Raw genomic sequence first — 143,619 nt, 5'->3', positions numbered from 1 at the left:
TACTAAAATTTAAAAAGTTTCTAAACTTTTTGCCGGCACTGTAGAGCATAGCGATAAATCCAGCCTAGATAAGGTGGTTGACAGAGCAGGTTATTGGCAACTTTGACGGTCAGACGTGGAACTAAAACCCACCATTGAAATTGTACCTTGAAATTGCATCTAAAAACAGCAAAGCTCAATTTTTTTCAATGAGACTTTAGCATCTTGACACCTAACATCATTGCTACCACGAAATTGCTCAAGTACCGACCCGATAGCATTGACAAAAGTCATTTGCAATGCCTACAACGGCTTGTTACGTCATATATATAGTGTGGAATCTGCTCTAGGTTGAGAGATCCAACTATGGAAGGAGAAGTGTAAAAATAAAACTGTTCTGGCGACTGCTGCAGTCTTACCGATGACTGCGGAAGAAGCTTTACAACCGTGTGATGAAAATGTGTACACAATCGTAGACTCTCTTCTAAAAATACTATTAACCTTGCCAGTCAGCGTAGCATCAGCCAAAAGAAGCTTTTCATCTCTTCGGTCGTTGAAAACCTGGCTGAGGAACAACATCGGCGAGGAAAGACTGAATGGATTGGCCTTACGATACCAGCATCGGGACATTTTAATTGACACAGACTCCGTGATAAATCGATTTGCCAACAGTAGAAACCAGGGGCTCTATCCACTTTTAGAATTCGGGGGGGTGATTTTTGGACAGTGGGCTAAAATCGTCATAGGCTAGTCATTTCAACTTCTGGGGGGCTACGCCCCCCAGACCCCCCATTGCAGCATCAGCTTCTTTCTGATCGAAGCATAGGGTTTCCAAATCGTTTCACAAAGTATGTTTCGGAAAGGGCATTTTTGGGTAAGCAAACTGGTAGTCACTTAACAAGAAATATTTCTCGCACTGCAAATGAAAACTCGAACCAATCATAAACTACGTTTTTCGTGACGTGAAAAAGGGCGAAAAGAAGATGATACAAAGCAAATCAAGTGCTGGATTTTCTATCAGCTGTTTGTTTGTTTGTTTATTTGTTTTTCATATTTTTACCCTGCATTGCGAGAAAGCGGACTTGAGCGCTATGCATCGGTGTACGCCTTCTGACGTACACCTGACCCACGCTGCAGCCGACGGCAATGTCTGTTTCCGGTTGTCTACTCTACTTATGACTTAAATTTGGTACTACATTACTCGAAATCGATCACTGAGTAGAGGCAATTATACTCATAGTGAAGTTTCTTCCCCAGAGAAACAACAGCAAGTGCGGGGGGGGGGGTGGAGTCGAACATGCAGGCTCTCGACTGCGAGCCCAACGCGCTAACCACTCGGCCACTGCTGCCGACTAAGTTGGCAACTGGTTGGCTTTTTAGGGGTTAGGGTTAGAAAGTAGTCATTTCATTGACGTGGGTTCGACTGCTATTGCTCTTTTTTCTTCTGTAATTACCAAATAAATTTCAAAGCAAAGATTAACTCTCTGGCTAAGTGCGAGGAAGTCACAATTGGACGGTAGCCTCTTATAACATGTTCTGATTGGTTGGCGGTGTCATTCTAGTCATTTGCAGTGGCAGAATTTTTTCTTGTTAAAGTGGCTACCAAGCAAGCTAAGTTAAAACACAATGTAAACGCCTGGCTTGTAGTTCAGGGTTGCCAAACCAAAAAATCATATTGAAATGAAATATATATTCATATTGATAAAAAATTCAAAATGTGCCAACAGCGAAAATATATTTTTCAAAATTTGATTTATAAAATAGCACAAAACCTTTTCAAAGCCAAATGAGTGGGGGGGTGATTTTGCATTGATCACCCCCCCACTCCAATTAGTGGGGGGGTGATCACCCCCCTCACCCCCCCTTGGATAGAGCCCATGGTAGAAACCGTAAACTTGACTTAGTGTAGTAGTCAAAGGTACGACACCTGTTAGTATTACCCGTACCGGCAAAGTAGCTTTTTATTTTTTATTTATTTGTGAAGTCCACAAAAATAGTTGTTTCTGTTATTGTTAGTTTCTTTTTTTGTCTGGTGCAGCGACCGTGCATGACACGTTTTAAGGAGGACTATATCTTTTGGTCGTCATTTAACTATGTTTAACTGCCATTCTATTGTACAAATTGTAGTGTTTCGCTGGTCCAAAATAAAAATTTACAACCTATACCTAGCCTACAGTGGCGATTCTACGGGGGGTGGAGCATAACGCAGTGTTTTGACCTGGCTCCCACTTTTGTTGCTCATTATGTTGAATGTATGCATAACCTTTCCTCATTGCTTTTTCTAACAATTCAAAACTTGTCAGAGGAATAAAACCTCGAAGTTATAGGCCTACAGTAAGTTTATAACCTCAATGTTTGCATCAATATTGGGAAGACAGAATTACCTGTTATTATCTTTCCGAGGTCAATTTTTAAATTGCCGTGAAACAATCAAGAGTGAAACCTTCAGTCTCAACTATAAATGCGGCTAGGCTGCTCAGGCTTCAACTTGACATGGCAAAGGCATATCAGCTCTTCATCCCTCCCTTTGTTAAACAACAGCATTGTTGAAGGTTTGTTAAGTTATATAATTTCAATTTCTCATAATTTTTGTTCGAAATGCTCTCAACCCATCAAACTCGATCTAAATTTTCTAGGGGAGACCCCCGTCGTTGTTTGTGCCTGGCTGATCACTTGCCTGAATGTCAATGACACTGCGTCACAAAAAAAATATGGCATGTCGGTAACTGAGATACCAATATCCATTCCAGACGTAGTTTTGGGCGCTGATTCCGAATCTGAACTCGGTTTTGCTCTATCACGTCAGGTTTTTGAGTTATTCACAATTTATTATTTTTAAATTTTTGAAATTTGGGTCAATTTTGTTATAATGTCTCTTTTTTGCCACAGTCAAAAAAGTCTTTTTAAAATTCATGAAAGAGTCTGGAAACTTGTTTTAATCACCGCCAATCAAAAATTCAATTCAACATGAAAAATAATATGCCGTAATAAGGAGCCTAACTTTGCGAATATTTGCATCAATTGACAGCTATTTTTAAGCTTGTTGTTAATTGATATGCAGCATATACGAACAAATTAAATGCAATTGCAAACACTTAACAAATATCACAATTAACAAACTTTTGTTAGTTTAAAAAGTCGTCTTTTAAGATAAAGGCTACGTTATAAGAGCAAGATATCAGTCATTTTTTGCATAAAAAAGGTTCTCATTGAACATTTTAGAAATGCTGTGGGCATCTTCTCTTCCTGCGATGGTCTTCATTGGTGTCTCTTTGAAGAGACCAACAAAAGTCAGCCATCATGGCAGGACTGACATTCCCCCGGTATCTGTCTTCTATGATTTTAATGTCTTGATGAAACCTCTCTCCATGTTCATCACTGATATCAGTATTGTTGGGTGGAAAAAAATCTAGGTGACTATGCAAAAAATGCATTTTCAGCGACATCCGAGCTCCCATCGCTTCATATGACTTTAGCATTTGGTTGACAATTTCTTTGTAATTGGTTGCTTTGTGCTTACCAAGACAATTTCCAACAACCAAAAAGAAACCGTTCCAGGCCGCAAGTTGTTGTGGAGTCAATTTGCTTTTAAAAATTTCATCTTTCAACAATTTTCTTATTTCTGGTTCAACAAAGATTCCTTGCTTCAGCTTTGCGTCAGATTTGTAAGAAAATATCTCGCAAATATATTTAAATCCATCACTTTGTTTATCCATGGCTTTCACAAAATTTTTGAGCAGACCAAGCTTTATGTGGAGTGGAGGAAGGAAAATTTTGTTCGCATCAACTAATGGCTGATGTTGCACATTGAAATTGCCTGGGTTGAAATTTGCACGGGTGGGCCATTTTTCTGTACTATAATGCTGTTCATCTGCCCGGCTATTCCACAAACAAAGGAAACACATGCACTTAGTGTAACCCAGCTGCAAACCAAGTAAGAGTCCAACAACTTTTAGGTCACCACATATATGCCATTTATGGTTTTCATAACTGATGCATGTTAGCAAATTCTTCATTGCTTCATATGTTTCTTTGGTCTTGGTACTGTAGGCCACTGGAACCGACGGTTTTTCATTTCCATTGTGTGATAGAACAGCTTTTAAACTAGTTTTATTGGAACCTATAAAAAGTCTCCATTCACTGGCTTCATATCTTTCATCCATGAAATGCATAAGGGCATTGATATCCGAACAGTAGCAAATGTCTTCTTCAAGACAAAAATAAGGAGCCAAGTCTGCATGCCTTTTTCGAAAAGATGTGATGCTGACGCCTTTTTGCAATAAATTCCATTGCTTCAGTCGTGACCCAAGTAACTCAGATTTTTCTTTTGACAAATTTAAATCTCTAACCAAATCTTGCAAATCTCCTTGTGATAAAATGTGTGGGAATTGGAAAGTTTCTTTAGTTGTGGATTCTTCAAATTCAGACGCACTACTTGTTCCCACATCAGTGCTTGTTTCGGATTCAGAATCAAATGAAGTTACTGTTACTGGAGGTTCTGGAATAGGATATTCGAGGCTATGAGGAACAGGTTTGATTGCTGAAACGCAGTTGAGGTATTTAATTTTGTTTTCTTTGAAAACCCAGCAAGGTTTGTCATGCAAAAATAGCAATCCGTAAAATGATCTCTCTGTTCTCGCCAAACCATTGGGACACAAAATGGCATCTTCTTCTTTTTTCCATTCATCCATTGGGTTAGGGAAGTGTAGCAAGACGAGCAGCTTAAAGAAGTGTAGCAAGACTTTGTTAATGAGGTAATTTGATCAAATATATACCGTAATAAATGTTTTTTGTTCGTGGTATCTTCGATCGATTTTTTTCGTAATGTTTTTTTAATCAATAAAAGCAACTTTGCAGGCAATAAAGCGATTTAGAGGCACATTAGCAATTGCCAATATAATCAACTATAAGCCAATTTGGAGAAAATAAAAATAGTGAATAACTCAAAAACCTGACGTGATAGAGCAAAACCAATTTCAGATTCGGAATCAGCGCCTAAAACTACGTCTAGAATGGATATTGGTATCTCAGTTATCGACATACCATATTTTTTTGTGACGCAGTGTGACATCGCCCTCCCTAACGTGAATACCTGGATCCGCCCCTGCTTCAAGAAGTAATGACAACAAGTACTAGAAGTAATGACAAGAAGTAATGACAAGAAGTAATGACAACAAGTTTCTTCAAGAAGTAATACTTTTCGTAATGTCTTTTTAGACATTCTTTTTTGAGTCAATAATACTTTTAAAGAAATAAAAAAGAGTCAAAAGGCATGTAAATTTCACTCTGTGTGGAGCTACATGTACTTGAGAGGTTAACTGTTATTTTTTTATTCACTTGTTGATTCATTCATATCAGTTTGTATCCTCTGGGGATCCTTCTCTTGTATCATGGGCCAATCCTATAGATGTTTGCTGGTACACCCCTTTATTTTCTTTGAATTTTTACTTCTTGAAGACCTTGGGATTCAGCTAATCAAACAGTATCATCAGAATAGCGATGTTAAAACCGCCAACTTTATTTTCTTTCATTTTATCAATGCGTCAAAATATATTTTCTTCTTTTTCTTTGTGTACCATGCCTGTTCCTAGATTAGGCGCTCATGCATAATTCTTTCCATTTAGCCTATCCCGGTATAGGCTACCGACTATATTAAAAATTGTTATGTTTGTAACGTGAAGATGTTTCTTGAGGTTATTGAGAAAAGTGAGACGGTGTTTTCCACGAGCTGGTTTTCTTTTGATCTTTCCACAAACAGCAGTGTGTTCTAAACTTCTAATTGTTTCTTTCTCATGACATAGCCAAAAAAACTTGTTTGTTGCTTGATGTTGTTTTTGAAACAAATCCATTCCATATGGACAATTTGTAAACCTGCAAGATGTAGTGGTATCCATCTTGAACTCTGAGCGTTGCGCGAAAAAAAAAAAAAAAAAAAAAAAAAGTTTTTCACAGCCAAGGGCGTAACACCCCACCTTTAACCCGTCCCTCTCACTCATCTACAACGGCCTGATGCCGGAAGAGTGATTGCAGCGGGAGATCTTTAACCGTCCCTCTCCGTTGTCCCACTTGCTCTGGGATGACAGGATTGCAGCGGCCCATTCCAAGACGACTCTGGGGTCAGCGAAAGCTACCCTCTCTCTGGCCGCTCCTCTCTGGCATCTCCGCCAAATGAGGTGTCAGACTGCAGTGGCCCGTCTCCCACAAGCAGGTGCCCTTCTTGAAGCGGGCAACAAGAAGATACACACACATAAACAATTACAAATAAAATTAAAATTAATTCTCTACCAAAACGCGCTAGTTCTTGAGCTTGACCCGCCAGCTCCTAGACTGCTCCAAGATCAGCAAGAGGAAAGTTGAGACAGGCAGATCAGCTTGAGGCAGCCACTAACCAAACATTTACATCCACAGATTACCATCTACCGCGGTGGGTCCCTTCGGTCGTAGTGAGTCCCTCGCCTCCCTGGTAGGTATCTTCCATGTAAGTATGGTGTGCCTGCTGAGTGTTTGGGTGTGTGGACGGCTCCCGGAGCGGACGCACTAATGATGAGACAGGAAACAAATCCATTCCATATGGACAATTTGTAAACCTGCAAGATGTAGTGGTATCCATCTTGAACTCTGAGCGTTGCGCGAAAAAAAAAATGTTTTTCAAAAGGATTTTGGTTTGATTAGTTCGAGTTAGTAGCCTACGTCTTCATTTCTTTTGTGGCTGATGTATAATATTCGTTGCATTTTTTGAAAAAAAAACACATTTCAGCGGAGTTTAAATAGTTTTGTGTTTCTTTGCTTAGCGTCTAAGTGTCACATTCATAGGCTACAGCAAAATAGGAGAGATTCCAACGTTCAGGCTCAGGGCCGGATTTATCAGTAGATAGAGTAATAATAATAATAATCATGCTTTTATTTGCGCCCATTGCGATAACATACAGTACACTGCGATCACAGATGCGATACAACAGACGACAGGAAGCAGCGAAGTGACATATAGTCTTCGAGTCAGCTGCTCCCCTTATTTTGGCTTGCCTTTAAGTGTCTTTCGCCGAGACACAGCCGCGTGCTCTGGAGCGGTGTCGAACCCACGTCCTTTCGAACGTCGCGCAGACGTTCTCACCACTCGGCTACGCAGCCGACTTGTAGTAGGCAGTTACCTAGGCCGCAAACTATTGGGGGCGGCATAATATACGAATATATTACATTGATAATACTGTACGTGAATATAATAATTCACAACAGATATATCCAAATATAGCCTATAGCAATTAATAAATATGTTATCACATTTTACATCACACACATTTATAAACAGTGCGGCAAGTCATGTATGGCAAGTCATCGTCCCTAGAGTAGTTCACGCTTGATTGGTTTTCAACAATATGTGCTGCTTAGCGCTTCTTTTAGTTATCTGTCTCGCTTGGTATGGAGGACTAGGCTTTGTCTGTGCAATTTTTATTAATCATTGTTCGGTTTGTTTCACTGTTAGTAAATTTAAACGAGCCTAGAAAAAATGTTTTTAGTCAATGTTAGGTTGATGGAAAAGTTGCAGGCTATTTTGTGTAGGCTACTACTTGCCTTGATGCTTAAAGTATGTAAACTAGGGCTACCATATGTACTCTTTTAAGAGGATTTGTCCTCTTTTTTCATAAAAAATTAAATGTCCTCCAAGGACACTTGAAAATGCTCAAATGTCCTCTTTTTTGCACTGCTATTATTTTCAACAGGGTTTTATATTTATGTGACGTTTTGCGAAAGCTAAATAAGGCTAAGCAACGATACCAAAAAGGAAAAGTGTGTTTTCTGTAAGCTGTAGCAGAAGTAGGCTCTCCTTGTTTAAGAAAAGTGTTTATTGACTTTGAAGTTGACAATAGCCTACATTGCTTGCTGTGATTCCTGTGAGTATGGTAGATAGCCTACATTTATTTCTGTGGCAAACGAAGGAAATGTTACTCGATGACCATGTCCGATGTATTTTTATTGTTCGACTCTTGTGTTGCCTATATGGATGAATAGACCGCTAATTTCATTTTTCGAGTTCACATCCTTTATCTTAATTGGATGCTTATTCTGTTTACACTAAAGAATAGGATAAGGCTTTTCAGCGGTGTGTGAGTGAAGTATCTGTCAGAGAATAATGTTGGCATTGATGATACTAAACTGTTCGATCTATGTACCAAAGCTAGTGCAAAGGTGTCTTAAACCTGATAGCTAGCCCACTTTAGCTTTTTTTTTTAAATAATGGCACATTAGCAAATGGACAGAATAGTTCAAACATTGCAGAATTATGGATGTTGAATTGTTAAAAATCGAGCAATTCTTCGTCTGCAACAGTCTATGGCTCAAAATGCAAATGTAAAACTCATGTTTTCTGTGAGGAAAATTAAATGAACAGCAAAATGTTCATCGACTGAACCTGACAAATAAATATGTCATGTTTTTTAGTTGTCACTTTAGCTACATAGGCCTATAATCATCTAAGAAGGAAAAAATTGTATAAAAAATCCACTTGCATTTTACTTGCTTACAAAACATGTCCTCTTTTTGAGCGATGAAAATATGGTAGGTCTAATGTAAACAAGCCAAAAAGTAAGACTAGTTTACGAAAGAACTTTAGTTTCATGAAGTTTTATAAAAATGACGGCATTGAGGACAAATGAGGTCAAGTGCGTGTGTTGTCGATTAGAAGTTGTTTGAGTTGAGATCTGAAAATTAGCGGGCCTTATTAGCTGCAGGTACCTTATATTAGCCGACTGCAGGAAGTATAGGCTACTTAAATGTTCTAGTGGCAATTAGAATGGTACTTTGCACAATGGTCACCAATTGCAGTGCAGAGCCATTATTCTCTGTTTTGAAGCTGATCAAGAAAGCACGGCGGTCTACGTTGAAGCATGATCACATGAATGATATCTTTGAGCATTAACTCATTTCATTTTAACTCATTTTTACTTATTTCTACAGACTTTGAAGAAATTATTGATTTGTTTGCAAGAAAAAAAGCCCGCCGGAAGCGATTTTAAGCAATTAATTCATTATAGCCTACTGTACAATGACATTCATTGATATATTCAAATAAACAGTGCAAGTAACTTTTTTGTAAGGAATTGAAAATATAAATTGTAGCGCACCATCGACATTTATTTTTTTGGGGGGCAGCACTTCTCTTATCTGCCTAGAGGGCAGCACTTAGGCTAAATCCGGCCCTGCCAACGTTGACAGACGCTTCCTTGTGAATATTGTAAATTTTTGTTTCGAAGAATGTAGGTCTATGGTGCAGTGTTTTGGAAAGTCTGTTTTGCTTGAGCCATTCTTGGTTTATATTCTTTTTTGCATTTACCGTCATTTGTAATGAACGATCCACACCTAAGGTACGGTATTTAAAAGAGTTGACTTGTTTAATTGGTTGTTTAAAAATCAATATGTTGCACGTTAGAACAGAGTTCATTTTATTGGTAACAAGACATGATTGGTAACGATCATGCTGTCACGGACAATCTTCAAATCAAACGTCACATAGAACCGTTGTCTACTGAACCTGACGTCTTACGTCATGGACTGTTGCTAGAAATAAGCAAAGATTGCATCACCTTTGTCACACCTGTGAAACATTACATTATCGTTAAATCTTGAATTACCGGTACGAGATATGGTGTAAGCCAAATTTAACAGGTGCTTGAATAGATTTATAATGCTTATCATTATTACGTCACAGAAAATGGTTACGTGCGTTTGAAATATCGTAATCTATTATCTCATTCTTAAAATTGTTGCTTGAAAAGTTGGTCGCATATTAAAACGGTAGGCCTATTGCTTGTGTTTACCTACTAGACGAAGTTTCCGTCTTTATTTCAGTAATTTGTATTGTAGTGACAAGTTTTAGTGGGTACGGTGTTGCCCCCATTCTTCGACAGCCTTGGGGCTAGTTTGACAGAAATACAATTCTTGAATAGACGTTTTCAGAAGAGTGTTTCTTTCGGTCATTGCATACAGACAGTAGCGTACCTAGGATATTGATAGGGGCGCAAAAATCGGTTGGTAAAAGCAAAATTTGTGACTTACACTTTCTTCAAAATCTAATTTGCACCCAATACAATGATCAAAAAGGAGTCTCTCTTTTACTGTAAAAATGTGAGTCCCATACTTGAATTATGGGGGGATGAGAAGATAAGGTTCTCATTATACTAATAAGCCTTCGTCGGCACTAACGAGCAGGGGCGCCGGAACGATTTTTGACTGGGGGGGGCAAGATTACGAAAAAAGGGCACTTTTGTTTACTAAAAGGCCAATTTTTTTTCAAGTTTTAAGATAAGACATAGCGATAATGCTAATCTATCAGCTCACTATGTATTGAGTAATGATAGCCTACAAGCGTCCGGTATACAAAGAAGGGCATCATGCTATTTTATAATGATGTAACCTACTGTCAAGCCTTAAAGCAGCCTGGGGCCATGGCCGCTAAGTAGTGCTTGAATGAACCGCCGGTGCTACCTCCTCAATCGGCCAAGTTTGGCCGCCGGTCTCTCCTAGCCAATTATTTAATTTCGCAATACAATGATCGTGGATTAACTGTCGAAAACATGCAGTATCAAAGAGTGACGCAAAGTTAGATCAGCGCGTCATAATCGCCACTGTTGCATTGTGTGGGGAATATTTGTTATTGATGAAATATCCATCTGCGATCGCCAGCGCTGTAAGTCTTGTTTGTAATTCCCGACGTTTATTTTAACAAAGTCTTAATCCGAATTGCTAATTTACATCGGCTGGCAATATTGTCGTTTTTATGTCGATTCGATGTTGTCGGACATTGAGCCGTTGTTAAAAAGGAGAACAAAGTTAGTTGACATCAATGGGAAAACATTTTTTGATCATATTTTGCAAAAATTATGCTTCTTTTAGTAATGTTTTTTAGTAATGTACATCATTGAAATAGCTAAAACCTCAATTGCTAAGGCAACAGGATCAGATGTCAGTAGATGTAACAGAAAAAATATTTCGCACTTGCTAGTGCATCGTCAGTTCTGATAAAGGGCAGTTAAAGCCTACAAGTAATGTTTTAATCATTGAAATACTTATTTTATTACCTTGCCGTCATCGTCAACACATGTCGAACGTTGTTTTTCGTTGCTAAAAAGAATTCTAGGGGAGTAGCGAACTTTTATAAAATCAGCCACATTGGAGACACTCGTGCGAGTGTCGTTTGAATAGTAGCCTACTGGATTACAATCCCGATAAAGCAGTTATTGCGTGGTGCAGCAATTCTATTGTAGGACGTCGCCCAGGCCCAGACTTCAACAACGCTAAGTGATCATTTATTATTGTTGCAAGTTTAATTCTATTTACTTGTGCTATCGTTATTTTTATTTTGTATTTTGGCCTCCAAGCACGCAGATTTGGCCGCCGAGAAAGGAGCTCCCGTTAGGCTACGATGGCTGTCGGAAAAAAACCAGTTTTAAGGCCTGTAGTAGGCTGGCGCAAAATCTCGAAAAAAAAGTTTTTTTCTTTTAAACTTTTTGTCAGTTTGGAATATTGTTCCTTTTGGTAAATGTATCTCCTACACCAAATTTCACAAAAAAATATTAACGTTTGACCCTGGTTCACCTGGTTTGAATTTTTTCAAAATATCGAATTTTCGCTTATCCCTGAATCTGCTCACCCGCTATCTTCTAACGCACTCTAGCATCTTAATGGACACAATAAGAGGCAGTAACACAAACTTGTAGCAAGCAAAGTGGTTTAATTAGCAACTCCATGAACACTGACACGTGTTTTACTCTCAAAATGTCAAATTCTACCACATTTCAGACATGATTTTCTTTGTGCACCCTTCACCGTAGTAAATATCTACTGCTTTCAGTTTCTTGAATCATTTGACGATGTTTATCGATTTTCACAGGCCAACAAAACTTTTTTTTATATAAAGGCAGTCATTTTAAGGTATTTCGAGGCCCCTTATTCTGAAAATGCACTAAGTTTTCTCGAATTGGCTCTAGTTTTTGAGTTACAGCAAAAATATTTTTTTCGTAATTTTTGAGACCCTATAGATTTAACGTCGTGTCGTTTACTACATAGACAAAACTGGAAGTAATCCCAGGCACATTTCTGAGTTGTATAAACGCTATTTGGAACCAATCACGTTGATTACAACCCAAACAAACAGCTATTTGACGTTTACTGGCCCAGTAACAATCAAAATACGACGTGAAGTAAGCCTGAGGATACAAGATGTAGAATATAGGCCTATAACTTGCGTTTTGCGTTAATATATTTGTTGACTTCAACAGTATCAGACTTACTAAGTAAGCTACTAGGTACAAACAAAATGGATACATTGTTTTGCTTAACAAACTAGACAAACAAGCAAAACAAAGCTGTCGATGAACAAACGCAACTCTTTATTATGATTGGTCTACTGAGCAACACCCCATCAAGGTATGAAGGCCATTTATATAATTACAGAATACAAAGTTATGTTATTCAGTAAAGTAGCTGCTCAGAATTATATCCTTGTTACGGAAGAACGTAATCTTGGCCTTGGAGTCAAGAATGCCATGTTGATCGAGATGAGGAGCCAAGATTCCAGCTACCACTTTTGATAGCTAAATCTTTAACTACTACAGTAGGTGGTAGAAATGGTTTTGAGAAAAAAAAATTGACGTTGTTCCAAAACACTACTGAGTCTGAAGGTATTGAGGTTACACTCAGTCATGCCCGTTTTCCTATTGTTTCAAGCAAATCACCACTTGAAACTAGAGAGGGCAAACAAAAAACAGAAATAGCAACGTCCATGCAATGACTGCCTTGCACACTCCATGTAAACATAATGTTTCAACTTCCTTCGAACATCCTCACCGTGCAGAAGTATCAATTTTCATGGTGATGCCACGGCTTTCTTTATGCCATGGCACTCTGAACTTCTTAGCCTTGAGCCCAGAAACGGGTTTGCGTGTAATGTTTGCATACTTTATAGGAGGAACCCAGGACTTATCTTGATCACCCAGCTTCATGTCAAAGTAATAATAATAATAATAATGCTTGTTTTTATATAGCGCTGTAGCCTATCTATCGCAGAATGCGTTGCTCCTCTGCGTTGCCTCATGCAGCAAAATATACCTGGGTTGTTTGTACAGCATCCTACTTGTCAAAGGCATATTTTATTAGCCTATATGCCATTTATTTAGCCTATAGACCAGAAAAAAAACTTCTTGCAGCAAAGACTTGGCTTTAGCAAAGGCTTAGAATAAAATTTCATTTGTACAGTATCCATTTCAATAGGCCTACCTATTCAATATAAAGCTGCATTCATAAACACATGACTTTCGGGATATTTTTCTTGTGAGGTAGGCCTACTGATTCACAACTGTTTTCATTGAATATTTATGTCTCTCTTATGTTAAACACAATTCATTTCAACCTTTGCTTGCGTTTTGAACTTTCGTGCAATATGAACCAATTGAACTAGACAAGTGCAATTATGACATCATAATGGTAAACAGGGCTAAAAATGAGTGATTTGCTAATTGAAAGCTTTTGAGAAACGATTTCAAAAATATTTTCATTGTCGAATATCTCGAAAACTAGAGCCAATTCGAAAAAACTAAGTGCATTTTCGGAATCAGGGGCCCTGAAATACTCTATAATGACTCTCATCTTCTGTGCCAAATTTTTTTTTGTTGGTCTATGTTATAAATTCACTGACTGCGAAAAGGCTGTAAAATCAACTAAAATGACACTAAAAGCATGCACTATTAGTGACTCTCAGACTTGGAGTAGGGTGAAGATGTTCCACGTGGAAGTTAACAGAGGAAGTGACGTCAAAATCACGTGTTCAAATTTTGAGAAATCCCCTCTTCAGATACTGCTAAACCACTTCGAAATTTACTAATTTTTCAGAAAAATTCAGAAATTCTCCTTGGGTGAACCAGGGTCAAAGGTCAAACCCCAACAAAAATTTTTGGTTTACAAATATCAGTGAGCAAAATGGAACATTATTCCAAACTGACAAAAATTTTAAAGAACATCAAGGAAAATGAGCCACCCTAGCCTGTAGCCTACTGTGTTGCAAAATTTTGTGCCGTAAATATTATTTTGAGGCAAAAATGAAAGATTATAATTAGGCTAAAAGCGAATAGCAGAAATTGTTATATTGCAAAATGTGCAGTAGCTTACATGACTTTAAAAGGGCACCATTGCCCCCCCTGCCCCTCCATCTGCAGAAAATTTGAGGGCAGGGGGGGCGAATGCATTCCGGCGCCCCGGCGCGAATGCATTCCATCCCCCCGCTTCCGGCGCCCCTGCGTAACGAGAGTAGGGTGGCCAGTTCCTTTCTCTCGGCCGCCTTTCCTTCAGCAACTACGCCCACCCGATTTATCACACCCTGGGTAGAGGTGAGCGGTGTTTTTCACAAACCAGCTTAAGCCGGGAGTCGAACCAGGATTGCATGATTGGAAAGCGAGCGCCTTATCCGCTGCGCCATCCCAGTCAGCAACAATTGGAAGTTTAGTAAAGTCGCTAAGCAGCGATGATACTTGAAGCTTAGAAGTAGCAACAGAACTTACTATTAATTTTTATAAGAATTTATAAGTCTAATCTATTTGACTTCAATTTGGCCTGACCAGAGCGCTCAGTCTGTTCTAGGAAGAAATTAGCAGTAAAGTATTATTGAGCCTATAAGCATGATTATATGAAATTCTGAGGCCAAGAATTAGGCTAGGTATGACTTATTTTTACTTGCTATGCTGGCGCTGCCTAGCACTTAGCAGTCTGAAGCTTTGAGGTTTATTCACAACTTTACAAGCTGTACTTTATGAATATACGCCGGTACCGTACTTTTACCTAACTTCCTGTTCCCGACAATTTTCACCAAATCAAACGTCATATAAAAACCGTTCAAGTCTACTGAATATTACGTCATGGAAATTCCTAAAGCATGTGCCAAAATTGCACCAGCGTTCATAAGAATTGTGTCAAACCTGTTTGGGCCTGTTTGGGCCTGTTTAAACAGGAAATATTACATCAGCTTTAAACACCTGTTGGAATGACTTCATAATTGTCTTTCATTATTGCGTCACAGTACTGCATACGTGAATTTGAGATATTGCTATCTATTCTGGTCATTCGTAAAATGATTGTTTGAAAGTTGGCCGCACATTTAACTGTTGGCTTAGTGCTTGCTAGCTGGACAAAGGTTCCGTCTTTTATCCAAGTAATCTGTTCTGTAGTGACAGTTTTCAGTGGTGTACGCGTTGCACCCCCTCGTTTTCGGTAGCCGTGGGCTAATTTTTACAGAAATACACTTTTTGAAAAGAAGTTCAAGTGTGTGTTTCTTCGGTCATTATATGCAGACGAAAGGATCCGGGAACTTTAAGTTACAATTTTCCCACGAAGAAATTATGGTTTACCGCTGTGACCATAAAAAATAAAAGACGAAGTTTGTAGTTGGTAGGCTAAGAAGCACTTAGAAGCAAAGAAATAATAAAAGAAGATCTTATTGGTTGGTAGTCTAAAGAAGCAAAGAAAATTAAAGACATTTCTTCTCGGTAGGCAACTGAAGAACTTTAAGCTAAAAAGTAAAGACATTTCTTCTCAGTTTGGTACAGAAGAAAAATAACTTTGACATTTATTGGCAAGAAAGAAGATTAAAGGCAATCCATCTGTGCTTGAAGATTCAAGTGGAAGAATCCAAGCAAGTTTTGTGGACGTTTGGACTTCACATACTCGTACAGCTACGGTATCGTGCATTTAAATTCTTTTTTGTATTTTTACGGTCTTTGCAGTTAAGTTTTTTATAACTACTGTAATTTTGTGTGTTTGTGTAACTTAATTTTTTAATTGTTAAATTTAGCCCTAACATTTAATATGTCTACACTCGGTGGTGACAGGGACTCGACCGCCGTCGACTCGACTGAGTTTAAGCCTGATGATGTTCTTTGCGGTCGGGCAGGCCATTCTGGGGAGGGACCCATTAACGATGAGGCTAAGTCAGTTCGAGAGGCCCGGCATCTTAGACGGGATATTTTGACTCAAATTGGGAAACTTTCTGTAGCCCTAGGTTCTTTGAGTGATAAGCAGGAACTGTTAATTTTTCGATCTAACTTATCTACTTTAGAAGAGGAATTACGGCATTTCCATGCTCTTTTGAGTAAAATTGTTAACTCTGCAATCTTGGCAGAACTTCGTGATAGGGTAGATCCCGAATTTAACTCGTTAAAAAATAACTTCGAACAAAAAGAAAGTGAGTTCTCAGATAGGTTGGATGCTGACATACATCCTGAGGATAGCGCCTCAAATGTAAGCACTAGGATGTCTGAGAGCTCGTCACGGATAGTTGCACAAATTAACCTACAGTTAAGACGAGAGGAGCTCCAGATCCAAGCTGAGGCCGAAGCAAGAGCTGCTGAGGCCATCGCAAGAGCTGAAGCCATACGAGCTGAGGCTGCCGCGAGAGCTGAGGCCGACGCGAGAGCTGCTGAGGCCGCACGAGCAGAGGCTGCCACGAGAGCTGAGGCCGAAGCGAGAGCTGCTGAGGCCGCCGCGAGAGCCGAAGCTAGAGCTGCTGAGTTCGCACTCAAAGACGCTCAGTTGAGGGCCGAACAACGTAAAGAGGTAGTTTTAGCTGAATATCGTTCTGAGTTGGGCTCCCGGCGTAGCTCTAGGAAGGGCTCTTCTAGGCATTCCAGAAGTGAACATCAATCACAGTTTAATTTACCTAACCTTTTCCAGACGCCTGTTCAATCCGTAAGTGGACCTGTACAATCCACATGTTTTCCAGCTGTTTCAGGAGGTCTCGGGGCCGCGGCTAAGGGTCTTCCGAAGGCTGTAGAGCCAAGGTCTGCAAATTACAACCGAACTCCTCCCCCAGAGCGTACAGGTCACGGGGCCGCCATTAGCAGTAATGCTTTGCCCCCTTCAAAGTTTTCTGCGCCGCTAGTTGCTGATCGCCCAGCTACACGTAATTTGGGTGGTTGTGAGAGGCGTATCGTGTCTCCTGATTTTAACGTGTTTGAGGATCGTGATCAGGCTGTGCATGTGACTGAGCCCACTCAGCCCCTTAAGGGATATAGCTTGTCTTCTCCCGCTAAATCGAGTTCTCAACAGCAGGATTGCTTTTTTGAATACCAAAATAGTAGGACGTTCTTCGATAAGGCGGCCTTGATTGGTTACGATGGTAATAATATACCATTTGTCTTCTTTAAAAATCGTGTTATGGCCTTGATGGCAGCTTCGCCCTTTAAGGGAACTCGTTTGACTTTGTTGCAAGCAGCTTGTGTTAGAACAGCTGCACAAACGATTGCTAATTTGGTTTCGGACACTCCTGGCTTGTCAGAGGAAGACAGGATAGAAATGTCGTTAGCTCGCTTGTCCCAACGTTTTGGAGTTCGTGGAGGTCTTTTCGCAGAACCAGAAATTAGAAAGTATCGGTATGGTAGCAAATTGACTTCTATCTCTTCAAGTGATTTGAAAGAGTTTAAAGATGAATTGTCGCAGTGTTTGCTTTACGCGAAAGCTTATGGTCAGCGTGATAAATTAGAAGGACGTTTTGTTTTGGATTTGGCTAAGCGACTCCCGTTTGACGCTAAGCAGCGTTATCTTGACTTTTTAGGTGATCAGTATGGTAGCACTGAGGAACCTACTTTTCAGAGTTTGTTTGATTTTGTAGTACGGGAGGAAACGCGCAAGTCGACTGATTTTAGCATTATGCTAATGGGCGATTCTGGTGAGTCGCAGCATTTTAAAAAGTTTTGCAAAGGAAAATTGCCTTCATGTCCGGTTAGGCAGACGTCGGTAAAACCCCATGATAATGTGATTTCAGGGAGTTCGCAGTACTCGACTGCTGTTGGCGCACCGCGCGGCGGTGTGGCCAGACGTAGTGACATACCGGCATGTTTTTGTTGTTCGTCACGTGGTCAAGTTGAATATCATTTTTTGTCTAACTGTAAAGAATTTTTGCGCTTGACACCTAAAGATCGGAGAGATGTCATTGTGACAGCTGGCAAATGCTTGAATTGTTTGCGCCAGCATATGGTTAGAGACTGTAATCATGCAAACAACTGTCGTAAGTGTGGACCTACCAACGATAGGAAACACTATTTTCTTCTGCATGATTTTTATGTGACGTCACGTGATTCTCTGGATTTGGTCGGTAAAGATGAGGCTGGTGCCAGAGTTCCTGTGCGTAATGTTAAGATTGGAAATGTTAAAGCAGCCTTTAACCGCGTTACTGCTGCTCGTGTTTTGAATCCAATGACTGGCAAATCGAAGTTGGTGTATTGTCAGCATGATCCTGGTTCGCAGTTGACCTTTGTTTCGAGTGACTTGGTGTGCGAACTTGGTCTTAAACTGTATGATAAAGCGTCGTTTAAAATAGATACTCTGGCTGGTCAGAAACCTACTTGTGCTGACCTTGTTAAACTCAACATCCAGTCGTTAGAGACTGATGAACTGTTTTGTGATATAACTTCGGTGGTTAACCCAGCTTGGGCTGACGATGTTAAAACTTTACCCCATAAACAAGATTTAAGTGGTTTCCGTCATTTTCATGACGTGAATATGTTTCATTTGAATGATTGTAGTACTGTAGATGTACTGATTGGCAATGACAACGCTTATTTGATGTGGGCAAAAGAAGAACGTGTTGGTGAAAATCGCAGTGAACCGCATGCTTTACTCACTCCTCTCGGTTGGTTGGCTTGTGGTGGTAAGTCACCCTTAGTTGAAAGCGTTGCTAAAGTGTGCAGAGTGCAGACGTCTTCAGAGTCGGATGTCATCTCTGGCTTTCAGCGTAAAATTGAGTCTCGTGATATGGAAATAGCAGACCTGAATAAAGTCATTCAGGATTTGACTTTGCAAAATGAAACCTGTGAATTGTCTCGCAATGATATTTTGGCTAGAGAACTTGTCGAACCGAGTATTGAGTTGAAAGATGGTCGATTTGAGATACCTGTTCCGTTGAAGGAAGATATTGATCTACCTAACAATTTTGTGTTGGCGTCAGATAGAGCTGCTGCTTTAAGAAAGAAAGCTTTAAAACAACCTGAACTTCGTGATTTCCTTACTGACACCATGAAAGATCTTAAATCTAATGGCTATATTGAGCGTGCTGGTGAAGCTGGAAATGTCAAGGGATTTGAATGGTATTTACCATACTTTGTTACGTCACAATTAAAAAAGCGCATTGTTTACGATGGCAAGTCTGAATTTCGAGGAACTTGTGTTAATGATTTAATGTCTTCTTGTCTTGACTTGTCTGACTTGTTAAACCCTCTGGCAGATGTCTTGGCTAGATTTCGGCTTGAAAGATTTGGCTTCGTGGCCGATATGACCAAATACTTCTTTCACATCTTGGACTCTTCAATACGTAAGCCCAGTTTTATTGAACTGCTTACGTACACCAGTAGTGCCGTTCGGATCGTGAACGAACGCCCTTTGGTACCTTTGAGTGACGACCCTAGGGATTTTACTGTCATCACCCCTGCCTCACTTTTGACCCCATACTTAGACCCATACTGTGCTGTTGGGCAACCACATGATCGTGACCAATTAAGAAGGGATTATCGGTTCAATTTGTCACTTTCTCATCAGTTTTGGAGTAAATGGATCGATTTTTACTTGCCAGGTCTTCAGGGCCGGAAAAAATGGCTAAAAATGGCCGAGAATTTGGAGCCTGGTCAACTTGTAGTGGTAGGTTCTCTCCAAGACATTGGTAAACGTGGGAAGTATCAACTTGGGAGGGTGCATGAGGTAGTTCCACAAATTAGGAAAGGGAAGCCTGTGGTTCGTAGAGCCAAAGTTGCCGTCTGCAACTATGATGAGAGTACGGGGAAAGTAAAAGTAGACTACGTGTTGAGGGATATTTCGTGCCTCGCCCCCGTAAAGAACACCTAAGTGTTAGGGTTTGAGCCTGGTTTTGTCTGCGGTGGCCGATGCTTGTCTGAGCCCAGAACAGTCGGTTATTATCGCAACAATTGTATATAGCGTCATTTTAGCGTGTACCTATGGTACCAATTTCATGTATCATCGTGTTTATTCTTATTGCTGTTCATTCTTTGCAAGCCCTTTGTATTTACGTATTAACTTAAACGTGAGTGATTCAAACAATTTGTGTATCATGTGTTTTTATTCATTGGCTCACAATTGTCGTCAATTCTTTTTTAGTTATGCCATGTCAGACTGTCATAACTAGGGGCCGCTATGTTCCCGACAATTTTCACCAAATCAAACGTCATATAAAAACCGTTCAAGTCTACTGAATATTACGTCATGGAAATTCCTAAAGCATGTGCCAAAATTGCACCAGCGTTCATAAGAATTGTGTCAAACCTGTTTGGGCCTGTTTGGGCCTGTTTAAACAGGAAATATTACATCAGCTTTAAACACCTGTTGGAATGACTTCATAATTGTCTTTCATTATTGCGTCACAGTACTGCATACGTGAATTTGAGATATTGCTATCTATTCTGGTCATTCGTAAAATGATTGTTTGAAAGTTGGCCGCACATTTAACTGTTGGCTTAGTGCTTGCTAGCTGGACAAAGGTTCCGTCTTTTATCCAAGTAATCTGTTCTGTAGTGACAGTTTTCAGTGGTGTACGCGTTGCACCCCCTCGTTTTCGGTAGCCGTGGGCTAATTTTTACAGAAATACACTTTTTGAAAAGAAGTTCAAGTGTGTGTTTCTTCGGTCATTATATGCAGACGAAAGGATCCGGGAACTTTAAGTTACAATTTTCCCACGAAGAAATTATGGTTTACCGCTGTGACCACTTCCTTTCAATGGAATAGTGTCTTTCGAGCGCCAGTTATTATCGTAATATACCACATGCAACAAATAATTTAATGTAACATACCTTCCAAACTAAATGTGTTTCATTTACAAAGAAATTGCAGTTTTAATATGTTGTATATAATTTTTTTTGTAAGATTGTCAATTTGGTTTGCCAATACTACCGTGTGATAATGTGCTTATTTGTGAATGTTATGGTCCGTGTGAATATTTCATACAATGATTTTATTTGCTGAGAAGTTTTCCTTATTTTGTTGTTTAGGCGGAATACATTTTATTGCGGCCACGGTAAATCGAGGGTTAAACCACAATAGGCTTCGACCCTTTGTTTGGGGACAAGTAGATTGACGCGCTTTAGTTGATTTGTAGCGGTAGGGGCTAATGTGTATTTAAAACCAGACCAGTATGAGACACTAGGAAACAATTGACATTAACGATACATACGACAAACCAACGATATTAGCAAACAGTAGGCTAGTAACTATAGAAGGTCATAATAAACTTATGTCCAATAATTAATTCACTTGGTAGCCTAGTAGGCTACCATACAGTATACACAGCGTCAGATGAAAAAGAAAGGGGAAGCCGCGTTAGCTAGTTTTTATGTGGGAAATAGGCTAACTTGGAAAGAAGGCACAAAGCGCAGCATTTTATCAAATTGATTGGCTCCGCAGAAAGAACAAAACTTGCACGACGAAACAATCTCACATGACTGCCTTTGAACATTATAAAACGGCAATAATACATTTATTTTCTTTGTAATTTGTTCATAAAAGACTTGTATGCAATATTTAACTTCAATTGTTAAAACATCCAAACCTAACAACCAAAAGTGCAATTAAAGAGCACATCGCCTCTTGTGAAACTTGCACTGATAATGTCTCGATCGACCAATTTAAAATCATTTCTCGAGGCAGATCTGATTTTCAGACTAAGATCATGGAATTCTTAAGAATCAAACGTAACAATCCATCTCTCAACTGGCAGTTATTCGCCTGTGGCTCATCGAGTCATCGTTCCTTTTGTGTGTGTTCTGATTGTTTGTCTAATGCCTGTAGTTTACACCTCATGTGATCTACTTCCCACCGTATAATTTATTCGTAATCATTCTTGTATTATTTGTTCAGTTTGTGCTTTTCAGTCGAGAGTGTCGTTGACTCGTTACAGTTGTAGTCCAAAGTCAAATTTATCTTACAATTTTTTATTTTATGTATATTGCAGATTTAATTCCTGATGAGGACACACGTACGTGTCGAAAACGTTAAAGTCATTATGTTATATATGTTATTGCTTTGTGTGTAGCCTAATACATTATGTTAAACCCGCTAAGGTTACTTTGTTTTGCTTGTCAATTGTTAAAAAGGGCGCAAATTTAAACTTTGCCATGGGCGCCATTTTGCATAGGTACGCCACTGCATACAGACGAACGGATCCGGAAAATTTATGTTACAAATTTCCCACGAAGAGATTATGGTTTATCGTTGTGACCACATGCTTCAGTCTTTTTAGCATCGGTAGCCTATTGGTAGTTATGCCAAATGTTTCGCTTTCTTCTTGAATTGTTGTAAGCAGGCCTAATTGGAGTTTTTCTTCGGAAAAGTGGCAATTAACAAAGTGTCATCCGCATCTAATATTGTTTATGTTCATACTTCTTATTTTAATTCCTTCAAGATATTTAATGGAACGCATGATACGTTTGCTGTACAAATTGAATAGTTCGAGAGAGAAAACACAACCCTTATGCCTTACTTCTTTCTTGATCGTTATCGAGCTTGTTTCGGTTGTTCCTATGCGTAGACTATTTTTGCATTCTGTTAGTAATAGAGGTTTTACATGTCGCTTAAATCCATATAGTTTTGGGAGAAAACTAATTTTACAATTCAGTCATCTCAAACCTTTCCAAAATTGTTTATGTTTTTGATCGAAAGCATTTTTGGACGATAGTCGATCAAACATAGATAGAGATCGACCTGGATTTCAACAGGTTTTTCACAATTGTTCAGAGCCGGAATATTGCATTGCTTGCGGTGTCGGATTTTCTATTTGACTAGAAAGGCTAGGGCCAGAGCCTTAGGATTAAGGAGGCTCAAAATTTAACCTGGTATAAATATAGCTTACCTAGTGTAGCCAGGCACGAATTTAGGGGGGGGGGGGGGGGGCAGAGAGTGCAGGTGACCCGGGCCCCTCGACTTTTGAAGGCCCCCTTACGTGGAAAAACTGATTTTGTGTGATTTATTATTTTTTCTTTCTGCCTTTGAAGTTTCTGCAAAATGCTGTGCAATGCAGTGCTGGATTAATTCTACTGTAGACGTAGAGGAAGTTTTTCGCAACGCAGCCGCGAAAATTTTTTTTCTAAAAGTGCCTCAGGCCCCCCAGCAGCTAAATCCGGCCCTGAATGTAGCCTACTTTTGCCAACTTGTCAAGAAATTAACCTTAACAAAAAAGTTTCTTATGTAGACTAATTGCATCTTCTAAATTTTCGCATCACTTGTACCTAATCTTTATTTTTCTGCATTTTAATTCCATGTTGAACCGGGATTTAGTTTAACGTACAGTAGCTTATGTGAACGTTTTTTTACGATTTTCACAGTACTTTTGTGTAAGGCTACTGTAAGCTGTCAGCTTGGAACTATTGCATCTGCAAAAGAAGATGTTGAAAGTAGGTAGCCTAAGCTGGTTCTTGATCGAAATTTAATAAAGATGACATTAAAATATTTCTGGAGAATTTTCTGTAAGCTACAATTGTTTTTGTTTAACCGTGAAATATTGCTTCGGCGTAGGTCAACCACTTTTCAAATAAATAGTAAAAAAGAGGGTTGTCCTTTGTCAACAGTGTGCAAATGTGGTTTCTATGTTTCTTTATATGCGTCTTTTGTTTAATTTGTTAACTCAGCAGCAGCCTACTAACTATTAAGCTACATCTTAGCCTATGTAAAATGTAATACACAGTACCGTAATGTTAATTGTGATTGTTCCACTTATGTTTAAATATTTTTGTGAAGGCAAGGTTATTTTCTCCAGCGTAAAACCACGTCTAAAACAAGACAAATTGAGCCATTTAACGACTCATTTTACGTGCAATTCAATCCGCTTGATGGTGGTAGACGGACAAACTGTTTGAATGGATCCTGTGTGCAGGTCGTTTGTTAAACTTCTGGCACAAAAAATTTTGCGTTGAAGTTTAACCTCACAGCTAAGCGAGACGTCGTCGTCGTCGTCGTGTGAGCGTCTGAGGCCGAGAGTCTATCCTTTTACCACCCCAGATTCACGATGTTCCCGGACTACACTGGAAGGCTACTAGAGAGCAGCCAGTCTTTGGTTTCATCATCCATGACACGCAGACCTTCCACTCCGTTAGGTGGCTTGAAGATGGAGCAGTCATTGATGATGTGGTCTGCGGTCTGTTCCTCGGCACCACATTCAAAGGAGGAGGAAGAGGCCATTCCCCATTGGTGCATGGTTGAGCGGAAAAGCCCCACGCTCGTACGGAGACGGTTGATCGCACCCATGCCTGTCTTGGTAGTGTTAGACCGATGGGGCATGTGTCGGCGTCGGGGATGGTGGCGGTTGACTTCCATTCAGAACTCCATTTATGGTCCGCCCAAGCAACAAGCGAGACGTCGATAAACTGGAACTTGAAATTTTCTTCCCACTTACTCTCTTGCCTCAACTCAGGATATTCAATTACTAACAGCGTTCGGATCCACATATCTTTGCCACATTTTCTACTGCGGGTTTTGTCAAAACCAAGAACAGGCTGTGAGTTGAAGACTAGCTACCATACGTTGCGCAATTGCTTGAGTTAAACCTCGTATTGATATAATAATTATCTTGTTGCTGAAAACCAATTTCAGCTACAGCTTCTCACTAACGTGAAAGCTGCCATGCTCAATAAATAAACAAAATTGTTTTTAATGTTACACTTGCTCAAAGTTACCGGAGAGTGGGGGCGTAAAGCATCCATGCTAAAAGGGGGCGTGTCAGAAAAAATCTTTAGAACCACTGAGCTACACGGATATCTATAACTTCCATGTCTATATGATATGCACATTTTGTGACATAACCGGTACCCTTTTTCGTTTTGGTAAGTCTATACTTCTTCTTTTATTGTCGCACTTGCTTCCAAGCATTGACTGCCTCTTGCATAAAAAGTTTCCAAGATTCTCTGTTGTTTGCTTTGTGTATTAGGTGTATGTTGGTGTTAGTTTTGTCGGTTTGTTGCTTGAAGTAGGTCTCCATCCCTCCTGGAGCAGACCTCTCAAGAAAGGCATGGGTCACATTGAACAGGATCAGATGTGACGTTGGCTGTACTGGAGCTAATCTGTTTAGGTGGGGGTTGCATAATTCGCCGATATGTGTCTGCGGAGCGGTAGAACAAACAATGCAACACATACTCCACGAATGTTCCATCTTACGACCCCCAAGTGGAATCACTGGTATTCGACAACTGGACCCAACTACCGTATCTTGGCTGCACGAGGAGGCATTGCCAATCTAAGCTGCTACAAGTCAAACGAGAGAAGAAGAAGTCTACACTAGCACTACTTATTCCGAGAAACACTTACCTCGGACGTAAATTTCTTGATTTATGGAAGTAAATAATTTTTTTGAGACTGATATATATCTAGCCTATAGGCTATAGCTTACCAAAGTGAACCTACTCTTTTTCACTCTTGGCCGACTGTTCTACGGTAAATTCAATGCTGCATGAATCTATTTAGATTTTTGCTACAAGTTACCCCTTGACAGAGGTCGATTATTGAGTAGTTCGAAATATTGCGTTTTGTATAGGTTCACTTCATGCTTAAGAAATAATTTCGCTTGAAAATGTGCTATGGCATGAAAAAATTTCTTTCGAAAAATACTTAATCAAACTTGCGAGCAGGGGCGCCGGAACGATTTTTGACTGGGGGGGCAAGATTACGAAAAAAGGGCGCTTTTTTTTCTAAAAGGCCAATTTTTTTCAAGTTTTAAGATAAGATATAGCGACATTGCTAATCTATCAGCTCACTATGTATTAAGTAATGATAGCCTACAAGTGTCCGGTATACAAAGAAGGACATCATGCTATGTTATAATGATGTAACCTACTGTCAAGCCTTAAAGCGGCCATGGCCGCTAAGTAGTGCTTGAATGACCGCCGGTGCTACCTCCTCAATCGGCCAAGTTTGGCCGCCGGTCTCTTCTAGCCAATTATTTAATTTCGCAATAGAATGATCGTGGGTTAACTGTCGAAAATATGTAGTATCAAAGAGTGACGCAAAACTAGGTCGGCGCGTCATAATCGCCACTGTTGCATTGTGCGGGAATATTTGTTATTGATGGAATATATCCATCTGCGACCACCAGCGCTGTAAGTCTTGTTTGTAATTCCCGACGTTTATTTTAACAGACGCAAAACTAGGTCGGCGCGTCATAATCGCCACTGTTGCATTGTGCGGGAATATTTGTTATTGATGGAATATATCCATCTGCGACCACCAGCGCTGTAAGTCTTGTTTGTAATTCCCGACGTTTATTTTAACAAAGTCTTAATCCGAAGTGCTAATTTACATCGGCTGGCAATATTGTCGTTTTTACGTCGATTCGATGTTGTCGGACATTGAATCGTTGTTAAAAAGGAGAACTAGGTTAGTTGACATCCGAGGGGAAAGCATTTTTTGATCATATTTTGCAAAAATTATACTTTTAGTAATGCCCTTCACATCATTGAAATACTTATTTTATTACTTTGCCGTCATTGTCAACACATGTCGAACGTTGTTTTTCATTGCTAAACAGAATTCTAGGTGAGTGGCGAACTTCTTTAAAATCAGCCACATTAGAGACACTCGCACGAGTGTCGTTAGATGGTCCCGCAGTACTGGATTACAATCCCGATAAAGCAGTTATTGTGTGGTGCAACGATTCTATTGTAGGGCGTCGCCCAGGCCCAGACTGCAACAACGCTAATAGATCAATTTAGCATTGTTGCAAGTTTAATTCTATTTACTTGTGGTATCGTTACTTTTATTTTGTATTTTGGCCTCCAAGCACGCAGATTTGGCCGCCGAGAAGGACATAGCCGTTAATATGCTAAAAACGGCGTGAACTAAAAAGCTGTTTCTTTCCTTGCAAATCCGTTGGCCTATCCATGCCACGATTTCTTTTGCTGTAGCTTAGGTGTTATACACATAAAACACATTGCACTGTTAGAGATTCGTTTCGATTTGTTTGAATAACAAACGAGCTAAACTCAGTTGGTAATCACTAACCTCTACAAGCGTTGTATCAATATAAAACGTATGAAGGTAAATGAATAATTTTTTGTGAAAGTGTGAGCACGGCCTTTAAAATGTCGTTTAATATCTTACAGTAAACCAGGCAATGAACGTTCAACAACAGCTCCATAAAATGCGCCAATTTCTTGTAGAATTTATAAATCAGCATGTTACATTGGTATACAAAATTTTTAGAAAACAAATAGCCTACAAACCGTCGCTGAAACGTCAATCAAGCAATATAATTCCGTTGAAAATATAAGCATGAAAACTCAAACTGTCAAAAAAGAGGACATTTGAGCATTTTTTAGTGTCCTCGGAGGACAATTAATTTTTCTTGAAAAAAGAGGACAAATCCTCTTAAAAAAGGACGTATGGTAGCCCTAACATACACGCTAATTTCATATCATTCCAAACTAAACAAAAATGGTTGAATTTTGACTCACACCCAAAATATTTCCTTTTTTAATAACTTTTTCAACAAGCGCCTGTTTTACGCTCCATGCGTCTCGTACGTAGGCCTACACCGCTGCAGATACCTGCAGTGGCTGCACCCTCTTCTCGAGTGAAGCACCGACCTTGTCACGTGGCTGTCGAGTGGCGATGACGACAGAGCTTGGCCTACGTGACTAAAAGGAATGTACGTAAGTCAACACAAATGTCAGATGCTCAAATGCAGCGTTCTTTGCTCTGAGAATTACTTAAAAGATTAATGTTTGGACAAGTAAACTTACACAATGTCAACGTATTTTTGTTGATGATTGTAAATCATTAAGCTGTCTAGCAGAATGGTAAGCCGAACAATTTTTGTTTTCAAAAAAATATTTGTTTTAAACTAACAGCATTTCTTGGGACCTTTTCGTCGGCTATTAAAATACTTTTGCCACTCAAAAAAAAAATGTTTATCAGTCTGTCCAAGTCACTGCTTTATTTAAAATTAAGCAAACTCAATACTAAACACAGCAGTGACAAAAACACTGAGTTAATTGCCATTGAATTTTTTGCAGTTAAAATGGTCTGCAGAATAAATCAATCTGCAGAGAAATTTGTCGATCACGTGATGTTTGCTGAACCGCAGCAGCTGCAGCATTGACGTCAATAGGCTTAAAAAGGGGGCGTGTTTGTGACACTTGCAAAGTACTGACATGTTATGACTGAGATATATATTTTTAGTCTAGCTGTAAAGAAACTATGGTTCGTCAATCTCCACTAACTTCTGTCGAACAAATGCGTCTTTAGACATCAATTTGATGCGTTCTTTCTTGCTCAAAAATGTTTTTTGATCATGGTAACATAAATGTTTTTCTACAAGAATCAGGGGAGATTTTGTGGCTAAATTTAGTAGGCGATTCCAGCATTCACCAAAGAAACAACAACCATCACCAAGCAACTTTGTTCTATAAAAAAAAGCAAAAATGCATAAAAATTTGCAGCGATGAAATATAAAAAGTAAAAACCCATATCTTCAAGTCAAAGCTTGATCAAACTTACCTTGAGAAAACATACTCAATGACGGTACTTTCGTGTGCATTTTTAGTGGGGGAAGGGCAATCACTCTCTACTGGATCCGCCCATGAAGGCAAAGCATTATGGCTGTAACCTATACAATATATCATGATGGCTGTAACCTAATATATACTTTGCCATTGAAGGAAAAGCATTATGCTGTAACCCTAGAGTATTTGCTTTGTTTTTACTTTTTATGTGTGATTGTAATATGGACCCTCTTGAGTCTGATAGAAATACAAATAAATAAATAAATAAATAAATAAGGTAGAAACACTTGCACAGTTCTGTTTAGGCGACTGGCAAGCTCCGGTTGAGGCTTCGAAGTGGACACCCAACCCTCGTCGATACTCTAACAAAAGACTGTGTACATGTCTCTGATTTATAGCGCCGCACAATACCTAAACTGACTGTGGTAGAAATGAAGTTATTTGAGGTAAGATAAATGGATGCCTACGATCCAGGGAGCTACGACCTATACGTTGGACATTTGGACAGCCTCCGTGTCCTTGAAGGCATCAAGTCAGCCGAGATTTGTCGAGAAGCCGCCCTATCTTTCTTGTCGAGTCATGAATTCCAATCACTTGCTCTCAAGGCTTTTTGGGATGTCACCATCTGTGAAGGTGGAAAAGGAAAACAAGCTGCAAACTACACCATCAATCGCGCCGATTAACTTGCACAAAACGGTGGGCATGGTCTGGGCGAACTGGATGACCAAACAATGCAATAACAGCTCGATATCTGCCCAGAAATGTACCATAAGTCACAGCCTCTTTTCAAGGATATTAAAACGCAAAGCCCCTCGAATCTTGGACAGACAAAGAAATAGTTCATACGAAAAGAAAAAAACAACTTTGAAAGTACCAAAGATGGTGAAAAATACTTTTGCCTTCCTACAATCGAAAAAAGATTCTTTTAGTTTACAAACCAGTCTGCCACGTCCCTTATTTCAACTTGATTTCAGCTTCATAAAAGCTCCGACAATGCATAGGCTGCGCTAAGCAGCAGCATAGGTAAAAAAGAAAGCAATAGTTGGTAGCCAACAGAGGTTATCCAGTGAAAAACTTTTTTGTTAAAGAAGAACTCATAACGCCTCAATCCTCAACTACTGTATAGGCCTACTGTATATCCAAATTGAGAATGTCTTGATAGGTAATCTAAAACCGTCGAATTTTAAGACAATGTAAAAATTTAATTTTTTAACTTGCGGTTGGGATATTTGATATTTCCAAGGCCATTCAAACCGCTCACGTAGGCTCCTCGGCCGGGATCATCGCCGTTTAGGCCTTTAAGGGATCGTTCGTTTTTAGTTTTCCCAGCGTTTTTGTCTATATATGAAAAGGAGATAGGTGAAAATACTGCTGAGAAACTCGATATTTAATAACTTGGGGTTTACGCCATATAACAAAGTTGTTTTTTTATTTTAAACTAACAAAACAAGAAAATGTAGGCTATTTTGTGAGAGTTTATAGAAGAAATAAAAGAAGCCTAATTTCGTTTTCCTAAAAAAAAATATTTCAAGAGTAGATAGACTGCAATTACACCTTTTGCAACATTAAACCATGACTTTCACCTAGAGATATCTAGTCTGGTATCCCTGATTTGAACAAGCAACGTTGTTGTTATGAAATGTTCGTCCTATGTTATAATCGTCTTTGAAGTCATTTCAGCCACAATAAAAATTTTATAGCCTGCGTCTGACACCAGTGAATTTTTGTTTGCCAAGCGTTCAGAAATCACAATTACAGCCACCAGCATATATTTAATTCTCTACAATGTTTGCTGATTCAACAAGATGTCCTTTTCGTCATGAAAAGAAATGTTTTGTGATCAATTACATGAGTCTAGGATAAAATAATGTATTTAAAATATCGTAGAGGTAAATGTCTTCTGTTTACATTATATTGAATGATAGCGTATTTGCTGATGAATCCAATCGCTGTTCAAGCAAACTGTTGGCCTGCTTGAGCATAGTTTGATGACAGATAATGTAAAATTCAATTTCTTTAACAGCACTTTCAAGTGCCTTGAAATACATTGCAATTTTAAGTTTCAAAATGCAGACATAATGTTTTCAACACTGTAAACTGAGATTATTTGTTTACTGTAAAGTAAAAGTAAATAAAAATTGCATTCTAAAAAATTAAAAAAAAATTAACATTTGAATTTAATCACGTGAGATTTTCATTAAATACAATATTGATGTGTGACGTAGCCTGCTCCCAGAGATGGGCATGATTTTGATTTTGAAGATCACTTTTGTTTTGGTGATTCTTGTTCTAAAATCACTTTTTTGTGTGATTTTGATCTTGAAGAACAAAGACTATCACGATCACTTTAAAAGTAAAGTTTAATTACAAGATAAGGGCATTTTTTAGAAGTTGTACTGTACGAAGTAATTAGTCTCAATTACTAACATTAAATCACTGTTAATATGATATGTGTCTTTTTTATTTGCGCTCATTGCGATAACACACAATACACTGCGATAACATATGCGATACAACAGACGACAGGAAGCAGCGAAGTGACATAGGCCTATAGGCTACAGTAGAGTCGAGTCAGCTGTTCCCTTTCATTAAGTGTCTTTACCGAGACACAGCCGCGTGCTCTGGAGCGGTGTCGAACCCATGTCCTTTCGAAAAAGTCACGCAGACGTTCTTACCACTCGGCTACGCAGCCGACTATAATATGTGTCCAAGAAAAATCGGTTTGAAGTTATAATGGAGTTTTTTCAGTGTTGCATTTTGAAATTGAAAAAGTTTTCTGTGTTTGTGATCATAATAAATAAGTCAACTTCAGTATATACTTTTTGTTGTCGTATGATAAAAAATGATTCAACGTTGTTCACAAGTTTGTTTTGTGAATTCAAAAAAAAATGTTTGCTTTTTGTGACCCAATTTCAGATGTTTAAAAAGTTTAGAATAGCGGTGTTAAAAAAAAACTGGACCCTATAGCCCACTTTGGTCAAACCAACAAGATTAATAATTGTTTAGGATCCGAGTATAAACAGATATATTGAATGCGAAAACATTATGCTGCTTCTTTTTGTATAGCTTTTGTATTTTTGTTTGCAGCAGTTTATCTGACCACAAACCTCTGAATGTTTTTGATAGAGATAACAGTATCAAGGTTGCCACATGGGTAAATCGTGCAATGGACATTGACATAATCCAGTAAAAGTTGAAAATACTAGACTACGTAACACGAATCAAAGCTTTCCATATGAACCAGACAAAAATTTGGTCAAAAATGTTGCAGTTCAAAGAAGTTTTCAAATAAAAAGTGTAAATCAAACTGCAAATTTAAGACTTTTTCAGTAGGCCTACTATAATTACCCTCAGCCTTAGGTGTGACGTTGCGATTCTACGCGAACTACGACAAAGATTGGTAGCTTAGTAGTAACAGTCACTAACTTATGGCAATTCTTAAGATAGTTACAAGCAACAGCTAACAATACCAATTAGCTTTAACAGTGCCGGTCTTTGGGGTGTGCAAACCGTGCGATCGCACAAGGCCCGCAAATTAGGGGGCTCGCAATTTACTCAGAAAATGCTGTTGTCATTTCCAATGGAAAAAAATTCAATTCGATTCACAAGCAAGTACCGGTATCCTTGAAGTCAGTTGGGGCTTCAGCTTTATTTCCAAAAAATGCAAAGAAAACATGACCTTATCCTTTTGCTATGCCACCGGACAGCACCATTTTACAGCAATATTCATACCCAAATTCTTGTTGAACATGCTCTCGGAATGCACCAAGTTCAAAGTAATTTTTCTGGGAGAGGCCCCCCAGACCCCCGCCGCTGGGTGTCGCCTTCGGCGAACACGCTGTCAGGCTTCGCCCGCCGGCCGTCAACCCCCCTCACCTTTCAAAATACCGAGCTAACGCTGCTGAATTGGATCATTGTCATTGAGGCCCGCAAAGGGAACGTTCAAATATTACGTAACGCTTTTTTTCCGAATTTTTGACCCCCCTCCCCCATGTAACGCCAACGTAACGCTTTTTTCAATCCCCCCCTCCCCCATGTAACGCTTTTTCTCTACGAATTCAGCACAAAAAACTACCATTCCGTACTCGAAAGCGTTACGTAACGTTTTGCTTGAACCCCCTCCCCCCCGATGTGACGCTAACGTAACGCTTTGCATAAACCCTCCTCCCCCTCGAAGGCGTTACGTAATATTTGAACGTTCCCAAAGCATATTCTGCACAGGGCCCGAAATAGCCTACCCTAAGACTGGCACTGCCTTTAATCAGGCTGCTTAGAGTAAATTTTTTGATCATTGATCAAAAACTTTGCATTTTCAAGTATATAAAAGTGATCTTGAAAGTGATCTTGATCTCCAAGATCACAAAGTTTGGTTAAAAGTATAGCTATTACATGTAGGCCTACTTTAGGCTAAATGCAGCCAATCATTTATGAAAAGTAAATCAACATGTGATACAATGTCATTAAAACGATGTACCGGTAATAGCATTAAAAACCCATTTTTTAGAAAGCAAACAAAATTTTGAAGGGAAGATTTCTCCCCAAGCCACCCATGGCTACCTCCCTGCTTTTCGCTTTGTTTCCTGACTTAGTTTATATAACTTAAAAACTTTGTGGAACCGATGTGGAATATATGTTTGTGTCACAACAAAAGGAAAGTAATTAAGAAAAAATAATTGAAAGGATATTTTTAGAATTTGTTAATGTTTGAACAATTATTCAACATTATGTTTAAATATTTTTTAATTTGATTCTGAAAGTTTTTAATTTTCAACTGTTTAGTTTGTATTCATTTGATTTTGAAAAAACTACAACATCTACGAGTATAAATTGTTTTGGGCAAAGCTAGGCTACTTTAAGAAATAAACAACACAAAAAATGGTTCGGTATTACAAAATACTTTATCACAGATTTCTAAAACAAATGCTCTTTTTTTAATGAAAGTGCTGATTGAAATGCGACATTTACACATTGGGCTGGAAAATTATAACGAATTACTTCTGAAATGAACACAGTCCACTTCTGGTTGGACCAGAAACACCAGTTTTCAGACTATGCTGGTATGCACCACGTCCTACGGCCATAAAACAAAACATGTTGAACTGCATAATATACAGTTTAGACCAGGGGCGTCCAACCCGTGGCCCGCGGGCCACATGTGGCCCACGAGAAGGTTCTGAGTGGCCCGCGTGATATTTTTCGAAATGACATATATTATATCATCAACTCAATCGCCAACGTCATTTATGGCGAACTTACATTCCGATAAATTGGCATTTATTGTTTGCTTTCTTTCTCTATTACTCTATAATCCCTAGTGCATGGGGTGCGCAACTGTTCAAGTTAATTTTATTGTATCACAATGCACATTGTTACGCATCACATTTTCCACATTGTTACGTCCACCCTTTTCCACACAATAGTAGCTACAGGTGCTTCAAGAGTCAGTCAATCAGCAATATTTCTTGCTTTTAGCGAGAGAAGTTCAAAACTTTTAATTGTTAAAATTTTACAAAAAAAATTGTTTCTTAAGAAAAAGATCAGAGGATTCATAGATTGGCAGTTTTCGTGACATCATTATTCGGCAGCACTTACTTGTGCGAGCAAGTTTTTCATGGATGAACCTAGGGACAGCCGGACCATACATTACGGGACGCGCAACTCCGCTGTTCCGGCAACATCAAAAGGGTCAATTGCCAATTTGACATTATTTACGCTTTGCTGCTGGCTTGCTTTCAACTAAAAACCTTAAACCACTTTAAAACCAACTTCAATCTTTTTATATAAGCCATAAAATGTACAAACACATTTCTAAGATTAGAATTTGGGTGTGAGGGTTTTAATTAGAAATTATCAGACAGTCATTTTTAAGATTACAAATTAGCAGTAAATACTCAAGTGGCCCGCGCAACCATTCGCATACTACATGAGGCCCTTTGGCCAAAAAGGTTGGACACCCCTGGTTTAGACAGACTATTATCAAGAGCATGATGCTGCCATGGCTTAACAGGCATCAAGATAAAATGCTTCATAGAGCAAGGTCAAAACGCTTTAATTCATTTCGTATATAAGTCTAAAGATTGTCGTCATCAAGTGATTTAATGACGGCCGTAGAGATTTGTCCTCTCACAGTTTACAATGTCAGTGAATCGATAAGAATGCGGACAAATTGTCTAAAAATTGGCAAATTATTTAACGGTTTACCTACAATACAGCAAGAGCATTTTCACCTTTTTCACTGACGTTTACAAAAATTTTTGGTTCGAAAAAAAACTACAGTTATTTTGAAAACGTTTTTGAGACACTGTAGGTCTGTAGTCGTAGCGCAATGTAAAATAACATACCAGATAATCTGGAAATAGCAATATCAAGTCCTTCTGTGAGGACAAGGCTTTACTTTTGGCCTGACCAAAGTTTTAAATTTTTCTATGATGTAAAAAATCCAATCAAAGGCGTTCAAATTTAGTGGGCATGTTTTATAGCCTATTAACAAAATGTGATAACATTTTTACGAAATGTGATGGCATTTTGATGAGGCTACGCAATGTTTAGCCAATTCATTGTTAAAAATACTCAAATAGAGTTGTATGTGTAGGATTTTTGTGAATGATTTCTTGTTTGAAGGATATGAGTCATTGGCGTACTGAACCAATCTCCGCGCTGACTAAACGGTCGACACGTCTATGTAACGTCAAATCTACGTGTCTCAGTTCAATCAAGGACTTGTTAGTCGAATAAAAAAAAATCATTCGCAAAAGCCGGAATTTGCAAGAACACGATCAGGAGCTAATTAATACCATGCTAAAAATCGGAGGATATCAATTAGCGTAACCAAATTATTTCATTCAAAGCTGTCTCAAGGCGTGGCCACTTAACATGGCGTCGGTTTTCAGAGTCGAAAGCACCGTAGTTTGTGAAGTTGGTGTGAGTTTCAAAGTGAACATCTTCTTTTTCGGTATTGGGAGACAAAAATCATGAATTTGAAGATGAGTATTACTTTAATGCAAATATAATACAAATTTGTCAAAATATGTATAAAAAGTTTTAATCATATTCAGTGGAATTCGGTAACAAAACCTCCCTGACCCGGTAGTTATGTTTACCCTTCAGATAAACTATTAGGGCACTTTAGAGAAACATAGATACTGGAAGTATTCAAAGATTTTTATGATTTATCAAATAAGCTTTCTGAGTCCGAGGGTGAGAATTCCCTCAATCGATCAATATACCGCACTTTCTTTCAGTTGCAGTATTATGAAAATCAGCATGCATATTGCATACCAACTTCCATTGCAGAAAAAACGTTTCAGCCTTATCTTGTTGCAATGGCTTGGCCTACGTGCAGGGCATACCACGCTAAAGTTGCATTTGAGGGATGGTGTCTGCCTGATGTCACGACAATTGATGTTTCGTTTACAATAAAGCATTAATGATGAAAGATTGCAATCAACTTCCAAGAAAAGAAACAGTCCTGCCACTGCAGGCTGCCAGCACGACCAACCTGCATCAATGTCGGTTACTTTAAATTAGTCCTGCATCGTTACTCCAGCAAGTTTTACGTACGCAGTGTAGAATAAAAAAAAAAAAAGATAATTCATTTGCTGGTTCAGATGACTATTTCACACTTTTCTCACCTTTTGTGTTACCACAAAAACATTTAGAGTATTAATTATAAATTGTATAAATATAACGTTTGGCTATTCTGAGCTGCTTATTGTTGAAAACACATGGTAATAAAACATCTGAGCACTAACACCAAATTAAATTCTTAGTCTCCTGCTGCTTGTACGATTACACATTCACAAATCTGATGCAATAAAACGTTGAAAAAGTTAATACAAAGACTTTTGTTTATCTGCGAAAAAGATTTTTGACAAAACCGATTATTTTCTACTTTTTGTCACATCTGCTTGCGCCTTCTTTCCAGAGTAGTAGCCTATCTAGTTTCCTGTTTTTCCTGGTAGCAAAATTATTCGTTTTGACAGATTTAACCAGGGTTGGTGGAGTCGCAGAAATTTTGACGTGCCCAGAGTCGTTGAAAAAGACCAACTCCGCTTGATACAAAACAATGAAGAACAGTATCTTGTTTGCAATCTTTTTTCAAAAAATTGTTTTTTGTTCTCCGTATTGCGCTCTACGTCTTTTCCAGAAAAGAGAAGTGTTTTTGTTCTTGTCAGATTTGTGAAGTCGCCGTTCAAATTTCGATCATGACGTAAGTGAAATTAAACAAAAAATGAAAAAGGGCAAAAATTAAAAAAATCCAGCATTACTGAAGCCGGAGTCGTACATTTTTACCTCACTCCAAAGCCCAGGATTTAAGGTCTGCAGACGTTAAATCAATGCAACACGTCCAATTTTGCAAACTGGGTTATGCCCGAAACTGAAATAAGACAGCTCAGAATAGCCAGAAAATAAAACTTTTAGATAAATAAGTTGGCAAAAACAAACTCCATGAGTTACGGGCTTGAATCGGCCTCATCCTTATTTTATACTCAAGCTAGAGCCTGACACCATGGTCTGCCTCGATTCACTCCTGCTTCATTCGCTCAATAGTCAATGCAACCAAAAGTAATCGCAGACCTTCATTTATAATGAAAATCAGCACATCAAGTCGATATCCCAAACAGCAAAATCTGTCATCCTTACATTGATGCAACGTATGCAGACGTTGAATCAATTTAAAAATGTCGGATTTTGTTATCTGGTTAAAACCACTTGATAACATTTTGCACGGTGATGCAAGCGAATGCGAAAGCCAAAAAGCGACTGTAACCCAGCAAGCAAATCAGTTTTCGTTTCCATTAATTTAACATCTGCAGACGTTGAATCAATGTAAAAAATGATTTACTCTTTGGAACTCACTGCCATTCATCACAAGCATACGAAATAGCAAGCTTAGAGCTCACACGGATGTACAGCGATGACAAATCACCAATAAATGCAGGATGTGCGTAAACAAAGCATGGTGTACTACTGTGTAATGTGCAAGATTAAACAAGTCCTCTAACTCGCACTTTTACAGAGCATCGGATTCATAACGGTAGAGTGTGGTGTGTACATTCTGTAGGGCTAGCTCTAATCATGAGCTGTTTTCTTTTTTATTATTACAAAAAGTTATTATTATTACATTTCTAGAAAATGATGACACCTTTTAAAGCAGAACTTTGACAGCATAGCAATACGAAACATAGCCACCGCCATACGAAACACTGTTGAAGGACGATTTGCTTCCCATAAAGTTGTCATGTTTCAAACCACATTTGGGTTATTTTGAAATTTGATTTTGGTACCGTATGTGTTATATACGTGCAAGTCAAGGTGTGTGTTTTGACTTTACAAATAAGGATACCTGTTTGGCGAGTATCAACACTACACAAAGGTGTTTCCGAGTTTTTCAACATGTTCGGTGCAGAAATTTACTCATGAACCGCTTCATGGGTCTTCAAAAGGTCGTCCATTGCAAATCAAAAAATCGTTTATGCTACAGTTTGGTAATTCCGAGACAGCAACTCAGTCGTTTTTACATAGATTCAAGGTCTGCAGATGTTGAATGCAATGTAATATGCAAGTTATTTGCTGTCTGGAAAGCTACTGCTTTGCAAAGGCGTCGTTTTGATCAAAACGTGCGGCGGGAAAGAACACAGTGGAGAGAGAAGGTCTGGTCGTTCTCAGATTGATGTTACAAAGTGAAACAGGCCTGGATTTGCACAAAACCAATGCAACAATCGGCATAAATGTTCACAGGGAAGATGTGTGTCACACCACAACAAACCCATACAGAAAATGAGTCGTTTTTTATAGATTCAGACGTTGAATCAATGTAAAAAACGACTTATAAGCTGTTTGGAAAATAGCGCTTACAGCCAAACACAATTAGCCAACTTTTCGCATTGTTTCTACGTCTGGGACGGTGAATTCAACGTAGATGTTTGCAAAACATTGCAAGCTGCATAAAAGGTACAACGAAGTGTACAAAGCAAAGCAAGGAAATATTAGTGGTGGTAAGTCTTGTACCTTGTGATTTTGAGCAACATACAGGCATAAACAAGCGATATTTTGATGTGAAAAAAAAGTGACATGTGAAACTTTTCGAAGTGTATGAGAAAATTTTCTTGAAGCAGGTGACTAAGTGAATATCAAGCCAGCAAATCAAAACGTAAAAGGACTAATTTCCTGGCTGGGGATGAATATGTAACAATATATGCCTTCGCATTGCTTGCTGGCAATTCGTAACAATAAACTATGTAACACTGCATAAACTCAAACAACACCTTGATAAATAAGACATTTCATTTACACATTACGAATTCCTTGAATACTTGTTTACAAGTAATTCACATGAAATCGACATTGTAAGCCTGGAATAATGTCATTCTCAGGTATACACAGCATTGCGGTGAGAAGACTGGGCCAGTGATATAATCAATATGCTGATGGAACCAATAAAATAGAAACGATTTTGGCTTTTACTGCAGATTTCTTTGAATAGAAATTGTAATACACTGTAAAGCCAATACACTACCTTTACCTATGTCAAATTCCAAAACAATTTACTGCTAGTTTCATTGCCTTGGTTCAGAAAAACCTAATTTCCAATTGTAAATTACACCACTTAGAGGTGTTAGATTAACTGATTTGCAAGCAAAACAAAATTAATAAAAAGGTCCAGCGTCTTCCATGTGTAGCCACGAATTGTGCTGAGGACTAGGAAGTTCATTATAAGTGGAAGGAAAAGCATGGCACTTGCTTCTATGTGGAACAGAAACGGGCTTGGAACGAGGAACAGTTCCACCTGATGGGTTTGATGCTACAATCAAATAGTTGCTGCCGCAATTGTTATCCCAAAACTGTTCATTTTTACATGTGTAACAAACACAGAACTGAATTTGTGGTGATGCAGCATCATAAAAAGTGTCACATACTTCAAAGGTAAACTGAAAAGTGTCCAACAAACCGGTTTCATATGCATTTTTAACATAGTCACAATGTATATCTCTATGTGTTGCCCAGTTATCAAATGAAAGACGAATCAAAACTGTTTTATCATATGCAATGTTCTTTACTTTTACAGTACCCTGAATAGTACAATGGTCTTTCACTACAACATTTTCCAACGAAACGTTGTTTAAATTAAGTTGTTTTTTAAAGTTTACATAATCTGCCACAGGTTGGTCAAATTTTATTTTTAACAATGCTTTCTTTTTTTCTGAATATTTAGACTCATTAGATGGAGTCATATCTAAGTTCCTCATTAGGTCTTCTATGAGATCTCCTGAAGCTAAGCTCTTTGGTGGTTCATTTGTTGATTCTGTTAAATATTTAATGAGTGTTAATGATCCACCACGGGTATCAGCAAATGTTACACGTTTCCCTTTTCTTGGAATTGCATTGGTTGTTTTTCTTGAGACACATCTCATTGATTCTTCTTTGTGTAATGTTTGATGAAGAGTTTTGTCTGTTGTTTTTACATCACAAAACACATCAGTTTGTTGAAATACCTTCAGGCAGGATTTAAGGTCTTTGAATGAACAACGGGGTACTCTGCTAAATACTTGACTGTGATTTAATTCACTGTAAGAAGTTGTGTAGTATGATTGAGTTGAGTTGTGGATAGACAGTAGACTGCTTCCACAGGCAAATGGTGGGCTGACGCCACACAAATATGTAACATTTGCAGGCATTGCACACCCACGTTTGTTATTCTGAAATATAATAAAATATTGTCAATATGTGACCTAAATACTTCCAAGGCATACTAAGTGATGAGCATGCATTGTATGTTTACTATTGCCTATTCACGTACAATTAAAATACCATTTAGGACGAGATTAATTTCAGACAGCATAAATAAAAAAAAGTCAGAAAACACTCAAAAACAAAGCACAGTGCAAAATAAAATCAGTAAACTAGTAGATGTATTTTTTTTTAAAGATATGTTTGACTTCTTTATAAAAATGTATGCCAGCAGGCCTACACTAAAATCTTGGTAGTGCCAAAGATGCAGAGTGTACAGAGTAATTTAATGATTAGATTGCAGCTTTACAACAAATAAAAAAACATATGTGCACTTTTCAAAAATGATTTAAGTATTTGCAAGCCTTTTTTTGAAACAGCAAAGCACTGAAATGAGCACAATGACAATTCTTTAGTGGGGCAATGCCCTATCTGGACCAGTCACTTCTTCCAACCATAGTACTTTGCATTTCCACAAATAATGATAGCCTACCGCACTCAGTGAGGTCTGGCAGGCTACAACACTAAGCTGATGTAGGCTATGGCCTACAGCACTCAGTGAAGTCTAGCAGGCTACAACACAAAGTTAATATAAGCTAGGTGACTTACCGTTTCAAATAGCTATGTTCTTGCTGTTCACAAAATATATTCTCAAATATCAGGTCTTCAACCACAAGTTCTTTTGATAAACCTATCGGATTTCACACAACAATGCACAGACCATTTCCGGCTCAGTGTGTAGGCCTAAAGGTATCATGAAAAAACTATCCAAGCCTAAACAGAAAAAAAAATCCATTGCTTAAATCAAAAATATGAAGCCTATAGTTTGGAATGAGAATATTACCAGAGTTCTTCGCTAAACTGAAATGCTTAAAACACAAAATTTGTTGAGAAACTAGTCAAAAAACAGCACTTCATCATCAGGCTTCTGGCTCCAATTGAAAGGCTTTTAGCATAATTTAAAAAAATGTTGGTTCAATGTGATGTCACAAAATGACACATTGTGAAATATCCCAGACCGCAGACACATTTTGTGTATTGTTTGTATGACTGGCGGTGTTCTACACCGGTCTATGACTCCATGGCACGATGAAAACACCAAAACTTCATCAGTGTTGCGTCAACATCTTGTCAGCAACCAGCAAGGCTGTTTCTAAGAATTTTAACTAAACTCAAATTCTGACAAAATATCCCAGAAACATTATTGTTTTTTGACTAGTATTTGAATCAGACAGGGTTGTCAACATTAAAAAAATAAAAAAACGATAGGCATGATACACACCATTGTTGTGTATAAACACAGACTGCAACAGCAAAAAGTACTACAAGATTAAGATTTCTCAATTTATAGAAGTTAAAAGCACAACTGTATGCCCAATTCGTTTAAAATTTAACAGTCACCTTCATTCTCACCAATAACGCAAGCTAGCTTGACTTTTTTATGCTGGTTCAATGTCTGCAAACGTTGAATCAATATGAAAATGACTAATTTGTTACCGATAATTGAGTTGACAAGAAAAGGTTTGCCTTTTTGAAAAAATTATCATCGATAAAGCTCCTGTGCCAAAAATTATAAAATCCTTGCTCGGTCTGTTCCCACTATTTCAAAATTTCTTTGATGCTGTTGTAACTAGAGCTAAAAAATGGTTTACATGAATGCTTGTAGAACGCGGCTAAACTTGGCAACAGACAGACGAATGACGAAATGATAAAGCCGAAACTTGAAACGCACTTGAACAAGTTTACCTTGAAAAAAAAGTGCACATGAGAAAAAAGATCATGCCCTGATCAGGCGACCAAAAGTCGTGATCACGCAGGCAGCGCGTGATCACGTGGCAAATCCACAACAGTAACAATAGGGTCGAGGCTTTTCCTTATCGCTCGGAATGAGTTAACCATCGACCCAGTGGCGCATCCTGGTTGATTTTCGTAGGCATGCAATGGAAGGAGGGTCATAGCCAGTGTAGGGGGTCTGGGGGCATGCCCCCCCAGGAAAATTTTGCAAATTTGTCTTAGGTTTTATAGCTTTTCTTGCAATCTGAGCCTTACTTAGCTGATAATTGTTTGAGCTGTTTTGCAAAAAATGAAGTTTGGAACGCACTATGAATCCAATGTCTTAATTTTATATCTTTATCCTGCACTGCAGGAAAGCTGACTTGAAGCGCTATGCAGCGGTGTATGGCCTTCAGCATACACCCGACGCGTTTTCTTGAATCTCTTCTAACTCAAGACAGGTTACCTGCGGTGTGCCCCAAGGATCGACATTGGGACCCCTTCTTTTCTTACTGTATATAAATGACTTACCAAATTCAACAAACATGAATGTTAAACTATTTGCTGACGACACCAATCTTACGATGAGCGACAAATGTGAAATAAATTTGCAGAACAATGTGAATGCCGAAATGCAAAAAGTTTACAACTGGTTGAAGCTTAATAGATTATCATTAAATTTCTCAAAAACTGAATACATGCTAATAACAAATAAAAAACACATAAAAATTTTTAACATTAACCTTGGTAACACAAGCATTCAACAAAAAGATCAAATAAAATACCTTGGCGTTTAGGTAGATAACAAATTAACATGGAAATATCACATAGATAAAATTTGCGGAAAAGTAGCAAAAGGTTCATGGGCGTTGCTTAAACTCAGAAATTATGTCAACACAGACACTTTAAAAGATGTGTATCACGCTTTGATTTACTGTCATTTGCAATATTGTATTTCAAGCTGGGGAAAGGCCTGTGACAGTGCACTAGATCCATTAATAAAATTACAAAAAAAGGTTATAAGAATAATTACGAAACAAAATTACTATGCTCACACTAATTTTTTTATTTTTCAAAATGAACATCTTGAAACTAAAAGACATACATAACATTGAAATAAAAAAACATATGTACAAAGTTCATATGAATGAGTATCCGTCTACGTATTGTGATTTATTTACAAATACTTCATCTATTCATCAGCATAACACAAGATATCAAACAAGCAACAATTATTTTATAAACAGCTCAAACACAGAATTTGGCAAGAAGTCCATGCAGGTATTGGGACCAATGCTCTGGTCAGAGGTTCTAAGTAGGCTAAAAAACTTATCATTTCATTGTTTCAAAAAAGAGATCAAAACGTTAATTTTACAAAGCTACAGTGCATCGTAAGCAGTGCCGGTCTTTGGGATGTGCAAACCGTGCGATCGCACAGGGCCCGCAAATTAGGGGGCCCGCAATTTACTCAGAAAATGCAGTAATTTTGTCATTTTCAAAGGAAGAACTCAACAACAAGATTCAGCAAAGGAATTCGCAACAAGAAAACATAGAGACTCAACGAATTCAACCTATTTCGTCGCCTGAATATTTCGTACCCTGAAAAGATCGAGAAAAAAAAAACGACATAGCCGAAATCGCTGATCGGAGTTGCCGCAAACATTTCAAAATTTCTCGATCTTTTCAGGGGACGAAATAAGTCGAAATTTAATTTTGTTACACGATTTCAGGGGACGAAATAGGTTGCATCCAGACTCAACATACTGTAGAGACATAGCTTTATTTCCGAAAAATGCCAAAGAAAGCATGATCTTATCCTTTTGCTATGCCACCGGACAGCACCATTTCACAGTAATATTCATACCTAAATTTTTGTTGAACATGCTCTCAGAATGTCCCAAATTCAAAATAATTTTTCAAAATTTTCTGGGGGAGGCCCCCCAGACCCCCCGCCGCTGGTTGTCGTCTTTGGCGATCACGCCGCCACCGCCGCCCCTCCCCTTTCAAAGTACCTAGCTACGCCACTGAATTGGATTATTGTCATTGGGGCTCGCAAAAGCATATTCCGCACAGGGCCCGAAAAACCCTAAGACCGGCACTGATCGTAAGTGATATGTTATGGAAACCAACTTGTCAGTTGCTTCGGAAACTTTATTATTTTCTGCTTGCTTCATGGAATTTTGTGTTTTGGCCTACGTTATCATCAATATGTTTTTTTTTTTGTGCGTATGCTGTTGTTGAAGCGCGGGAACGTTTCAATTATTATTTTTCTCTTGTAAGCTTATTTTAAATGGCAAAATCGTAATTTCCGTAGGGTGGCAATTGACTAGTAGACCGTATGGTCGTCTCGTTGTCTCCCTGTCGGTATGGGAACTTGTGTAACTTTTGTACTGTGTATATTGCATATTTCAAACATGTACCTATGTTCCTGTTACTGACAAATAAAACATTGATTGATTGATTGATCTTTTAAACTACTGTGCTTAGGTCTCAAGTATATCATACTATCTACAGTAGAAAACCGCAAGGACTTAAACTATGAGGACCAAAAGAAAAAAGGCCAAACAAATGCCAATCGGAAAACTAAAAAAGACCAAGCGTCCAAACAAAAATAGTCCGACCAAACACTTTTTAAACAATCCGAATTTCTGAGATTTAGCCTTAAAAAGGCCAATCTGGCAACCCTGTCTCGAGATCGTGATTTTTGGTTTCCATGCAATTTCAAGTCTGCATGCCTTGGTTCCATTTGCGCCACGCTATTGTAAAATGCAGAGTTGCCAGGGTCAGCAAAGTTTCCAAATTTTGAAAACGAACAGTTGTTTCGAATATTGAAATTAAGAGAGCGAGGTGGTTCTGCTATTAACATTTTCAATTTCTACGCATAAATTCGTTGCTTCTGAAAGATTTCTGATTTCATCAGAATTGTAAGGCATGCAGTGCATGCCTTGCATGCATGGAGAATACACCACTGCATCGACCGCTGTAGGCTTATGGATGTTTAGCTCAATGATTTTGAAACTGATATAGAGATTGAAATATTTCTTGAGATCAATTTCTTCCTTTTGCCTTATAGCTGTTTAAAACACAAGTATACAGTGGCCTACACAGACACAGTACACATCTTTTAAAATGAAGAAAATTTATTTATCTTTTAAATTATTATGTTATTAAAAAATTTATAAAAATTATTATTTATTAAAGTCATTTTCGCTTTGTTTCATGTCGGTATTCAAGTAATTTCGCTTCTTAAGTGACTAAGCTCAAAATGAAAATGAAACTCCAGAAAAGCTTAAAATTAAAAAAAAATCTTTGCGTTATTTAGCTTATTACTTTGATTATTTATTATTAGGCTGTTGGACTTTGTCATGAACATTGAATTTTCACCCTACATTTTCTATTTCTGTTTGAACTACATGTACTTTAAAAGGTCGTCAATATTACTGCATTCAATTTTTTTTTTCACTAAATTAGATGCTTTTGTATCTGCTTTACGCGGATCCTCTATTGACTTTACGTTAATCAGAGTTTAAAGTGTCGAAATTATCTTTTTTTCATTTTTTTTTCATTCTGTTATCATTGATTTGGTAATTTATAGTTCCGTGAATGATGCAACTTTTTTTTTTATCTCAATTTTGTTTTGTTTCCTTGAAACGCAACTTTTTTGATAAGAAATCTGTTTCATTTCTTGAACAGTCTTAATCTTCTCAAGAAATCATAGGTTACTTTGATTTTATTCAGCAAGGAATAGGTAAAACGACAAAGTTAAATGTGAGCTATTGCGTAGACATCGCAGTCAACTACATAGCCTACAAGTAGCGTATGTTAAAATAATATCTTAAAACAAGCTGTAAATATGGTTATACATTCTTCAAGACTTAATGGATAAATTTTATCGTCGAAGATAAAATAGTTCATCTTTCAGAACCTTTGTTGAGCCATGAATTTAATTTTTCCGCTTGATTGATTTTTTTTGTATTTAAATTGCTTCACTAATTTAGTAAAACCTATAAAGTAGGCTATCTTTAAACTGGGATTAATAGTAGGACCCAACAAACTTGTGACTTTCATCAAGTAAAATCACGTTGTCTTCTTCAGTGACATTGCTTTCAGTTTGTGCGAAAAGGTAGGCAGCTCAAAAAGACACACTGACCAGTGGCCATGTGTTTGGTACAAATGAATTATTTTTGATACACGATGGAAGTAAAAATAGGTTCTATTTTTAAATTTATACTTGCCGAAGACTCGAGAATTTCCACCCTCTAAGAAAACAATTTATAAATTTAAAGCACTATTCTCGACTCGAATAAAAATAGAAAAACTACTTCTATTTTTTTTATGTTAAAAAAATTAAAAATCTGTGCAAGACGTTAAACCTTATGGTTACACCTGAGATGGTTAGACTGTAGATTAAAAGTTGAAAAATGAACTATTTCTTTGAATGAAACACATCACTTGGAACGCGATAGTTAGCCTGCTTTAAAGATTCAGCAAGCAGCGCTTTTTATTTAAATAAGACGAAAATTGTATGTTTAGGTTATTTGTAGGTGGAACATATCATTAAGCGAACTAGTAAGCGTGATGCAACAAAACCATCATCCAGCGACACATTGTTGTTTGTTTGACGTTTTCAGTAAGAAATTTATTAACTGTGTATTGTTAAAATCCAATTTTTGGCATAATTTTAGAGTAATTAAAATTCTCTTTTGGACAATGAAACATTTGTTGATTGGTGAGTAAATGATAAGCTCTTTCAAAGAATGCAAAGCCATTTAGTAAGTACTGCGAACAAGATGTTTCTTTGATTAATCTCATTCTATCAAATCAATTTACCAAACATAAAATAAAGAGCAGCCATTCTCAAAAGGTGATCTAGCCCTGACTTGATTTGTCCGTGCCGTTAGCTCAGTGATTAAGATCAAAGCGGCGATGGTTCGACTCTCGACATGTGCGCTTAAGCAACACATTTCAAGACTGCTCTCCATTCAGCGGGACATAGTGGATGGAATAATTTCCCGGCAACAACACTGCAACTATCAGATACACAAGTAACTATCAGATACTTCACTCTGTCAGTCTCGGTAACCGGTGTCAAAGCATCTACATGTATGCTACAGTTTCAGAAATAACCTGGCACTACTGAAGGCTTTGTCAGTTCGAAGGTAAACAGTCGAAACCATACCATGTGAAAACTCACTGCGCAAATCTAAATCCAACGTTGAAAAAGTGTCTTCTGCTCAAATTCGGAAAACTTAGATACTTCGTGCATTTGCGTAGTCTGGCGAGTGTCACGAATAAACACGGATATAGTGTTGGGTGTTGCATCATCAATACTTGATTTGAAACCGCAATTGTTCAAACAACGACTCCAAAAACGACAGAATTATTTCGATTTCTCCACTCTAACTCCAAAGCTATGCTTTGTATAAGAATTAGCCTGCTTGACAAGTTACAAGTTTTGATACCTTTGACCAAGCATTGTCTTATATATAAAAAGAGAACCCCTCAACCTCAGTGCTTCAAAATATAAACTTCCTTAATTCATCAAAATATTTTCTGATTTGTTGTAAACTTATTCATCGCACAAAAACACAACGGATCTACTTTGCAACATCTTTCTGTGCTTTTACAATGATAACTCGTCTGTAGAGCTGAAGGCCAATAAAGTGCCGAAACTATAGCCGCCCGGTATATAACTCATATAATGCATCCGGTGTTCATGCACCAACAGTTTATGAGTAAATTCAGGCTTCCTAACCAAACATTGCAACGAATCCACATTTTTTTACAAAGGAAGTGACAAACAGTTTGTCGAGGGCACTGCCTGCCATAGATTAGTGATGCGATACTGATGAACGGAACCTCATGGGAAAAACACATGTCCACCACTCCCAATGTTTTGTACACCTAACTGCTGAGAAACAAACTGTTCGTCGGTGATGGATTTTGTCATGTAACCTTCTGTATCGCAATCCTTTCCTGGCATAGCAATCGCGCTGTTTCATGAATTACCGTAGCCTACAAGAAATAAACTGCACACACAAGGGCGTCCGCAAGACTTTCTCAAAGGGGGGGGGGGGAGGCATTCGATAATAACATGTTTGCACTACACCATCACAACAACGCTAAAAAATTAACACATTTTGAAGGGAGGGCATGACTTAATCCCCCCTGCGTACGTCACTGGGTAGGCTACTCACACTTTCAACCGGCGAAATTTTCCGATTTACGCATGAAGATCCACTGATCTTTCTGAAAAAAAAGAAGAGAAAACTAAACTGAGCGCTAATCTTTCTAAAAAAGTGGAAGAACTCACCAATGCAGGACTTTCCTAAAATCACCTAGTTCTCTAAAACGCAATTTTATTTGCTCCCAGTCACTTCGTTTTGTAATTTGCTAAATTCCTCCGAAGTGGAAAAACTTTCCTTAGGCGTCGCAAGTAAAATGTTTGGGAACCTCTGGGTTATGTAGTCACAACAGTACCAAGCGATAAACTCGGCAAACTATGAGTTATTATGCGATGCCTTGTGTAAATATGGACTATTGTACATTGGCAAATCGCAAAACTAACCTTTAATCATTAAAGTTATTCTGTTATTTGATGAAGGGATTGTACTCTTTTAGTAGTGACAATTTGATCATGAAATCAAATTTGGAAAAACATTTAATATTACTGCTGACGTAGGCTAGACTACGTTTGCACTAATGTCTTGATTTGTAAAGTCCGAAAAATCGAAATTTTCCATATTACGTTTTCTTTTACATTCTCAAAGTTGCCGCTTGAATTAAACTCCTTCCACGGTCATAGTGTAGGCTAGTCAGACTAAGACAAAAATGAGTGCAGTCTCTTCTAATTGAATTTTTAAATATTTGAGAAATTATTGTGAACTGTAAATATTTAAGCCTTGTTTAGACATTTCCGTACGTCATGAAACTGATGAAGACTCGTTCATTTCATTTAAAACAAAAAATAAGGTCCTGCATATGGTACTGAAATAGCAATAGCTTACGACAGGCTACTGACAACAATTTCTCAACAAAATAAATGTATTTCCGACAATAAAAATTTAAATGAGTCAAAACTTGTTTTCAAAAAATAATATTTTCTAATTTCTGTGAAAAGCACCACACAATTTCTACCAGAATTCAAAAAACGATTTGAAAATGTTAAAATACTCAATTGAACTGATTGACTAAGAAAAGAACATATAAAACTTTGGTTAGACAACATCGTCTTACTGCAATCTTCTGTCAATACAAATGTAAGACTTAAACCCTGAGTAGGAGCAACTCTAACGCATGTATCAAGCCTGACTTGTGGAAGTATTATGAATGGCTTTAAGCTATGGAAAAAAACTTTAATGACATGATCTAATACCACAAGCTGTAGTATCAATAAACACCATCTGTTGAGATTTCTTTAAGCAGTTAAGCATCTTCGATGGATATTAATAGCGTTAAATCTTAGTGTTTATTAAAGTGAAACTAACAACTAAGGTCAGAAGTTTATGAAATAAAGCATTGTTTGGGACTGGGTTTCAAGTTTCTTTGTATATTTAAGTGAGAACAACTTGTTGTTGATATTTTGTTAAACCAGATTTACATAATGTTATAATTCTAATTGGTTAAAATCAGATTTTTGCAGACGTCAAAAGTTACAGTTAGCCTACTGTATTAAATTTATGAATTGAAAAAATATCTTCCAACTGTTCATCAGCTGAAATTTTTGAAATTTTCATAAGAGCATAATTATTCTATTATTGTTGGCTCAAGCAAGAATACTCTGGAGCGTCCCACTCAAAAAAATTCAAAGCAAAAAGTAAATTGCAAACAAGAGATCGTTGGCGCGTTCATTCCCAGAGAGCAAAATCTGTCATTTTGCATTGCTCCAACGTCTGCGAAAAATGACGGATTTTGCTGTCTGGGTTGTTGGATACCAGACCTAATTGACTAATTTGTTGCAAACCGAGTTAGCAGTCAAGACCAATAGCGTTGACGGGGAAAGAGGCGATTTTTGGACCCGGAAACGGAATAATTTTAGAAGCTCGAAAATTTTTTCCAAGGGGCCCAGGAACAAATAAATTATTTCGTATTCTTTGGCTATAGTGCATTTTTCTGAGAAGCGTCTTCCTTTGGGGCACGAAAATGTCATTGGTATCGAGCATCCTCTCAACGGTACCCGGTCATTTGGTCGACAGGACGTTTGGCCGACAGATATTTGGTCGACAGGACGTTTGGTCGACAGGACGTTTGGTCGACAGGACGTTAGGTCGACAGAACGATTCATTTTAGGGTTAAGGTTAGTTAACTAACTAATTTTACCCTAACCTCACCCTAACTGTAACCCTAACTCTAACCCTAAAATGAATCGTTTTGTCGACCTAACGTCCTGTCGACCAAATGTCTAGTCGACCAAATGTCTAGTCGACCAAATGTCTAGTCGACCAAACGTCCTGTCGACCAAATGTCTGTCGGCCAAACGACCGTACACCCCTCTCAACGACCTTGGTCAAGGCAGTATGTCTTATGATAGCAATGCAGCATTCTAAACCAGGAGGCATACGCTGCTTATGGACTAGGCTAGATTTAAGGCTGAAACTTCTTTCGTAAAAAAAGTTAAAAATAAGCAAATTAAAATGAGCAATTTGATCAGATTGGATGTGGCATTAGGTGTGACTTATGTATTGTGGTTAAATAATCGCGTATATGGCAACTTCGCAATAGAGACAAGTTTCGTTTGTTCGTTGTGGTAGACTGTTGTTACCTGTGAATATCGAAAACAGTCTGCAATTATCCTTTCGCTGTCATTCATTCTCGCTCTTTCACGCCACTCTACGATTTGTTTTTATTTTATCAAAAAAACAATTGGAAAGTTATAAAACTTCATGAAAATAGGAATTACCAAGTCGCAAAAAAAGACTACTTTTAAACTGAATAATTTTTTTATGATCTTAATTTACTTATCTACGCTAGATAACTTGTAATAACCAAGTAACGTAGATTTAGTTATCGATACATGCAGAAGAGCAACTCACTTCAACTGCACTTTTGCATTTGGCACCTAGCGAATGAAAAAATCTAATTGTTGTTAGAACATTTTAACAACATTTTAAAAAGCGGAAACTGTTTGTGCTGTCAATCTCAGTTATCGGGTTTGTGCTAGTGATTTAAAGTTTGTACAAGTAAGCTACGCAAATTTTCCAGGATTTGGCTTCTGAAGACGCTTTGTCAGAACAAGGACAAAAATTGCTACTGCGCAAATCAGTCATAATGATTTGCTGAAACCTTTCTGCTCTAGAAAAACTAACCCAGGCAAATTATCTGCGTAAAGCGGTTGACTAACTCATGCTGATATAGGTATATTGCTAAGGTAAACGGCATCGATTCACCAAGCTCAATTGCATTGACGTTTCCTTTCCAAGTTGGCTATCATCAGTCGACTTGACGTCTGAAACTCTAATGTGACCGAAGCTAACAGTGACGATGTTTTCCCTTCGTTTCCGAAGAGGACCAAAGAGCTGAATCATGTTTTAATATGTGGTTGGCGTTTCTCGGTGCAAAGATGACTGATGAGGCCTATCTGTGCGGCAAAGCTTTTGCTGCAGAGGGGACACGGGAAGGAGGAGACGACACGGTTGAGTAGAGTTCTTGTTCAAGGCTGGGCTTTGCGCTGTTCCCGTTTTTTTTTTTTTGTTTTTTTTGACAGCGGATAACGTAAGGTAGGCTTACGCTGTTTCTCCGGTTGTAATAAACTGATGTTAGCTTTGCAGGCAATGCACCCATCAAAGAGACATACTAGAGTGAAGTCGTTTGAAGCCGGCAACAAGTGGATGGAATAATTCCCCCGGCAACAACAATTCATCAATCGGAAAACTTCACTCTGTCAATTTCAGTAAACGGCCTTGCGTCAAGAGCCTCTACAAGTTCACGAAACTACCAAAAATAATCTTTCAAGGCTTTGTCAGTCCAAGCATAAAGATTTAAAAACCCAAAAAAAAAAAACTAAACCGAGTTGCTAAATCGGCTAATTGTTCATTTTGACTTCCTTTAGGGTTCTGCATTAAAAATTAAGACCATGAATATTTTGAACTTACAGTTCAGAATGACGCAAATTGAAATTGTGAGTTAAGAACTTACTCGGCTGCCCAAACCTACACATTTGTCTTAATTGCATTCGCCACAAAACGTAGAGTAATGTCGGTTTTACGTTGCTATGCAGAAACAAGAATTGTCAACTTATTATGAAAAACAAAACTTCGATAATTTTCAAATATTGTATTTTTGTATCAAACACAGTACAATTTAGATAAAACAAAATTTAATATAATGGATGAACTTATCAGCAATAAAGATGTTCTCAATAATTTTCCTGACCCATCGTGCTCATCCAGCTTCTCAATCGCTCGAGGCTGAGGAATTGGCAGAGACATCTGTTTAAAAGTTGTGACTACCTTCGATGGTGTTGGTATTGCCACTGTTTGTGATGCTGTGCTGGTGGTATTTTCTGCGATTTCAATTGTAGCATTACTGAGACTTTTCGTGCTGTTGATCAGTTCTTTTGTGTGATTTTTTGTCACTAACTCTGTTGGGTTATAAGCAGTTGTTTGTGCTACTGCTACAGTGATTTTGGTTTCTTCATCAATTACTCGTCCTCGTGGAGTGGGAGCTCTTGCTCTTCCAGTGTATTTTACTCCTGGTACTTTTTGACCATAATCGCACACAATCGCTGAAACCCAATGGTAGGTTTTCTGCTCTCTGATTTCAAAAGTATTGCATGCTGATATGCCGCAGCCTACAGCATCATGAGAAGACCAGACTGTTTCAACTCTACTCAAACAAGGATAATATCCGCAGTTTAAAGTATTGTAGTTGTAGTCTCTTTCAGGGCTTGTAAAAAATAAGCTTTGGCTGTCAAAGGCTTTGTAAATGTCCAGCTTGTTTGTAGCAACTAGAATCATATTTTGACCTATCTTTGAAAAGTTGGCGAAATTATTTTTGTTTTTCTCAAACTCCGGTGAAGTGTATCGAAATCTGCACTCAGATGCAAATTTATCCGACAAAATAGCTAATTCTTTGTCCCATATCACGTCCAATAAGTCCGAAGGATTATTTTCCGATTTTCTTCTCATCTTGTTGTGTTGCAGAACAATATACTTTTTCTCTTCTTCTGACAAAACAATTTTACGACTGTTTCCAGCTTTTCTTCTTCTTGATGGATTGCTACGGGTGAAATCAAAAGCTAGGAATGATATCAATACTATCTTTAAACCGCACAAACAATCCATGTCTTTTCAACAAATTTTTCAATGTCTAATTATAATTTTTTTTGACTCAATTAGTGTTTGTGGTAAATAGCTATTGTGACTTCATAGACTATTTATGTGAAAAGAAAGAGAATAAAAAATTTCCAAACAAGAATTTATTACAGAAATTATCTTTTAATATTCAATCGAGATTACTATCTTGAAACCTTGAAAAAACAACGATAGTTTCTACAAAATTACTTATCACCTCTCGGAAAGCTTTTTATCATTCCAGAAACTTAAAAATATAGCAGAAATAACGGTTGACAACACCGTACACCACCATTTGGTGTCAGTAAAGAGTTCAGTACAAAACCTTCGCTTGAATTTCACTGATGTATTTTTCTTACGCCTCGGAGATTGGCCCATGGGCTGAGCTGCACAAGGTCTGCTTGTCATAACAGCACGCTTTTCTTCATCTGAAATTTTAAGGTTCTTCAAAACTTTAAATCACCTGATGGATACCTAACTGCAGTATAAAATTTTAATTTTTTTATTTTTCATTCAAATATTGCCATGTTTTAAAAATGATAGCTTATCTTTATTTGTCCAAGCGGAAAAAACAGGGTGCTTGTGCATAAAACATTGAAGAATCAAAGAACAGAAAAAGTAAATTTGAAAATTTTCTATCATATGCTCAATAAAATGGGCAATCACATCACTGCTTTTTCAGGCAGTTGCAAGAACGAAGTCTATGTTAAATATTCGTTGAGAATTAAAATAAAGTTTAACCAGCCTCATGTTCAAAAAGAATATATATTTCGCTACATAGTAATGAGCATCTTCAGTTCTTATTCAAATAGAATTTTGAATAAATAGAATTTTGAATTTCGATTCTATTTGAATAAGAACTGAAGATGCTCATTACTATGTAGCGAAATATATATTCTTTTTAAACATGAGGCTGGTTAAACTTTATTTTAATTCTCAACTTATTTCGATGTGATCAAGTCAACCGCTTCTTGCTGACGGCGTTCCAGGGTTAGGTCTCGGTGTCTCAGATGACATTCACTTTAAATATTCGTGTACGGTAACTTGCAATTTTTCCAATTGTGAAGTTTAGAGTTGTTTATTTAGCAATATTTGCAATAATTATAACTGTATGTTTGTGCCCAAACTTGCGACGTTCTAACATTGGGGTTGGGGCAACTGCCTCACTGGTTTGTAGGCTACGCTTATGTACAATTGTACATGTCCACTGTGCAAGACACCTGAATGTGCTTGTATGTAGCGAAATCGATTCTTGCAATGTGAAGCGATTTAATTGTTTTGAAAGTGCCAGGACGAATGTGATGATTGCAAATGAGAAGTGTTGCCATTCAGCAATTGTCATCTGACATTTCTACTCCTTCTAAACCTCCTCCTACGGTCAGAAGAAAGAAGAACCAGTCGAGACCCTCTCTTCAACCGCCCTCTCAGTCGTCCTCGGTGGTAGGGATGACTGATTGCAGCGGTGGGTCTCACTAGCACAGTACGGTCGTAGATCATCTTTGAAGAAGTTTAGACAGCCAAGGGCGTAACAATCCACCTTTAACCCGTCCCTCTCACTCATCTGCAACGGCCTGATGCCGGAAGAGTGATTGCAGCGGGGAATCTTCAACCGTCCCTCTCCGCCGTCCCACTCGCCCTGGGATGACAGGATTGCAGCGGCTCATTCCAAGATGACTCTGGGGTCAGCGAAAGCTACCCTCCCTCTGGCCGCTCCTCTCTGGCATCTCCGCCAAATGAGATGTCAGACTGCAGTGGCCCGTTTTCTCCAAACAGGTGCCCTTCTTCAAGCGGGCAACAAGAAGATACACACACACAAACAAACTCAAATAAAATTAAAAAATGAATTATCTACCAAAACGCGCTAGTTCTCATGCTTGACCCGCCATCTCCTAGTCTGCTCCAAGATCAGCAAGAGGAGTCGAGACAGGCAGATCAGCTCGAGACAGCCACTAACCAAACATTTACATCCACAGATTACCATCCACCGCGGTGGGTCCCTTCGGTCGTAGTGAGTCCCTCGCCTCCCTGGTAGGTATCTTCCATGTAAGTATGGTGTGCCTGCTGAGTGTTTGGGTGTGTGGACGGCTCCCGGAGCGGACGCACTAATGATGAGACAGGAAACAAATCCATTTCATATGGAAAATTGTAAACCTGCAAGATGTAGTGGTATCCATCTTGAACTCTGACCGTTGCGCTAGAAAAAAACAAAAAAAACAATTGTGCTTTATCTTTTCTTAACGTGAAAGGTAGAAGTACTATGTGTATTTACGACTGGAGAAAAAGAAAATAAGTTACGTTGCAATGGCAATATCATACTAAAAAAAAGCAGTTAAAGCAATAGCCCAAAATAAATGCAATTTACTTTTACTGGCCTATGGGATTGTTGTTTAGATTTTAGATTAAAATTCTGGTTAAAATTCTTTAAAATATCAGCAATTTTTGCTAAAACATTTTATAAACACAAGTTTTAATCTATTTTGAAAAATTTATACTTGGTAGGCATATTTCTCTTTTAACCAGCTTTGTACAAATGGCGCCATCTGGGGGACTAAAAAGCTATAGTAAGGGGACTAAAAAGCTAAAGGGGACTAAAAAGCTATAGTAAGATCATAATCCCAGCTTTGTTATGTTGCAAAAGAGTACTGAAAAAAAAAAAAAATACTCAAAAACTAGCAATTTAATCCTATTTGAATTTAAATGGAAAATAGCCTAGCTGTCTGATTTCAGAAAAATAATATTAAAATCTTTGGCCTAATGAGCTATGCGTGGTTTATTCAAAATTCTTTTGGAACTGGTCTAGCAAACATGATCACCTTCTTGAATCCAAGCTACACGAACACTAATTGTTTAATTGATTAGTTGGAAATGAAACAAGTCATGAATTGAAATACAGAAACTGATAGCGACCTTTGACAAAATTGCCTTGAAAGCGATTTTATTAACGTGTAGTGTGATAAGTAGGTAACTTGTCTAGTCGACCACGTCAGATTTTTATCACGATTTTTTTGTCAAACTCTCACCATAAATATGTTTAAAAATAAGAAAGAACTTTAACATTCTCAGATCATTGAAAGTTTTTTTTTACAACCATTTTGCATTTTGTCACCCTTTCGGTTTTAGTTACAGAATTGACTTCTAGTCCACCTTTGCATGTCTATTCACTCAGCAGGAAGTTATAAGTTATATGCATGAAGCTTATGACACAACATTGAAACAATACCGAATAACTTTTAACATGATTTGCAAGTAGTGGCATGTTCATTAACAACAAACAAACGAATGTATTCAATTTCTAAAATCAACATAGATAGAAGATTGAGCGAAGCACTTTAGTTTATTACTGCAAATTAGCTTTAAATTTTCTACAATTAATCTTACTATACTATGTTCTGGCAGTGGAATAATTATTACATCATTTTTTTTTTAGTTTCAAGCATGACTAGACCTGGTTTCACGTTTGCTGCAAGTAAAAGTGGTTGCCGAAATTCATGGTGTAATCAATACTAATCATATATGTTTCGTTTCCGCTACGCGCATTGTTTAGGAGTAAAATCAGCTAAAGTTGTTGTGCTTTCACTCAAAACAGTTCCCCGGTTACAAGTATAAATCTACAGTATTTTGGCAACAAAATAATAATAGTAAACACTAAGGTGCAGAAAAAAGGTCAGCAGTGCGATACAACATTCAAAACGTTCATGATTGTAGTATTCGGTTTGATTATTTCTGTATACGCTCTGTAACATGAAAGAGATCACTGGCTGTAGCAAGTTTTCACAGCAGTTAAGAAGATCCTGTAAAACTGATGCCAAAACGTGCAAATATTGACGATGCTTAATAAAAGAATAATTAAAATTGCAGAACCACACAATCATTCAACAGCACTTTCTCTTCGAACTCGTGTCCAGACTTCGTGAGTCTACGTTGGACCATGCTTGCAATGAAATAGCCCTTTTAAAAGCGATGATTTGCATTATGCATTGCTGTTTTGAAGTTGGTAACGCTACAGCGATGTGAGATTACTGGTTTGTTGACCGCAGAGTGCCGTTGTACTTTTTGAAAAAAGATTTGTTGTTTTTTCTTTGTCATGCGCATGATCACATAAATGTTTCACTTGAGTTTCTAAGCAAGCTGAGTAGTGAGCATTGCATTTTGTATGTTGCAGCCTTCTTGTGGGGACAATCGACAGTCTTTCTTTTTGAGTTTGACAAGATAGAACGAAAGTGCTCTGCATAACCGCTGCGTAGGTTACATGAAAGTGTTTTAGTGCATTCGAGAGATCTTATAAACACTTACTGCCACAAATAGTGTATTTTTTAGACTATTGTAAATTGTAAGTGAAAAAATTTCTTTTTTCAAAAAACGTTGTATTTGCACATAATGACCAAAATATTGACCAAACTTCGATATGAACTCGGAGATTTACTTAAGATTATCTCATGTTTTCCAACCAGCGATTGCATTTTTATTGGCCTACTTTTTGTACAAGAAAAGATTCTCTCAAACAAATCTTCATCGATCCGTGCTTCCCAGTTCCCACAATAGCACTCCCGGAATTAGTTAACTGTCATGATTCATTTGGCTTTTTTCTCCTGTCTCAAGTACAAACAAACCTTGATAAAAGGCTCACAGATAGCTTAAAAGAAAGTATTTCACAAATTCAAGCGAGGCATATTGATGTACACGAAAGATCAAGAATAATTTTTCGCATATTTTTGTTAAGATGAAAACTGAGAGCATTGACAGTCCATGGCAGGAGTGAACTAAATAGAATAACTAGTAAAAAGGGCGTGAGAGATATCAAACCAATTGCGTTGTGAGTCTTGTCCGGTAAGCAGCTTTTAGCAAGATAATCCTAACACCTAACATCATGTGGAGTATAAAAGTAACTTAAACTTGAAATACACAAAACAAGCTGGCAAGCAGGCTTTTAAAAGATGTGATAGGAATGTACGATCACACGCCTAAGATAAAGATCATTTAAACATTGTGATTCACCAGTAATGTAGTCTTTAAATAATATGATGTACATTCTTCTAGTGCAAACTAAGCTGAACTATCACAAGTTGTATAAGGTGGTAATCTGTTTTTATTCCGACGTTTCGTCAATCAGACACGACTGACTTTTTCAGGGGGCTAGATCAGGTAGTGACTACCTGTCTAGCATGGACAAACGCAGGGACCATGTTGACTTCAACAATAGTTAGGTTAAAATTCAAATTTTAACCTCAACAGATAAAAATAACGCCACTGATAGCGATCATTTCAACACTGTGAGTCACTGGTAAGCATAGTGGATTCTTTATTAAGCTAAACTATAATTTTAATGACCTCTACAAAAGTGAGGTCAAAATTCGACTCGAATTTATTTTTAAACTTCCATATCGGGATAAAGATCCGGGCTAAAGCCAAGCTGCAACTCTAAATCAACTGCATGTTTTAATAAACACATTTGGTTATGACAAGCAACTGAAGCAAGCCGTAACACAAAAGTCGTCATTTAATCGCCAAGCCTCAAACGTCACACACACGTGACCTTACCAAAATAAGATGACTTCAACTGAAAACAAACCGGGGAAAAACAGTGAGGATATGAAAAACTGAAATGCGTCACCTGACCAGCTAAGTCGTTTTGATTGCTGTCTATTAAAGTTTAATGTGCAGTTTCGGTCAAAGCTCGGTAACCAAGATAACAGAATTTGTATGTTTGCAAACACTGAATTGATGACAATAAAAGAAACCCATTTTGCTACCGAAGAAAAGGGTGCATTTATGTCACTGCGTTATTGAACAGTAATACCTGCGGGAAGAATTAGCCTCGCCAGTCATAGTTTGATGACCTTGGTGTATATCACAAGCCTTTTGTTGTTGTCTGCACTGTATTGTTACTTTGGTTAGTCTTCATTTTTAATCGAGTTGTGCAGCCTACTGTCGAATTTTGAAAGTTTACATGTCCTCGATTGAAAACGATTGCAAAACGCCCAGTCTATAAACGTATTTTAGCTGCTAGTCCTAGCTGCTGGATTAGCTTGCAGCATCAGATTTAGTGGAAAGGTCGGTTTTCAATGAAGCCAATCCTTATTTGACAATGGGCCAAAATGCAACAAGAGTGTTCGCAACATGATTCATCAAAATCCACCGCTTAATATGCATATTTTCGGTGAATATCATCAATCAGCAGTTTGATAACGACTCTTTTCTTCATTTGGTTTCCCGATCATTTTTTCGCAGAAACCTTTTTTTGGGCGCTTGATAAATTGCTAAATTTCGAAAGGTAATTTCAGCAAACGCTCCCATCAGAGCGTTTTGTTACAGCAACATTACCAACACATAACTAAAATTCCATTGAAGCTTAGATAAATTTTTATGTCATTACTCAGGAGCAGGTTAGCGACAGTACGCCTAAGGCAGTCAGTTAATTTATCCCAAGGCTTTACGTTGCATGATATAATTTCGAGGTAGAGTTGTGAGAACGAGAATTGCAAAACTTCTCCAGTCGTAATGTTAGTGATTGATCCCTGCTTGTGCTCTCATTCTGTGAATCCTAAGCCGATTTCTTGGAAATGACTGTCTCTGTGGTGAGTTCAATCTGCTTAACGTGTCGGTGGTTTTGAGATGTCGAGATAGCGTTTCAGCTGATCAAACGGTACGGAGTTGCATGTTTGATTCATCGAAATTTGCTTTTTTCTTGTGACGTCAGACCCAATTAAAATGACGTCTGATCTCTTGAGCCAAGGTTTTACGAAGCCTTGCCACATTGCTTCACAACAATATATTGACACAAGTCGCTTTCGCTGCGCGAGTCACTGAAACTTTCATTGCAGCAAAAAATAAACTTTTATTGAAAATAAACTCTTTTTCGGAAACACGTTTTCATGGAGGAACTTGTAGAGTTCTGTGAAAAAGTTTGCAGCCAGTACAATACTTTTTTAAAATTTGAAGTAGCTTAATTAACGTTGTACTGATGTAAAATGACGAAGCTTTGTCTCAACTGATTTTGGGCTTTATGCTTGTATTATTTCTTTTTAATTCCGTAACTTGAGTTAGCCAAAACATGGTTCAAAAACTACAGATTTTTTGTAATCGACGTTTACATTTACTCAATAAGCATACCATTAGCCTGCTGTGTTGTGTCATTTATGGCTAAATAACGCCAACAATTCTGACCTCGCCATTGCTTGGTTTGAACTGATAGCTTGTTTGTCATGAGGAAGAGGAGTGTTAGATACAAGCCAGACGCGAAGTCTTGGGATAGGCAAGCTACAAAAGCAAAACAATGCAGACAATTTCAAGGCATGAAGCAATCTGTACTCATTTTTGAAAGTGGCTTGTTTTATGACGCTGTGCATCTACTTAGCACGATACAAAGCGATTGCATTAACTTGTCTAGTTTTTGTCAGGACTGTTAGAAACGAAACTAATTTTATTAAAAACCAAAACAAAGCAAACACAATAAATCTTTTGTCGAAAGGCAAGAAAATACTTCGATATTTTGAAACAATTTGGCACAGTCCTAGTTTTCAGCTTGCGTGTTTCTCAAGAAAATCAGCAGATGGGAACGCCTGAATGCATGGCTAAGCCTATTGATTACCATGTAAGAAAATTCGCTGAAGAGATTGTCTTGCTAGCACTAAGCATACTTTAGTGTAGAACAGAGTTGCTCAACAAATCTTAACAAAGGTCCAGTTTGACAAGTTGAATATTTTTAGCGGTCCGGTGAATAAGTTATTTCACACACAACCACGAAAGCCCCGCAGTAATTGGGATAATCACAGTAAAAATTGCTTCCTCTCGGTAAAAATCTGTTTAAAGAAGCCCTGAAACGTGGCAATGAGGTTATTCCAAAAGCTCAAAGTCCACCATCAACACCCAGAAGGTCCGGATTCGGACCGCGGTCCGCCAGTTGAGTAGCCCTGGTGTAGAATGTTGATTTTCAAGTCTGCAATGACGAAAGCTGTGACACAAGATAGAGGTCGTCGCAGTAATCAAACACTTGCGGTATCCAGTCTACTTGAAAAAATTGAGGTCAATGTGACTACGAAAAAAAAAACCGATGTAAGTGTTAGTTTTCTTTAAGTTGCTGTTAAAGAGTAAGATTGACTTCATTTAACAATCGTTTGCAAATTGACATTCTATATAAAATGTAAATGACGTGAGGCATAGCACCGTTTGCCCGAAGGCTTTCGATCTTCTATAAATGTTCTTCGATACGTCGATGCCTGGTCAGAGGCATTCTTTGTTTTGAACTTGGCAATCAGCGGCAGCGAAAGTGGAAACGTTGTAGTTACCTGAAGATAATTGGAAGGTGATCACTTAAAAATTCTGTGCGACAATGCACACGGACTTTTAATTTTAGTCATTTCTAAGAAACCGTGCTGGTATTGAAGAAGTTTTGATCAAACGAAACTTCTCGGACGCTTCAAAAAGTACCTTTGTTTTCTTGTTGAAAAATGCTTAGTTGGAAAAGTTAAAGTTGCATTCAAGTTTTTAAGCGTTTTTTAACCTAAAATATTATAAGGCAAATTGTTAAAACTCGACGGTTGTCACGTTTAGTAGTAAAAAGATTTTGATCTTAATTGCAGCAGAAAATTTAAAGATATGTTATCACATAAGAAAATGACAGATTATGCCAAGACTAAATAAATTATTTGGTTGCAGACTAGATAGCACAAACTCGTTCTCCAGGCACAGAAAAAATAGTTTTTTTTCCGCCATTGATTTTACTGTAGCTTTGTTTATTGTTAGCAAAATCTCCCCAAAATGTTTCGCTAAAAATAGGGAGGATTTTTATGCATGGTAGTGTATTTTAAACAGGTGTAAATTTTGTTTACATTTTCTTACAGGTAAATAGTCATATTTTTTAGTTGTATAAGGGTTTCGGCAAAGAGAGTTATGCAAATTCATAGACCAGTTCCGTTTACGGTCAGTGACAGTGGATCTGGCATTTTTGTGATCGAATTCAACTTAACCAAATCAGAGGATGATTCTACAACTGCTCACAGCGGAGTGACTGTCGCAAGTACAGAGCCATCTCACACTAACAAACCTAACTTCATGGACCTAAGCGTCACTGCTGGAGTTTTTATGGTGCTCATGATAGCGATTGCAACTGCCATTCTATTGTGTTGTTGCAAAGTTTACGTCATTTGTAAAAGAAGACAACGACAAAGACAAAGACATTTGGGACGTAATGTAAGTAGACTTAATTGTGATGGCAATACTTGTTTAATTGATTGACAAATTGCAAAGATTACGTCAATTTTGGATCTGGTATCCACATCGTGTCAGTGATGATGCATCCCAGACAGCAAAATCCGTCATTTTTTCATTGATTCAACGTCTGATGACGAGACAAGCCCTTTCTTGTTGCTAACACACTCCTCCAGTTTTCTGAAATCAACAAATTACAGTGAGAGTTAAAGTTTTCGCATTGTCTGAATGACAATGAATTGAAACAAATTTATGGACTGTGTCACCAAAGACAAAAATAGGGCATTTCATTTTGTAATACCTGTAAAAACGTACAACTTTTTGAATAGAAGCTTTGTAAGTAGAGTATCTGTAGCGTTCGTCCAACTATATGCTGGCGGAAAAACCATAACATTTAGACTTCGACAGTGCACGCATAAAGCAGTCATGCATTGCAAAGCAAAGTGTCACCATAGATTAGATTAGAGTTAGACCATAAGGCATGTCTCAGATTGAACATGTAATCCTGTAGTTTAAATCTGCCTTTTTCAAATTTTGCAAAGATGTATTGGATAAACTATTGGAGCAAAAATAGCGCAGTTTGTATTTCTGTTAGAAATAGTATCACTTATAACAAATGAACTCCTTAGACAGAAAAATCCATCATTTTTACATTGATTCGACGTCTGCATGTAGCCTAATAAGCATGCTTTCTGTAAATGGTAAACACAAAGTTCTCTGACATTAATTAAATTCGTTTGTTGTAACGAAAATCATGATATATTGCGTAATTGGTAAATTTCTCATAAACTGGTTGTTACATGGAATGTCAGTTACATTTAATTGCCAGTTGCTGCAAACACATAACTAGCGCGTCTTAAACCAAGGATTCTTAAGAAAACAGTTCTTGGACACACGTAAAAGCCGTTTATTGTCGGACCTGCAAACGCGGAATTTTTTTCAATTAGACATTATATATATCTTGTTTGTTCTTTTAAGTTTTCATGTTTCTGATTTAATTCATTTTTAATACATTTTCTTAGTTTAGAATACGTTGTCATGAAGTTTTATTTTTGTTAAATTTCCATAGTTGTTAGAAAAAATGTTGAAGCTTGAATTAAAGAGACAAACAAATGGCAACATGGTCAGTGGCGGATCCAGGAGGGAGCAATAGGGGAGATCGCCACCTTTAAACACAGAAAAATAAGTTTATTTACTTTGTACTTGCAAGGTCGAATTAATTTACTGTAGACCTATACATTATTGTGTTTGTTAAAATCGCTTCCCCCCCTTATGGCTAGTTGCTGAATTCGCCCCTGAACATCATTAAAATATGAAGATATTTGTGAAAGCAATATAAATTTATTGCACTATCTAGCATGCTGTGATATCTCGCATGTTGCATCATCGCTTGTAGCATAAAAACATCGATTCTGTCAAGAGACCAAGAATGACTTGGCAAAATTCTGCCTAAAAATAATAAATTATTTTTCTTTCGCCAATTATCGCATAAACAGTCACTGGATGGGAAGTGAAATTGCGTCCAGCACATAATGAAAGCAACATCTTGGTAACCAAATGCTCGAATAACTTTAAGCATAGCCAAAGGCATACCTGAGGTAATTTTCTTCGGGTATGTAGACGCCTAGTTTTCGAGAAAGGCTATTTTAAAAACCGTAAAAAATAATCATGTTTGAAAATAGAAACATCAGAAAATTATCACAAGTGTAAATGCCATGTTTTGCTTGTTTGGCCAACAACCTGCTGCAAAATAGCTGATGTTTCACAACCGGCCAAACAGGTTTATTTTGCTGCCAATAACCAAAGAGAAATGCATCCAAAGAAACTGAACCGGTCAGATGATATCGATTACAATAGTGCAGGGATGGCGAACCACTGACCCGCGGGTCACGAAGTGACCCATCACAGATTTTCAGTGACCCACTTGTCTTTTTGAAAATAATGAAATTTAAACAAACATTTCAGCAAAGAATAAATGTTTCACTAAATATGTGTAGTAAGGCCCCACCATATTTTAATCTAATACCGTACCGAAGTGCCATATAGCTAGATCTACCATACGTCCCGGTTTGGCCGGGACAGTCCCGGTTTAAACGTCTGTCCCGGTGTCCCGTCCCGGTTTAAACGTCTGTCCCGGTGTCCCGTCCCGGTTAGCAAAATGTCCCGGAATTTTACTTTAGTGAAATTTTCAAAATTAACTCCAACCTGATGCAAAATTATGAAATAATTCCGTCCCAAAAGGCATAACTTTGCTTTAACTCGAGGCTTATTTTAATATCTTAATTTTTTTAGCTTATTAGGTTGAGTAAAATATCGCGCATAGCTTAAGAAATCCTTTAGTTAGGGAATAATGAGTGACGTTTATTGCGTCATTATTCTATTGACTTCAATGAAACGATGAAGCCAATGGTTTCTGAATGCATCCCCTTATAAATGTTTGACTTGTGAGTTAGTGTTATTTCTTTGTTCTCAGCAGGGCCGGATTTAGCTGATGGGAGGCTCGGAGCACTTTTAGATCGGGGGCCCCCCTGCAAAAAATTTGTCGCGCCTACGGCGCGTAAAACCACCTCTGCGTCTACAGTACCATCAATCCAGCACTGCACAGCATTTTGCAGAAACTTCAAAGGCTGAAAGGAAGAAAAAATAACACAAAATCACATTTTTTCCACATCACATTTTTTCCACCCTTCAAAAGTCGGGGTCCTGGGGCACTTGCCCCCTCTGCCCCCCTCCCCCCCCCTAAATCCGGGCCTGGTTCTCAGTGTTTGTTCTTTCTTTTTTTCTTATAAATGTCTGATTTGTGACTTAGTGTTGCTTAAATTAACATGTATTTTCCTTTAAATAAAGTAATAAAATGTTTTATTTAATCTAAGTAGAATACTTTATTATGCAATATTAAAACTTATAAATATAAATATGGAAAAAAAACTTTCCAAGCTCAGGCCTTCGGCCTTTCGTCCGGTTATTTCATTCATAGTTTTGAGTTTGTCCCGGATTATGCCCAAGAAATTATGGTAAGTCTACATATAGCAGTCTGACACAATTAAAGCCGTAGTATAGTGCGTTATCAGTATCACGGCAAGTTACTGGGTGCTTATAACGTAATAAAGCTATTGTGTTCTTGATTGTTAGCAAATCATGTTACATTTTTGTACCCTTTAAAAGCAAACTGCACTCAACAACAACATAAAATAAATTCAAAAATCTATTCATTCTGAAAACGCTAGTTAAAATTTTGACGTTCTAAATTCTGCAATTCGAACTCACGAATAAAATAAATTCTTGGAGACTCATTGCGTTATCTCTGTGCCATCGAAGCTTCGTTACGCCAGCAGCGTATCTGCTGTCACAGGGGTTATAAAAATTTAAATTAAATAAATAAAAACATAAGACCCCTGCAGATGGTCGTGACTTTCATGCTGTTGAAAACCATGCTGAAAATATAATTCTTACAGAGTGGAACTCCCTGCCAAATTCGTTTGAAACTATGAAAAGATTTGCGGTAGCTCTGTTAACGTTGTTTGGTTCTTCATATTCGTGCGAATCTTTATTTTCGCACATGAATTTTATACAATCAATTACACGGAATCGTCTCAGCTCAGACATGAGTGCTGCATGTGTGAAGCTAAAAACTACGGATTACCAACCAAGGATAATAAGACTTGCAGAGAAGATGCAGCAGCAAGTTTCGCATTAACATGTAGTTTCGCATTAACATGTAATTAAATGTATGACCCACTTTTGCTTTTTCAAGGATTAAGGTCTCTTTTGTGACCCATGGACTAAAAAAGGTTCGCCATCCCTGCAATAGTGTCACCATATGTCAGAAGGCCATTAAACAAATCGCGTTTAACGGTCTCAACAACATCTGTTTATGCCTGAGCAATTAACTTTCATTTTGACGTCACAGGAGCAATGTAAATATGATCGAGTTTCTTTCTTGTGTAAGTCGTTACCAAGACTAATTTTTTCTCTTTTAGTGAAGAAGCTGTAAAGTTATTGAGATCGAAAACATAAAATTGTTGTTTGCTGTGTTTTTATTTTCAGCTGCACAAAGCATAAGCAATTAAGCGCGTTAAAAATAAAGGAGTTTACTCTGATAATGAGCTTAGTTTGCATTCTTAACCTGGGGTTCATGGACCCCTTTGGGGCTCAGTACATTGACTTTAAAAAAGCAATACGATTATTGCCTCAAACTAAATTCAAGAGTAATTTTGAAAAATTCTTATGAGGGATTGCCATGAGACGTTCAGGAATCCTTGACTTGACAATTCCACAAAAAGGATCAAAAACCATGGTGTTAGATTGTTTGAGAACCTTTCCTTTGACATCTGTTGCTTTGCTATCAGAGTATTACTTTGTTGAAGCTAAAACTATTGACAATCTTGCAGATTAAGATTAGTTTCAAGGTTGAGTCACTCTACCAACATCATATAAGATTTCCACGAATACAGGGCATGCCAGTCGATATTTCAATTTGTTTTCTATAGGTTTGACGCAGTAAGCAAAAAATACCCGAGGAGTGTTGTCAACAGCATAATGAACCGCAATCTATCTTTTTGTTACCGGATCAATTCGGTTTGCCTTAAACCTCATCAATAGGTTTTGCATTTTATGACAAACGCCGCACAATTTCAAAACATATCATTTTGTTATTGACCTGCGTTGGCCCTTGCTGTGTATTTAACTGAAAGAAAGCCTTATCTTGTTTAGAGCGGTGTTACGTCGATGCTGTCATAATTGGGTTCAAACAACATATTTTATGGCCATTTCATTGATTTGTTGTTTTTTGAAAACAACTTGCCGAAATGACAACAATGTTGAAGAAAAAGTGAAGATGAAAAACGGATGCTTTTGTTGAAAAGAACACAAAAACATACCATGTACTTTACTGGCTGCGGTAAAATAACTCGAAGAATTTTGTGTTGAACAACTAAAAATTCTCAACCCTTATCACCACGGGTCGACTCTCGGGCTGTGCGTTTGAGCAACGCATTTCAAAGACAGCTCAGTGGAATCTAGTCGATGGAATAATTCACAGACAACAACACTTCAACAACAAACGAAAACATCACTCAGTCAATCTCGGTGACCGGCCCTGCGTCAGTGGATCAAAGCCTTTACAAGTATGCAAAACTTGCCAGGATTAAGATCGCAAAAGACGTTTTCTCAGTCCGAGAATAGAGTTGCAGAAATTTAACTTATACAGTACCGGGAAAGCGTCTTTGAAAGTTTAATCCTAACAGTCTTGCATGCTTGCAAACCCTGCAATGTAGAGACATTGAACGACTGACGCAGGCCCAGGCACGAAGGGTGAAATTGTCAAAATGGCCAGACAGCAAAATCCGTCATTTTTTTATTGTAGGCCTAAATAATGTAAAAATCAAAAATGTGGAAATGACGTATTTTGCTGTCTATCTGACACATATTGAACTTAATTATTACCGATGCCTGAGCCGCCAAAGCGTCTTTCCAAGGAGAAGTTAGATAGCTGCTCTTCAGCTATGAAAACAAAAACTCAACATTAGCATTCATTTTCGGGACCTTAAAAAGATTCAAAAGTACTCCCTGGACCCTTAACGTTAGTAGGCCTTTCACTAATAAATGACAAAGCGATTTAGAGCAAAGGGGCTGATGGTTAAGGGATTTATGACATAAAAATCAAAGGTAATGCTTAATAGTGTACAACTTGTGTGATAGTAGACCATGTTGTATGCAGAAAACCATATTGTAAGTACAACATTAACTAGTTTTTAGTAAAATTTCAAGATTTGTTTTATAATTTCAGCAGCGAACGCCAAGAGGTATCCATCAACACTTGCCACTTGGGTACACGTACAGCGACGAACCACCCAGCTATGCAGATATTCTCTCAGGAAAGATTGCTTCCACGGTGGCAGTGCAAACTGAAGGTGAGACAACAACCAATAGTAGGATAAATAAAAATATAACAAGATTCTTTGTTGATTCTACTTTGACCAATGTCACATCATGGCGTACTTAAACGAAATGCATCAATAAGCCTCTTACTGTAATTTTCTCCTCTAAAATGCGACAAGTTAGGCCGTATCTAAAGTAGGCCATGGTCACATCAATGTGCAATGTTTTCGTCTTACTTCTGCCTACGTGACTAAACTCCTTGTGGCGTTACTCTGTATTTTGAACGTTCACCATGACAAAGCTACCAGAGATGTTAATTAGAAACTACGTTTACACTTGACGACAAAGAATTAATTTGTGCTTATGAGTCATTTTTTATTACCGTACAATCCATCCATTTTTTACATTAATTAAACGTCTACAGACGTTGGATACAAAAAGGGTTAATTTGCTGGCTTGGTTAAATGTCTATTGAATGTTACATTTAGTATCTTGTGTTGGTAGAATAGTAAATAAAAAGGTCAAAATTAATTGGTAAATTTCACGGGAAAGATGCTTCTCTGTTTAAAGTTTGTAAAACAACGTCCTTTCAATGCAAGTCTACTTACTATGGCTGTTGAAAACTAAAAAGAGTTTGAAAGTATTTTTATTTAAAATTTTGTTTCGTTTTGTTATCTTGGTTTTACTTCGAAGCTTCTTTCTGAAGTTTCATTTCGTTTCGTCTTGAAACAAAAGCAATTTCGTTTCGTAATGAGCTCGATCAGAAACTTTTAGGGATCCAAAATTTAAAAAGTACAAAATTTGAAGCACTACAAAATTTAAAGAGTCTGACTTTACGCCATGTTTTCCAAAAACTGCTAATTTTATTTAGGCAGATGTGCCCAACAGAAAACATTAAGCTTTCCAAATTTTGGAAAAGTTTTCGAAACAAATCAAATTTCATTTGGCTTGATATTTTTCTTCAATGTCTTGATCTTGATTTCATTTTGTTGCATTTCGAATTAAATTTTTCATGAAGATTTTCGTTTCACGTCAAAACGTCTCTCAGCACAGAACAAGATTTGCTTCGCTCAGAGAAAAATTGTTTCGAGGAGCAATTTTGCTAGATATCAATTGCTTATCAAAGTCAAGCTTTTGGAAAGATCGAATCAATTACAATTGCAATTTTCCGAATCGCTGGGCGACAGTTTCGGTGCCCGCCTCTGAGTCGGTAGACCTGGGTTCGATACCTTGTAGAGTTATGTTAAATCGCGTGAAACTGATGCTAAATCTTCCTCTTGTTTACCATTTACCGTGGGAAAAATAGATTCATAGTGTTGCTGCTTTCGGATATGCATTTATCTGACTGCACTGAAACTGCCTGCTTATGGAATACTATAAGTTGCAAACAGTGCCTACCATTATTGGATACAGCGTTATGTAAAAACACGTTTTATATACTAACTCAGAGAATTTGTTTCAGATTGTGCTGGGACTATCACAAACTATGGAACTGATCCTAAAAGCACCGAAGAAGCCATCGCTGTTCGCTGGTCTTGCAATGATGATGACACCGATTCAATAGCCCCTCCTCTGTATTCTTGCGTTGTTTTTGAAAACGAACACGATTCAACAGTTGTTGAAGTCGATCCGCCATCTTATCAAAATAGTGTCACAGCGCCGTCTAACGGAAGACATTCCAGCAACAGTCGTCTCGTTAACTCTGTGTCACAAAAAGTATTTAGTGCACTTCACAACGTGTCAACGTTTGTCAAAGGAAACAAAGGAAATGACTCTTCGTTGCCAAGCAACGATTCATCAGCAGAGATAAGTTGCGATGGCAACGTTATGAGAGGTGTAGACCCTCACGAACCCTCTTCCCAATGCTCTTCAATGTTTTCAATTCAAACTTAGCTGAATTTTTTTTTGCGTTTTTGTCTTTGTCACCATTTTTTGATTCGTTTTTTATATAAACGTTTATTTACCAAATCAGTGTCTTGTTTGTCTGCTTTACTATGTTATTGTTAATGGATTGACGACGCAGACTTTTGTTCTTCTGGGAGAAAAACTTTTTTGTCAGCTCTGTTTCGACAGGTTCGCCTACTTGCTCTTGCTTGGATCGCTGGCACTAAAGCTACGAACACGATGCGTTTTTGTTCGATTTGATCAAAAATGAACTGTTTGAATTTGCAGCACACAGCCAACAGCTGTCACGGACTCACAGTAGATACACGCGTTTCCAGATTCACAGCGTTTCATAACCCTAGAAGTCAGTTGAGAGTAAGAGTTAAAATCGCTAATGTCGCCACATGAAAGAGAATGACGTCATTTTTTGAAGGACATGGATCTGGTAATCAGCCTGTTCCGAGTTTGCGCTATTAGTTGGTTTAGCCTGCTCTCGTTCATAAACAATAGGCTACAGTAATTGTTTGTTCATAGCAGCTAGCAGGCGCGGATTTATGGGGGGGGGGCCAGGGGGCCCGGGCCCCCCCCGAAATTTTGTGAAAAATTGTATGTTTCCGCATCAAATGGTTTGATAAGCTTCTAAACAGCTGATATTAGTCCCTCGGCATCAAAATTGATGAAAATGGTTCTTTTAATGTCTATTTTATAGCATATCGTATATGTCGTAGTATCATTGTTCACATCTGTTTAGCTTTTACTTTCTTTTTAATTGATTTTCAAATTTTCTGGCCCCCCCCCGAAAAAAACTCTTAGTATCGCGCCTGGCAGCTAGTGCAATTGAGAAGACATACCAAACTTAAACGGGTAGTGGAACAGTCGTCGAGTTCTAAACAAAAACGAAATTATGCTTTAGGCTATTGAGGTTCTTTAAAGCTCAAGAACCCATATGACAAATCAGTCGTATTGTTTACCGCAGACGTTGAATCAATGTAAAAAACGCCTAATTTGCTGTCTGGGACTGCTGTCAGCTGACAGGATGCGCCAACGTAAATTAAAGTCCAATGTCCCTTCGGAAAAAAATCTTGCATAGGCCTATGAGGTTGGAGTGATCATACCAAGTCCCTCGCGAATATTGCAAGTTTGTTAATTACATAGCCACGCACTCAGCCTTTGTTTGTCTTCAAAATCCTATCAAAATGTTTATTGATACAATTTTATCAATCGATTGCTCTGCTGATGGACAGATTTGAAGATTTTATTAAAGTAACTGAGCTAAATTTTAAATGACGATCCAAATTGCTATCTTCAATGGATTGCAATAGTTTTTTTTTTAGATTTTTTCACCAAACTGATTAAGAAGAATTAGTTGTTGACGTTTCTCGTCTTCTGGGGATGACCTAAAAAGATCATCATGACATCAAGAGCAGATCCAGCAAGTAGTTTTAAGGGGAAGGAGGCGATTTCAACAAAACGCAATGATGTGTAGGTCGATATTCATCCGACTTTGCAAAAACACTATGACTACAGTTACTTGTCCGTGTTTTAGGAGGGCGATTTCGCCCAATCTCTCTCCTTGGATCCCCAACTGCATGATACCCTTGATACTTTCACTATAATTTCACGAAAGCAAATCTTCTAAGCAATTATTGATTGAAGTCAAAATTAATTAAGTTTGTTATGCTTTGTGGATATATTTTCCTTATGGTTATGTCGTCAAGTTTCACAGAACTATGCAAATGCGGATTTACGCAGAAGCGCAAAGGTTTGCAGGATTTTACGAAATGTTAGACTTGTATAAATATGTCTCACCGCGCATGATTTTCTGTGGAGTAAATTCACTGGAAGACAAAGAATGTTACTTTCATTGTAAGAACAAACGTGGACTACGAAAGGGTTTCTAAAAAGTCCTTAAAAATTTAAAGAACTTTAAAGAATTAAGAGTGGTTTAATTTATTCATTTCGTATTTTTAAAAGTATAGGCAATTCAGAACATATTTTAGAAAAAAAAAGAGGAAACACCGGTTTTGCACTCTCGTAGCGGCTTGGCTGTGACGCTAAATAAAACACACTTGTCACATTAACATGTCACTTAAGTAATATACCATAAAATTGATATGAAAATTACGTCATCATTATAAACGAGTATAGCAGCCTTTTTCTATCTGAACAGCCGCAGTGACCGAATGGCTGATACTTAGATCTGCGAGTATTTCTTAAACATTGTAAGCAGGCAACGCGCATTACACGTCTCGATTGACCCAGCACTTTTCCAACATAAAAATGAGCAAAGAAATGGTAAGGAAAATGCTTGTTTCTGTTTTCATTGTAGATTTGTTGTATACGTTTGTTGATGGTGTGATCTTCGCTTAAAACCGCTCTTTTATAGCCTACTCTGTGCTATTTAATCAACTTGTTATCAACTTGTTAATGAGTTTGTTTGATAGCCCATTAACCAATTACAAATTTCGATGTCTTCAAAACAAAGTAGCTAATTGGCGTCAATTCATGGTATGCGCATTCAATGAAAACAATATATTTTTAAACAAAAGCTGCAAAGGAAGGAGGATTAAGTGTTCAAACATTTATTGGATTGGTCAATGAAAGGCTACATGAGGGTCTCATCAGTACAGTAAAGTTTTGAGCTTTTGGTGCTATGGCTGACTTCTAGCGATTCGTATGAAAAAGAGCAATTTATTTCAAGAAATTCAAACCAGCTAATTACACTAGCAAAAATTTAAGATTTGTTTCAAGGAAGTTGTGCTAACCAGTAAGTAGAATTTGTGGTAGGCCACCGGAAAAACAATTATCTGAGACAAATCCAATTCACAGAACATTGGATAGCCTCATTGACCGGAAAAGATGGATTCAGAAGAAAGATTTAAAATTCGACAGCCATTGAGCCGCGAGGCATCTTTTACTTGACCGAACAAAAAAAAGATTAATCATTGTCTTATGGTCGCGTGACCAAGCGACGAGAGTGGCGCAGAATGCTCGAAAGGCCCCCTGTTTGACACTTTTTGAAAGCACATAGCTGTGTCTTGCTGACAAACTAAATATCCTGCCAAAATGGCAGTAGTTGACTGGATGACAGCATAATCTTTTGCTTCCTTCAAATGACGTTTGTGTTGCATCTGTAAACTGAATATGTTGTCACAATAGACACACAGTAAAAAAATTGTCATTGTCATTGTGGACAAAGTTATGTAAAATTTACCTGCTATACGTTTGTTGCTGTGCTTTGTTATTTGAACAATTTGGCGCTGAAATTAACAAGTGATTTTATTTCAGGACTTCACTTTGACCGACGACCAGAAAGCAGGTGAGAGAACATACTGTATATGCCAGATAAAAACATATGTCGAAGAAAGTATATGTGCGTACTTTAGTTTTATTACTTTCCAACGTGACAGCAAAGTACTTGACAATTTTTCTAAATTGAATTGAGATAAAATGAGAAGTTGACAAGAAGTTATAAAATTCAATTATTATAATAATTATGTTCATCATAACAGCACTAAAAACGAAGTAAAATTATAACTTAAAAAAAAAAAAAAAAACGTAGAGCGCTCTGAATGCGGAGGCTACACTCATGATTCAGCAAATGTTTTGAAAGTTGAAGTGTTTTTTTTTTTATCTTTGAAGCTACATTTAAAGAACTTTTGCACAGCACCAAAGGCAACAACAGTCTATTAGTTTTCAAACCATTTTTTCTTTGCAAAACCACTTTAACTTCGGTTTATGCATTTTGGACTCAGAACTTTGCATTCAGATCAACGAAACGTTCCAACTACGTTGCTCCTACATTAATTTTATGATAGACTATAATAAAATAGCTCTTCGCTCATTCTTTGGATGAGCGCGGAAAAGAGGCAGCGCGATAATGTCTGCAGTGGTGGCCTTATGGTTTTGTGGGCCCTGGGCAAGAAGTAATATGAGGGCCCCCTACCACCTGCGTATCGACAAATTGAAATACGCAAACTCAAATAACCACAAATCACAATAACACAAAAAGGAATTAACATGATACAACAACAAACAGCGATGGTAAGCGAGAAAGGTGTATTTCATGCTGTGACATCTTGACATCACTCTGATACTATATTGCACTACCTCACCCAGTGCCATCCGAGTCCTACACCACCCGTCTGCAGCACTTACACAAAATTCACTTTTCCAGCTTTTATTGCGGCAAACTCTTTCATAAGAAAAGCATTGTCCAATGTTTTGCCTACGTTGTGCTCAATTGAAACAACAGCTAGTCCAACCAAGCGTTCTTGGCTCATTGTAGAGCGAAGGTAATTTTTATCAACTTTAGTTTAGAAAACGATCTTTCTTCTAAAGCTACAGTAACTGGCACAGTAAGAAATAGTCTTAGAAACAAACACAAGGTAGGGTACACAACATTCAGTTTGTTTTGATACAAATACTGTAGAATAGAGAGAACTGTGTTTTTTTTTGTTTTCAATGGTAACTATATTCTTGTGAAGCTCTGCACTTCAGTGGAAAGTTCTTCACTGTCAAGGTCTCCAGCAAGTTCTGGGGATGCTTCAGAGCATTTTTTTTTTGATGTAAACTACAAACTATGGCGGAAAAGAAAGTTTAAGTTAGCCTACTGCTTTTTGCGAGTGCTTAATGTAAACTTTATTTGTGTATATTTTGGATAAGCGTGGGCCCCATAAATTTGCAGGCTCTGGGCGGTCGCCCAGTTCGCCCACCCCAAAGGCCACCACTGAATGTCTGAATCCAAAAATTTGAAGTTTTTTGTCAGACTTTCCTCGCAGCGAGTTTGAACGTAACACTTTTCCTGGAATCGAGGTTTTTCTTGCAGGCCGTGTATGCACCAATCATAGAAAATATAGTTTCGGTAAAGAGTTCGCTTTTTTGTACCACAAAAGAAGAAGATAACATAACAAAAAAAAACTAACAAAACTTCTTTAGTTATAAGTTTGTTAACAAAATGAAAAAAAACGCGAAAAGAAACTGGTAAAATAGTTTGATTAATAGAAAATTGATTTAAGTTTTAGACAACATTTAATTTAAGTCAATGAAAAAAATGGAAGTCACAGCTGACGTGTTTCAATACAAGCCAAATCAACAATCTTCTAAGTACTTGATGATTCACTCAACTATGTACTTAGTGTATTATATACTGAACCTATCTGTATATACAGTACTGTAAATTAATCGCTATGTCCCAGCACATTAAACTGTTCGCTTGTCTAGAATTTAAAGCGGCTTTTGAAGTTTTCGTTGCTGACTCAGACGACGGTACCATTACTACCAAGGAATTAGGCAAAGTAATGAGAATGTTAGGTCAAAATCCTTCTGGTCAAGAGCTGGAAGAAATGGTAGCAGAAGTTGATTTAGATGGTGAGGCAACACAGCACGGAATTACCCTGAAACTTGAGATGCATTCAGTGCTGACTGTTTGCTTTGGTTGCTGTTTTGCTGTTGAAAAAACTTAACAGTTGTTATGATTTAAAATCCAAACGTTGCAGAGAAATGCTTTCCTTTCAAAGGAATCTCACGAAATGCTGTGTAAATGAACAAGGACTATATAAGGTAGGCAGGCCTACTGCAATAGCTCCAATCACAACTTTGTGCATGCTGTGGGTTTCAAATTCCAGGATCCACTACCTGAAAAGAACTTTTTGAAAAGCTTTGTACCCGATAGTTAGTGAATTTGGGGCATCATTTGTAAGCGCTAATAATAATTGTATAGTTATAGTATTAAAAAATAACTAGCATGTTGTGGGTTTGTTGTTTTGTTTTGATGGAATAAAAAAACGTTTACAGAATTCAGAGCTGCTTTCGATATTTTTGTTACTGACTCTGAAGATGGCACAATTACCACCAAAGAGCTAGGCAAAGTGATGAGAATGCTTGGGCAAAATCCAACCGAGAACGATCTTAGAGAAATGATTGAAGAAGTTGATGTGGATGGTGAGTGATCACTCACCAAATCCATTCGTGGTCAAATGAAATCACTTTGTTTTGCTTCCGCGCTCGACAAATGTCATTTTTATCCAAAGTTTGTCACCATTTGCTGTAACTTGTTTTCTGCTAGAGAACTTTCTCTTCAACATATCTGTTTAAAAATCAATGTGTAGTCATCTTGCGTGATATTGCGTAGGCATGGCTTTACTGAATCATTTCGCCACTTGAAAACTCCATAGAACTGCTGTTTAGTTTTTAAACTTTGAATGCACCTCAGATATATAGAATCAATATTATATCAAACGGTTCATGAAATATCACTTGAAGTAGCACCACGAAAATTATGATATCAGCTGGAAGTAGTTTTGACTTTGTGAGAGATCCCATTGTAAACAAAATTTTTGAAGTTGATTAATGATTATCACAATCAGTCATTTGAAAACTCGAAACTATAATGCAGTTAGAGCACGAGCAACCACTGTCATATAACTGCTCACTGAGGTAAGTTGCTCTTTCTAGCTGATTGGGTGCTGTAGAATTTTTTCCTTTTGGCGGTCATTTATTTTTTTGAGTCGATATGTGCTATGTATTCGCGAACAATCAAAACCTCTTGATAAGCACGCATCATTTGCAGCACATTTTTGAAAGGCATTTTTCTTATCAGGAAACTAAAGGCGTTTGTGAGGTCAAAGTATTGGCATCTACTGTCATCCACAAGCGAGTCTGCTTGTACATCGTAGCCTACAGACTGCATCGGTATCACTTTTTCTTTTAGTTTGCATTTTTCTTATTTGCATGACCCAGCTTTCGTCGAAATTCATTTGCATGGTTTTGTAAAATGCTTTTTCATTCCACTACAATTTTGAAACAGCGGTGTGCGATAATATGTGTTTTATCGTTTTTTGACCTACTTGTGAGAAAGCTAGGCCTACTTACAGCTTACAGTATATTTTTTGGTTATAGGCAAATTGTTCGTAAGCAATTGTTCGTAAAACAATTGTTCGTAAACTGTTTTTCGTAAAATGAAATCCGTAAAACATTTCTTCGTAAACATCAAATTTTAACTGCATGCACAAAAAAATGCTTAGGAAGAATTGTTTTACGAAGAATTAATTTTACAAACAATTGTTTTACGAACAATTGCTTACGAACAATTGCTTTACGTACATTGCTTATGAACAATTTGTCGGAGACCATATTTTTTGAGAATTTTTATTCAGATAAAAAAAATGTAAATTGATTAAGTTTGTTATCATCGTCATCATAACTATATCGGACAATCTGCTTGGTTTGATACGATCTGCTAGATGTTTCAAACCTAGACGGTAATTTCATCTGGTAGCCTTCAGTTTTTCACATGGTGGGCTAAGGTAAGATCAGTAGGCTACCTGGTCTGGAAAAGACGATTTGCTGTCTGAAAAACGAATTAACTTCTTGTTGTTACGCTATCGAGTTTTGAAATAATCTGCTCATTTGTTGATCTCAATTACTAAATACCGATATAGGTTGGAAGTTAAAAAACAGGACACTGTAAAAACGGCACCAAATTTCAAACAATTAAGTACAACCGCAAATACTGTTTCATATTTTAAGGCAGCGGAACTATTGATTTTGAAGAATTTTGCTTGATGATGTACCGACAAATGCAGGCCGAAGAAGAAGCGAAAATTCCCGAACGTGACGAAAAAGAACTGTCCGAAGCTTTCCGATTATTCGACTTGAATGGCGATGGATTTATTGAATGGGACGAATTAAAAGTGAGCTATGTATTATAAATCAAAAAATTGTTCTTATCCATTTTTTGGGCCCGTCACTAATGAAATTTTTCGGCTCCAACTCAGGCGCTTCTTAGAAAAACGTAACTCAAAAAAAACTAAGTGGTTTATTCAAGCCTCGGGCCCCTTGGAAAGACTACGGGCCCCTAAAGTAATCTTAGGCCCTGGCCCAAACGTACTTCTTGAACGACTTGACAACGCTACTGGCCAGTACAATACGAATACAGTATATACACAATTACAACAGAAAGCACTTTAATTAGCATTATTGTTAACAAGTATTTTGTATAACTTATATCGTAAAATGCACCGTTTTACCACTGAAGTAATTTGTGATTTTACAAAGTACCACATTTAGCGTCATGTTGTTCTTCTTTGAAAAAATGAACACACATCCAAAAGGGCCCTTATTTCCCGCCAGCCGAAAGGCAGAGGGTGCGAAGAATCTCCTCGTTCCCAAAAAGATGATGTTCTTTTTTATTAATCTCTTCTTGTTTCCCTTGACAGGATGCCATGGAAGGAACAGGAGAATGCATAGAAAGATGGGAGGTTGATGACATGATGCATGATGGAGACAAAAACCAAGATGGGATGTTGGATTACGAAGGTTGCTTACAAAGCCATTTAAAATATAAATAATAGATAAACTAAATCAAAAGCAATATCTAGAAACTTCGTTTTTAATCCCACACACATACAGTAAAACCATTTTCGCAGCGGTCAGCAATGATAAACTAAATAGTTCGTGGAGAATACGGATATTAATCTGCAGATATTGCATCACAGAGCGATTGTTTGGGTAAATGACATTTCATAGAAAGAAATGCATAATTCAAACACGGCTTGATATCTTTACCCAGTGGCCCATGCAAAAGAGGAGATATAGATCAAATCGTGGCCTGGTCTTTAAATTTGCATCGCATGCACGTTTTAAACTTTTGTAGTTTTGCCACCTTTTCCTTTTGTTGGTTTTGTTCCCGTTCACTATTTGTAACTTTATGATTGCTGTTATTTTCCGACAAAGAAAAAAATAAATTGAAAATTGAAATTGAAATTGAAACTGGTCAGATTGATCCAATATTTGATTGTTCCAAGATTTTGTGACATGTTTAAACTGAACAGCAATAACCTGCAGTACGTTGGTTTTAAGAGTTTATAGAACTCAACTGTTGCAGTTGTATTACCTTGCCTTTCATATCATTTCTAAAACAAACTGTTTATTACAGAATGGGTGAATATGATGAAATTCGTTCCGCAGTGCGTCCAATAATGACGTCATCTTGACCCCAAGGAAGCAAAGAACAAGCTTTCATCATCTTTTGCGCAACTTCTCCATTCAAGATTCTTCAGAGTCTAAAACTCTTTTAACGTGCATTTTTAGCAAAGCAAAACCTTGTGTTTCAGTAAAGTGATTTCCCATACATGCTCTCATACAAATGGTTTGAGCAATTAACGTTGGGGAATGAAGATTTGTTCAAATTGTTGTGTCAGTGTATCTCGGGTAAATTAGGATGTGAAATGTGCGCTCGTAGCCGCTTGAACGTCTGCAGAAGACTGTAAATTGAAATACAAGCGTTTGTCTCTTTTGATTTGTCTTTATGTGGCTGGAGTCAGCCGACATATAAACTGCAAAGATTTAATGTTAATACAGTTTCACGCAACGTCAAAGCAATCACTTTTATCCACATCACAAAAGTTAAGGACAAGAAGGGCAGGAGTCAACTGAGCTATGCATCATCTGGTAGCTGTCATCTCAATCCCATATCAGGCAATGTTGATATTTTTAGATAGCTCGCCGATGACGTACGTTGAACGTTTCCAATTATATTAGACCAGGCGCCTTGTCTCTTGACAATTGCGATTGCCTAGCCCTATAGTACGATGCGCATTCGTCTTTGATCAAACGTTGCACGAGCCCATTTTTGGTTGGTAGCTACAAAAATTGAACCTTTAACGCCCAGTTGTTGCATTGATTATTCGATTCAGAGTAATAACTAAAATTATTATCATGTGTTAGCAACATAATTCTTTTTTTTTTGAAAACACAATTTGTTTGAAAAATTTTGAAATGTGCAAAGAATACAGTATTTTTCATTGGTTCCAATTTTTGTGACTTGAGAAGTTTTTCGCAGATATTTATGAACACGAACTAGTCTACAATAAAAACCAAAAAAAACTTTTTCAAAAGCAACAATAACAGTTTCAAAAATAATTTTAACAAAAGTAGAAATACGGTAAACCATTAGGCTACACATGATCTTAGAAACAACAAGAAAGCCATTTTAATTTCTCGTTTTCAAAGCCCACGTTTTTCCCTCCCAGATCATCCTTCTCTTTTCTCCTTGTTAATTCTATGGTCATGTGTAATGGTTTAACCAAAAATATTGAACAAGGAAACCTCACGCAATGTTTTTTGTATGACATCACTGGGAAAGCAACTTGAGTCGCAGTTGCAGCTCATGAAATATAAATTTTTGTTGCTTAGCTTTCAATGGCATAGATCTCCCAAATGTACACGTACTGTATTTGTTTTCAGATTGTATCATAATAGCGCAAACAGCATTTACAGACGCTAATGAGCTCTCCTGCTGCTAATTGGTTCAAATACAAAAATAACAGTCATTTAAATAATAAAAAAATCTTTTAAATTTATAATCTTTTTATAATAAAAAAATCAAAAATTTGGTTTACGCAAGCAGGCCCGCAACCAGCAAATAATTTCGGGGGGGGCATTTAATTTTTATCAAAGAACAAATATTAAAATGATGCATTGTGACATTTTTATGTTAATGTCCACGCCCATTGATAGAGTGTGTGGCACTATTATGTTACGGTTCAGTGGTCATAACTTATGTCAATCACGTTTTTGTTTAGTACAGCATTAAAGAAAACTAGCCTTTGTAACCTTTTCTCATTTAGCTATGACTAACCAAGGAAGGAAATTACGATATTACAGTAATGTGTTCAGTCGATTACAAATAAAATACAACATCTGTAGGCTACGAACTGCATTGGCACGACTGGAGTCATAAATTAATCAATAACATATAGGCTATTTACATCAACATAAACAAACAGATAAATCAAATATAGTTATTACTATCTGAAGCCTTTGCAAGTTGTTTCACCTAACAGATGAAGTTCCGTTAGGTGAAACAGTTTGTGGAGGCTTCAGATAGTAATAACTATATTTGATTTAATTTGCTCTGCTTTGCCTTTTTGCTTGGCATTGAGCACTTTTTGTAGTATTAATAGTTTTCATTGTTTTAAACAAACAGATACATATCAATAAACTCAACACGGTAATTACAAATTACAATCCTGAAACATTTTGTTGGCTCAACAAGTTTTTATGTTTGTAGGCCCAAAGAAATTGACTTTGCAAATGCAAAATGACATTTTAATTTAGAGCATAATGTCTAACTTTCTATTTGATTTGGCAAGTTCGTTTAACACCAATTCCGCGCTTGGAATTTGAGTACGATGGATTTGCATGAGAGCTAGTCCAGAAAGCCTGTCCTGCCCCATAGTGCTTCTAAGGTAACTTTTCAAGCGTCGTAGACAGCTAAATGTTCTTTCTTCACAAGCAATTGTGACTGGAAGTGTAGCCAAAATTATCAAGAGTTTGTAAACGTTTGGATAAAACTCTTTTTGGGATTCTATTGCTGACACCGCATCAATCGCACTTGCTGGCCTTTCACTTTCAAGAATTCATTTAAAATCAGATTTACAAATGCCGAAGCCCAACTGAGTAGCTTATTCACCACGCTATCGCAGCTGCTTTTGATCTCGAATTATTTAGATGTTTTTAAACGCTTTTTATGGTGATGATGGATGCTGACATTATGTACACGCTAACGAAACAGATAATGAGGATGTCAGGATGCCAGCCTAATTTATCGAACAAAATCGTTAGCATAGCTTCCAACCAGCGTAGCCTACTTTCGGTTTCGATAGTCTACACTCTACAGTATGGCTGTACGTGTACGACGTATAGTGCAATTCATACTGCATAGAACGCTTAAAATTTTTTCAAAAAATTTTGGGGGGGGCAAATGCCCCCAATGCCCCCCCCTGGTTGCGGGCCTGTACGCAAGTAAATTTATGAATTTATTCAAAATTAAATATGTTGAACTGCTTTTTGCTTTTTAATAAAGGGTAGGCAGCAGCCACTGCAGCTTTTTAGAAAAGCTGCCACTGACGCGGAGCATTTTATTCGTATGTTGATTAAGTGTCTTAGATTATGAAACCAAAGATTGACTACTTTTTGATAAGAGAATGAAACAAAGAAAATTATTGAAGTTGTATGCCATAAATGGATATTTGATTTCAGGAGCTGGAAATGTTTAGTTAGAACTGGTACCGGTAGAACTTGTACAGACAGTGCCTGCGACAGGGGCGAGTTTAACTGATGGGGGGCCCGGGGCACTTTTAGACCGGGGTCCCAGTGAAAAAAAATTTCGCGCCGAAAGTGCGAAAATCTTTGCTAGGTAACTTGAAAGTCACCCACACCGTTGCTAATGCCTTTACACTAAGCTCAGCCGCCATCTTGTGATTAAAAATTAACCTTGAAAGAAAAAGGAGACATTTTGCAAAAACTTCAAAGGCTGAGAGAAAATAATAATAACAACACAAAATCACATTTTTCCACGTCGAGGGGCCCGGAGCAACTGCACCCTTTGTCTTCCCTAAATCCGGGCCTGGCCTGCGACATCACAAAGCCATAACAAGAAAAGGGTGCCAAGAATAATTTGTGGTCACGAAAATTATAGTAGGCTACAACAAATATTGTTCTTAATGATGTCACAAACTTCATTAGCAACAATGTTCCTAGCTAACCATAACAAACGAAAAATGAACAGCCTATGAGAAATAGCTCGCAGCACCCCAACTTTTTGTTAATGGCACTCCAACGTGCCGCGACACCCTGGTTGGGAAACACTGATCCAGAATAAATGGTAAGAAAATGAAGAAATAACAAGCGCAGACAGGGCCGGATTTAGCAGTAGGCAGAGTAGGCAGTTGCCTAGGGCGGCAAATTATTGGGGGCGGCAAAATATACGAATATATTACATTGATAATACTGTACGTGAATATAATAACTCACAACAGATATATAGGAATTAATAAATATGTTATCACATCACACACATTTATAAACAGTGCGGCAAGTCATGTATGACAAGTCATCGCCCCTAGAGTACTTCACGCTTGATTGGTTTATAACAATATGTGCTGCTTAGCGCTTCTTTTATTTATCTGTCTCGCTTAGTAGCCTATGGAGGAGTAGGCTTTGTCTGTGCAATTTTTATTAATCTTTGTTCGGTTTGTTTCACTGTTAGTAAATTTAGGAGCCTAGAAAAAATGTTTTTAGTCAATGTTAGGTTGATGGAAAAGTTGCAGGCTATTTTGTGGACTTGCCTTGATGCTTAAAGTATCTAAGCAATGAATGATCTCACATTTTTGAGGATTAACTCATCTTTACTTGTTTCTACAGACTTTAAAGAAGTTATTGATTTGTTTGCAAGAGAAAAAGCCCGGCGGAAGCGATTTTACACAATTAGTTCATTATACAATGACATTCATTGATGTATTCAAATAAACAGTGCAAATAACTTTTTTGTAAGGAATTGAAAATATAAATCGTAGCGCACCATCAAAACATTTTTTTTGGGGGGCGGCATTTTTCGTATCTGCCTAGGGAAGCGCTTAGTTAGGCTAAATCCGGCCCTGAGCGCAGAACATAATTGCTGGTTTGCTTGTTCAGTTAAGAGTGATTGATTTGTTTAGCAAAGCTTTCAACTGTACAAACCTGGTGTAGCCCGGCTGGTATATAAAAAAAGCGCTCACCTCTGCCCAAAGCGAAAATTGGGTTGGTGGAGTTACTGAAAGAAACGCTCCGAGAGAAAGAGATGGCCCTACCAGGAGATAGTCAAGGGGAGAGGCAAAGAGGGAAATTTTCTCAAAATATTTTGAATAAAAATATTTTACTCTGTTACAGCATCACTTGACACTGATTTAAGTTGAAAGTAGCCTACAGTCAGAATGCGCAATTTAAAGGTACTTTTTTTAAAAATTTCTGGGAGAGACCCCCCACACGTATTGTGGGTGTTCCGCCTTTGGTAACTCGTTGCCGGCTCACTCACATATGCAAAAATCAGAAAAATGCTTATTTGCCACTCTTAAATTTTGCTGTGGTTACGCCACTGGGCCATACTCTTGTTAGTGTCAAAAGATTAGAACGTTTAAAGCATATAGGCCTAAGCCAATTCCCGATGCTTGAAGTTAAGTATGGGATCACTTTTTTTACCTATATCCATGGGCTCTATCCAAGGGGGGGGGGGGGGGTGAGGGGGGTGATCACCCCCCCACTAATTGGAGTGGGGGGGTGATCAATGCAAAATCACCCCCCACTCATTTGGCTTTGAAAAGGTTTTGTGATAGTTTATTGATCAAGTTTTGAAAAATATATTTTCGCTGTTAGCACATTTTGAGTTTTTTATCAATATGAATATATATTTCATTTCAATATGATTTTTTGGTTTGGCAACCCTGAACTACGAGCCAGGCGTTTACACTGTGTTTTAACTTAGTTTGCTTGGTACCTAGCCACTTTAACAAGAAAAAATTCTGCCACTGCAAATGACTAGAATGACACCGCCAACCAATCAGAACATGTTATAAGAGGCTACCGTCCAATTGTGACCATTCTCGCACTTAGCCAGAGAGTTAATTTTTGTTTTGAACTTTATTTGGTAATTACAGAAGAAAGAAGAGCAATAGCAGTTGTGAGAATCGAAGCCACGTTAATAAAATGACTACTTTCTAACCCTAACCCCTAAAAAGCCAACCAGCTACCAACTTAGTCGGCAGCAGTGGCCGAGTGGTTAGCGCGTTGGGCTCGCAGTCGAGAGCCTGCATGTTCGACTCCACCCCCCCCGCACTTGCTGTTGTTTCTCTGGGGAAGAAACTTCACTATGAGTATAATTGCCTCTACTCAGTGATCGATTTCGAGTAATGGGTAGTACCAAATTTTAGTCATAAGTAGAGTAGACAACCGGAAACAGACATTGCCGTCGGCTGCAGCGTGGGTCAGGTGAACGTTGCAGTGCCAGAAATATTTCTTGTTACATGACTACCAGTTTGCTTACCCAAAATGCCCTTTCCGAAACATACTTTGTGAAACGACTTGGAAACTCTATGCTTCGATCAGAAAGAAGCTGATGCTGCAATGGGAGGTCTGGGGGGCGCAGCTCCCCAGAAGTTGAAATGACTATGACGATTTTAGCCCACTGTCCAAAAATCACCCCCCCCCCGAATTCTAAAAGTGGATAGAGCCCCTGCCTATATCGCATTTAAATATTCTTTATGAATTGTATTCACGCACCAATTTTTGAAAAATTTAAGATGGAAATGATCCTGCTATCGCATATTTGCTGACTTTTATTTTACGTATAGGCAACTGACCTCAAACGAAATGTTAGGCCTGCATGACGAATTTAGGCTAAAGATAATTTGCATGCTATTTAAATAAGCAATGTTACAAAGTAACGTTAAATCAAAGCGATCCATAAACACAGGCCTTGACAGCGTACGAACTGGAGGCCTGACTGAAGGCGGATGTAAATTTGATCTTGAAATCTAAGCTAAATTTAGTTTATGTCGCTTCAAATTTTAAAATGACTGTTTTGATAATCCAAATTGCCAAAATGTGATTACCGAATTTCAAAACACTGCAAAATTCGTGACATTACGTTAAAAAAATTACAATATTTACCTGTGTTGCCAGACGCTTTTTGGATTTCCACCACAAGTGCCAAAATCTATTCCGTTATTTGAATGGCTACAATAGCACAGAAGTAACTCAAAATATATACAAAGACTACGGTATATTTATTAATTAATACTCAAACTATCAACTTATAGGCTACTAGCGATTTTAACTACTAACAGATTGGTCTTCAGTCAAATTTTAAGTTGCACATTGTCATGGCCTGTGTATAAACGTCGCCATCCATGCAGGGCCGGATTTAGCTGATGGGGGGCCCGGGGCACTTTTAGATCGGGGGGCCCCCGTGCAAAAAAATTTTTCGCGCCTACAGCGCGAAAGACCGTCTCTACGTCTACAGTAGCATCAGTCCAGTACTGCACAGCATTTTGCAGAAACTTTAAAGGCCAAAAGGAAAAAAATAACACAAAATCACATTTTTTCCACATAGGGGGGCCAGGGCCGGATTTACCAATAGGCTAGACAGGCTGAAGCCTAGGGCCTCAACGTCCAGGGGCCTCGAAATTCGGTTTCGAAGTTTGTAACTCTTTTAAAATTTCGATAAGTCTCGATTTCGAGTAATGGGTAGTACCAAATTTAAGTCATAAGTAGAATAGACAACCGAAAACAGACATTGCTGTTAGCTACAGCGTGGGTCAGGTGTACGTCAGAAGGCGTACACCGATGCATAGCGCTCAAGTCCGTTTTCCCGCAGTGCAGGATAAAGATATGAAAAACAGAAACAAAAAGTTTAAGCCCTACCTAAACTATAGATCTACACATACACTGTTGGTGTTGGTTTGTGGAAAGAATTATCAAATGAAGAAATAGCCTAGCCTACTGGATAGAGAGAGGCCCTTCTGAAGTTCAGCACAGTTGTGGTACATTTTCTAGTTCCAAACGAGTGTACAAAAAGCAATCCAGGTTTTGCACAAAAACTCTGTTTTTTGCAACGAAAGTCAATGGTGAAACATATAGCAGAGAGTGGCTTGTATATTCCTCCGCAAAAGGACGCGTAGCCTATATTGCTTTGTTTGTAAAAATTTTCCAAATGATGCACCTTCTTCGGCTTTATTAGCTTCTGATGGTTTTGATGACTGGCACAACTCTTATCTTATCCAAGCTCATGAAAACTCAGAAAAACACACAAATGCCATGTTAACCTACCTAACAAGGCAGCGAGGATATACGCTTACTTCAAAGCTGGAGGAGCAAATAAAAGCAGAACAGCAGTATTGGTGGCATGTAATGGAAAGAATCACCGCTGTAATTTGTAGTCTTGCAGCACGAGGTTTGCCTTTTAGAGGGGACAATGAACGATTTGGATCTTCCAAAAACGGCAATTATTTTGATCTTTTAGAACTAGTGGCAAAATTTGATCCATTTTTACTTGCTCATATCAATCGCTATGGAAATTGGAAGTTCAGGATCAGGAAATCCCTTTTATTTGTCAAAAACTATTTGCGAAGAGATGATTCAGCTCGTGGCCAAAAAAGTTAAAGAGTCAATTGTAGGTGCCGTGAAAAAATCGTGATATTTCAGTTTTTCTGTGGATTCTACTCCCGATATTTCCCATACCGATCAGTTAACTTGATTATCAGATACGTGTCTCCTGTAAACGGTTTACCAAGTGAGAGATTTATAACTTTCCTTGAGCTGAAAGACTACTCTGGGGTAGGCACTAGGCATGGCAGATTTCGTGCATAAATATCTCACTACTGAGGTTCAGCTTGATTTTAATAAATACCGAGGGCAGTTTTATGACAATGCTGCAAACATGGCTGGTAGGTACAACGGTATGCAGCAAAAAATCCTAGAAAGAAAAAAAATTGCAAAATCTACTCCATGTGCAGGTCACTCCTTAAATTTGGTAGGCCGTTCAGCTGTTGATTGCTGTCTTGATGCAGTGAACTGTTTTGGCATTATCAATGAAATTTACACCTTTTTTCAGCTACCACAAAGAGGTGGGCAGTTCTAAAATCATTTTTGCAACCTCAATCAAAAGTGCCAAAAGATTTGTCAGATACTAGGTGGGATGCACATGCAAAAGCCACGGAAGCTATTTTGGAAAGTTACAGTGCCATCACCAATGCTATCAGTTATTTACACGCCAATGTAAGAGCGAAAGGTGATTCCAGACTTCATGCTAAGAAACTTTTGCAAAAAAATGGAAAAATTGGAATTTGTGTATATGTTGCATTTTTAGTCCAGAGTGCTAGGTCGTTTTCACAGTGTTAGCAAAGCCCTTCAGAAATCTGAATTGTTAAGTAGCCTACTTGTGCCGAATTGTACAGTTCACTTGTAGACTTTCTAAGCGAAATTAGAGATGAGTTTGACGAGTTTGATCAGCAAGCAAAAGCAACCTTGCCGAATATTAACTACAGAGCTGTCACTAGGAGACAAAAAAATGCACCTGACGCTTTAAGTGAACTCTCTTCAAAGGAAAGATTTAAAATGAATTCCTTTTTCCCTATGCTCGACGCACTTGAAGCCAATTTAAGAAGACGAGGTAATGTGTACAGCGACGTTGCAGAAATGTTCCTCTTTCTTGCCAATCTGAAAGCAACTAAGGTAGAAATTGTACGAGGCGTAGAACTTTTAAAGGAAGCGTATCCAGAAGATGTTGACCCGAAACTTATTGATGAACTTCTACATTTTCATTTGTACGTGAGACAAACACAAAACCAAAGGCTCACCGGTACAGAACAGCAATCTATTTCCTTGTCTCATGGAGACCTTTATGAAATTATGTGCAAGGAAAAAAAGTTACACTGCCTTTCCTAATGTAGAAGCAATATTAAGATTGTTTCTAAGCTTAATGGTCACTAACTGCTCAGGAGAGAGATCTTTCTCAAGGCTCAAAAGCATCAAAAATAAACTGTGATCGACAATGTCTCAAGATAGGTTGTCCGCACTGAGCATTCTGTGCATTGAGAGTGAGAAACTTAAACAGATAAATTTTGATAAACTATTGCATGATTTTGCTTTGACAAAAGCTAGAAAAAAAAATTAGTAGCCTAGTCTTACTCTATTTGATGGCTGTAACTATTTCTTATATCCTCGTAAATAAAATTTACAATTATTGTAACGGTTGTTTGATCAAAGAAATTAAAATTAAAAACAAAACTGCCTTAACAAAATTTATATTCTTTTAATTAAAAATTTGCACCCATGAATGTGAAAAATGAAAAAAACGAAGAGTTTAATGCACTCATATTTTAACATTAAGCAATGACATGTGATGTTGTTTAGAGAGAAATTCTGAGCTCAAAAATAGGGAGGGGCCTCACAAATGGAATAGCCTAGGGCCTCTCATGGTCTAAATCCGGCCCTGAGGGGGGCCCTTCAAAAGTCGGGGGGCCCGGGGCAACTGCCCCCTCTGCCCCCCCCTAAATCCGGGCCTGCATCCATGCCTTAAATGTCAAATCGGTTCATACGAGATACAAGCAAGAATGAAGCCACCTTCACGGTTCTGCACACAACAAGTAGGCTATGCGTCACATAAAATCACCGACGGGCGTTTAATTCGGGTATTCCCCTATAGCAAGTGTTGTCTCGCGTATCAGTGAACAAAATGCCTTCAACAGTTCCTGTTCAGCAATAGACATAGGAATTGAATGAGGTTCACTAAGAATTTAGTTCAATAACATGATACATTTTTCTAGTATATTGTGATAGTTTAGCTTAGATTAGGCCTACACCAGAAGAACGCATCATGTTATGGAGTCGTAGGTAGCTAGGACTGTTTTGATTGTGCACTGTGCAGCAGACTATAGGCTACTGTTTGTCGGGCAGCATTGCATACTTTCTCGTTTACTTGTCACTAATATGATTGCAGAGTTTATTTTTGTTTGAAATTATGTAGTCCATGTTAAGTTCGTAACGTCGTCTATCAATAAACGTTGCTTCTGCTAAGTTTTACACATGGCTGCTCCTAACAGAAACCGTTGGCAAGGTCTTGGGCCTGCAAGAGAAGAAAATGAAAGGTAATGTACTGTAAATCAATAACAAGTGATGCCCCGTTGTTACATTTACCTTCTCGGAACTAGGGACTATCTAGGCCAGAGCTAGGCCTACATAAAGTGGAATAGGCTTATACTGCAATAGAATTTGTTCCTTTTCATATGGAAGAAATTAGAAACAATCGAGACTATTCAGTTAGTTATTGTGTGGCTACCACTTTCATTTATTCATTTTCCTTGTTGTAGCCTATGCAACAGCAATCGTTTGTGACACTAGAAGTTACAATGCTAGTGAGTTGTAGTTCGTTTGGCTGCACCCACATATAGAAAGGTTTACTTTTCAGACCTCCATACCGCGGCGGAGCTCGTGGAAGAGGAGGAAGAGGAAATTACGGCCATCGTGGTCGAGGTGGGTTCCATGCGGAAAGAAGAGGTCCGGGAAGGCAAGAAGAATATAATCAAAATGCAAACAGGCGAGGTGGATTGTATCCAGCTGACAGAAGAGGCCGGGGAAGACATGGGCAAAATGCAAACGGACGTGGCGCAAGGTGCTTTCTGACGTTTCAAAGTTTTACGTTGGTGTAACGTCTGTTAATGGTTCATTGACACATGTTCAGTTACAGTAGAAGCTGTCAGTTGCTATACTCTTTAACTAAAGGAAATCTTTCAATGATAATAAGCATAGCTTTATTTCTACTAGTTGCAACATAACTTTGTTTTTCACTTAGTTTTTTTTCTTTTGTTCAACAGAACAGCTAAGCATATTTGTTGAAAGCGAAAAGACTGTAATTTGAGCTTTTTGTGTGTAACAAGAATTTAAACCGACAAAAGCAATGTCATTGGGATGGCTGTAAAACTAGTTGTCTCGCCTATTATTTCAAAATCTTTTAGTTCGAATAGAATCGTATTATTGTAACATCGTAAAATGTCATTGTATTTATTGAATATAATTTTTTATATAATTATTTACTTATCAGTGAAGCTTTAACAAGCAAAGTTTGCTGGCCAGTACCCAGATGCTGACAAGCAGTAGGAAAATGCGCAAGCTATAAAAGAAAATTGACTCGTTTTTCGTATGCTGTAATTTAGCTGTGTTAAAACGATGTTATGAACAAAACACCTATGAAATCACCTTTCTTTTGTTTTATTTCATTATAAGACACGGAGGCAGCGAAAGTCACGCTGATGGGATACCTCCAACAAGCTACACGGCTTTGAAGGAAATGGCGGAAAATGATGAAATTGAAGGAAGCCAAATAATACTGAGGCTGTCAAGTGAACAATCTGGCTTCTCCAGAAGATTGAGACAAGACATGGACGAAGGTAGAGCATCTACAAAGTTTACCTATGGTCGGATTAATTGAGCGTTAAATCAATTGACACACTTGCTGGTTTCTTCACTTTTGGTGCCTTGGTCTGGCTTCGATTTCAAGTTGGGTCATAACAATGACTTTAAAAACGTTACCACTTGCTGCCTACTTTTTCTTGCGTAAAGCAGTAAGAATAAGTTGGCGCTATAATGTTGTCACATCGTAGAACACTCGATAGTGGAGAAAGTTAGCCTACTGTCTGCTTGGGTTAGTAGGCCTAAATCTGTGGTTAAAATTGGCAGGAATGATTCAAATGGTCCTCAGAGTAATCGGGAAAATGTGCCGCGAGGAAAATCCACCTGGTTGCTACGGTGCAGTTTTGACAACAATCCTGAAAAACAGATTTACAGAAAAACTGGTGCGCTTCCTCCATGGATTAATCAACGAAGGGTATTTTCAATTAAGTCTATGTGTTTTATGTTACTTATGAAAGTGTATTGTTGCTTTAAAAACTGTTTAAATGCCTTTACGGTTGAAATTCGTCTATCAATGGAGTTTTTGAAACCGACAATATGCATTGCAGACCAAATCGAAGAAGGCTTGCTTCTCTACACGTTTCAAACGCATTGGATTTGTTAAAGGCCTGGCTGGAACGTATACCGACAACGTCAGAAAACGAGGTAACCAACCACACAATTGGGAATAGCTGCAGTATTTGGCAAAGTGGTAGGCTAGGCCTATTGATTGATGTGGCACAACATGTTTTTATGTAGCTTTGTAGTTGTATTTACAGACATTTACTGTTCATGCATAAATATACCGCTAAATATTTTACCCTTTTTCTCATCAGAGTTCTAGTAAATCAGATAGGCTATCCGATACGATAACTTACTTTACTTTTTGTCCTTGAACCGTAAATGACGAAGCAAAAAATTAAATTTATTGTTTCTATAAGTTGCAGTCAAAGCTCGTTCGTCATTCCAAGTTACAAGCGTTTTTTTCTGCTTTAATTGTTCAAATCTAGAATAGGATTTGTTAACGAAGCCACGAGGCTAGATGGATGTTAAAACTACTCCCTAAAATTACAAATAAACAACTGTGTCAAAAATACCACATTTGCTTTAAAACGTAGTCAACGGACGGCTCTTTTAGTATTGCTTGATTCCCTTGATGGGCAGGCAACATAGCCTACATTTAGTAATTTCACTGTTTGTATCACTGCAATGCTCCTGATAACCCAGAGTAGCCTATATTGCCAATTCAGATCGTACCTAACGTGGCAGCCTACCAATTGCGTTTATGCAAAAAGCATTAAAGATAAGTTAAAGCATGCTCAGTTAAAGTGACGAGTGCATATTATGGATGTGATTACGGCAATGGCGCGCCCAGTTGCTAAGAAGCCTTAGACTTATGAAGTTGTTAATGTGTCAGTTCGTACACAACAAACGCAAATTGTTCAGATGTGACACCACTCCACGAGAGAGTTATACGTGTAGTTTCAAACAAGACGACCATTATAAAGTGGCTTAGTGTTGTATTTCCGGATGCATTTAATAGATGTCATGTTCTTAGGCATCTCTGCTGGTGACGGTTATGAAGCATGTTATATCAAAGCTCGAAATCGGCCTGGAAAACAACATTGCTTTTCGTCTTGATGAAATCAGCACAATTTTAAAAGAATTGGACAAAAGATATCAACCAAAAGAAGTAGTTAAGTGAGTTCATGAATGCAAAGCAGATTGCATGGTGTCATACTTTGCCCTGGTGTCTATGTATTGTCAAACTAACTGCAGAGTAAATTTCTTGCCATTCAATAAGTTAAAAAGTTGATTTGTTCGATTATTTCAGAGATGAAAAGTTTCATCAAAATCGAATGCATCAAGAAACTCCTCCAAATAACTTTCGAGACATTCCTGTTTTTCCTCAAGTAGACGACATCAATGGAACGGACACTCCCTTTGTGAGAACTAATCTCATCGGTTCAGCGTACAGCAGGTTCATTGGTTTACTGTGATGCTATAAATTCACAACAACTACAACAATATTATATCAACTACTGTAGACTTACTGTAGTTAAACACCTTTATCCCTATAAGATATCTACAGTTGAAGAGTGAACAAGCACAAATATATTTTAGAATGGTTGTCGGTTATTTATTTTCACACTTCATAGTATGTCTGTGAGCAGGGCCGTTAAGAGGTTGATTTGTATTCCTTAGATAGGTTACGGTCCCTTAAATCATAGCGGATACTGGTCCTAGAGTTTTAGTTTTATGGTTTATCTGTAAATATAACACGCGTTTGAAATTTAGTTTCTTCGGTTTCACATAGTTGCTTAACCACCATTAGGTTGAACTTACTTACTTTTCAATCACCGAAAAAGCTGAAAAGTTCTACAAGCTCAGCATCTAAATTATCATAGTTGCATTGGCTGTATGATAAACTCAACAGCAGCTATGAGCTACCTCCCAATCACGGTTCCAAGTTTCTACTTATAATATGTCATAATATTGAAGAATTGCATGTATCAAACCATTGTTTTGTAACTATCTCAAAAGGCTTTGTTTGTTGCATTTTGTACTTCTTCGTCATATCTCATGTGATCTGTTCTTCACCAAGTAACGTAGGCTGTGTAAGTTGTTTGAGTAACGAGGAAGAGTTGAAAGCTATTAAACGTTTTTTTAATTGTTTGGTAGCACAAATCACTACCTGGACGTGCAGTTTCGTTTACTCCGCGAAGACTTTGTGAGGCCGTTGAGAGAAGGGATTCGTGAGTGCTTTACACTTGGTGGGTAGATTGAAGTTTCTATACAAAAAGGTTACCTGTTGTTTTTATTACCACTACCTTGCCATTGTAGGAAATGGATGCGGTAGATTTACTGCCTGTTTATGTTAAGTTATATGAGGAAAACATAGTGTTTTGTTGTTTTAAGGTTTTAACAAAGTGTCTTAGTAGTCCAGTGATAACGAAAAATAGTTGTTTTAAAAGTTTATCCTGTACAAAAATCCAAACAATTAATATAAGTTTATTTTGACGATCGACGACTATTTTTCGTCACTATGCTTCTGATGACACTTTTTTTTTTATCGAAATCTGCTATAGAAAAGAGCGCTTGATTTTGTCCTGCATCTTTTAAGGTCTTCAAAATGGTCTGATGTGTGCAACTCTGAACTTTACATCCTCTTAGCGACTTAGAAGCTTAAAAATTGTCACTTTAAAATTTGCTTTTTGCGAAACTGAGTTGTAATTCAAAGCTTTCAATTTGTCTGCACGCTAAAAATTGCGGTGTAACAAGCACGTAATGTGGTGACGAATAATGGAATGACCAATAACTTCTTTGCTTCAAAAATGTGAGATGGAGTTCTGGTTCACAGGTGGAGAAATGAGGCTTGGTAGACAGACGCAACATAACGTCAAAGTCTATGAAAGCGTCACCATCGAGTACCCTCTTCCTGGCAAAACAGGTCAGTTACTTGTACATCATTCTTTACTGAAGACAGTTAAAATATGTACTTTCACGAATAAGTGATATTTATTTCTTCGCGACAGTTCCTCTGTTAGTTCCAGCGATAAGCGCCTGAATCTGCAAACAACAACAAAACGGCAAAGTTAAGCAACTATAAATTCACTCTCGGTAAACTCTCGGTATAGCCTATATATGTGTTAATGGTATAACTTACTTTAGGTATTCAGTACTGCGTGCATTTCAACCCTTTCCGACTTCAACGCGTGAAATGGGAAACTTCTAGAAGACTTATGTTCGGAAACCTGGTTTGTCTATCTGCTGACAAATTTAAGGTAAGAAAATAGGCTTGTTTATACTTGTTTATGACAAATTTACAACATTGTCTAGTTTAGACTAATTTCTAAAGATACATGGTTCAATAGAGATAGCAATCATCAATTTAATTGCAAAGTTCTCGTTATTTACGGGAGGTGAGGCCTTCAACTAAATAAACATCTTTCAAGGACAAAGGAATTTAAGATTTTCAAATTGTTTGTGGTTGACTTTAGTTTCACAAGAGTTTAGAAATATTATTATAATACTTATCATGCTTCTCTTCAAAACTCAACAAATATTGATATTCTTTTGTTACTTTTGAACTCGTATATTTCATCGGTGGCGTGTATTAGAAAGTTTAGAAGTAAGGCCTTCCTCAGCTAAGAGCCTTAAAGTACGGTTCAGTATTTCTATCATCGTGTATTTCTATAATCTTGCGTTACCTTAAGCACAAGGAACTTTTTTTTGTTTCCAGGAGCATTTCCTTTTTGCATCAATCGCTGAAAGAGATCCAAGACACCTGAACATGGGATATGTTTGTTTGGAGTTCGTCAGCAGCGGTGGGCAAACGGGTGCCGAATTACAACAGAATGTGAGGGATCTCGTCAACCGGCGCCGAAGAGATGGAGATCTCTTTTCAGATGATGAATCAAGCTCAGACAGTGACACCGAAGAAATGGAACTTCAAGGTGGGTAGCTGCTCTTCCTCACATGAACATATGTAGTGAAAAACGTTGGATAGTAGACCTACTATTGCTGAGTACAATGAAGGCAATGCTACAATAGGTAGTAGCTATAATATAGCGTTGTTTGTTATTCTTATTGAGTGTTTGATCTGCTAAGCCCACAAACAAACTTTTTTCAAACTAGTTTACTTGAAATGTTTTGTTTGTTTGTTTATTTTGTTTGTTTATCTTTATCCTGCATTGCGGGAAAGCGGACTTGAGCGCTATGCATCGGTGTACGCCTTCCGACATACACCTGACCCACGCTGCAGCCGACGGCAATGTCTGTTTCCGGTTGTCTACTCTGCTTATGACTTAAATTTGGTACTACCCATTACTCGAAATCGATCACTGGGTAGAGGCAATTATCATAAAGTTTCTTCCCCAGAGAAACAACAGCAGGTGCGGGTGGCTGGAGTCGAACACGCAGGCTCTCGACTGCGAGCTGGAAATTTGTTTCATGCTGGAAATTGATCTTGAGTTGTCACGATATTATAAACAATCAGCCCTCTACTGTATGAAAACCAGCCCTTTATAAAATCAGCCATTTATAAAAAAATCCATCACGATTCTATACAAAGTAAAATGTTTTGCTTTTTAGTCGGATAACTTACAAACTTTGTAACACCATATGCAGTGAGAGAAAGACTCGCCGAGGTTTCTGGCAACAGGCTTGTGTCAAAGGATGACATGAAGAAAAAGTATTACATGGTTGAAACTGAAGCTTACTTTGAGGCTTATCGTCATGTGCTGTCCGGACTGCAAAGTAAGTTTTAAAAAGTTGACCTCTTTTGCAATTATCTATCTCTCTTTTCATTGCACTGTTCAAGTAAATCTACTTAGTCTTCTAGATAAAATGCTGCGGTCAGACAGAGCGAGAGAAGTTCATTTACTCCTCTCAATAAGACTAATAGTTGTGTTAAAAATTTGTAATAACATTTTGGGTTTAATGAGTTCCATTTAAACTTTGACCTTTTAATGACACTTTTCATTGTTTACTGTGTTTTTTTTTTTCAGAAATACAAACAATCCCAATGACACGATACATTGTGGAGTGTCAAAAAGACGTTAAACCACCTCGGTATATTAGAGCAAGAGCGACTGCTGTTCAATACAGTTTCAAGAATATTTTAAAAGAAAATGGTATGCCAAGAGCCCAGTGGTGTACTTATTTTAAACCACTTACTTCACTCCTTGCAATCGCGTGTAGTTAACAAAAAGAAGCAATATTATAGCAACATCTGCTTAAAGAAGTGGTTCTCAACCTTTTTCAGCAAGGAAGCCAAATTCAAAACCTAAATTTTGTAAAGGCCCACAACAAAATAAATGCAATTTAATGTGAAACTTGATTTTGGCTTTAACTCTTAATAAGTTTCCCAAAACGAGGGGTAATATAAAAAAATGCTGTAGGCCCAATCAATTACTATAGTTATGATGGTTCGTCCATCGGTTGTGATATTTTGATTTCATTCTAACCATTTTGCTAAAAAGGGTTTCACGCATGTTAGTTATGTTGAACAGAGGCATTTTTCAGTGCATTGACTGTCAAGTTAAGATACTTTCCCTCTGGGACTCGACTCAAAAAAGAAATGGATGATCACATTTGTATGCTTGTATCAGCTCCACAAAGTCCACATTTGACTGCAAATCTAGCAATTCCAGCTGAAAATTATTGGGGGAGGAAGGTGGTGGCTTCGTCTATTGCCATAGGTCTTGAAAAAATTTTCATCAAAACAGGAAAGAATTTATGCCGTTAATGTGACTTTCAAATTCATCAATCATGTCGCTAATAAGCCTAGCGTACTTTCGAATGATCCTTTGACTTAGGCCTAATGCTCTGGCTTAAACATATCATGGTTTAACCAACGAACACCAGTGAACATGAGCACATCTCCAAAGTCAACATCGACATCTGCCAGAAATTGCTTAAAATTGCACGAGTCAGATTTGCTGTTGATATTACGATTTCTATCAAATTAGACATAGGTTAGATAAGACAACGATATTTTCATGCTAACATGCTAACGTTCATCGTAGATCGACTCTCCAGCGAAGGTGGACCAAGTGACGCAACCAAGGTTGATATCTTAAAAGAGGACAAATGGCCGAATGCAGAAAATCTTCAGTTGGATCCTTCTCAAGTGGCTGCTCTCAAAAACGCGATTACTAACGAGATGTCTGTGATTCAGGGTCCCCCCGGCACAGGGAAGACCCACGTGGGACTAGTTATCATGAAGTTGCTGTTGGATGCTGATAACAGACATTACAGGTGAATACAGTTTAGTGTGGTTAGCAATACAACGGTTAAGTTGAATTCTTAAGAAAATTGTGAGCATATAAGGTGTTAGTTGTTTTTCTGCATAATTAGGTTGATCAGTTTCAGTTTTAGCAATTTGTAAATCTGAATGTTTTGCACGTTAATCAAATCTTGAATTGTATTGCAGCTTACAGACCAACTCTGAACATTTTTATGCTATTTGAAAATAGATATTGAAACTTTGTATTGTAGGCCTACAGTATTAGGTTTCCTAAAACAAATTGGTAACTGTGCGTCAAGGGTACTAGTTTAAATGGAACTCTTTTTTTGTTTATTGAAGGGATGTGTTGAGACTTCAGGGTCTTCCGGTGAGAAATGTAACGCAAAACAAGCCTTCCCAAATCCTGGTTGTGTGTTACACCAACCACGCCCTTGATCAGTTCCTGGAAGGAATCGCAGAGTTTCATCGCGATGGACAGATCATTCGTGTTGGAGGGCGTTGCAAGACTAAGAGTCTAGAAAAATTCTCACTGAGCCACGTTAGAAAATTCGGAGCACATATTTCAGGAGGGATATTCCATCGGAAAACTGTCTGGGAACATCGACGTAAGACTGCATTTCAACAAAGCTACAGTATAGAATATTTTGTTTTATTCTTCGTTGTATATGGGGTATTGTTAATGGGCGAGTGGATGTGGATTGTGACTTAACTTGAAATTGTGATAATTGGACGCCACAGATTACCTTCGAAGTTTTATATTTGAATTTATTTCTTTGCAAATGAAAGCTTTGATACGAACATTACTGGCTGACATGTTTTGCCTAATGTTGTACTAAAAATGTTGCACCAAGAACACATATTGATCAAGCGATTTTTAATACTAGTCATTGTTTAACCTGTAAATTATAGCGCCAACGCAATTTACTAATGTATTTGAATAATGTTTTGTTTGTAATGTTAAAATAATGACAATGTAGTGCTGCACATCACTTGAAAAATGTTGTTTTTAATATAAAAAAAGTTCCATTCGATTTGAAGTAACAATTAAAACGCTTGTGCTTGTAAGTGCTGCGTTTTCCATTTTAGGAGATCTACAGCGTCAACGGGACTACATTACCGCCCACACTCAAGTCCTCGATGTTTCCACACATTCGATTGTTCGTTTAAACAAACTCAAATCAGTGGTTCCTTCGCACATGTATGACCAGTTGACGGATACCTATCTGAAAGGTGAGATGGTTTGCATTTGTTTATCAAACTAGTGCAAGAAGGCCACACCATAGATAAGTACAATATCATAGAAAGCTTGTAGTAGCTTCGATGCTCAAATATTCACACTACTGTTTTTTAAATGCGGGTTGAAAACACGTTTTGACAGTTGAAACTTAACTTCTTTGAATGTTGTTTTCTGCCACGTTGATCACGTGACTTAACTCTCTTGCAGGTGATGAAGCATTGCTCCAGTGGTTAGGAGTTACTGATCCTGATGCGTGGCTGTACGACAAGCCATACATTGTCACAGGTATTCATCAATGCAGCTTGTACAGCGGCACTCGTTTTCTCAAACGAATGTGAAAATATATTTTTACCGTGTGTTTTGCAGTAAAATAAGACCGCGACAAAACGCTTTTATCGATCATAAAAGCAACATGCGTATAGACTGTGGTAGTAATTTTATGTACAGATTACGGCTTTAGAACATCTTTTTATTTGACAAGTAACATTTTACTAAATTAGGCTTCAGTAGATGCGAAAGTATGTGTTCCATCTCATCTTTGTTAGAAAATATAAAGCCTTGTCGCTTAGGCTGATGCTGAAATTGGTCGTTTATATTAATTCTTTCACTTATTTCTTCATCTTCTAAAAGTTCGTTTATGTCTTAAGACCACTATTTTTATTAATGTAACTCACTATTATGCAGAAACAGTCAAAGCTATTGCCACACGCATCCAAACCTGGGGTTACCACCATGACCACATCGTCACAGCAATGGTGGAGACAGGTTTGCTGAACTTGATTGAATGGTGTGCGGTTACTATTCTTTGAATTTCACACATTTTAGAAAGTTTTTAAAAAGTTAAAAGTTGTTTTGTACGTTCGAGAAAGTTGGTTTGTTTAGAGCAGCGGTTCTTAAACTGGGGGGCGCGCCCCCCTTGGGGGGCGCGAAAGGTACACAAGGGGGGCGCGAGCGATGTCAAACTATGTGACTAAACGCATGTGACTAAGTGGATTTATTGCCAGGATAAAGCAAAAAAGTCCCAATGCCATTAGATCTCACTGCGTGATTCACCGTGAGGCTCTGGCCTCCAGGACTCTACCAGCTGCAATGAAAGATAAGCTTACAGTAATCATACGAGCCGTCAACTTCGTCAAAACCAGTGCTGTCAATACGAGACTGTTTGCCAAGCTGTGCAAGGATATGGATTCGAACCATGAAACTCTCCTCTTCCATACATCTGTTCGTTGGTTATCGAAAGGTAATATGTTAGCCCGCGTGTATGAAATGAGAGATGAACTGATGCTATTTTTAGAAGCTCATGGGAAGCAAGATCTCCTTCTGCCATTTTCATCAGAGAAGTTTCAGCTGGAGTTGGCATACCTCGTGGACATTTTCAAGGCCCTCAATAACTTAAATCTGCTCTTGCAGGGCAGAAATACTAACCGGATTAATAGCTATGATTCCATTCGAGCATTTGTGGCAAAGCTGGGGTTGTGGCACAGCCGAATACAAATAGGAAATGCAGCTTTATTTCCCAACCTAGATACTGCACTTGACAAAAAGCAACTTGAACTGGAAGGTGAGTTTAAGGCTGAAGTGGAGGCTCACCTTCAGCTTTTGAAACAAGAATTCGAACGCTATTTCCCAGACTTGGGTGACACCGACCTTCTAGAATGGAAGATGACAAGAGATCCCTTTCGTGTTAACGAGGACATTCTTCCCGACGGTTTGCAAGAGGAATTCTTGGAAATACAGTGTAACTCCACTGCAAAAGATGATTATGAAGCAATGCCACTAATTGATTTTTGGGTTAAATATTTGCACATATACAAGGGAGTGGGTAGCGAGGCGATACGCACACTTCTTCCGTTTTCGTCCACTTATCTGTGCGAAAGTGGCTTTTCTACACTTTTGAACATAAAAACAAAACATCGAAACAAACTTATTGATTGTGAAGCCGATCTGAGGTGTGCATTATCAGCTACAAAGCCTCGAATTAAACTTTTGGTTTCCGAAAAACAATTACATCCCTCACATTGATGAAAGCTAAATATAAATTCCTGTAGTCATTACACATAAATGTTTGCTAATTTTGTAGTTTGGTGGGGCGCAAGTTTGGATGGCACGTCAAAGGGGGGCGCGGCTCAAAAAGTTTAAGAACCCCTGGTTTAGAGTATATAGTTTAACCACTTGTTCTATCTCAATAGTTAAAAAGTGTTTTATTTTGAGGAAGTAGTTTTGTTTTGATAGTTTCATTTATCCTGGCCAAAATTATGAAAAAAAATATTGTAGGTCTCTTGGACGAAACATCTCTCATTGAATGGATGAATTATAATCCATGGACGATTCAGCCTAATTCGCAATTGCCAAATCCTGGTGGGTATCTTTCAAGAGCACTGAATAGGTTTACAACCTTTTGTGTGTTTGTGACACTAAATGAGCTTTTTCTACTTTGACACTTTTTCTATCTGTTATGAAAATAAGCTGCAAAACACGCCGTTAAACTGAAATCTATTTTCTGCAAAATATTTCATTTTAAGGTTTTTGATTTTGCCTTTCATACCTTTTTGTAAGACTTTTTACTAGTACGACTTTATTACACTTGTACTTTCAGCCCTAAACTTAAAGGAATATGTTTAATGTTAGGCTAATACTTTCAGCAAATGCTGCATCGGATAATCTGACCTAAATAAATGTTCACAGATGACGTCTTTGCTTATTTGGAAACCATGGCGATTCCTTTTGATCCAGCACCGCTGCTCCAAAGCGGCTTCCACCAAATTGAAATTCAATGTGCTTTGCTTGCAACAGGTAATAATTCCGTTGTTTGAAGCTTGCTTTGACATCTTCATGCCGCTGTTAAGTCACCGATTGCCAGTGACATAACTAGAGACCTTGCGCTAGAGGAAAAACACAGTTAACATGCATCGCCGCACTAATATTTAAATTTTGATACATTATACAAACAAAGTAGCCAAGTTTAATATTAGCTGGCTGTTAGGTGTCAGTTTTTCCATATTTTTCACTTTGGCTTTGCTCTCATGCTTTATGAAGTTTTTCACCTCTAGAACAATAAAAAAAAATGCCATACCGACAGTAAGTCACCTGAAACTGTTGTTTCCACCTAAGCGAATGGCTTTGAAACTGGGTTGTGTGAAAGGTCATTTGAGTGGGGCAGAAGTCAACAGACTGCAGTCAATGATACAATAGGTTGCTGGTTCGACTTGAGCCAACAGCATGCTAATCGCTTTTGGGCTTGGGCTGCTCAGTAAAAATACACAATGTAGCTTTAAACGCTTTTCATTAAAAAATTAACAATGTGTAGTCACTAGAGATGCAGCGAACCCAAAATTTTTATCCGCACACCGCACCGCAACTGACTCATCTATCCGCGCACCGCACTGCACACCGCACCGCACACCGCACCGCACACCGCAATTTATCTGGAACTTTGACACCGCACCGCACATTACAAAATTATCAAAAAATTATTTAACGCGTTATTTTTTAGAAAGTCAATTGTGGCAAAAAGCACCCATGGCATATAACTGGTAACCTACCAGTACAGTTGTGCACTAATTGGCTAGGCTAACCAGATCATATTCTTTTATCAGCAATGCATCTAAGTTCGGAGACATGTTACAAACTAAGGCAAATAGAATGTTCCTGGATCCAGTATCAAGACTTATGAACACTTTTTGTATGCAATAATGCAATTTTAATGTTAGTGGCTATATGATTACACACACAAGAGTAAAACTTATAGCCTGAACTTACTGGGCTATATGTTATAGTAACTAATGCGGTAGTTGCGCTAGGCCTATAGCCTGGTAACTGGGAGCTGAGCTTATCAGCTAGGCTCCCAAAAACATTCGTACAGCTTCCCTCTCAAGACAGCCCCAAAAACCCTGTCAACTGCAAGCCATTTGCAATTTGCATAGCTTTCCAGCTTGAGGCTTCCGAAGGAAAAAACAACTGATCCGTGTTTCCAATTTAAATTTGAAGTTTCATAACTGATTTTTTTGAAAAGTTGAAAGTTTAATTTCTTGAAAGTTTACGCGGCAAGCGACGCGGCGCGGCTTTGTCACTTCAACCTTCCACGCAACGCGGCGCGGCACGCGGCGAAAAAGTCAAAAGCGGCCGCGTACGCGGAGCGGCGCGGCTTGCATCACTAGTAGTTACACATTTTTTAAAAACAAAGCACATGGCAAGAAGTTCTTTTATGCTGTTTACAACAGCAAGTGGCTGCAATATGATACCAACAACAGAGTCTATTTTATATGCTTCTTTTTGCAGACTTTGCTCACCCAAACATCAACTTCATCAAGACATGGCTCCAAGGAAAAACGGGGAAGACAAGTCAGTAAATCATGTGTCAATGCAAATTCCAAATAAAAACATTTTTCAATAAAACATGCAACAACAACACAGTTCAAAATGTAGCAACTCAACTTACTTTTCAAAGTATGAGGCGTTTAGTCAGATTTAGAAGGCAATTCAACAATTTTGCCGCAAGATCCTTTTTTATCATCTAGTAGGCTAACCAATTTGATAAACTGGTTACAATATTTAGAAAATAAAGATGAGCAATTTGGCAAATCGACAGAAGGAGTGACAGAAGAAGAGGTAACGGAAGATGCTGTTTCTGATCTTGTTTCGGATCTTGAAGAGCTGACTATACAAGATGAAGACGTCGAGTTTATAAGAAATCAGAGAAATGTCGACAACGGTAAGAGAAATTGAGCAGCTAGTTCATCAATGGGCAACTACAGCTATGTTGAAAAGGAGCGATCTTCCTGGCGTGAGCACTACTTGACTACTCACTATAGAACAGCGAGCATTGTGTTTCGCTAACCATACCGGTGTAGCCTCCACACTAGCCATCAAGACTTTTCCAAAAACATGTGTTACACTGGACTGCCGAGAAACACTACAGCTATGTAACAACTGTAAGGTTTAGAACATACAATCATTCATTTGCAATCAAAATTAAGAAGGTAAAGGGCGATAAACCGTTCAAACCATGGGTTTATTTATGTTGTGCGGAGTAAGTAAAATTTCACATATGTATATTTGCAGATCTGTTAATTTCTAAAGCATTTAAATTTTAAACTAATCTTGTATTTCTGTCATATTTTCACAAAAAGTGATGCAAGTAAGGCACAACGTAACTTTCAAATTTGTATACTGTCTAATTGTTTATTAAAACTATTTCGCATAAACCCAACAGCTTTAATGGTCAATCAATAGTTTATTTATCAAAAACAAAAACAACACATTTGTGAACATAAAACAGAAATACACGCGATATTAAAGGTTTGCAAACAGCTATACGGTCTAACTTACAACTCGTCAGTTGCCGCCCTGGAAATGAGAATATTCGAGTTGTGAAACTATTGAAGAATAAATTTTGCACCAGCGAGATGCAACGCATACTTGTATTAATCACAGACTCTGATGAAGAAGATGATGTACGTAGAGATCGACGAAAGAATGAAGAAGCGATGAAGAAGATTGAGAAGGAGCTTGCAGCTGCCACTTTTGAATCCATCGGAAGTAATTTTGATTATTGTATTCTTTTTTTCTTTTCTTTTTTGCAAAGTTTCTCAACGTTAATTGGTGGCTAACCAACATCACTTTGGTGGGAGATGATGATTTTAAACCTCTGTATAAAGTTGAAATTTTTGACTCAAAGACAAACCCTGAGTTTCAGTTTGAATAAGTTTTAATGAAGGTGACTTGATATGATAGACGACGAAATATGATTGAACTGTCTCGAGTGATAAGTGATTCTTTTATATCACAAAACCCCATGTAGCCAGTTGTTAATATCAAGCACTGCAGGCTACATGAGATGTACACGACTTTGTGATTGATCTTTATGTAATACTGTGATGACTGTGATGTGTGACATACATTTGCTGTGACGTAACATAAACTCATTGCTTATTACCAAATAAGGCAACACGAAAGGCGGCGGATGGCAGCTTCCACCACAAGAGATAAAGCGACGAAAGAGGATGATCAAGGATAACATAGGAAGAGTGGATGCTATGCCGAAGAGAATAGCAGATACTGTTGTCAACATCTTTCATCTGAATGTAAAGGATCGATGGAAACTTTACCGGTTAGTAAAACAACTTTATTTTTACATTGAATTTGTCTGATAGCTTTTGGTTGTTTTGGTTTGATTGATTTTTTGAATCTTTATCCTCGGACCGACAAAGCCTTGATAGGTTATTCCTGAAAGTTTCGCATACTTGTAGAGGCTCTTGGCGTAGGGCCGGTTACCGAGATTGACAGAATGAAGTTTCCAATTGTTGAAGTACTGTATTGTTGCTGAGGAGTTATTCCATTCCTATAGGTGCCGCTGAATAGAGAGCAGTCCTAAGAATGCGTTGCTCAAGCGCACATCCCGAGAGTTGAACCAGCGCCGTTTGATCTTGAAGCTTCTTCGTTCAAGAAGTCACGCGCTAACCAACTGACCTATCGGGGTGGACGACTTTTCTACCATGATGATTGAACCAACTCCGCATAGTTTTTTAAAACTCAAAATTAATGCGTTTTACTACAGATATCAATGTAATGTCGTGGCTCGTATCCGAGTGAATGGTGACAGTTGATGACTGACAAAAGGCTGCGTAGCCGAGTGGTGAGAACGTCTGCGCGACGTTCGAAGGGACGTGGGTTCGATACCGCTCCAGAGCACGCGGCTGTGTCTCGGCAAAGACACTTAATAATAAAGGGAAGCAGCTGACTCGAAGACTATATGTCACTTCGCTGCTTCCTGTCGTCTGTTGTATCGCATCTGTGATCGCAGCCTACTGTATGTTATCGCAATGGGCGCAAATAAAAGCATTGTTATTATTATTATTGACAATGTAGCTTGAACAAAGGTCACAACATGCTGGTGCCTTTTTTATGTAGCGAAGTCCAAAATTTTGATTTATCTACTGATGGTATTTTGCGTTGCTACGAACAAGCGTTCTCGTTTTGCCATAATAAAAAAAGAAAAAGAGAAACTTTCAATGAAAACATTGTTAGCCCATATTGCTTCAACTTGCAGACGCTGGATGCACGATCTGCGAAACAGTTTAAGAGAAAAAATTGAGGCAGAATCAGCGAAATACAACCGGCTTGCTCAAGCCTTAACTGCAGCTCGTAACGAAGAGGATCTCGCCATATTGCGGAATGCAACTGTAATCGGGATGACAACCACTGGTGCTGCTAAATACCGAGACATTGTTCACAGATTGCCTGTAAGTGGTAATTTTGTTGAACGTTTGTAGACAAATAACATGAAAATGTAATATCTTTTTTGCATTACTTAAAAATTGCTCAATTTAAAAAAACCTATGATCTTCAGGCTAAAGTAGTTGTGGTTGAAGAAGCGGCCGAAGTGTTGGAAGCTCACATCGTGACTTCGATGCCTGAAGCCACGGAGCATCTCATTCTCATTGGAGATCATCAACAGCTCAAGCCTTCTCCTACTGTTTACGAACTTGCCAGGAAATTCAACCTGGATGTTTCCTTGTTTGAGAGAATGGTAAACTAACAAACTACTTAGTTGATGTATCTAATAAGCATAGTTTACCATATGCTTGGACAGTTTATAGTAGACTATGCGTTTCGATGTTTGACAAAGGTTGACATGTTGACTATGATATGACAAAAGACGCTTTAAACGCCCCAACACAGATCAAGAACGGGATACCACGCAGCAGATTGGCTCTGCAACATCGGATGAGACCCAGAATCGCTGATCTTCTTCGTCCGCACATTTATGAAGATCTTAGTGACCATAAAAGTGTGCTTGATTACGAAGACGTCACTGGAGTACAGAAAAACATCTTCTTCCTTTCTCATGAACACGAGGAGGATAATGTGGAAGATGGAAGAAGCAAGGTGAACGCTCATTTCGGTTAAAAACTGATGTTAACTACAATAATATATGTAAACTGTAATGTAAACAATAATGTAAACTACAAACAATTATAATTGTTTGGTTTCGTAGCTCTGGCATTAATCACTATTTTCTTCAGGTCAACCAGTACGAAGCCAATTTCTTAGTCACCTTATCACAATATCTTCTTCAGCAAGGATATTTGCCGGAACAAATCACCATCTTAACAGCATATGTTGGTGAGTTAACGACAAGACAGTATACCATAGCCTACTTGGTTGTCACTTCTTTCCCTCAAGTGCTGCGTACCTTGAAATGATCAATTAATTATTTGCCTGCGTTTTGCTAGCTTGTCTTTTGTGCAGCTCCAGTATGCTAAATATGTTGCAGCGGTAGTTGTCCTTGACAAGTGCATGACTTGCACGTGAACAACCAGTGGACAGAAAATGCTTGTGATACTTTAAGTGTAGCGCCGGTTTTTGTTTCATTTAAATTTGAATATCATGAAACTCAGGTCAACTTCACGTCATCAACCGCCTCATGAGCGCCAACATGAGGAGAATCCGAGTGACAGCTGTCGACAATTTCCAAGGAGAGGAAAACGACATCATTTTGCTCTCATTGGTTAGGAGCAACGAAGAGGTATACAATTGTGTGTATACAATTATACAACAAAGTTTGAACAAATCAGAAAATGATTAGCATCATTAGAAGCAAGGATAAGTTGTGCTACCAAAATTTTTATGGTATGCTTTGTTCCGAGGCAAGCATTGTGATATTAAATTTTTAGTCTTCTAACAAACAGTGTATAAAGTGGTATTTTTATCAACTTCTAGCGTAGCTAGGGCCGTGTAAACACCATGTTTGGCTCCCCGAAATTCCCTAGTGGGCCCCTATGTTTAGTGATGGCTCAAATAGAACAAATAGCGTTAAGTTATAGCCGCAAACTCTTTCAATGTAGGGAAAAAATTCACATTCATCATTTTAGCAAATAGTAGGCTAAATAACTCTAAAATTTCTTTGAAAAAAATAATCGGCCTAAATATGCGAACAATGCAGCAGCATGTTTGGAGCAGAGCTTCAATAAAGCAAAAGCAAAATTTATAAGATAAATGGACAAGGCAAAGCTAAATGTCCGAAAAAGTAAATATTGGTAGGGGTGTGGGAGGCTAGCCCCCCGGAAAATGTTGACAAATATATCCTTGTTTTGGTCACTTTTTAGGCATTTTTAGCGCAATAATGTTTTTTTATCAAGATACGTATTTTGTATGTAGGCTAACTAAGTAGTTTTATATTTAACCAAATTTATCAAATTAAAAATGGATTTAGATAGAAGGTTTGGTTTAAACTTTAAGTTAGTTTACCGTTTTAAAAACAATTCATTCACGACCATAGAAGGATTTTAATAATTTATTTCTTGAAAATTTGGATAACGTAGTGTGATGTAGCCTTCCAGCAGGCTATAACTTTGAAAATCTATCTGAGGTGTCCCCACCTTCACTTTATAGCATTTTCATGACCTATTTCACTTTATAGCCATCTCTGTTAATAACGAAATTTATCAATTTAATTGTTACTTAACTAGCCTATTTGAGTGAGCAGTGTTTATTTCGAAATGTGACACATCGCTGGTTAAGGGAATACAATGCGGTTACGCGAACAAATTAAGCGAGAAAATTTTGCAAAAATGGAAATAAAATTACATATTAAATGCTGGCCTACATGTAAACTTACAAGCCAAAAAACGCTGCATAAACTAAATATGAGTGGGCCCCTAGACGGAGATGGGCCCCCAGCCGGGGAGTTGGGAAACAGAAAATACGGCCTTGCATGATGTAAGATATTAATGATCGAGCTTCTGTAGCAGCTTTTTCCTTTCTTGAACAGTTAAAAAACATTAAACAGACTAACATGAGTGGGCCCTAAACAAAACCGTGTGCCCCCACGGCCGGGGACGCGGGGGAAGGTGAACATGGCCCTGAGCGTAGCTTATGTGTCAGCTGAACTGTATTGTTGTTTGTGCGTGCTATTTGAAAATTTAAGTTAAGTGGGTACGAAGCAGCCAGTCTGTGTGTTCACTTATATGCTTTTCATTAAATTAAGTGTCTTGCCAACACACAGCCCAATGCTCACGTTGGACGCCGAACCGACATCCGCTATAGTGTTGAGAAAACATTTTCACCACTTGGTAACCACTTTCACCTATTCGGAGAAATAAGTCTCTGGAATTTGTTGCTAAGTTTATCGAAAATATTACACACGTTACAGGGCAAGATCGGCTTCTTGGGCATTGAGAACCGAGTGTGTGTTGCTTTGTCTCGAGCTAAAAAAGGACTGTTCTGCATTGGGAACGGAACTGTAAGTCTAAATTGTCTTACAATATCACATTTTGCTATTTTGCAACATATTTACTAACTAACACTAAGTGCTTGCAATAAAAAAAATAAGCTTTTATTGGGTTAAACAAAATTTTTAGTTTTGACAGATTTTTTTAACAAGATATACAAAGGTTTTATTTAGGTTTACTTTAGAAGCTTTTGGTTCTGCGTTTGTATGTCGCATTTCAACTATTTTTAAAATTGTTGCCAGGCCTATGCATGACCTTATCTGCAAGTACAATGTGAGGCAAACGACATTTTCGAAATCATAACTATACTCTATCAAGTCAAACTGGGTCAACTCAATAATTAAATTCATATAGGCTACCTAATTTGAACAATTAGAACATAATTTCAGTGACTTTAATCACTGCCACTTACAAGTAACTTGAGTGCTCTGCTTTCAGTACTCCCTCGTTAGCTTTCCAGTTGTGGCTGCAAAATTGTAAAAACAGTTGATGTTAGAGTTTTTCTTTTATTAAAACTTTTTTTAGCTTTTAAAAGAGAAAAGCGGATTGTGGCGTTCTATTCTATCCAAGCTCGAAAGAGATGGAATGTCGGGCGATGCTTTGCCTTTGCAGTGCAAACACCATCCAGAGAATATTGTCATGGCTAAAACTGTTCAGGATTTCCAAAAAGTTCCGGAAGGTTTGATTCGTTGTTTAGTGTATGTGCTGTAAATACTTTCATTTTTTAACATTTTGTTAAGTGTTTCACGACGCGACACAAACGATTTAACCGATTTTGGGATAAGTGCAGGAAACTTTGTGTCTTGTGAGCCGTGGTGTACCTTGGATGATGATGTAGGCTACCTATGGAATAGGTTGATATAAAAAGAAAGCGATAAAACTCTCCTTGAAAAGGTTGTCGCTAAACTAAAATTTTTAAAAGAAAAAATTGTATGCATTATTTAAAATAATTTTAACGCTGTGGCGTACCGACACACTTAAATCAATCTTCAGAAGTGGTGTCTACATGGTAGCCTACTGTACGTTGACTTGGTTAAAATTATTAACCTGCATATGCTGTCTACAAGAAAGTAAGGCTGTCAATGCAAAACAAAAGTTCACTCAATCGTTCCAAAGTGAAGCTGCTCGGACAGTTGCCCTGTTAGTAATAAAATATAAAGAAATATCGACAGACTTAAGTCCGCGGATTTAAGTAAAATGAAAACATTTACTGTTCTTGTCCTTTTACATATAAAAAAAGAAATCTAAATGAACTTATTTAGATCTGTATAACTGATTATAGACAAGTAACTTTGAACTGCTTAAAAATATTTAACTTAAAAGTTAGGAATCTCATGGTAGGTTACAATTTCCGGGTAAGTCGTACTTCGTTTACATCATAATGATTTAAAACACTCGTAAAAATGTTTATTTTCCCAGATACTTTACGAATTTGTTCATCTGAAGTTGTGTTTGCTATGATTGTACTGTACAAATGTCATAATCAGTATGCGTAGTTTCGCGGCAGGTTACATTATTGTCCTAGAATAGGTGAACTATTTTATTGTGTAATTCTATTGTGGTGTTTCACCAATTACTGTCCTATAGTCATCTTTAATGAAACTATCTTCTATTGCAAAATCTGCTTCTAGAAGATTTTATGTTTGTGCGATTCTCGAAACGTTTTTTGACTTGTTGACCAGAAGAATGAATTCTTGTGACGTAATATAACCCTATTGTCTCTGGAAACTTGTGGTCAAGCAAACCTGTTATAAATATAGCAGCCTGATTTGAGTAATATTGTTAGAGTTGTGATTACGGTTGTGGTATTATGGGATTAGAAGTTGCAACGAAAGTATGTGGAAGACGATTGTAGAGTTCTGGCCGATGTTAGTTAGATTATGAAAGTGGAAGTTATAGCCAATTGTCAAGTAGCTGTTGCAAGTAGTAGTGTATATTTATTTTGAAATCGACAAAGACGTTTGCGTTCAGAATTTGATTTTTTTACGTGCTGGTGTGGTGAACTATTTCTTTAGACCTTCAAGGATTTCATCTATTATCCCACAAGTAAAACTACTCGACCTTAATTGACTGTTTAACGTTTGATATCTCAATGAACTACGTCATCTATCCAAAGTCTCTTTACGTGTAATAGATAGAAACAATTGTGACAACATAGCGTCTATAGAAGCAGACACTTCGTCACTGTGATTGGACCATATGTAGGATAAAAGCTACAGTGTTAATCTTTCCCCTTATAACCTTTTCAGGTGGATGTGGGAAGCCTTGCGAATCCAGGTTGCCATGTGGACACGCCTGCACCAGAACTTGTCATCCTGATGATGAAGATCACAAACTGTTTAAATGCAGGAAGCCATGTCAGAAGTTTTGTGAAAATAACCACAGATGCAAGAGACTTTGTTTTCAGGAGTGTGCTTGTACAGTTAAGATGATGAAGGTGAGACGTGCTAATGTAGCAATGCAAAGATTTGTTACGGTGATAAAATGAAAGCATACAACCCTTTGATTTGTATGCGGTATGGTCACAAGAAGGAATACTATGTTTTTGGATAACTTTTTAGCTAAAGCTAGTGGTTGTTGCTGCAATAAATAAGTTTCTATCCAAGATAATGTATCTCATAAATGTTTGCTCATATGAGGCCGCCATTTTTATTGCCTACTTCGCCATTTTAGAGAGGCATTGTTCTTCAGACAATGTTTTAATATTTTATCAACAAGACAGTGTTGAGGCATGTGAGTAATCAATAATTTGCATCAAAGCTATTGGATATTTGATTAGAGAGCTTTTGTTTTATTAAATGAATCTCTTGACTGAAACCGGAATTAAAATGATAAGACTGACATCACATCTCCGTTATAAAGTGCCTCATGCCTGCTCATGCTAAACAAAATACAGTAGTCTACGCTTATTCAGCCCATCTCGGGACCAGACGATTTTGGGCTTATTAAGCGGGTGGGCCTATTAAGCGGGGAACGAATTTCTGCTACTCCGATACGCATAATTGACTACGACCGACTGAACTATGGCTAAAAGTTTCTAAACCTGTTACAACTGTACACAACGTACAATCGGTTCTTTCCTGTTATACGCCATACAATTTTGCGACGTGCCGAAAATTGCGTTTTTTATGATTTGTGTCAGCAACGAGCCGTGTTTTGTACAGCCAAACGATCACAGAACACTAAGAACTGAGTTAGTAGAGTAATAAAGTGTGTAATTGTTGAAAGGAAGACGGAAAATAGTAAATTGTGACTCCTTTTTACACAATTTCAAGCAAACGTAAACGAAAATTAGGCTTATTCAGTGGGTTATTTTATTACAAGAATGAATAGGAGTAGGCTACTTTTATTTTAAGTTTCAAACCAAAACCTTGGAAACCCTGCATATAACACGCAATAATTCTTTTTTAACCAGACAATTGTATGCTTGCGGTTCGTCTTTTTTGCTCTGTGTATTTTAAAATTAGTTTTTCGCGTCTTGCCTAACTGTACTGTACATACCACATCATGTGATTTGTTTAACGCTGTTTAATGCAGTGAGAATTAGGATTCTCGTGTTTATTGTTGAGCTAGTCAGAAGTACTGTGCAGTTTTTCTCTTTTGCTGTGGATAAATTTTATATTTAACCATTGTATTTTATTTAGATGTAGATAGAATTACTGTATGTTATTCTTGAAGAGGACACCAAGTGATGTCGAAAACGTTCGATATGAAATTTGCTTCAATGTAGTTTTTCTGTAAATGTTTTAATAAACTGAAATGTGTTAAATCTGATTACGTTACTCATTTCGCATGCCTATGGTTTAACAAATAAATTATAATAATAATAAATAATAATAACTTTTCCAAAACAAGCTAAATACACACCATGTTTAGTTTTATTGAAACTTAGTCGATGCTTTACTGTACTTCAAACAAACATCACTATTTCACTCAGACCATCGAGAAATGTGGCCACCTTCAAGAAATGCAATGTCATCAATCGCCGAATGAGTTTTGTTGCAAGGTACCTTGTACTGATGTCTTGCCCTGTGGCCATACCTGTAAGGGCTTCTGTGGAAAGCGTTGTCCCAAAGAATGCATTGTCATTGTAAAATCCAGTAAGTGTTTTATCAACGAGATGTTTTCACTTGAATTCATCCGCTGTGAAACGTTTTTAGGAAGTAAAATTTGAATATTCACCATATATAGCTTTCGTTTCGGTTGGCTGAGCCGCGAAAGCGCTTGTGCGATGTTCGAAAGGACGTAGGTTCGACACCGCTCCAAAATACCCGGTCATGTAACTACTTGGCATACCAAAATAACAGGAAGCACCTGGCTCGTTACCTATTGTTGTATGGTGTATACTGTATAATGTCTCTTAGCTACTTTCAGTTGTTTGTAACGTTGCATGTTTGTAATTTGCAGTATTGGTTGTTGTCGCCATGGTCGTAAATAACGCATAATTATTATGTTATTTATTGTTATATTATTATTAATTTTAGATGAACTCCCCTGCGGACACCCCCCTGTAAACATCCGATGCTTCAGATCGAACGCGATCGGTTTAAATGACTGTAAAGTTCCTTGCAATGCAACTTTGAAATGTGGACACAAATGCAAAGGCAACTGCTATAGTTGCCATCAGGTATTTTTATTTAAAACGCTTGTAAACAATTTATAGAAGAACAAGAGACTAATTTGTTAGCAAGTATTTTTCTAATTAAAAATAATTTTTGACAGTTAAACTTTTACTCCATTGTTTCTACTAGAGCCGTTTGCACCAAAGATGCCGAGAAAAATGTGGAAGGATGTTATTTTGTGGACATGTATGCCGAGAAAATTGTTCTGCAAAGTGTCCTCCATGCCAACGGAACTGCGAGACGGCATGCTCCCACAGCAAATGTGGAAAGAGATGTTTTGAACCTTGTGTTTTATGCAAGTATGTATTAAATCTATATGTTATAACATACTCAGATTTGCTTGGCTGTGTCAGGTTGTATTACAGTGTGCAGTAATTGATAAATATTACAGTTCTGTATTCAATAAGTGACATATCTACGTATAAATTAATCTATTGAAAGGGAAATTTTTATCACGGCTGTAACGTCTGACCAAAAGTATCCGATTCCAACTCTGCAATTTTAGACCGAATCACGTCAGCTTCTGTCGAACGCCGAATCGTCATACGATTTTTAAATGCCTGCATGAAACTTTTACGTCGTTGTGCTCAGTGTGATGTTAATGGTTGCTGTGAAATGCAGAGAAAAGTGTTCGATGAAGATTGACCGAACTAGCAAATGTTCCAAACTTTGCTCTGAGCCTTGTGACAAGCAGCCTTCTGACCAACCTTGTAAAAAGGTGAGAGTTTGTGGATGTAGGACAGTTCAGTTCAGTACGCCATAGCCCTCAGGAAGGGCCGTAGGCATTTTTCTTTGGATCAGCATACTGTTCATAATTATGAGAGAAATCAAGGGCTGTAGTCAAAGGGGCGTCACTCCGTAGTCGACGGAAGGACTACACTATAGTTGTTATCTAAATTTGGATTAAAATTGCAACAGCTAGCCGACATATAAACATAAAAAATCAGCTGTAGATACTTTGACATGACTTGAAAATTCTTGAACAATAAACTTTTCGGTAACAAATCGTGAAATATATTTCTATAGAAGCTGAAAAAGTGTGGTCACAAGTGCATAGGTATAATTGGCGAACCATGCCCGAAACTCTGTCGAATTTGTGACGAAGAAACCGTCACTGAAATTTTCTTCGGAAATGAAGCCGAGCCCGATGCAAGGTAAGAAACCGCAAAGTTTATCGTCATACATTGGAAGAAAAAATGATCTGCATTGGAACAATTTTGATTGCAATCTGATTATGACTTTGATCTCCGCATACGTCGTCTTGGTCAGTTTTGCTTAATCAGTCCACCATTTTACAAGAGCGTGACGTAGTAACAAGGACCTTGAACGACATCTCAAAACACTGTTGACTTTGCCATGGCCATCTAGAGATACGGCCTGACTTGTTACGCTTTGCAGATTTTTACAGAAGTTGCCGACTGACTAGCAGTCTGATTGAAAGTTTTTATTTTACAGTAATTCAAATTTTCTTTAATTTTTACTGCCTGGTGGCGTAACAATTTGTGTTATCTGGAGGAGACAGTAAAGATGACAAAAGTTTGTTTTTTTAAATGTCAGTCAGATTGCTGACACAACATTTGCGTAAACCGGCAACCGTTATGTAATCTTTATGCTTTTGATTTCATCATTGGTCATGTACTTAAGAACGAGCTTTTTATTAGTTGATCTCTATCAAAACATTTTTTACTCATCGTAGATTCGTAGCTTGCTTTTTTCGTTTCATCAAATGCCAAGAAATTGTTTTAAGACTTTTAGAAAATCTCTAGCGTACTGCAATGTAAAGATTGGATTTAGACCTTTCAAAATATATTTTGACCGGCAATGCCTCATTTTCATTGAAGCAAGCTTGGTTTGACCTACTGTAGAGGTGCAAAGTAAACAATAAATTTGGTATCGCAATATAAATTTCCTTCCATCCGCCTGTGTATGGAAGGCGTAGCTGCTTTAAACAGCTCCAGATTTACAACCACTCCTCACTTTTCCTGTATTCATACATTTAATCATTTCAGATTTGTGCAACTTGAGTGTGGTCATGTTTTTACCCACGAGGACATGGACAAATGGATGGAGCAGGAAAGCAATGATGGCAGTGATGCCCTGAGCATCCAACTGAAAGAATGTCCTCGATGTAAGAGAGTCATCAGAAAATCGTACAGATACCAGCACATCATCAACAAGCAACTAATGTAAGTGAAGTGATTTTATGTTTGTCGGCTGTTATGTCTTATTATGGTTTCCTGGGCATTCAGCCTGCTTGTTCCTCAATCAGACAATTCTGTTCGAATTGCAGATGTACGGTACACTATCATAGCAATAGTGAAGGATCGTTGCCGTGAATAAAATATTGTTGATAGACAATCAATTTTCACTAACTTCAAAACTTATTGTATTCGACTGTGCATCACGAGAGGTTATTTCATGCTTCAGTTTTATTTTTGAGTTTGGTTCAGTAGATCTGTGTATTTTCACAATTGCTTTTTGTGCCTATCTAACACTACAGCCATATCAATTGAGATTTACACCATCTTGTCGGTTGATATTGAAATCAGAACTGCAGAATAAAAAAATAAAAAAGACAAGGTTTGCCATTTTCCGTATTGTCCTCCTTTTTCTTTGTGCGGATGTTTATATTGGGATGAATCTAAGTTTCAGCATTATCACGTATGAGCTTTCTATTTTTACATCCTACTGTGGCGTGAACCAGCAAAGATGCTTCTTTTTGTAGACTCATCAATGAAGTTAAGATAAAAATAAATGGAGCTCCTGAGGACATCGAAGGATGCAGGAAAGATCTCACTGCTGCCCTTATACGTGCTTCCGTTCGCGGAGACTCTATTCTTCGTTTAATAAGAGCAAAGTTTTACAACAGTCGTTGTACACGCCTGGACATTTTGCAAAATGAAACTGTAAGAAAATTTTCTAGAAATAAAAGTAGCATTTTAGTACTTTTGATCTTATCCAGTTAAAGTCTGATGATGGCCCTAGTTATCACTCTACCAGCCTACTATTTGGTTAAGGCCAAGCTTGCGGTAGTATTGCACTTGAACCAGCAAATATACAAACTTCGCCTTAGCAATGGGAGCTCCAACTAGCGATACCAATGGTGTATCGAGGAAGGGATACGGCTCTTTCATTGGATACTTGACGGTATTCCGCGGTACACGAGAGCAACATCCTTTGAAAAACACTGCATTGAAAGGTTGGAACTACTTTATTTCCAAAAAACAAGCGTGTAGCTTGTAGCTAGCTTTTCTCACAATTGTTTGTACAAAAAGTTATTAGTTAGGCTGCGTGTATAAACAGTAAACACACTTTAAGTTCCATTTAGAAACAAAAAAGTTCAAATTGTAGAATTGTTTTTGCAATAGGCTACAATAGCTTTTTAAACTAAAATACTGATACTAAAAACGGAGTAAAGCTATTCCCCACTACAAGAGTTTCATACAATGGTTCTGCTATCCCATTTTGATGCCAAGGCACGCTTAAGTAAAAGGTTGTTTTGAAACACCTGCTTTAATGTTTTTTTTTGTATCATCACAATTTTTATGAGAAAATTTTCTCAGAAGTTTTGTTTTTTCTATCACTGCAATTCTAAACCTGAACAAGCAGTTTGTTTGATGCCGATGATTTTGACAATGGAATCTCAATAGGAAGCAACATGATTCAGTTATTCTGCAACAGCTAAGGTTAAGTTCATTTCATGGCCACCTGGAGATGCGGCCTGATTTGTCACATTTTGCAGATTTTGATTACAGCTACTGCTAGTGCTTGACTGCCATTTTTTGAGATGTTTTTACTTTTTGCGGTTTCCTAATGACAAAAAACTTTTTTGTTGCCTTGGGGAAGCAGTAGCAAATGAGAAAAAGTAAGTTGAAAAACGCAAAATCAGACTGTTATTGAAAATTAACAGTCTGACTAAAATCTTCGAAATTGAATTTTCTTTGTTTTTCAACATGTGAGAATGTTAAAACCTATTGTGTCATCTGGGGAAAAGAATAAAGAAAGCGTAAAAATCTAATTTTTAGAAAAATTTATTTAAACGTTCGCCCAAAGTTAGAAAAACCTGGAAATTTCTGCAAAATGTGACAAATCAGGCCGTATCTTTAGGTGGCCATGGTTCATTTTAACATTCAAACTTGTGGCTACTCCGAATGAAAATCTTTGGACGTCATTTATAAATTGTTGACGTTGTAGAATATTTGTGCAGGAACAAGCCAAAACAATGAATCAATTGAGTGTAGTGGAAAAAAAATTTCAACACTTAGAGAAGATTTTCAAACTTAAGACTAAGCTTGAGGAAGTTACAATGAAAGCGTCGGTGTTGGAATTAATACAAGGTAAGCCGCAATGCATTGTCACATAAGTGTATCGAGCCGCAGCAGCCAATGGACTTTGTGTTTATCGAGCGTTGTTATATCCACATATCTAATGTTAAAGGTCGTCTACTGTGGCTGACAGTATGTAAACTACAATAGCAACGTATCTAACATTTGATTGTTGCGTGTATTTTATGTCAGTTATTGCAATTATTTTCTTATCTAATACTCGGTTTTTATTTTCAGATCTAAGTTTGGAAATTTCAATTCTTCTCCGATGGTTGTTTGAGCCTCGTCCTTACTTTTCGGATCAGGAACTCTCAGATTTTGATTCAGAGTTCAGCAGATTGAAACAATGTCTTCAACTGCTAGAAATCAAAGCAAAGATTTCAAGTCTGAGGTTTACTATAAACATCGCCACGGACAAGTTAGTTATATGGTGAAGAGGCTAGAAAGGAAATTTTGGTGGGGCAAAAGAAACTATTGGGAGGGCAAACGTCATTCAACATGAATTATAATGGTTTTAAAATGTTTTAATAGTATTGAAACATGATTTTTGGGGCCACAAGATAAAAATTTTAGGGAACGATTGTCCCCCAGGTCCCTCGTGGCTACGTCTCTAAAGTTATACGTAAAGCTAAGCAAAGTCGCACGTAGGCAAGTTTTTTAAGGGGGCAGTTTATACATAATCTTTTTATTCGAACTACTTGATATTGTGGGGTGTTGCTTGTATAATTTTCCAGTTGATAGCGAACAGTTGTGTGTAAATTGGTTGAATATATTTTATTGCAGAAAATCAGAGTTGAACAAAAAGATTGACAAAGCTCATAACCTTCTGTTTGTTCAACGCGTTCGTTACGACGATGTTCAAGAGGAAGTTGAAGGATTGATGGAGGAAATCAAGGACTTGGTGAGTGATTGGTAAAAGTTACTTTTTTCAATAGAAGGGAAATTAGAAAATTAAAAATTGTCGTGCTGCTTTGCGTTTAGTGTCCTTCTCTTGTTCCCGGACTCGGAATAACTGTAGAAGAAAGAGACATGATTGTGAAAGCTATGTCGTTTAAAAAGGGACATTGGAACAAATGCAAGAATGGACATGTTTATTGCATCGGTGATTGTGGAGGAGCCAATCAAGTTGGAACATGTCCAGAGTGCAAAACTCAAATTGGTAAGCTAATAATGAAAACTAAAACAACTACAACTGTAGCAAAACTACAATGAAAAGTTATTTTGCTGTGCTATAAATGGATGGTCGACAACAAATTGCTCTAGCCTAATATTCCATATCAACAAGAAGCAAAACTACTTCTACACTTAGGGATAAAACTTTTGAAAGTAGGTTAGCTTTGTTGTTTGTCCGACAGAACATAAAACTACAATAACTTTTATGTCTGCACAATTTCTTGGCAGTTTTGTTAGGCTGGGTAGGCCACTCAAGTTTAATCTAATTTTTTATTTCCACGTCGGCTGAGAAAAACATATGCTGTATCTGTATGTAGTAGTAGTGGTAGTCCAGTTTTAATCCGGTGATGTCCTCGTTGCCGAGGGTGGCCGGATTCACCTCCAAGTGCAACAACAATCGCCTTCACACCCTGCCTCCACATCGATCTGTCTAACGCGTCCTCTCTTGTCAAGCCTACCTTGCTGCTTTCCTCTTTAACTTGCCTTTTCCACATTTTCCACATAGGATTACATATTTTATACAGAGCAAGATCACTTTTATTTCAGTGATCTTGATCTTGCTTTCAGATCCCCTTTTTTTGTGATTTTGATCTTGAAGAACAACAAGATCAAGATCACTTTAAAATTTAAGTTTACTTACTCGATAGAGGCATTTTTTTAGAACTCGTACTGTGCAAAGTGATTAGTGTGCAACCAGAGATGTGGAGTCACGCGAAAAAAACACGTCTCTGACTCCTCGTCCTCAGTTTATATCTGGCCGATTCCGGCTTCAGTGTTGCCAGCTTATTGAGGGTTGCCAGATTTTTCTGAATTTTTGTCATTTTTTATTTTTTTAAGATTCATTTCACTTAAGTTGTGAATAAAATTGAAATGGAAACTTTCTTAAAAACTAACAAGAACCAACACTTTTGTTTTCTGGTGAAGTTTTAAAGCGCAATACAGAGAACAAGAAACAATATTTTGAAAACAAGTATTGTAAACAAATATTATTGTTCATCGGTTTGGATCAAGTCCGAATCAGCTCTTTTAACGACTCCGACTCCTGAGTGACACGCACGAATCCCCGGACTCCACGACTTCGATTTCACAGCCTTGGTTGCAACTACCAACATTAAGCCACTGTTACTTTGATAATTGTCATACAAAAGTCGATATAAAGTTTCAATCTAACTTGGTCAGTGTTGCCGATTTAAAATTGAAATTTCTGTGTTGGTCATAATAAACAAGTTAACTTCCGTATATACTTTATGTTGACGTATAACAAAAAAAAAATGGTTCAACTTTGTACATAATTATATTTTGTAAATTCTCAAAAAATACTTGCTTTCTTTAACCCAATTTTAAAAGTTTAGAATGGCGTTTCTAAAAAAAACTGCACTCTGTAGTTGACTTTAGTCATGTGAAGTGGTTTATTACAGCAAATCAACCAGACCAAAATTGCTTAGGGTTTAAGTATAAACAAATATACTGCATTTAATGTGAAAACATATGCTGCTATTGTATTTTTGTTTGCAGCGGTTTATCTGACCGCAGACCTCTGAACTTGTTTGATAGCAGACAACAGTATCAAGGTTGCCAGATGGGTAAATAGTGCAATAAACAATGATACAATTCAGTGAAGGTTGAAACTACTTATGAAAGCTTCCGATATGAACTAGACCAAACTTTAGTGAAAAATGATGCAGTTCATCTGTGTTCTTTTTAAAAAGGTAAAAAGCATAAAACTAATTTCAAATTTGCGACTTTTTCAATACTGTAATTACTCTCGGCCTTGGGTGTGACTTTGCGATTTTACGCAAACTGCAACAATGATTGATAGGCGTAATTGCAACAGTAATTAACTTATTACAATTCTTAGGCCAGCGGTCTAGTGGTTAAAAGCATCAGTTGGCAATAGGTCTACCAACTACAGTAGCCTATCTTTAACCAGGTTGCTTACAGTAAAAAAAAATTTGTTGCAACATCATTCATCAAAAACTTCATTTTTTCAAACACACTAAAGGTGATCTTGAACAATGTGATAATGATTTTCAAGATCACATTGTTTTGGGGATCTGATTTTGCTCTTAAGATCACATATTCTTGGTGATCTTGATCTTCAAAATCACCAAAACTGGGGATACTGCCCATCTCTGTGTATTTTATATACAGTACTACACAATTATTTTACAGCCTACATCGCTGTTGTATCCTTTTCCTATATGATTCCTTTCTAAATATAATTTTTTGACGTACAAATGGTAATTTCATTTTTCAATTGCAAAGGGGGCTCATCTTATAGACTCGCGGAAGGCAACAAATTGGCTCCAGAGATGGACGGTGCAACTGTTTCAGCCTATAATCCAAACAACTTTTTCATTCCTCCAGAAATCTAAAGTTATTTTGCTTCAACCAACCCCGCTGGTTTGCAGCTTCACCATGTATAGACGAGTAATCATGTAATGTAAAGACATAAAAGTTATTGGACTCCACTTGTATGCTATTGTTGTTGCTGGTCTACTGTTGGACAAAACAATATTATAGCTTGAAGTTGATGGCTTGTATTGCTTTTATGAATGATCGCACGTCAGTAAAGTTGTTAAGATACTGTTACTAGTCATATGACATTGAAAGCTTTAAAAGAACGGTTAATGTTTCTACCTACCATAATCATGAAGAGTTATTTTCGTCATAATAACATGTTTTACGTTTGAAGCTTTCTCGAAGTACTGTAAGTTTGGCTGAAAAGGATAATTCATGTCCATCAAGAATATTTTATTTTCACACTTATTGTATAGCCTATAGTGTTCAATAACAATTGTGTATTTGCATTGCTTTTGTATTTTTATTTGGAGGGGTATATCTGACAGTACACTAGACCTCTGAACTTTTTTGATAGCAGACAACAGTATCAAGGTTGCCAGATGGGTAAATAGTGCAATAAACATTGATACAATTCAGTGAAAGTTGAAATTACTTAGTAACATGTAACATGAATGAAAGCTTCCTATATGAACTAGACCAAACTTTAGTGAAAAATGATGTAGTTCAAAGCTGTTCTTTTTAAAAAGGTAAAAAGCATAAAACTAATTTCGAATTTGCGACTTTTTCAATACTGTAATCAGTTTTTTTTTTAAGGTTTGGTTTGGGTGACCGCTAAGTAGTTTTAAGAGACCGCAAGTGTTTCGTTTAAATACCAAAAAATAGCCATATTTGCTTAAACGAATTATTTATTAGGCTACTGGCAGAGCACAATCACAGAACAAATTTTTCAGGTTCTATCTCCTGCAACAAAACAATCAAACAAAGTGTGCTTGTTGGCTTCTGCTTGTTATCTTTCCACACGTAAAAACTGATCATTATGCGCCATAAATCAGAAATAAACATTGACGAGTACCGAAGGTGCACTTCTTTTGTGAATAACTCTTTGATTCAGCTGTTAGCTGTACCTCCACTTATTCTTTTTTTCGGATCTGAACTATTGATTGTAGGCTATATTCGTATTATCGACAAGACATAGCGAGAAACAACCATTACTTTTCTACTGTAGTTGCAAGTCCAAACTTTGAGAAACCGCTGGAAAAATTTGGGGAACCGTTTCGGTCCCCCAAAACACCTTAAAAAAAAGCATTGACTGTAATTACCCTCGGCCTTGGGTTTTACTTTGCGATTTTACGCAAACTACAACAACGATTGATAGGCGTAATAGCAACAGTAATCAACTTATTATAATTCTCAGACCAGCGGTCTAGTAGTGAAAAGCATCAGTTGGCAATACCAACTACAGTAGCTTAGCCTATCTTTAACCAGGTTGCTTACAATAAATTTTTTTGCAACACCATTCATCAAAAACTTCATGTTTCAAGTACACAAAAGGTGATCTTGATCATCAAGATCACACTGTTTTGGGGATCTGATCTTGCTCTTTAAGATCACATATTCTTGGTGATCTTGATCTTCAAAATCACTAAAACTGGTGATATTGCCCATCTCTGTGTATTGTATGCAGTATACTATGATATTATTTCATAGCCTACATCGCTGTTGAATCCTTTTCCTGTATGATTCCTTTATTTAGGCCAGTGGTTCTCAACCGGGGGTCCGCGAAGCGATTTCAGGGGTCCGTGAAAGTTTCCGAGTTTGCAGCATGATTGATAAACTACGAAATTTAAAAATTGGTTGTGCTTTATTTGTGTAATACCGTGATTTTCAAACTTTACTTCTCAACGAACTGGTGCGTCGTTCGAAATTTCAAAAGACATTGCTCAAAGGTTTGGTTTCCTAACTAAAAAAATATCATATTAATTAATCTTTATTTTTAATTAGGCTATGTTCAACTTAATTCTTTTGAGACAGCAGTCTATTGATCAATGCTTAACTTAGAAATGCAAACGTTTGTCAGCAGTCTATCACCACTCACAATTTTGCAATGACAAAAATTATAACGAATTAATATTGATTAGAAATGAAAAAAGGAGAAATTCTTTGTATCGGTTGCACAAATTCTATTAATTTGTGATAAAATGTATAGAAAAACATCAAATCAATATATAGATTACCGATTTTTGATGCTGTCTCATAACATAATTTCGTCAATGTCATCAATCGTCATAAGTGCGTCGTGAGTTCAACAAGTTCTTCATAGTGTGTCGTTTCGAAACTTATGAAACATTTGATTCCATTATAGGAGAACCGATATACCAAAATTTCAGATGGTTTTTTTTAAAGGTCCGCGACCGTTTTGAAGGTACCTACAGGGGTCCGCCAAAACAAAAAGGTTGAGAACCACTGCTTTAGGCCTAAATATAATTTTCTTACGTACAAATCGTAATTTCATTTTAAATTTGTAAAGGGGGCACATCTCATAGACTCGCGGAAGGCAACAAATTGGCTCCAGAGATGGACGGTGCAACTGTTTCAGCCTATGATCCAAATAACGTTTTCATTCCTCCAGAAATCTAAAGTTATTTTGCTTCAACCAACCCCGCTGGTTTGCAGCTTCATCATGTATAGACGAGTAATCATGTAATGTAAAGACATAAAAGTTAAAGTTATAAAGACATATTAAAGACATTATTAAAGACATAAAAGTTATTGGACTCCACTTGTATGCTATTGTTGTTGCTGGTCTACTGTTGGACAAAAGAATAGTATTATGGCTTGAAGTTGATGGCTTGCATTGCTTTTATGAATGATCGCACGTCAGTAAAGTTGTTAAGATTCTGTGACTAGTCATATGACATTGAAAGCTTTAAAAGAACGGTTAATGTTTCTACCTACCGTAACCATGAAGAGTTGTTTTTATCATCATAACTTAGGCTATGTTTTTCGTCTGAAGCTTTCTACTAACGAAGTACTGTAAGTTTGGCTAAAAAGGATAATTCATGTCCATCAGAAATATTTTATTTTCACACTCATTGTATAGTGTTCATTAACAGTTGTGTATTTGCATTGCCATTAACTGTCATTTTGCATGCTTGTATATTTTTTCTGGTTATTTTTCCGCTCATCATTTTTCAACAAATTGATCACGCTTGATCCGCTGTAACCTTTCTCATGAGCTCCCTTCGTTTTGTTCTATTTTTTGTTTTCGAGGATAAATTTCGGCATAGAACTTTCAGTCTTGTAATTTGCTTGGTAGGCTATGGTCAACGCATTTCGTTTTTTGTTGTCCATCAGTTCGTTTAAATTGCACTATTTCAGTCAGTAGCCTATTACATTTTCTAATGAGTTGTTTTTTCAATGTGTCTGAAGTATTTAATTGCTTTTCTGAGGTTGATGTTGTTAATTGAATGGCAGTTATCGTCTATTTATTGGGTAACAAATTTATTTGTTATACTTTCCATTCAGCGAATGCGCTTCAACTTTGCAGTCGTGCTATGTTTTTTCATCAGTTGATCACATTAAAATGTATGAATCGATCAAAATTATCCCATTTGCGTATTATTTTCACGCATCATCCTATTATTTTTAACCAACAATCTTCCAAGTACTTATCGGTCGCTCTGATGATTCACTTGATCATGTTGGTGTAATATGTGTTGAGCATATCCGTATATGTAGTATTCACTAATTGCTATGTTCCAGCACAATAAACTGTTCGCTTGTCTACAATTTAAAGCGGATTTTAGAGTTTTCATTGCTGACTGAGACGAGGCACCATTACTACCAAGGAATTAGGCAAAGTAATGAGAATGTTAGGTTGAAATCCTTCTAGTCAAGAGCTGAAAGAAATGGTAGCAGAAGTTGATTTAGATGGTGAGGCAACAAAGCACGGAATTACCCTAAAGCTCGAAATGCATTCAGTGCTGAGTGATAAAGCTTTTCTTTGCAATCATTTTGCGTCGACAACCAACCATTACAACAACTTCACACTCAATATTGCTGTTGAAGTAGCTTGAGCAGCAGTTGTCATCCTGAGGGTTTCAATTGGTTATTACAGCAGAAGCATATCAAAGGCAAGTTAGGTAGGGGAATATATGATTTGACCCCAAAAAATTGCAACAAATGGTTTTTCAACTGATTTGATTAGTATTGGGTGTCAGTATTAAAATATTCAAAATCTTAAGGGATCCAACTTCCGAAAAGTGGTTATTTTCAAAATGGCTTTCAAGATGACCGCCAAACCATTAAAATGTAGTTTTGGTGTCTATATCTAGGTTTTTATACCCTGTGAAGTCAATGAAACCATTCTCAGAATTGTTGAATTATCTGATAGCCAATAAATTCAATATGGCAATCCAAGATGGCCGCCATACCAACAAAATAACAGTAGCCTAAATTGACCATAACTCGGTCATCATATGACCAAAACATGTAGTTTTGGTATCCATATCTAGGTTTTTATACCCTGCAAAATCAATGAGACCATTCTCAGAATTGTTGAATTATCTGATAGCCTATAAATTCAATATGGCAATCCAAGATGGCCGCCAAACCAATAAAATAACAATAAATTGACCCTAACTCGGTCATCATAGGCCACAGATTTACGTAAATTTTTTTAGATTTATTGAAAATTAGTTTCACTCTGCTTGTAAAGACATGTTTGAGACTTTTTATCGATCTGTGAGTTTGGGCAAGGGTGTGTGTTTCTTAACAGCGCATCAGTAAAGAATGCATTAAAATATAGGCTACTTATGTATTGAAGTAGGGATTTCACTTTGGTGCAAATGAAAACAAAGGCTCGAAACCCACTTGATGTGGAAGATGGCATGCTTTGTGTGCTCTCTTTAACACCTCCAAAAATTGATGTGTTGAATAATGTTCAGGAGCAAGTATCCTCACTCATGCTTGGTTAACTAAATAATCTGTTTTGACATATGTTTTGCTATTTTGTATTTTTAAACCTATTTTGTAGTCTTTTGTCTTGCATAAAAAGTTAATGGGCCACAGAATTTTTGTGCAACGAAACTGGGCCACCAAAAAAAAAAGGTTGAGAACTACTGGGCTAGACTATAGCCTTAAAACTAAAATAGGCTTATCGATAACAAAAACAAATTAAATATATTCTACACTGCAGAAGTTTCATACAATGATGCTACTATCCCACCTTGATATCAAGGTACACACAAGTAAAACATTGTTATAAAACACTCACTTTCACTTGTTTGATTGTTCGTTTAGTTTATATCCTCATAATTGCTTCAGTTATCATAAAAAACACAAACTTCAATGATACTTGTGTAATATCTCAAACCACTACAACATTTTACATTTTTTTTTACAAAACACCTGCTTTTCGTATTTTGGTCAAAACTTTTTTCTACCACCACAATTTCAAACCTGAACTGCCTATTTGATTGATGTCCTTAGTTGTTACTATCAGCCACAATTTCCGCAGTATGGTGCTAGTAGTTTAGTTTTTAGAAAAAAACCACAGATTCAACTAAATTCATGAATCAGTTTTACCGAAACGACAATTCAAGATTTAACCTAAGTTAATGGCAATAAAATGAACTTCAATTAAAAAGACCATAAATGAAATCTTAAAAAGTAGTAGCATGATTTACTTTTAGTTATTCTGCAACAGCTAGGATTATTTTATAGTTAATTTTAACATTCAACATGTAGGCTACAGTGTAGCCTAGGTAATGCGAAGAATTTGTAAACGTCACTGATAAGCCGTTGTGGTTTTGGAACATTTGTGCAGGAACAAGCCAAAACAATGAATCAATTGCTTGTGGTTGAAAGAAAATTTCAACACTTCGAAAAGATTGTCAAACTTCAGTTTGCGCTTGAGCAAAGTGAAATACAAGTGCGGGTGTTGGACTTAACACAAGGTAAGTCACAATGCGTATGCATTGTACGTTCAAGCCCGCAACCAGGGGGGGGGGCATTTGGGGCATTTGCCCCCCCGGAAATTTTTTGAAAAAATGTTAAGCGTTCGATGCAGTATGAAATGTACTATACGTCGTACACGTACAGCCATACTGTAGAGCGTAGACTATCGAAACCGAAAGTAGGCTACGCTGGTTGGAAGCTTTGCTAACGATTTTGTTCGATAAATTAGGCTGGCATCCTCATTATCTGTTTCGTTAGCGTATACATAATGTCAGCATCCATCATCACCATAAAAAGCGTTAAACAACTAAATAATTCGAGATCAAAAGCAGCTGCGATAGCGTGGTGAATAAGCTACTCAGTTGGGCTTAGGCATTTGTAAATCTGATTTTAAATGAATTCTTGAAAGTTAAAAGGCCAGCAAGTGCGATTGATGCGGTGTCAGCAATAGAATCCCAAAAAGAGTTTTATCCAAACATTTACAAACTCTTGATAATTTTGACTACACTTCCAGTCACAACTGCTTCTGCAGAAAGAACATTTAGCTGTCTACGACGCTTAAAAAGTTACCTTAGAAGCACTATGGGGCAGGACAGGCTTTCTAGACTAAATCTCATGCAAATCCATCGTACTCAAATTCCAAGCGCGGAATTGGTGTTAAACGAACTTGCCAAATCAAGTAGAAAGTTAGACATTATGCTCTAAATTAAAATGTCATTTTGCATTTGCAAAGTCAACTTCTTTGGGCCTACAGACATAAAAACTTGTTGAGCCAACAAAATGTTTCAGGATTGTAATTTGTAATTACCGTGTTGAGTTTATTCATATGTATCTGTTTGTTTATGTTGATGTAAATATATGTTATTGATTAATTTATGACTCCAGTCGTGCCAATGCAGTTCGTAGCCTACAGATGTTGTATTTTATTTGTAATCGACTGAACACATTACTGTAATATCGTAATTTTCTTCCTTGGGTAGTCATAGCTAAATGAGAAAAGGTTACAAAGACTAATTTCCTTTACGCTGTACTAAACAAAAACGTGATTGACATAAGTTATTACCACTGAACCGTAACATGGTAGTGCCACACACTCTATCAATGGGCGTGGACATTAACATAAAAATGTCACAATGCATCATTTTAATGTTTGTTCTTTGAAAAAATAAATGCCCCCCCCCCCCCCCCGAAAATACTTGCTGTTTGCGGGCCTGTGTACGTTCATACCCTTTTGGCTGCATGAATACCATGGTTTTTATGTAGGCCCGCAAGGACAGTTTTGTAACATCTTTAAATAATTTCTTTAAAGCTCATAGTTATGATCTTTGGTTTTCCCAAGGTGTTTAAGAATATTTAATTATTTTGTGATATGACGCATTAAAGTTTCAAAAATGATAAAACCAATAGGCTAGTAGGCTATGTGTTATCATAATATGATATTTTCCCAAAAGACTGCGTTTGTATGGCTCACAATTAGCCTACTAAGAAAAATTATTTTAACAACAGCTTTGTATTGTCATAATTACTTGAACATTACAGATGCTCATTAAAGTGCCCCTGACAGGTTGGATCCAAGTATAGTAACTTTTCTAAGCATTTCCTAGCGCAGAATGATGCTTAGCAAACTTTTTAATCTTAACCTCGAAGCTAAACTGGATAGGGCGAAGTTTATATCAAACGACTGCTCCGCAGCGCCACAACAGGCGAAGCTCCATATTTCACTGCTCTGGGACGACTCTGGTGGTGTTACGTCATCGTAAGTGGGCGTCGTTAACGACGGATGAAACAAATGTTTCCTAGATGTAATTGGTGGATCACAGTTTGGTCGCAGTTGGTACAAGCGGTTGCTTTTTTCAAAGATGTATTGTTTTTGCAGTTCAATAAAACTGTACTAGATATATGTTCCTACAAAACCTATAATATACTTCAAGTGAAAAATGAAGAAATCGTACGAATCATCATTCATATTCATCATCATCAGTCGTCATCCCCGCCTGCAGCAGATTGCGCATCAACATGGGTTATTTGCTTCCAAGAGTGGCGATTTTGAGCCAACTCGCCCAGTGTCGCCAAGTTGAGTCCGGTCCATGATTGGATGTTGTCTTGCCGTCGTTTTGGTTGTCTGCCATTTTTTCTTTTTCCTTCTACTTTGCCTTCTGTGCAAACTTTGCTGATTCCGAATTGTGATCGTTTAGTGTGGCCGAACAGTTTTCAAACTTTTGATTTTATTATTGCTGCAATTGGATGTAGTTTTGTCATAGGCTACTTAGAAGATCTTCTGTTTTCGTGTGATCAAGTAATCTTTTGTTGGTCATGCTTCTCATGATGTGATTTTAGAGGGTAGTGAGTTTTTTCATTGTTGATGAAGTCCAATTTACGCATTCTAGTCTGTACAGCATGACTGGTAAAACGTAGGTGTTGAAAATTTTTGCTTTGAGTTTGATTGGGAGTCTATTGGATGTTAGAATCTTTTTGTTTTTTTCAAATGCTGCCCAGCCTAAGCCAATTCGGTGTTGCACTGCAGTTTTTCCATCGTTGGTCGCGGATAGTCGGTGGCCAAGATATATGAATTCTGGCACTTGTTCTATTTGTTTTCCGTAGAAAGTGAGGTTGACTGTGTTGTTGGTTTTGTCGGTTGTTATACATTTGGTTTTGGACACATTTATTTGGAGGCCGAATTTAGCAGCGTTTTTTGACAGAGCATCTAGGTATTCCTGCATTTTCAGTTTAGAATTATTCAAAATGGCCATATCGTCTGCGTAGCTGGATATTACATGACCGCCGATGGTGAATCCAGTTGTACACTCATTTTCTGTGTCTTAGATTATTGCAGCAGCTACAATGCAAAACAGGATAGCAGACAAGACATCTCCTTGCTTAACACCTTTTTATCGATTCGTCTGGTTGTTCCGATGTTTGTTTTGATTAGTGCTGTCGAGTCGTCGTAGCAGCCTATACGTTGCTTTCAAGAGGTTGATGTATTTTTTGTTGATGGAAGTTTTATCCAGAAGTTGCCAAAGGTAGGGTAATTTAACACTGTCAAACGCTTGTTTGAAGTCAACGAAGGTGATATGAACGGAATTGTTGAATTCAATAGACTTTTCTATAATTTGTTTCAGCGCTAGGATTTGCTCGATTGTTTCTCTTCCTGGTTGGTAGGCTGCTTGTGTAGGGGGGAGGGATGCATATAGGCCATTTTTTCGCGTGCCACAATAATAGTGATAAAAAGTTTGTATACATGACTGAGTAGACTTATTGGACGGTAGTTGCTTCAGTCGAATCTATTGCCTTTCTTGTAGATTCCAATTATTAGAGCTTCTTTAAAATTGCTGGGTATCGTTTTCGTTGTCAAGATAGAATTGAAGAGGTGAAGCAATGCTGTGATTAGAGGTTCGCCTTCTGCTTTGAGGTATTCCGAGTAAATGCCGTCTATACCGGGACATTTCTCATACTTAAAGTTGCTTATAGCATTCATCATATTCACTATTCATAAATAAATAAAATGTCTCTCTCTTTCTTTCATAATGTGCCTTCAGTCGATATGCTACACAACTTGTGGATAAGAACTTCAGCTGCATGGAAACATGGACCCAAGAATGGAACGAGCTGCCACATATCCCTCCCCAGTTTTCAGTTATGCCAGCACTCTCCATCCCTCCTGGAGCAGACCTCTCAAGAAAGGCATGGGTCACATTGAACAGGATCAGATGTGACGTTGGCTGTACTGGAGCTAATTTGTTTAGGTGGGGGTTGCATAATTCGCCGATATGTGTCTGCGGAGCGGTAGAACAAACAATGCAACACATACTCCACGAATGTCCCATCTTACGACCCCCAAGTGGAATCACTGGTATTCGACAACTGGACCCAACTACCGTATCTTGGCTGCACGAGGAGGCATTGCCAATCTAAGCTACTGCAAGTCAAACGAGAGAAGAAGAGAAGTTGGCCATTGAAATCCGGTGTAACGGCCATCTGGACTTGGAAAATTGTTTCGGATTCGCCAAACAATGCATGACGGCAGCACAATCCGATTGTTGCTTCCGAGAGCATCACCTTGTAGGCCTAGTATCCACTCCAATGCATGCCTGTAGGCAACTAACCGATACTCACTGCAAGGAAATAAAATCACATCTTTTAGTGTGCATTCTTAAGCGTTTAGGGTATTTTTAGCCTAATGTAGCATCCTTACCAGTTCGGTAGGTCTTCGTTTTCTCCTTTCGGTTTATTAGTTTTTCTCCAGTTCTTCCTGCTCCTTATAAAAAAAGTCATCAGAACTGCAGGATGTAAGTGTGCTTCAAAATCGGTCAAATTTGTAACACAACTAAATGGGTCTTTCTTCAAAAGTTTTTTCGTTTTTTTTTTCGTTCTTTTCTTGGCACTTCATGGCAATATACACATTCATTGGGCTGGGGCATAGACTCGCACTTGTGGCAAACGCACCACCTAGAGTGCTAGTTGTGGCAAACGCACCACCATAACAAAATCATCTTCAGTGAAGTGAAGAGAACATATATGACTAGTTTTGTAAGGCCTATCCCACTTTCGAACACTTGAAGAAAATGCAAAAATAATGAAAAAGGCAATATAACGCAAGAGAACAACTGCACGCCCAGCAAGCTGATGCAAGAGAGAGGCCCAATTACGGATCCATAGGATGCACTGCCAAATAATTATAAATTCAAGACAAATGTACGACTAGTCCAATTGATGTCAAGTTATCTTGTTGTGTATCGCGATTTCGAATAATAAATTCTCTTCAGCACAACTTTATAACAGGCATAGTAAAATCTTCAGTAGGTCAATCTTCAGTAATCTTCAGTAATCTTCAGTAATCTTCTTCTTCAGTAATCTTCAGTAGGTAGTATTCTGTTATAAAGTTGTGCTGAAGAGAATTTATTATTCGAAATCGCGATACACAACAAGATAACTTGACATCAATTGGACTAGTCGTACATTTGACTTGAAGAAAACTTTGACTATTTTCTTCTCAGCACCTTGTTTTGTGGGAAAGCCTGAAAAGATAGCACACAGTCTTTGTCACTGACAGTGACACTGTCACATAAACAGCAATTTGTAGGCATTGCCTCAACCATAAATTAAGGGTAACTTACTGTTTGTAAGATACTGTTGTTACACTGCAAATGGATATAGCCAGATTAGGACAAATAAAAAATTATCAAAATTGTAGCCCTACCAAACTGCAAGTTCAATTGAATTGAAATGCTGTTTGATAAAAATAAGCTCAACCTATTTGATTTAAACCTGATATTAATAATAAGTTCACTTTTTCATTTCGGTAATTCTCATTTTGCGTATGCTTTAGACCAACAGAGCCCCGCACATTCACGTTTTGCAGTAGTCGTACTAAGTCACAACAGAGAAAGAATTTATCCTTCCAACTTATGGTGACGTCACAGCGGTGTTGCCGTTTTTATTTTCGCAATTGAATGAGTGTCAGATTTGCCGAAAGTCAACGAAAGTTTGCAAGCGTATAACTTAGTAGTCTGTTAGTATTTTTTACGATTTGCTGGTCAGGGAAGTTTATTATAGTGTCATCTTTTTGATATCTTAGGTAAAATTTAACGAATTTATTTACCTCCTGTCAGAGGCACTTTAAGCAAATAACAAGAAAGAGGTTTGTAAACTGTATTGTATCTATGGATGCAAGTTTTTTTAAACATATGTTTACAAAAAAACAACAACAATAAAAAACAATTTTTTTTAGCAAATAATTTGTCTAAAATGTCAATGCTGAAACAAAATTGTTTGTACTTTTGCTTCTCTGAGTACATTAACTTTTATACTATCCATTGTTTCTTACAAGATATTTTTTGGACGAGGTCGGTGCCAGTGCTTCCACTTTGAAGGATTTTATCCCGAAATCGGGATTTTTCAACGCTTCGAAGGATAAAAAAAGGAAATGATGATCGGAAGGATTTTTTAGAGATTTTTAACAATTTTACAAGGAAATTTGGTCTTAAAAAGGGAATTGTTGTTTTTAGCAATTTTAAAGGAAATCACATTAATATTCCCTTTGAAAAGCTCTAAAAACGACTGTAATAACGATAACTCTGGTCTACACGATTTTTGCTCTGTGAACTTTGAAAACTGATTTAGAGTAATTTTGGGGTGCTGAATCCGAATATGACCTCAGATTTATGCTATCACGTCAGGTTTGTGAGATATGATAACAGCATATTGTTACTTTTGTCAAAAGTGGAAGATTTGACGTTGCGTTTATTGTACATACACATTGTGCAAGATCCAGAAATCCAGGCCATGTGGTGCATAAGTAGCTGAAATACACCTACCAATTATAATTTTTATACCAATTTGTTTTCTAAGCAACATTATTAACAAGGCAGTAATAACAAGCTAAAAGGGAGGCTATAAGTGTAACTGACCCCCTCCCCCGGTCAATGTTTTGCATGAAACCACAAAGATTTAAGCAAGCCTATGGCAATGCTTGTTCAGTAACCATATTTAGGCTGTTTTAGCCTGTCTAACACTAACCTTTCGTTACAGCACTGCATATGTTGGTATTAAACGCAACGCCAAATCTTCCACTTTTGACGAAAGTAGCAATTTGTTGTTATCATATTTCACAAACCTGACGTGATAGGATAAATCTGAGGTCAGATTCGGATTTAGCACCCCAACATTACTCTAAATCAGTCTTCAAAGTTCATGGAGCAAAAAAAAATTCTTTTTTTGTAGACCAGTGAATCAGCTGGTTTCCGTCGCCATCCGGAACCCCCTCTTACCATGCTCTTACTCTTTTTCCCATTCTCGCCTTTCCGTCGCTTGATTTCTATTCTCGCCATTTTGGGAATTGGACTTGAGTGCAGTGAGTGAGTTTCCGGTAGTTCTCAATTCTTTTAGTTAAAATTAGGTAATCCGTTGATTTACGGTTGAACTTGAGTAGCAATGACAAATTCACTGAGCTTCGACGTACAGTTAGGTATGCCAAGCTTAGGCTAATGGTATCCTTCCGGTTTAGAAAAGTTAGTTATAGCCTGTTTATGGTAACCTATTACGGTATGGTGTCATAATAATAGAGCAATTTAAGCTACCGTAGGCTATTTAGTGTGTATACTGTATACAACATGTGTAGCGTCCACAGTCAGACTGAGTCAGTATCATGAATAAGCCTGGTATCCTAAAGTTTTTCATCAGTCTCAAATGATTGTGAAGACGTTACTGACAAGGAGAAAAAAAGATAGCCCAGCCTATATATATATATATATAGAGAGAGAGTTGAACAAGTTAGCGCATCAAGGAAAACAGAACTAAACATAAAAATAAATTAGTTAATTGATGGATAATTCGGTACTGGACATTTACCACCTGCACATTTTCGGTGTTAGGGATAGGTTAGGAGTCCGAGTGGGAAAGATGAAAGTGGTAATTGGTAAATAATGTCCAGGATTCCAGGTGGTAAATGTCCCAGAACCGACTAACTGACAAGCAGTTTTTTAGCTGGACAGTGAACGAAGGAAGTAAACCATGTTATTGCAAAATATGTGCTGCTTTTGTGCAGCCTACTGTTCTAATAAAACAACGTTGCTTCGACATATCGGTGGTACTGAAAAAAAATCGAAATTAAAATAACTTTAATTGAGATTACAATAACTTTAAAGTTGTATTGGCACCTTTTTTAACTTAAATAACGTCAAAAATAACCTCGCCTATTGAGGAAATTTTGTAGGATTTCCGATTGAGAAAAAAGGGATTTTTCAGGACAAAAAAGGAAACTGAAGAGGATTTATCAATTGTCAGAAGTGGAAGCACTGGACTCGGTGCCCTCAACGTTTATTTCTAGATCCGCTAATGAGTGATAGCCAATCTGTCTTGACTAAACCATCAAACACAATTAACAACAATAAATGACTAGAGTGAAATAAAAATTGTGTGATTGCCAGAAAAGCGCGAAAACAAAGAAAAACTGTTTGAATTAAGTTTGTAAATTGTTTGTGTTCTTTGCTACTTTGACATTACTTGCAAAAATACTAAGTTTGCATATCCCTTGCAACTTTGCAACTGCAGTCTTAAAATATTAATGTTCACTGAAAAAAATTATTGCGCACCGGAAAATTTTATTTGAAGGAACGTTCGTATATAGACAACAACCTCAACGTATTTAACATCTGCTCGTTGCGTGTATTTCATGTCAGTCATTACAATTATTTCTTAGCTAAACCTCGGTTTTTACTTTCAGATCTAAATTTGGAAATTTCAATTCTTCTCGTATGGTTATTTGAGCTTCGTCCTTACTTTTCGGATCAAGAACTTTCAGATTTTGATTTGGAGTTCAGCAAATTGAAACAAAACAATGTCTTCAACTGCTTGAAATCAAAGCGGAGATTTCACGTCCAAAGTTTACCATAAACATTGCCACAGACAAGTAAATTATAAGTAGACCTAAGGCAAAGCAACTTTACATAGTGAAGTAACCTACTGAAGTAGGGTTTGTTCAAATGGTTAGTCCATACATAATTAATCTTTTCATCCAAACTGGTTGATATGGTGCTACTGTGGCGTGATGTTTGTTTGATTTTCTAGTTGATGGCAAACAGTTGTGTGTAAATTGTTTGAATTTATTTTATTGCAGCAAACCAGAAAAGTTGCATGAAAAGATTAACAAAGCTCATAACCTTCTGTTTGTTCAACGCATTCGTTACGACGATGTTCAAGAGGAAGTCGAGAGATTGATGGAAGAAATCAAAGACTTGGTGAGTACACGTTGAAAAGATTTACTTTGGAAAATTGGTTTTTAAAAAATTGAAGTTTGTCTTGTTGCTTTGTATTTAGTGTCCTCTTCTTGTGCCTGGGCTCAAAATGGCTGAAGAAGAAAGAGGCATAGGTTGTGAAAGCCGTTTCGTTTGGAAAGGGACATTGGAACATATGCAAGAATGGACATATTTATTGCGTTGGTGAAAGCGGAGGAGCGACTCAAATTGGAACATGTTTGGAATGCAAAACTCAAACAGGTAGCATTTCATAGACTCGCAGAAGGCAACAAATTGGCTCTAGAGATGGACGGTGCAACTGTTTCAGCCTATGATCCCCATAACTTTTACATTCCGCCAGAGGTCTGAAGTTATTTTGCCTGACCCTGCTGTTTTACAGTTCTACTAAGTAAAGACATTTATTAGATGCAACTTGTACTCTATTGTTTTAACCGGTGGTCTATTAAGAAAATGAAATATCTGCAGACAGGTGTCAAACCCACAACAATGCTTGATATGAACGACTCGGTTACATGTCTTGTAATACAAACGAATTTATTTTCCAACGAGTCAGTTCAATCAAAAACAGCTAAAAATCGATTTCGATCAGCTAGAAGCTAGGTTAGTTCATCTTCAGTTAAGTTTATTCAAATAGAATAAAATTTAAATATTCTATTTGAATAAGCTTAACTGAAGATGATCCAGCTGCTAGCTGATCGAAATCGATTTTTAGCTGTTTATGATTGAACTGACTCGTGTGAAAATAAATTCGTTTGTAACTGGTGGTCTATTATCAAAAAAATATATATACATATATAACTGCAGACAGGACGCCATATCATATTGAATTGATAATAATAACAATACCGTCTATTAATTTTCATTGCTTATCTAAGTACTGTAAATTAGTATAGTTCGGTAGGTGTTCATTGTGATGGCTGTTTTTTGCTTTGAACATTAAGTCGATCTTAAGGTCTCCTCAGTGCAGTAAATCATACACTTGAAAGGAACAGTTTGTTTAGGAACTGTCTCTGTCTGTCTGTCTGTCTGTCTGTCTGTCTGTCTGTCTGTCTGTCTGTCTGTCTGTCTGTCTGTCTGTCTGTCTGTCTGTCTGTCTGTCTGTCTGTCTGTCTGTCTGTCTAACCTTTAAAAAGTTGTATACCCCAAGAAAACTTGACATACTTTAGTCTCGTTCATGGAAAGCAGTTTATGGAAAGATAAAACTGCTGTAGTTTAGTACTTATTTATTTTGTGACTAACTATTTGCCAACATTTTATTTTATTTTTATAATATTTAGACATGAGTAGTTTACATGTTGTGGATATTTCCGCTTCCAAGTTATCCGCAAATGCAGTAGAGTTCATTCCGTTCAGTAAGACCAACGTAAGTCAACATGTTGTGTATTATTCCTGACCGTGCAGCTTTTATCAAATATAGGCTACTCTTTGTAAGTATTTGAGAATATCTTGCTTCAAACTAAAATTTGCGGTTTTTCTAGAAATATTGGAAATATTTCTTTCTGGCAGTATGCTATGCACACTGCAGTGCATCTAAATAGAAAACATAAATTTTATGGATTGCTTTTTAGTACCACTTAACTTTATCACTTTGCAAGTGAGAATTTACTTGCAGCCAGACACCTTTGCAAATAAATGTGAAAAGCTTAAAAATTGAAGGAGGTTACGCTTGTGTGTATATGTGACAATTTATACGCAACCGCATGATGTATTTAGAGAAAAGAGTTGTAAATACAACAACATGATCAAAAATGGAACTGTAAAGCATTAAGTTTATTTGCTACATTTGTACCTGCTAACAGAAAGGCGTCACACCGTTTTTTTAAAACCATTGACATTTCTGAAATTTTATTGCTTGCAGGTCAAAATAACCAAAGATTATTCTCAAAATGAAGCAAACGAAGTCAAAAGTAGCTATGGTGAGTTTTTCATGGTGTTGAAATCCAAAGCAACTGGACCATAAACCAGCAATCACACGTATACTCTTCAAGCGAAAAACGACACTTAGGACTTCTAAATAGTAGCACCTGGACTGGACACGCAGTGGCCAACATGTGGCTAAACAATTGGTACAACAGTTGGCCAACAGTGGGCCAACAGGGTTAGTTACTTGGCTGTTGGTCCACTGTTGGCCAACCGTTGTACCAACTGTTTGGCCTCATGTTGGTCACTGCGTGTCGAGTCCAGGTGCTACTATTTAGAAGTCCATGACTTAGCCTTGACAGTGTCTGCCCACACTTTTGCCCAAGTAATCAAGTCATGTGCTTCTTTGGAGGCGCTCAATCATACCTCGATCGATTGCTTCGGCGGTAGATCGTGGCCACAGATGGAAAACTGCTGTTTGTAAAAGTTTTTTTTACGCTAACCATTGCTATTCTCTATCAGTTTTACGTTAATGTGGTAAGCTTCCAGACAGCAAATTAGTCGTTTATTACATTGATTGAACGTCTGCAGATGTTAAATCAGTATAAAAAATGACTGATTCGCTGTCTTGGGCTGCTACTACCTTCGAAAGTGGATCACATTGTTTTCAAAACATGAAATACTGGTAGCAGCTTTGCAAACACCTATTTCGATCGTCTTTGCATAAGCGCGCATGCATGCAATCACGTGGTAGATCCCACTTTCGATGAAGCTTTTCTAGACAACTCGGCATACTAAATGAAATTTTCAAACAGGAATTAAGCATTAAAATGCGTAAACTGAACATTCAAGAATACATTTCAAAAAGAATTACCAAAAAAAAAATGTTTTCAATGGCACTGGCAAGGCCCAAAGTCCAATGTTTCATTTATTTTTAATTTTTTCAAAATGGCCAAAAAGTGCAAACACTGCTCGAGAATACGTCACTATCGACAGCAATAACAAAAGCCAGGTTACCACATCTGATGTTTTAACATCAGATCTGATGTTTTGAGCAAACTGTCTGATGTTTTGATGTTGAAATCTGATGTTTTGATGTACATACATACATAGCCTTCAGTTAAATCGCCCGCAGTAACAACTATTGCGCGATCAACTGATTGCTAGTCTTTCGTGACGTAGACTGTACAGCCGCACGCTTCGCTGCTCATGCCCATTCTCGTTTTGAAAGCTCTGACAAAAGCACCCGCGGAATGGTGATCAGACCGCAATGGGGCAAAATTTTATTGAAAATCGTTTTATGGTAGCATGTTAAACACAAAGAACGTGTAAAATTGCCAAGTCAGTTTTTTCTTTATTAGCCCTTTAACAAGTTACTGGAACAGTTCACAAAAACCCAGCACTTGCACAGAGGACTGAAGGTCGTTGGACTAAACATACTGATGAACAAACAGTCTCCAGTGTAAACATAGACCTGACTGACTTAACTTGCATACAATAGATTGAGTTTCGCTTTTAGCATCATGATTTTTGTTTACGTCACAACGTAGCGGATCGCCATGATAGTAGCGGTTTGCACTAGCTTTCGGAACATATAGTTCCCTTGTCACGTGCAATGATGATGTTCATGTGCAATTCGTCATAGCACGTGACTAGGGTACCGTACTCGTACTGTATTCCGAAAGCTAGTGCAAACCGCTACTATCATGGCGAACCCACGGCATCAGGTTAAAACAAGTGGTTTGCATCTACATTTTGTCAAGTTAACTTGCATACTTTAAGGTTTGCAAAGTCGGCCTTGCAAAACTTGATTAAAAAAATTAGAAGCCATAATAATAATTATTATTTTTCAGCAACATTTTATTTTTCTTATTTCTGTCTCATTAGCTTGGTTGTCTTGTATCATATCCCACATTTTGTGTATTACAGTCAATATCGTTAGCTGAGACGAATTTTGTTTCAGATTCTGAAATAGAAGCAATGGCATTGAACTTGATAGATGACTGTGTTGATCAAGTCATTTGCAATCCTGCCTGCTTCGACACAGGTGTTCCAAAAGTGATTGACATGTTGCGGTCTTATAACTTGGTACAAAGTGGTGTCATACCAGTCATAGTGGATAAAGTATATGAAATGGTCAGTTTTAACGTTTTATTGCGTGATATTATCAATTACAAGCAGTTTAAATAAAGCAAGATAAATCTAAAAGAAATAAAAATTGAAAGATAAAAAATTTGATGAAGTAGTTTAGACTGGATGTAGAGATTTTAATGCAAGTCAGGTTGGATGGAACTTTAAAGCAGCGGAAATTGAATCATATTTCACACGTCAATAGATTAAAAAATATTCTTTTGTCAATCGGAAAGCCTAAGGTTGCTCTCTTTCCCACAAAACAAACAAGTCTATGATATCTTGCATAGAAAGATAGCAATTTGTTTTTCAGTGCGTGCTGGAACGAAACTTTCGCTATCGTGGTAGTCGACTGTGCGACCAGTTGTCGAGAACTGATACTGGTCTTCCAAATTTCCGCGACACTTTACTTGCCAAAGCCCAGAAAGAATTTAAACGTATGGAGGACACCTTGAAAAATGACCCAGACAGATGGTTCGGCTTGTCATAGTACTTCTACGTGATTGTAGCGTAGCCTGCTTCTTTGTTTATGTGTTGTGTTTTTGTTTTCTGTTTCCCAGGATACTTTGTGAAACTGCACGGTTGACAATATTTAATTCTAATCAAAACTCAAGTTGACTCACTTTTGGTTGCGACAAAATTCTATTCCAATTTAATTTTTTTAACTGCAGCCCTTCATGATAGAATAATTTCAAAAATACCTTGCAAAACGTCCAGTTGTGAAGCTTCTTAGGTCGTGAGACTGCTAGAGTGTTGTCTGTCGCTCGTAAAACTACTTGTGTGCGATTCAACACAAACGTTAAAAATCAGCTTTAAAAAGTTCTGAAATTGAGGATGATGTTGGTGGCAAACGTTTAGGGTGAACAAAGGACTTGGATGTTGTAATTTTCTTGACCAATGTATTGCAGCGCTGTGTTTCCAGGTAACCACTGCCATCGTTGCCAAAATACCGGTCATAGCTTTGTTTCCAAGATCCTAAATGATGTGGTCTGTCTGATTTGGGAGAATGAAACAATTTCCACATTCTTTGATTATTGGTTGACCTTTCACTAGTTTCTTGAAAGCTGTCTACTTCCCGATACCAAATATCCTTGACGTTGAATCACAACCGGTGAATGTATGAATGAAGAGGAGCTGTGAGAATATGTCTGGTCCGATGATTGCCTTCAGTTTGTTGATGTCGTGTAGCTTGGTTGAGTAAGCTTTGTCGGAGCGGAAATAAAAGTCTTTAATGTCTGGGTCAGTGTCAGCATAGTGTAGTAACAATATTAAAAGGTCCGTGTCTTCACCAATTAAAGTCGTACTATGTCGATGAGGGCTGTCCATCTGCCGTCTTGACGATGTCAACATCTGCATCACCTGGTGTGTTGATCGCATTGCAGCTTCTATTCCTCAGTTGAGCAAAAATTAGAGAAATTAATCCTTCGTTGTTGGAAGCTCGAGACAAGAACTGCTTCTTTTTTCCAACGAACATGATGTCTGCAGTAAAGTGAACAACCCGGTGGACGTTCATGCCGCGTCTTTGATGGGTATTGTCTTTGATAGACGGACCATAATATCCATCAAAGACCACCGTTGCTAAGCGATAATGACGAATGGTAAAATCTGCATACGACTGTGCAATAGACCCATAACTGTCTCCAGCTTTCCATGGCACTCGATGCAAAGAGAACCCTCCATCAAGAACGTAGTGATCGGTTTTCGGGGCAGATTCTTTCACTACTTCATAATCGCCTGACGTCACGCTGCTGGCATGTTCTGTGATGGCGGTAGCTATTTGAGGCTTATCGGCTTCTCGGAATAAATGTCTAGCTTCAAACAAGGCGGGTGGGCATGTACTGAGCTTGTGCTTCATCACTTCCTGCATGGAGAGATCACCTGTTTGATTAAGGATCTTGGAAACAAAGCTATGACCGGTATGTTTGGCAACGATGGCAGTAGTAACCTGGAAGCACAACGCTGCAATACATTGGTCAAGAAAATTACAACATCCAAGTCCTTTGTTCACCCTGAACGTTTGCCACTTGCATCATCCTCTACCAAATTCCACTGCCTCAGAGTTTACTAAAAGATTATGGTCTGGATGGGTAGGCTACTGACGATTGTATGGATGCTCTAGATCAGTGGTTCTTAACCGGGGGGGCGCAAGCTCCAAAACAATTTTAATCTTTTTTAATTACTTTAATGTCCTTTACTCTCAACCTTAAGCTTTAAGGAAAAAACATCAACATCATTAAGCATCATGCCATCACTCAAACTTTTATAGCCAAACTCGACCTCTGGAAAAGTCGAATTGTACAAGGAAATCCAGCGAGCTTCAGTAACTTGGATTCTGCTCTCAAAGATGATAACTTTGAGTCTGAGTTGAAGAAACAAATAGAAACCCACCTTAATGAACTGAAATCGAAGTTCATCAAATACTTTCCAGATCTGGATGAGAAGCGTGAAACCTGGAAGTTCATCAGAAACCCGTTTCAATGCGAAGTGGTTGATATTTTCGAAGAAGGACAAGAGGAGTTTCTTGAGATAAAGTTCAACTCCACTGCTAAAAAAGACTTCAAAGAACTGGAACTTGAGAAGTTCTGGGCCAATTACCTTCCTGTTTACCCTCTTATCGCAACTCGGGCTCTTCGAGTTCTAACAATGTTTGGATCCACGTATCTTTGTGAAGCTGCATTTTCTGCTCTCGTTGCTATCAAGACCAAGTACAGAAACAGGCTGAGAGTTGAAGGAGACTTACGTTGTTCATTCTCTGGAGTTAAACCTCGCATTAAAAATCGAGTCGCTAAGAAGCATTGTCAAGTATCTCACTGATGTGTACAATAAACAGATAAAAATGCAATTTGTTTGGTATGATACTTATTTAAAATCTAGGGGGGCGCGAAGCACATGACCAATATTGGAGGGGGGCTTGATAGAAAAAAGGTTAAGAACCACTGCTCTAGATTGAGGATGGAAAGTAGACGATCATCAGATGGCTCCAATCATGACGGACATGAAAGCTGCCCCGGACGCGAAATTTTTTTTCCCATGTACTTTCTGTCTCATTTACATATTTTGGTAAAAGTTTGTATTAAAACCGTGTGAATGCAACAGTTTCTCGTTGGCACGGTTGGTTCAGTGGTTTCATCCTCTGCCTAGTATTCGTGAGAACGAGGGTTCGACGCCCCAAAAAATTTCGTGCCCCGGACAACCTACTGAAAATGATACACTGTAATTGCGAATCGTGTCCACCTCTCTG

The 143,619-nt window shown here is 37.7% G+C and overlaps 5 protein-coding genes and 1 long non-coding RNA gene across 8 annotated transcripts in view; 5 read left to right on the top strand and 1 right to left on the bottom strand.

Moving 5' to 3' along the window:
- Positions 1-37,068: 37,068 nt before the first annotated feature.
- LOC145782266 (protein phosphatase 1 regulatory subunit 3B-B-like) lies at positions 37,069-41,144 on the bottom strand. The gene is made up of 2 exons (XM_082594050.1): positions 40,842-41,144; positions 37,069-40,201 (listed from the first exon to the last, which is right to left on the bottom strand). The coding sequence occupies exon 2, from the start codon at positions 40,178-40,180 to the stop codon at positions 39,152-39,154; it is 1,029 nt and encodes a 342-aa protein (XP_082450176.1). The 5' UTR covers positions 40,181-40,201; positions 40,842-41,144; the 3' UTR covers positions 37,069-39,151.
- A 20,999-nt stretch (positions 41,145-62,143) lies between these two features.
- On the top strand, positions 62,144-70,342 carry LOC145782554 (uncharacterized). Of its 2 annotated transcripts, none has more exons than XM_082594359.1 (3): positions 62,144-62,485; positions 68,295-68,415; positions 69,846-70,342. In XM_082594359.1, the coding sequence occupies exons 1-3, from the start codon at positions 62,186-62,188 to the stop codon at positions 70,274-70,276; spliced, it is 852 nt and encodes a 283-aa protein (XP_082450485.1). In that variant the 5' UTR covers positions 62,144-62,185; the 3' UTR covers positions 70,277-70,342. The 2 variants fall into 2 exon arrangements, with proteins under 2 accessions (XP_082450485.1, XP_082450484.1); XM_082594358.1 differs by having other exon boundaries at positions 68,292-68,415.
- A 2,127-nt stretch (positions 70,343-72,469) lies between these two features.
- On the top strand, positions 72,470-79,568 carry LOC145781825 (troponin C, body wall muscle-like). Its single transcript, XM_082593504.1, has 6 exons — positions 72,470-72,562; positions 73,556-73,586; positions 76,064-76,210; positions 77,798-77,961; positions 78,487-78,586; positions 79,206-79,568. Exons 1-6 carry the CDS (start codon positions 72,548-72,550, stop codon positions 79,247-79,249), a joined length of 501 nt encoding a protein of 166 aa, XP_082449630.1. The 5' UTR covers positions 72,470-72,547; the 3' UTR covers positions 79,250-79,568.
- A 10,024-nt stretch (positions 79,569-89,592) lies between these two features.
- On the top strand, positions 89,593-125,466 carry LOC145782282 (NFX1-type zinc finger-containing protein 1-like). Of its 2 annotated transcripts, none has more exons than XM_082594070.1 (44): positions 89,593-89,733; positions 90,054-90,257; positions 90,869-91,032; positions 91,322-91,469; positions 91,603-91,699; positions 92,592-92,734; positions 92,868-93,014; positions 93,716-93,807; positions 94,395-94,484; positions 94,706-94,818; positions 95,277-95,490; positions 96,164-96,292; positions 96,544-96,669; positions 97,564-97,795; positions 98,124-98,389; positions 98,871-99,014; positions 99,229-99,306; positions 99,706-99,786; positions 101,296-101,379; positions 101,707-101,814; positions 103,300-103,362; positions 103,577-103,732; positions 104,455-104,559; positions 104,965-105,130; positions 106,070-106,262; positions 106,370-106,549; positions 106,702-106,908; positions 107,046-107,145; positions 107,421-107,548; positions 109,175-109,264; positions 109,779-109,932; positions 111,503-111,690; positions 113,191-113,353; positions 113,738-113,880; positions 114,005-114,174; positions 114,497-114,593; positions 114,902-115,029; positions 115,885-116,061; positions 116,601-116,781; positions 118,083-118,212; positions 118,438-118,618; positions 118,984-119,101; positions 119,182-119,359; positions 124,205-125,466. In XM_082594070.1, exons 1-44 carry the CDS (start codon positions 89,672-89,674, stop codon positions 124,312-124,314), a joined length of 6,228 nt encoding a protein of 2,075 aa, XP_082450196.1. In that variant the 5' UTR covers positions 89,593-89,671; the 3' UTR covers positions 124,315-125,466. The 2 variants fall into 2 exon arrangements, with proteins under 2 accessions (XP_082450196.1, XP_082450197.1); XM_082594071.1 differs by lacking the exon at positions 124,205-125,466 and adding an exon at positions 121,639-122,353.
- A 10,859-nt stretch (positions 125,467-136,325) lies between these two features.
- LOC145782283 (uncharacterized) lies at positions 136,326-138,289 on the top strand. Its single transcript, XR_014290825.1, has 4 exons — positions 136,326-136,370; positions 136,450-136,628; positions 137,666-137,751; positions 138,247-138,289. It is a non-coding gene; the product is annotated as an uncharacterized LOC145782283 (long non-coding RNA).
- Positions 138,290-140,228: 1,939 nt separating this feature from the next.
- Positions 140,229-143,619, top strand: part of LOC145781654 (uncharacterized) — an 11,623-nt gene continuing 8,232 nt past the window's right edge. The window contains exons 1-4 of the mRNA XM_082593329.1: positions 140,229-140,384; positions 140,692-140,852; positions 141,287-141,300; positions 142,645-143,083. Coding sequence (XP_082449455.1) covers positions 140,229-140,384; positions 140,692-140,852; positions 141,287-141,300; positions 142,645-143,083 — 770 coding nt within the window. The remainder of the gene's footprint in view (positions 140,385-140,691; positions 140,853-141,286; positions 141,301-142,644; positions 143,084-143,619) is intronic.

This window comes from Aplidium turbinatum, chromosome 13 (genome assembly GCF_918807975.1).
Source record: "Aplidium turbinatum chromosome 13, kaAplTurb1.1, whole genome shotgun sequence".
NCBI lineage: Eukaryota > Metazoa > Chordata > Ascidiacea > Aplousobranchia > Polyclinidae > Aplidium > Aplidium turbinatum.
Note: the sequence above shows the minus strand (reverse complement) of the source record. Positions and strands in the feature narration are given on the sequence as shown.

Excerpts from the sequence above, each read along its gene's own strand:
- LOC145782282 (XM_082594070.1), top strand. The coding sequence starts at position 89,672 with ATGGCTGCTCCTAACAGAAACCGTTGGCAAGGTCTTGGGCCTGCAAGA. Across the intron at positions 106,909-107,045 it reads TGGAAGATGGAAGAAGCAAG|GTCAACCAGTACGAAGCCAA; the intron begins GTGAACGCTCAT and ends TATTTTCTTCAG. Across the intron at positions 107,549-109,174 it reads TGGTTAGGAGCAACGAAGAG|GGCAAGATCGGCTTCTTGGG; the intron begins GTATACAATTGT and ends CACACGTTACAG.
- LOC145782554 (XM_082594358.1), top strand. The coding sequence starts at position 62,186 with ATGCAAATTCATAGACCAGTTCCGTTTACGGTCAGTGACAGTGGATCT. Across the intron at positions 62,486-68,291 it reads AAAGACATTTGGGACGTAAT|CAGCGAACGCCAAGAGGTAT; the intron begins GTAAGTAGACTT and ends TTATAATTTCAG. Across the intron at positions 68,416-69,845 it reads GGTGGCAGTGCAAACTGAAG|ATTGTGCTGGGACTATCACA; the intron begins GTGAGACAACAA and ends AATTTGTTTCAG.
- LOC145782266 (XM_082594050.1), bottom strand. The coding sequence starts at position 40,180 with ATGCCTGCAAATGTTACATATTTGTGTGGCGTCAGCCCACCATTTGCC.
- LOC145781825 (XM_082593504.1), top strand. Across the intron at positions 73,587-76,063 it reads GACCGACGACCAGAAAGCAG|AATTCAGAGCTGCTTTCGAT; the intron begins GTGAGAGAACAT and ends AAACGTTTACAG. Across the intron at positions 78,587-79,205 it reads TGGGATGTTGGATTACGAAG|AATGGGTGAATATGATGAAA; the intron begins GTTGCTTACAAA and ends TGTTTATTACAG.